Here is a 113,486-nt window from a genome sequence, read left to right on the forward strand (position 1 = left end):
AGCAAGAAGACAGCCAAGTTACACCTGCACTTCCAAAAAAATAGCCATCTACAGTGGCTAAAAGACATGACCGGTCTGTTTTGATGCGGCAGTCAGTGCCATTAGCAAGGCATTTAATACTTCCAGCCTGGCTTGTTGCTAGATACAGCACTATATGGGCATGCAATTAGTACAGCAAGAGCTCATTCTTTCAGGATGGGCTATTTCAGCATCCCTTTGCTCTGCAGGGCCCTCTGCAAAGCGGAAAGCATGCTCTTAAAACGCACTGGCTACCGGTTTGTTTTCAAGCGTGACTCAAAACACAGGTTTTAGCTGATACATTCCAGGTGAAGCCCTTGCCCCTGACAGACTGGCTTTTTCCTAACAGCCCTCTGGACAGGGGGCACTCCTGGCAAGGGAATCCGTCTCTAGCCTCGCTCTGCCTGCTGATCCATCACATCCCCAGGCGGACACATGCAAGGGCCTGTCTCTTCACACGCAGCTGGCATCAAAAGGTGGAGATTCTTTCACTGAATAGACAGAGTCTGGCAGCTTTCTGCACTCATTGTACCACTTTGGCAGACCGATTCATTACCAAGCATGTGCTAGAGGATTGTTTTCCATCTTTGCCTTTATTAATGGAAAAGAAGGAAAAAGATGTTCCTTTGCATCTGAATAACCTCCTCATCAGTCACTTCATGCCACTGCCATTCCCAGGTGGTTTCAGCTCTGCCCAGTGCATGGCCACCAAGGGCAGGGACAGCCCCCTGCGCCTCCTGGGCATGGGGACTGCCTCGGGGCCAGCACCCCAATGGCCTTCCTCTGAAGAGCAGACCTCCCTTTAGAAGAGCAACGAAGCTGCGGAAGGGTCCAGAGCACAAGTCTTACGAGGAGCACCTGAGGGAACTGGAGTTGTTTAGCCTGCAGGAAAGGAGGCTCAGGGGAGACCTTCCCGCTCTCTACAACTCCCTGAAAGGAGGTTGTAGCCAGGTGGGTGTCGGTCTCTTCTGCCAAGAAACAGGCGATAGGACAAGAGCAAACGGCTTCACGTTGCGCCAGAGGAGCTTTAGATTGGTTGTTAGGAAACATTTCTTCACCAAAAGGCTTGTCAAGCATTGGAAGCGGCTGCTCAGGGAAGTGGTTGAGGCACCAGCCCTGGAGGTCTTTCAAAGACCTGTTGTTGTGGTGCTTAGGGACATGGTTTAGCGGTGGACTGGGCGGTGTTAGCTTAATGGATGGACTCGATGATCTTCAAGGTCTTTTCCAAGCTCAAGGATTCTATGATTCTAGGAAGGATGCTGGGCGGAGGGGTGGTGGGCAGGGCTGCACACGGGGGACCCCGTTACCCCCGCGTCACAGTGCCACCACCCGGCAATGCAGCAGTCACAATGCCCCGCGGCAGGATAAAAGGGGCATCCTCCCATGTCCCGTGGCCAGCCTGCCTGGCAGGCAGCCCAAAGACATCCGAGAGGAAGTCTTTGAGGAGCTGGTGGGGTGACTTGGAGGGAGGAGGTCTGGAGGCCTGACAAGGCTGCTGGAGGTTCTTCACTGCAAGGCAAGATCCTGGCAGGGCCACATTCAAAGCCCTTCTGATGCATGGAAATCCTGCTTCAGCCCTCAGGGAACACCACCCGCCAGCTCCTCACGAGATGAGAAGGAGCACCAAGCCCAGTGGCAAGACCAAGGGCACGCCTTCTGCAGGAGCACTGGAGGAGCACCACAGAGCTCTCTGTCCTCATCCCCTGCAGAGCCGGGGGCAGCAGCCGTAAGCAATGGCATGCAGAGATGTTGCAAGGGGTCCCAGTGCTTTGGAGCACCCACTGGTGTCCTGCCAGGCACAGGAAGGATTCTTGCCCCCAAGGTCCATCAGGCCGGGGGCATGTGGCCACTCTCAGAAGCCCCTGAGATGGCTCCAGGTTGAGGAAGAACAGGGCTTGGGCATCTCCTGGGAGGCATGACAGGCCTGTGGGACGAGGAGGCAGGTCTTGCTCACGTGCTCAGGGAGTAGCCGATCGCCAGCTCTGGGGTCAGGAAGGAGTTTTCCCCCGGGGAAGATTGGCACAGCTCCCCGTGGGTTTTTTGCCTTCCTCTGCAGCACTGAGCATGACCGCTTGTCAGGGCTCCTCCGCTCCCTTTCGGCTAGGCTACTGCCTGCTGCTCATGCACCACCGAGACGGCCTCTCGTGCCCTGCAGCTGGGGGGAGGAAGGCTTTTTCTCCCCCAAGGTGGGCTAGCAACCGTCTCTGGGGGTTTTTTGCCTTCCTCTGCAGCCCTGAGCATGGCCCCTTGACAGGGCTGCTCTGGGCCATTTTGGCTAGGCGCCTGCTAGGGAGCTCATGCTCCTGTGCACGCTGTGCTCGGGAAGCGCAGACCACGTTCTAAATCTTCTGGTCAGCCCAAATATACCCTACCAGTAAAAATTCTCTCAAGTAAGATGTAGACAGATCCACACACAAGCCCTTCCAGAATGCTGAAGTACTCAGACCACCAAGCAGGCAAGGACATCCCCTTTGGGCACATGATACAGCATGGCCTTCCAAGATTTCAACTAGATTCCATGGAAAGAATTGCGTCAGCAGCTTTGCACATGCTCAGCAGCACAGGAGTGCTGAGCCCTCGTGTCCCGCAGCCCGGGGCAGGAAGCTTTAGAGACTGCCAGGGTGGGCCCCAAGGGTGGCCCCCGGGGCTTGCTTCTTGTCCCCTCGTGCTCCCATGGAGCACAGCCCCTTGTCAGGGCTCCTCTGGGTCCTTTTGGCTCGCTTCTTGCCTGCTGCTCTGGCACCTCCAAGGCACCACTCGTGCCCTGGCTCTCTCTGGCTCTCTTGCCCATCGCTGGCCAAGAAGCACAGCGCAGCATGTTTGGGAGGGCAAAAACTAGGCTTGGCATCGACAAGTGTAAGAATTTTGGAAACTCCCACGCACCTCCTCCGCCTCCTCCTCCTCTTTTGCGTGTCATCGGTCCTGCTGGTCATTCTTCACATTTTTGCTCTTCCGGAAACAGGGACTGCTCAGCCCTGGTCTTTGAGGTTTTCATCCCAAGTGAGACGTGACATTGGTGATAGTCCTTCCTTCTCACGGGCTGAAACAAAAAAAGAAATTAGAAACACAAGGCAAAAAATCATGATCAACTAGGTTTGGGAATGCTTTGGAGGTCTTTTTGGATGCCAAGATAAAAAGTCATGTGAAAAAAATTAATTCCCCCAAAAAAGAGAGAAAAATCACATTCTGACAACTTTTCCCTTTGTTCCCGAGAGTGCCTTCTTTGTGCATCTGTCACTTACCCACTTTCCTCTTTCTGGCCAAGCTTAATATTTGATTAACCATACACATCATGCATCCGGCTCTCCACACGGCACAGGGGATTTGCGACTTGCTGTGGCTCTCGCTTGCCTTTGCCTGGCTTCAGGTGATGTTTTTTCCAGCTCAAGCGAGGATTGCATCGGGCTGCTCCTGGCTGCACATGCGCAGCCTGTGCACGCTTGTGAGCATCTGCTCTGAAAGAGATTGAGAAAAAGACAATAAAATCCTGTTACCACGTGTAACCTTTGTGCTCTGTGTCCTTGACAGTGGTTTTGGAGCTGAAAAGCCCTGGCATTTCAGGGAAAGAAGAGTCTCATCATTATTTGACTCATTGGGAGGGAAGGGGAAGGGGAAGGGGAAGGGGAAGGGGAAGGGGAAGTGGACAGGGAGGGGGAAGGGGAAGGGAAGGGGAAGCACAAGGGAAAGGGAAGGGAAGGGGAAGGGAATAGTTCAGCTGGAAGGGACCTACTAGATGACTGTCATCTAGTCCAACTGCCTGATCAATTTAGGGATAAGCAATAGTTAAATCTTGTCATTAAGGGCATTGTCCAAATGTCTCTTGAACACTGTGGGGCGTGGGGCATCGTCCACCTCTCCAGGAAGCTTATTCCAATGTTTGACCACCCTCTCAATAAAGACATGCTTCCTTATGTCCATTCTAAACCTCCCCTGATGCATCTTTGAAGCATTCCCACATGTCCTGTCACTGGATAGCAGGGAGAAGAGATCAGCCCCTCTCTTTCCACTTCCCCTCCTCAGGAAGCTTTAGAGAGGAATGAGGTCGCCTCTCAGCATCCTTCTCTCCAAACTAGACAAACCCAAAGTCCTCAGCCACTCCTCATAGGACATTCCTTCCAGCCCTTTCCCCAGCTTTTGTGCCCTCTGGATGCATCTGAGTACCTACCTTAATATCCTTTCTAAATTGTGGTGCCCAGAACTGCACACAGTACTTGAGGTGAGGCCTCACCAGTGCTGAATACAGTAGGATAATCACCTGTTTTGACCGGCTGGTTATGCTGTGTTTGATGCACCCCAGGATGCAGTTTGCCCTCTTGGCTGCCAGGGCACACTGCTGGCTCCTATTGAGCTTGCTGCAGACCAGCACCCCCAGATCCCTTTCTGCAGGGCTGCTCTCCAGCCACGGCTCTCCCAATTTATTCTTGTGCCTGGCATTACTCTGTCCCAGGTGCAAAATCCAGCATTTGGACTTGTTAAATTTCGTGCCATTAATGATGCCCACTGCTTCAGTCTACCTAGATCCCTCTGCAAGGCATCTTGTCCGTCAAGAGAGTCATCAGCACCTCCCAGTTTGGTATCATCAGCAAACTTGCTAATGGTGCATTCAACTCCTGCCTCCAGATCATGGATAAAAATATTGAACAGAGCTGGCCCTAGGATTGAGCCCTCAGGAACACTGCTGGTGGCTTGTCTCCAGCCAGATGGAGCCCCATTCACTGCAAGCCCCTGAGCCCTGCCCTTCAGCCCGTTCTCCACCCAGCACACTGCCTATCTGCTCATCTCCCAGGTGGACAACTCATCCAGAAGAGTGCTGTGAGGGACAGTATCAAAAGCTTTACTAAAATCCAGAAAAACTACATCCCCTGCCTTCCCTTCATCCACTAGGCAGGTGAAATGTCAAAACTTATAAACTTACTGAAATGTCAAAATATCTGTAAGGAACGAGCCCCAAATGGCTGTACTGTGAGCCCCGAGAGACAAAATGGAAGTCACAAGGAGTGGCCCAGTGTCACTTCCCTGGGCTTGACAGATGTCTCAGCCACTCCTGAGGCTGGAAGGAGAGAAGATTCCAGAAGCCCAGGGCTGGGGCCAATAAATAGGGGCACACAGAGGGGCTCGGGTTTTTTTTTCTTCTACACCAAACACCCCCGTTGGCAGGACCAACGCTGGATCCAGGACTGGTAATATTTCTACCTCAATCTCTTTCTCTCTTTCCCTCTTTATCTTTCTCTCCTCTTTTTCTCTCAGGGTTTGTTAACAAAAGGCCTACCTTAACTTACAGGAAAGCCACACAGCTCAGGCAGATATAATTATGTGATAACCAACAGTTATAGAATATTGTTCATGTAGGAGTTTTCTCGTTCTTAGTAAAGTTGATGTTTGTTTACGGGCCTTGAGTATCGTTTCACCTGAATCCACACTGAGGGGATTTGCGACTCTGAGTCACTCCCCAGTGGGGCTGAGAGGGACCTGGCAGGCAGACGCTGACTCTGCCATGTGGCTACCCTTATCGTCCTCATAACCCCCAGACATAAACCACTGACCAAGTCTGAGACTAAGACTGGATCCAGCCGCACCTAGACTCCTCTCTGAGAAGGAGTTCAGGAAGCAAGTTCAAGAAAGCTTTCTGAACCTCGTGACTCAACGGGAGGGCCACCTCTTCTCCCTTAGCCACACGCCAGACTCACATCCTTAACGTGACATATTTGGCGTCACAATTTTACTCCCCCCTCTCCACAGGTGGGACATGACAACATCTAAGAGGAAAATAGAAAAAAATTCTGAGATAAGAATCCACATTAGTGTATTTGTGATATACTTTCTCCTCACTCCTCCTGACTTCAATTTAACGCAGTGAGGCAGAGAGATAATATACAAGTTTTCTTTTAATATGATTGCTAAGGATTTCAAAGTAGGAACAGACTTTTAGCAGATACAGTTAAATTAGAGAACATTTGGCAAATGACATGTCTATGATCCTTTAAAGTGACTCAGCTGAGTTGCTGCGTGCTGCTGGCTACCCATGTGAAATCAGAGCTTCTGCTGTCACAAGTGTGATTTACCATTACCACGTCACCAATCTCTTCTGCAAAAGCACTGATAATATTGTGCATGCTGACATCATTCACTGAATGAAACCCATTAGTCCTCCTTACTAGAAATTAGGTTTGGCCCTGTGAAATATTTCCATAAATAAAGTTATTAAAATATACGTTTAACTAGGATGGTGTGATGCAGTTTAAAATGGTGACGCCTAAATACATTCTTTTGAGTGAATGAAAGCCTGGAATAACTGTGCAAAATTCATTTTTAAAAACTCATGGCTAAACGTTTCTTTGAGAATTTGAGAAAATGAGAATGCATCACATCTAGAACACCATATTCTGGCTCAAAAAGAATGCCTAATCCATCTAAACTAAGAGTTTATTAATTCACATATTTCAGCATCATTAAAAAGGTCAAATATGTCTTTCTTGAAATACCAAGTCAGAGAGAGAGAGTCGGGGCTTTGCGACCGAGGCAGCCCAGCTCCCCACAGGAGCGTCTAACCTTGTGTCTGCCGAGGTGACCTTGTGTGACAGCAGGGAGGGAGCCAGACCTGTGTCACTGCAGGTGGCTTCTGGTTGCAGGTACCTTGTTTTCTGGAGATCCAGCGTCTTACGTCTGGAATACGATTCACAGGAGTGCTGCGTGCGCTTCCACCTGCAACTGGATCAGCTGGGGGGAAGTTATGAGAACATGATGTACCCTTAAAAAAAAAAAATGAAACCAATCCAGGCAGGTCTTACACATCTCAAAATTTACAACTGAACTCACAACCACTTTTTTATCATTGTAATGACTCTGTACACCCGCTGGAAATGGGAATAAAATGGCCTTTTTTTTTGCTCGGTATGGAAAGCCCTAGGAAACCCTGTGTGTAGTCTACATAAGCAAGTAACCTGGCTGAAATTGCATTATTGGTGGAATAAGAAATGCTGAACCATGCTTTTGATTTGCAAAGTGTTTGCGAGTGTCTAGGATGGGAATGAGATTATGCAGGGTCATCTTTTCTTTGCTTGAAGATATAAGAGACTACTAAATGGAGAGCAACTCTTGCTTGGCAGGAACAGCCCAGGTGCTTTGTCTTGCCTCACTTTGGGGAAACAAGGGACAGCTGACGTGACTTGTCATGTCCAGTCTTATGTTCCTAGGACTCACCTCAAGTGTTTTGATCTATAGAAAGTTCCTAGATAATGTGATTTGCTTGTGTACAAGAGGCACTGATCTCACCGAGTACAAATATCCTCCTCATAGAGGATGGCGAATTGTGGCCACAGCCTCTCCTAAACAGACTAACTGAGGAGTTGTTGAGCCTGTAAAACGGCCTGCTTTGGGAGAAGCAGGTTAATGTCCTCCTTTTACCCGGGGAGGGGGAAATAGGTATATTAAAAGACAGATATAGTGCAAGCACAGTGCAATTTTCACTGTGAAAAAAGGAAGCTTCTCAGTGAGCCTCAGCAGAGGGTGTAACCCCAAGTTTTGTTCTATTTCTGCAAAATCTTTCCAGCACCTGATCAGCACATCAAGCTGAGTACGTCTCTGCCATTAGTACATGTACTAAATGAGGAGCTTAAAAAATCATCCCCAAGTTGAGCTTAAAATTAAACACTCTGAAGTTAAAAAGAAGACATATAAGAAATGCTGGTGGTTTTGATTTTCCTACTTATTTTAAACAACAACAACAAGTTGCAAGTGTTACTTGCAAGTTGCAAGTTGTTAACACTTGCAAGTGTTACACTTGCAAGTTCTCTTGGCGAGCATGAAAGCAATATACTTGTAAGGAAAACAGAGGTGCTTCGTTTTGTAATGATATGAGCTGGAGGGAAACGACAAGTTATCTCACGATGCACATTGGTATCGCAAGAACTGACCACACCGTCTCTGTTTTGGTTCGAAATGAATTAACTATGGACGGCACTGAGCGAGGATGTAAATAGGGAACTGGTTTGGCAGAAATTTGGCAAGAGGATTTGTAAAGTTCACACTGTTCTCCTGCTTCTGTTCCCACCGTTGGGGGCAAAAATGCCATTGTTGTCAGCGCCACTCGCTTAATAAACGGCACGTGGCAGAAAAATAACGAGCAGGATGAGCAGCCGCCCATGTTCTGGTCTGGAGATTTATCACTTTCAGGACAGTGCAACTGGCTGTGTGAAGTGGGTAGGTTAAGTTATACTTATTACTTTGTTTCTAGGGAGAATTAAGCTAAGTCTAATTAAAGTCACTTAAATCCAGAATGTGAGGGCTTAGATTCATGGAGAGACCAAAGGATGTGAAGAGCCTTTGTATCAGAGGCTTTGCCCACGGGCATGCCTTTTACCCTACTGCAGTTAATGTAGCTCTCCCAGTGCTGAATCACCTTGCATGACACCAAGGGCCAAACTAGCTTGAATTAGGGGTAATTACCATGGCTCAGCTGGCAGGCAGCCATTTGCCAGCCTGGAGTAACTCGTGCCTGAGCCCAGAGGCTATGCCTGTGCTTTCACACCTATGCTTTCCTTAGCAGGTGCCCTGGGGTTTAGCTGAGAGCTGCTCCCCCACCTCTGCTTTCCTACCTGGGGGTCCAGGAGGCAAGAGAGGCCATGCGCCGTACAGAGGAATCATCGCATGCGAACCTACGCCTGTTTCAGGAAGAGTTTCAGGATGACAACTAATTCTTAAATATATGCAGACACCTTAGCGGGGATTTTGCAGTTGAGTCTGGAGCACTCTGGGCTCCTTCCCCTCGGAAGGGGATGCCACACTGGTGGGAAGGGGTGCCAAGTGACAGCTGAGCCCAACCCAAAAGCTGGCCCGAATCATTGTTTTCTCCATAATTGGAACTGAGCCTGAACTGTGATTTGGAAATTTTCTTGAAGTGTGAGTTGAACAAGCGTCGATCACAGCTGAACACCATCCAGCATTTAAGCAAAACCCCATGGTGTTCGAACTTCCTGCAGAGAGGGGAATTTAAATCACTGTAATTTGCATGCCAGCTTACCAGGAAGAAGACATAAGATGTGCGAGTTCATGTGTTTATTAACCACTTCTCACTGCTGTCCTCTTCAAAATCTTTCCTGCCACACTCTTCTGGATGGTTGTCACATAAGACGTGCCACCAGCAGGGACTTTATGTGACTGCTTGCAGTCCTGCCGGGGACGCTCCAGTTTCTGTGGCAGGAATAGTATTGCCTTTCCTCTTGAAGGTGGCCTATGTTCATTCTGCTCCATTTTGCTGTTGCTTGCCAAACACCTGGTGTTGCAGGGCACCACGCAGACCCTGCAATCCCAGCCCCTGCTTACTTGCAGCCTTCATGGGCAGCAGTGGGGAGCTGTGCCTGTGGGCCAGCTTAGAGCGGGCAGGACTAGACCTGGCTCCTCGCTCCTGTCCCAGCCTCCCCAGGGTGCACTGGCGGCTCCCCAGAGGGGCCCAGTTCTTGTTCAGGGATTTTTTTTCCCCCAGTGAAAGTGGTTTCCAGCAGGACACGGCCGTGCTGGGAGCAGCCTCTGATTTGCCCTGTGCTAGATGATGCACATGAGCAGAAAAATGATGGTATGAGAGGTCTTCCCTTCGCTATCAAAAAAGCTTACCAGGAAAAAAAGAAAAAAAGAAAAAAGAAAAAAAGAGAAGACTGACATCTGTGTTCGAGCCACCTAAACCATACAAACCACAAACAGCCTGTGACAGGTCTAATTAGGCTGGGGTCCAGGGAGCACACACCCACCTCAGCCTTACAAAAAGCCCAAAGCTTCAAAGCTTCATTGTGGGTGCAAAGAGTAAACACCACATGTGGCGGTGTGACTGCTGGGTGCAACGGGCAGGCTGACCCCCCTGCAGCAGCTGTCCCGGTGAGTCCCCTCCTCCGCTATTCATGTCTGTCTTTCCTACATGCAGCCTCTATGGAAAGGAAACTGAATTACAAAATGCCTTTTTTTTTTAAAAAAAAAAAAAAAGCTTATTTGCCTTTGAACTCACCCAGTTACAGTGATTTTTTTCAATTGCAATTTAAGGTAGGTCTGACAGCTAAAAGAAAATAACATAAAAAAGCCCCCCTCAGGATGCACAGCTCTGCACCCTTCAGCAGATGCTGCAATGACATTTTGGAAACGGGTGCTGGGGAGAAATCAGTAGCTCGCTGACTGCCTGCTTGCTGGCCACAGTCACCTCTGGGTTGTACGTGGTAGGTCTCAGCCTCTATAGCCAAATTTTGCACTGTTGTGATGGGGATGAAGCTCTGCTGGTTCGAGATTTCAACTCGCTGAGGAGTTTCTGAAGCGAGGAGTCGCAGCAGGTAGAGCACGGCAGGTCTGACATTGCCGTGTAGCTGGGAAGGATGAGTCACGTGCTTAGCGCAGCATTTCCCTCCCCCCCCCCCCAAATAAGCAAAAAGGGGTCAAATTAATGTTGATTAATAAACAGCCCTTCCTCATCTCAAGGGCTGCTCTTGTTACTTGTGAACTTTTAGTGTGCTGTGAAGTTCACCATAGAAAAAAATCAGGTGCTGGATAGAACATCTGAAAGCTCATTGTATCTAACCCCACATTATTGTTATTATTAATATAACCCGTAACAAGCGCAGCACTAACAACAAAGCAAAATCCCAGCACAAGGTGGCTGCTGTGGTTAGCATGCTGCCTTCTCTGCGCTGCGGGTGAGGTCGTGACACTTTGCTCCTCGGACAGTAGGAATCCAGCTCAGCTTTCGGCTGTCTCCGTATTTACCGTGATGTGCGCGAGCCTGCCTGTGCCGAGGGGGCCGGGGTGGGTGCACCCTCGCTGCCTGTGCCCGGCGGGGTTGGTCGCCCTTCTGGCCCCCAGCTGCGCCCACACTGCTGCCTAGGCTGGAGCCAGACAGGGGTGGGGATGGGGACATGGACGGGGACAAGGAAAACCCCTTGTGGGGCTGTTGCCGCCAGAGACTTTGCTGTATTGAACCACGGCTGGGAGAGGAGCATTTTCCACTTGTTTCAGCAGACCTGTCCAACATCATTTGTATATGCATGGCTATGACTGGTCTTAATTTTTACATCTTAGTATTTACATGTGATATATCTGATTTATAGGTATTATACAGGTGGTTTCTTTCCGTCTGCTTGCATATTTTTACCAGCGTAAATTCTGCACCACACTGTAGCATTAGTATGCTTTGGCCGTTTACTTTCCTTGGTTGTCTGCTTTGAAAAGAAGTCAAATAAAAATATATTTTGAGTTTTGTGAATCATAAATTCAACTATTATGCACAGGGTACAAGTGGCATAATTAAAAGCCAGGTACTAAATTTATACCTGTACTTGAAACTCCAGGGACCAGCATAATTTTGCGTGTAGTTCTGTATCTTGATAGAAAATTTAAAAACTAAGAGCACATATTTATGACTGTTTTTATTTCTTCAATCCATTTTTAAGCAAACAGTCTATGCCTAGACTCATGTTCTTTTATTGCAAAGGTCTCACGCTGCCAACCTTGCTCCTAAATAATTCATATTCATTAAAGTTGCTTCAAGAAGATAAAAAATGGAAGGATTAGCCCCTAATCTGTGCTTTCTGAACACAATAATTTCTAAATAGATGAAAAAAAACTGCATTAAATTTTTGTGACCAGATTCCAAAGCCCTGCAAATATTTGCTGCAAGTGTTCACTTCGGCACCGAGAGCAGGCGAAGGGATGAAAGGCAGTTCGGGCCAGAGGGTGCCACAAACACAAAGATGTGGCTGCAGACACACTCGCCATCCCTAAAAGTGGCTGCCTACAGTAAACTGGTTTTGCTGACGAACTGGCTAACTCAGATAACCCTAATGCAGGCTGGGGAGGTGAACTGCACTCTGCATCAGTTCGTGCCCCAAATAATACCGGGGAAGGTGCTTTTAGTCAGCACGCAACGAGCAACTGGAGGGAAGCTAGAGCGTGAACGTGGGCCATTTCCCCATGGAGAAGGTTCAGCTCCATCCAGCTGCTGCTGCAGTGAGAGGTTTGGCTCTGTGAGGCGACCTCTCGTTTGTGTAACATGCTTTTGAAGGCACTGATGTCTGGAGGAAAGGTCTGCGCTAGCTGAAGGTCCCCGGTAGTGCCAACAGGACTCACCTCGCGTTGTTCCTCGGGCGTCATCCCCAGGCACTAGCACAGGCGGGCTGGTGCAGAACATGTTGAATACTTAGGAGTGTGCGGCTTGCATTGAGCCCACCAGGCTCAGCTACCTTTTGTGATGGTAGACTGACTTGAAAAGCAATCTGCAGCAGGAAAAAACAATATTTTCTTTTTACCTGCAGCAATGCTGCAGAGGATGCAAATATTTTAACACTGCAAACTACTGCTAAAGGCAGGTACTTTTCCTTGTTAGTTGCTAGACAATTTAAGAGACACATTTCATTTATTCTCACAAATCTTTTGGAAGATATGGTGCTTTCAGATTACTTTCTTTTTTAATGTGTGCACTGGGGACTCTACATCTTATTAAAAATGAGATCGCAGTGACTCTAGTACGTCAAAGGACTTAATCAGCACAGTGCCGTAGAGAAGCCGAAGACCTAATGTGGGCTAAATGTAAATTTGTAAAATGGAAACAGCTAAATAATTCAAACCAGCGACACCAATTTCTGTGTGGTTTGTTCATCTGCTGGCCAGACTCATTTCAAAGGGTTGAGGTTTTTATTAAAAGAAAAAGAAGAAGAAGAAAGAAGAGTCATGGTTCTACTTCAAAGCTGTTTCAAATCAGTTGTTTTTCCCCCATCTTTCCTCTCCAGGTTACGGAGCCTCCTTCAAGACCGAGTAAAGATCTGTCTGAAGATGGCAGTTACAAGCGTAGTGAGTATACAGCTACGCTGCTGTGTAATCTCTGTTTTCGTTTCTCCCCTCTTTGCCTCCATCAGTTTTCTGCCTCTGTCAAGCCAACAGTGCCGTCCCACCATAGCAGTAACACAAAGCCTTCTTCCTCACCTCTTTCCAAGTTGGGGATTTTGCATTTTGTTATGTATTTGAAGCTGCCAAGCCAACAGTGTTTTGAATGATCTGAGAGAGATAATGCTCTCACCACCTGCCATTTTAGTAATTGAAGTTGGCTGGAGGCTGTGACCTGCTCTTCTGTAAAGAGGTTGCTACTCAACAGGTCGTTTTTATAAGTCTCTGCTGTGCCACACACTTCAAGCAGTCTGAAATGCGCTGTATTTCGCTGGCAGCCTTTGCGCTTTCCCATCTAAAATGGAATATATTGGGGATCTTCAACTGCATCTGGTCGAGAGGGGCAAATTTATGCTTTACTGAGCCACCTCTCAACACAAATTTACCTGATGTCCCATTGCAGGTCACCCACCTTGGCAAGACCAGCCTGGATTACTACAGGAATGACAGCGTGACGCTGTCCCTGTATGGAAATCTGGTGAACAACACAGACTTCATGTGCGACAAGAGGCAGGTCAGGCAGTTCGCTCGAGCCTTCCTGCCGGTGTTTTTCTGGCTCATCTTCTGTGTGGGCACGGTGGGAAATGCCTTGGTTGTGCTCGTCTATTGCAAATACCCCTTCAGGAGGAGCATGATGCATCGGTACCTGCTGCACCTGGCCATTGCGGACCTGCTCCTCCTCTTCACCCTCCCCTTCTGGGCCAAGGCTGCCTCTGATGGCTGGATCTTCAAGAACTTCATGTGCAAAGTCGTCAACAGTATGTACAAGATAAACTTATATGGCTGCAGCTTGTTTCTAACCTGCATCAGCTTTGACAGGTACATCACTATTGTCCAGGCGACGAAAGCTAAAACTTCTAAGCAAAGACGGCTCCTGCGCAGCAAACTCATGTGCTTGGCTGTCTGGCTGATGTCCGTGAGCCTGTGCATCCCAGAAATCATGTACAGCCAAAGCACACAGGTGGGTGATGTAACAGTTTGCAAAATTACGTACCCGCCAAATGTCAGCATGATCTTCAGAGTCACTGTCCTGACCTTGAAAATCACAATCGGATTCTTCCTCCCGCTCCTTGTCATGGTTATTTGTTATGCCCTTATCATCAAGACCCTCCTGCAAGCCAAAAGATCCCAAAAGCAGAAGTCGCTCAAGATCATCACCATGATCATCACCGCTTTCCTCCTCTCTCAGTTCCCATACAATATTGTTTTGCTGATCAAAGCCATCAACACCTACACCAGGGTGGCGTACAGCTGTCAGGCTGCTGACCAGCTGGACATTGGGCTGCAGGTCACCCAGACCATCGCCTTCCTCCACAGCTGCCTCAACCCATTCCTCTACGTCTTTGCTGGGGAGCGGTTCAGGATGGCGCTGGGCAGGATGATGCAGAGCAGTGGCTGCTGCCGGAGCGGGGACCAAGAGCAGTGCTCCTCCGCCTGTGACAGCCAGGAGCACAGCTCAAACCGGTCCTTTGCCATGCTGGGCAGGCGGCAGGTGAGAAGCTCGCTGACCCTCAGCACCCACTTGACCTCCTCCGGTATGCCCCCACCTTGCCAAGTCCTCTTGTGAGTTAGTCCCCCCTCTCTCCCCTCTGGAGGAGCACCCAACTCTGTGGAAACCATCCATATACCCCAAAGACTGTCTCAGAGGGGTGGGGAGGGCTGGGGGTTCCTCGTGCACCCTGTCCTTGCTGTGTGGGACCCAACCTGGGCTTGCTGGCTGAAAGGAAGAGAAACCTTTGGCACAGGGCAGCAAAATGGAGCCATACTTCTTATAAGCAGAACTGATAGAGGATAAAAGCTGTCTTTGTGACAGCTGTAAATACACAGCCCATCTGCGGCTCAGACCACAGCCTGAAATAACAAGCCTTGCAGGGAGGCAATAAGCCCAGCTACTGCAGCAACAGAGGCAGATGAAGCAGAATGAACCGCCCATTCCATCCATAGGAATCAGCAAGAGGGGGTTCAGCCTTCATTTGCTGCCCAGCCGGGGTCTCCTACAGAGGTGGCCAGACTGCACCTACACCAGGTCCCCTCTGCTGTAAAGGAGAACAGCCTTTAGCTCCTACACTAGTTTATTGCAGCAGGCAAATGCTGCTCTCTGTGCCTGTGCAGACGTAAGTCTGTTTTGCTGCACGCATGGTTCTTCTTGCAAAGGAAAGTCGATTGTTTGTGTTCATAAAGTGGTCATTACAGAATTAGATCTGTCTTTCTCCTATATTATAGCTGTGCGGTGTAAGATGAAATTTGTTGTACAATTTAGTTGCTATGGCTCCTGTTTTGATACTGGCATTTTGTGCGGTTCCTTGCATTAACAAATGGCACCTTGCAATAAAAATTCAGGGGCGTCAGAGATGCTGAGTTGTCTGTCCCGGAGATATTTGCCATATGGTGCAAAGCCACAGTAAATCAGAACACAAAAACCAAACCCATGGTTGAACAGGCCACCGGTTATGTGCTGATATCTCTCCTAACGGTGAGAAAATATATTTAGCCTGGGGCCAGTAAGACAGAGAGTAATTAAGTGTCAAACCTAACATTAATGAAATTTGGATTGAGACTTCAGGTGGGAGGAGGCAGTGGTTCCCAAAAACGGTGTGCTGTAATGCACCCTGCAACTTCTATAGGGCTTTCAGCGTGCTGGTGTTGGTGCCGTAAGGGTGCCCGAGGCCGCAGGGCACTGCGTGGCCGTTCCCCCTCGCTCATCCCCTCCCGGGGTCGTGGCATTGCCTGTCCTGCCCGACCGCAGCCTGCACCTCCCAGTCTTCAACTGCAAGTTGTAGTACTCAGGAGGCTTTCTTTTAAATAACCACATTTAACCTAGTTTGCCTCCAGGTAATTATTTCTTGCAGGAAGAAAGTGTTTGCATTGTGTATTAATCATTAAAGCATGTGGATAAACACGAGCTTTCTGCAAGGTTTGGTGCTGCTTTTCTAGCTAACAGGGTACATCTGGGCAGATGGGGCTCTAGTTTCATATACATTTATTAGGATTTTTTTTTTAACCCTTTCCTTAGGGGAAAAAAATGGTGAAAGATGTATACATTTTTTACTATATGCGTAGGAAGGGTTTGGGGTATTTTTGTGATTTGTGTCGAGCTCAGTGCAAACAGAAGCTGAAATTCTGTTAAATAAAGGCACGGCCACATACACGGAGGGGATGAACTGGTTGTTTCTTGCCCACACATCCTTCCCAGGTTTGGATCCGTACACATAACCTGTTTCCAATGATAGGATCTACCCCTCCCAAAAAAGGCCAAAGGAAAACTTTGCTAACAGGGTTTACTTCACACACAAGGGTCTAACCCTTGGGGTGTGGAAGCCGCAGCTGAGGACCCCGCAGGCACCGGAGCAGGTTTAGGCTCCCGAGGCGATGGGTGGGGTGCAGTTTTGAGGGGCAGGGCAGGTTTCTGAGGGCAGGGGAGGAGGGAGCATGCCGGGGGCAGACGCTTCCCCACGGCAGCTGAGCCCCACTACCGCTTCCCAGGGATGGGGGCCAGGGTGCTCCTCGCCCCAAAAGAGCCCTCGAGTCATGCAAACAAACAAACAAGTGTGCAAACCTTAGCTGCCACCGACCTGCAGTCCTGCCCAGCGGCCTCGAGCTCCTCTTCCCTGCACAGCATCCCGCCAGCCCCAGGACTTTGAATTTCGGGGCCTTCTCAGTGAAGGTAAAAACTTCTTCAGTCCATGAAGCGCAGTGGGAAATTTTCATGCTTAGTTGGCGAGTGAAACTGTTGAGGGTGGTGAAACGGCGATGAACTTTCAGCAGTTTGGGGTGGAGGGGTCATCCCCAGGTCATGCACGTCCCACTCTGAGTCAGGCTGCTCCCCGCTGCTTTGCCCGGGGGAGCCGGGGGACCAGCCCCCCCAGGGCAGGTTTTTCCTTGTGGGGTCTGTCCTGCCAGGGCTGCCTGTGGTCCAGCAGCCGCTGGTGGCTTCCCAGGCTGCCGGCATCCCCCGAACTCGTTGGGAAGCTGCCTCCCTGCGGCCCCTCCGGCTGCAGCCTCATCCCTGGTGGGGTCCCTTGTTGCTGGCCACCACACAGCAGGGACTCAGTCATGGAGGTGTTTGCTGCCATTGCCCCCTCCTCCATCTGCCGGGGGTCTCCGTCCTCCAGCAGCACAGCTCCTTGCGGCCAAGCCCTCCCAGGGCTCCTCTGTGCCTCTGCCCTGAGGTTTTTAGCTGGATTTATCCCATCAAAATCCCTCTCGTGCCTCCCTAGGGTGTCCCCAGCCTTCAGCTGATGCTCTCTCCCAGGAGGGGAGGTTTCCCCGAAGGTGAGGGGTATTTCCCCCCCTGCCCCATGGCCCCTCATGCCTCCCATGGGACACTGCCTGCGCCTTACCCACAGCTCCAGCAGGACAGTCAGCGAGCAGTTGTTGGAAGCCCTGGGAGAAGCCTGAGATCTTACATGGCTCCCTCCCCTCTCTTTAAGGCCATTTTTTTCCCAGATGTTCCCAGTTTTGGGTTGCAGTCTCCTCTGCTGTCCCTTTTCTTTGAAGGAGTGGCTCAGCTTGTCTCTGCCCTGAGCGTTGCATCGTCATCTGAGACCCTTCAACTCCTAGTTCCCACCTCAGACTTCTGACAGCCAGAAGTGTGCCAGGACCCCAGATTTCACCCAGGCAGGAACCAGGTCAGACCTGCCCACTGGCCTAACACCCCCAAACTTTCCAAAGGCTGGGAGCTGTGCTGTAGCAGGGACGGCCACAGCAGTAGCTTTGTGTTGTCATCGATTCGCTATGGTGAAGGGCTCGGGGGTAGCCGTGACCGTGGTGCAAGGTAGTCACGTAGCATGGCGCCAGCCTGTTTGTGGTACAAGGAGAGGAAGTTGCGAGAGCTGATGAGAAACTTTCACTCTCTGCAGGCAAACTTGCCTAACTGGTGCCTGCTCCTGCCTGAAACAGAGACGTGCTTTATAGAAGTGCCTCTTCCAGAGAGCAGAAAAACGATGGAAAGGTGGGAAAGAATGGCGATGGGTGCTGCAAGAATCACTGAAGTCACAGTAGATAAAGCAGCCCAAAACCAGAACCATCGATCTGAGTTCGGTGTGTGCAAACCCACCATTTCCAAGTATGATCCGGATCAATTATCCGTCATTTAACTGACCAGACACTGTAGTCCCAGCACCCCCAAGTGCTGCCTGTTTTTTCTAAGCCTCCTGGGCCATATGTGTTTTGAAACCTTATATTTGGATTTCAGAGCATCCCTGTGACATTTCGAGGGCTAACAGAGAGGATACCGCTGTCTCGTGGCAGCTTCACATGGTCCCCACAGCAGAATGCCATACTGGGTGTGCCAAGGCCAATATTTGGGGCACAGGCCAAGACATAGGTGGGTTAAGACCCTAAGTAAGGCAGCAGTAGGGCTGGAAGAGCCTTGCTCCTAGCACCAAAGAAGGGAGGATATACTGTCCAGTCTGGCTAAACATGGATTATTGGAGATGTACACAAAGGCTTTCAACAGCCACAGCCTCCCCTGCAGAGCTCTTGTACAGCAAGGTATGGTTGCTTACATGTGTATGGCAGGTCCCTTGTACTGTGGGCTAGGCTTCGCTGGAGACTGTCCCAGCAAGAAGCCTCTGAGCGTGGAGCAGGGGCTGGTGCTGCTGCTGGGGTGCGGGGCCGGGAAGCGTCGCAGCCTCCACCCCAGCAGAAAACTTCTGTGACGAAACAGAATTAACGGATAAAAGAAGTGATGACTGGTCGTGATGGGGCCCGTTGTCCTCCTGACCCCATTCGGATGGCCCTAGCAGCTCAGACAAGCCTACGCATTTACCATGTGCCATGGGGCTGAGACTACAGATGCAACCACAGAGGCGACACGTGAAGAGCGCCTGTGACTCACACAGCGCTTCTGTCCCTCCCACAGCCATGCAACGTAACCTGGGTGTACAGACCCAGCCAGGACCTGGGGAAAACCAGACAGGAGCCCTAAGCTGAAGGACAGTGCTGCTCGGTGTCGTGGACAATGGTGAGTGCAATTGCTGTCCTTGGGGCTGCTTTGTTTCTGCCTCCGAGGGGAAGCAAAGGTGGATGAAAGTGTCTCTCAGCCACGGGGCTGTGCCCTTGCTGGGGGAGGCCCAGCTGCTCCGAGCCACCAGGACACAAAGATATCTCCTCTAGCTTGGGGGCCGGCTCATTTAATACTTATTTAAAGATCTCCGCTGTTGCTCTGTTGTACTGTACAGATGTGGCCTTTCTCCATCGGCATGACAAACTATTTTCTATTTTCCTTATTTTCTAATATTTTTTCCTGCTTCGAAGTAGATCATACAATCATCTGTTTTATCTTCCAGACAAAGCTATCTCTACAAGGCAGAAAAGGGACACACGTTCTCAATGATACAGAATTTTATTTTTTTAATTCCTGAGGTTAAAAAAGGGGAAAAAAAGCATCAAGAAACATTCCAGTACACAACCGTCTACATCTGTGTAACTGTACAGACGCTGGTATACATAAATCTCTTTTTCCCCTATCTGGAGCGTGAAGTTTGATGTGAATGGGGTTTGCAATTCTTTGGCAGTTAAGACCAAAAGATGCTTCTGAACAAGTTACAATCTCAGTGATTGAGCATAATTAAAACTATAGTGCAATTTCAATTTTAAAAAAGGAGCAAAGTCAGGCTTTTGTAGCTTTGCTATTTTGTAACGTGGTACACTCTCATGCAATACATCTCTGTGATTTTGCATAAAGCAACACTGAGTAACGCTGAGTAAAGGAACACTGTCATTTTATTAAAACAACTATATTCTTTCCTTCACATAAACCTCTGCATAACAAAAAATATTACCCTCCATTGTTCCAGCACCCAGGAAAAACACCCAATTGCTTATGCTGACCACAATGTATGCTCTCTTTGTCCCACGACTGTGATATCCCCTTCAATTAATTTCATGATCAATTTTAAATATTTCTTTTAATTGCATTCCTGCACATAATAAAAGGCCCAATTCAACAAATCACCTGAGCACCTGTAAATAAACAGATTTATCAGCATCCTTGGCACAGCTCACATGAACAAGTGCTTTATGAATGGAAGTATAAGGTGCTTGAATGAAATAATCTCTTGCACAAACCTACACTTGTGCTGTCCTTTATTGGGTTTCCATGGCTCCAGTAGTAAACGGTCTGGGACATTCAAACAAAAGGTCAGTACTAATGACAGGTTCTTTACTGTCTTCGCACAGCCTCTGAGGTGGAAAAGACTCCCTCTTCTAGCTGACATGGTGGGATTCCTGTTCTTGAACAGTTGCTTTGAACAGTTGCACTCCTGTCCACTTGTTTTACCTTATCAGCTTGAGTATTTCCTCTTTTGAAACTTTTTCTCCTTCTTAAATACTCTCCTTGGTTAGAACCAAACCTTTTCTTTTTGTCTTTAAACTACAGGTTCTGGCTCCCACTCTTAGTCCTCTTTCAGAGAGCAAAAAAGCCATAAAACTACTCTCATGGGGCAGGAAAACCTGAAGAAAAGGTACCATAAAGACTCAAATTCTAAATAAAAACAATCCAGTGTCTTTACTCCCCTCTCCAAAACATATGCGCCAGCCAGCCTCAGGACTGTCTATGTGAAAAGACTTGCAGGGCAACATCTGGCTTACTAGATGGAGCCAATTCCTTTAAGAGTTACATAACAGTGGCTTAAAAATATTTGCCACAGGATGAAAAAATGCTAAGAACTGGGATGCAGAGAGGAAATCCAGAGGCAAGTCTGTCAAATAATTTTGAATGGAGATATTTCAAATACTTCTGAGCAGAGGTGTCATATTTTGGCTTAACATACTTGACAGTGTCCCTCTACCTTACATTTGGCATTTTAAGAAAGATATCCTAGTAAGATTAGTATTCTAACTAAAACAACAGCAAAATGCTTTTAAAAACCACACCTAAAAGCTTAAAGGAAAACTGCAGCAGACTTCAGTTAACAGCTCAGTGAAATTGCATAGCATATGGTACACAGTACTCCATTTTTAAGCAATAAATAATCTCTTCTTGCCTAATTAAATATAAAACATATCTTCAACACTGAAATATGCCATAATTCATGAACTGATCCATGTGCTGTTTATTGCCTGTTTATTGCCCACTTCAGTCTCTTGTCCCCCTCATTTTTATGCACACAGGTAAGGGTTTAACTGCATTGCAGCCTATTCCCTCAGGAGGGGGAGTAAACCAGCTTGCACCTTCCACTGACCCCTCTGCCTGGCAGAGGCTGGAGAGCACGGCACCAATACTGGGAAGAGGCATCTGAAGGCAAGGGAAAGCTTCCAGTGAACCAGGCACCTAAAATCTGGGTGCTCCATGAAAGGCAGTCATTCTTTCACAATCTTTTTCGAGATCACTGTATTTATGTAGTGCTAACAACTGGAATGAATGATCAGCAAACTTTAGCTTTATCTGCAGTATTCTTTTCTTTCCTATAATCAGAAATTTCCCTCTACCTCAGCTGCTACTATGTAAATGTCCAACACTTGTTTTGTGATCTCCATCTTTTAAACAAGCAGCCTTTTGCTGTAGAAGGAGATCCCCTATGGGTAATGGATTGGACCAGCAACTCATAAACACCACTCGGACTCTCCCCGCTTCCTTCCCTAGTCGAGCTGACCCCTCCAATTCCCTGCCCTTGTTTTTACATTTACAAGTTTGCCCCATGCTTTCTTTCCCCTCCCCTAAATAATTTTCTTCAGCTTGTGCTTGCCTTTTTTTTTTCTTTCCCTTCATGTTTTATTTGCTGACTCCCACCATGACCCCTGTATACCAGGGGTCATGCCACCAAAAAGTCTACAGGGTTCCTGGCAGGCTGAGCTGGCCATCTACCAACTGCTGCAATAAAACCTTCCTGGTCTGAGGTTTCCTTGGGAGAACAATAACACGAGAAATCAGACACATATAAAATGATGAGGAGGGCTGGTTGGGAGAAAGAGCTTTTCTCCTTTCTCCTGCCAAATGTTTCGCCTTTCCATCAGAAGACGGGATTTTTAAACAGAAAAATCTGCTTTCAGATATTTCGACAAAAAGTTGAAATTCTATACAGAAAACAGACAGTTTGCATAGGAATTTTATATAAATGAGAACCCAGTCTTCCCTTAAAAGGCCAGCTCTGTCCCCAAATCCAAGATGGAAAGTTAGCAGTTGGCTAGGGCAACTGCAAGGGTTAGGAAAGTGGCAGAATACACTAACACTGGGTGGAGAGCTCATCAGGGCTGGACATGCATTCGGTTTCGGATGGACTTTCTGAGACTAATTCAAACATTATTGCCACCTTTCACGTGGTCTAGAGAGAGAGAGACTGCTGACCTCTTCAGGAACTGTGCTTTCCTGTAAATGCGGATGACTAAGGTGCTAAAGCAGGAAAAAGGAATGCTCCTCTTCCTAATATCACACAGTGAGCAGTACTTTATCCTACAAATGATACTCCTGATTCTGCCACCGGTACTCACCATAAGAGCTGATTTCAGTGGACCAACTTACAGAGTACGGTGAGCAAAAGTGAAATGAGTTGCTGCTTTGTGTTGTATTGTTTTGTAACTGCTATTCAGTACCAAAGCATTTGTAAAAGCCAGACTTACCAAATCTTAGCCCAAAATGTAAAAAACCCTATGTTTGCTGTTTATAAAACTTGGAAAAGGTAAAAAATTCTAGATGGATTATAACATGCCTGTGAAGACTGAAGTATTGCATAGTTGTTGTTCTGACTGTAAGAGCAGTAGAGCAGAACAGAAAGGGTTATGTTTACTCCTCAGTGAAGAGGTCAACAAAAATATGCATTTTTCTTTACATTTCCTTTTGAAGAATATGTTTGGAAGAAAAGTAATTCAATTTTCAGTAGAGAATTTCAGTTTGCATTTAGACATCCCCACACTTATTTTTTTCCCCACTGAAAAAAATTTGGTTATTATTGACCTGTTAAATCGAACAACATGGCTTTTCAGCAATCTGTACACAGTACAGAACCATTAGTGTTCCTAAAAAGGCTTCCGTTTTTTAGTGTATACATGTTCTCTAAGTGCACTATAAGTATTGCATAGTTTCAAAGTCTTCAAACACAGTGGTAATCATAATGCTTACATGTACATAAAGAATATAATTTCTTAAAAATTTAATTAAAAATAACATAGTATATTCAAGGCTATGGAAAATCACTTCCATCATAGATGACAGGTCGCTCGACAGCCAAGTGATAAAACACCCTTTTTGAGATAAACCTGTCAAGAAAAAAAAAAGAGAGCAAGATGATCACGATAGCTGAAGTCAACTAGACAGGAAACCTTAAAAGTGTATTCAGTCTTTCAGTTTATACTCAGGCAAAAACTTGACTTTTTAAAAAGAAGTATGCCTGCACAAGGGCCGTCAGGTCTGTTGTTAATAAGATGACAATCCTGACTAAACTGTCCCGGAAAGAGTCAGAAATTACTTGCTTACTTCTGTTTACCTCCCCAGAGGTTGAGACAGAAGAGTGAAATTCTGCTATGGGGGGAGAAAAAAACCTGAACAAGAACCAAAACTCGGTCTGAAGATCTTTTGGCAAGCTGGACCAATTTCTCATACTTACTTCTGAATGGCAGAATAATGGTACATCTGATCAGTTCCAGAGTCTGTAAAACCAAGCTTATTTCACCTTTTACGCCCAGCTAGGACCTACCTAGAGAACGTGTTGTCAAATATCAGTGTGTAGATTCCAGAGTTTCTGACTTTCACCTGTCCTCTGATAGTTTCCTTATGAGAGTTGCAGCGGGTCATAGGAATAAGAACCTGGAATTCAATACAAATCAAAATGAAACTTGCTATTTGCCCTATAAATCGACATTTGCCTTCAGAAAAATTTTTAGACTCGAGCCATCTTGAAACTCCCAAAGTGCCTATGTGCCTGCAAAGCTATTTATTTTCACTGATTAGCATTAAAAATTGACACAAACTAAAATCTCACAGCGAGACATCTGTTTTCCTTTGATAACGTCGTTACAGCATTAAGCTATGGTTATAAATCTCTGCTTTAGAGGTAGAATCATGTCCTGATCCTTTCAATATTAATCTAAGCAAGTTTACATTAAACCTATACAAATACATCCAAGAGCAGGATTTAGCTAAATATGTCTTTTAATATATGCTTTTATACTCCCTGTATTATAGAACAAGCTTTCTCAGAAAATCTTAATTGTTTATCTAAGTTACAGCAAAAGTGTGTAACCATCTATCTTGCTGTAAAACCCTAGTAGAGACAGTTGTCAGAACAGCAGCTGACACAAATCAAAGACGACCCTATAAAACCCAAAGTTACATCAAATAGATATATCAAGACAGAAGCAACATTCACTCTTCATTCAGCTTTCAGATCAAGAAAAAAAGAGATTTTACATGGAGTTAGTAACCGTAGAGTGAATTAACACATGCTATATAAATGTCTTATTCCCCCAGTGAAATCACAGCCTTAGAGTTGCCCCTGCCACAGTGGGTTAAACCAACAGCTGCCCTATCTTCATTAAAACTTTGCAATTAGCTGAGTAACATAGATTCAGTTAATCCATAATCCTTATTAAATATGGACAGCACATATAAAAACTGGTACCTTGGGCACTAGCAAAGCAATTTTGCACACCATAAAGGCACTTAAATATATGCTTCACTGTAAGAAATGCAGGTAACCCAATCAATTTATCTGTCTCCTTGTGGCCTCTGCTTAAGAGCCTGGCAAGATCAGCCCTAAGCAGCTTACTAATTAACTAACACTGAGGAGGGAAAAAAGAAGAATTTTGTCGGCTTGGACTTTTTTTCTTTTTTGCTTAATAATTTTTGCTTAATAATAGTGGGTGAATTTCAGATGCAACCAATAGAAGCTACAGTGCTTTTCAACTCAACTTTTGCAGGCAACATCAAATAAAGATGTAGCTCTGCCTTCAGCAGAACTGTAGCTTAATTGGAGAAACAAGTCCTTAATGCAATAGCAACTGGCACTCTTATGGAGACCTCCTAGCTATACTTGCTGATTCCTCTAGGCAGCTGATTGTAGTGTACTACAATCTCTAAGGTAGTAAGGAAACAAAGGCCTTACTTTGCATTGATCCAGTGGTGTGTCTTCTGATTCTTGGTAGACAACGCTGAAGGATATGCTTTTAGGGTCTGATGAAAAGATCCAGCTAATTGTTAGCCCCATCTCTGTAACGGTGATGGGAATTATACTGTAGGTGCTGGATTTAATGAACAGCTCTCTGTTGCTTTCCCCAAAATTTAAGATCTCTTCCACTGTAAGGGGTAATTTGATCCTGTGAGGGAGAAAAATAAAATTACTTGAAGAGATCCAATCTGATTACTCAAGCAGAAACAATAATCATTGCTTTTTATTTTCCATCTATTTGAGGCAGAATCCACACCAACTTTGGGACAGGTCCACAAGATGCAGGAAAATTCAGCCTTGGACGAAGGCAAGAACTACAGAAAAAATTAATGATATCAAACACTTTCACTGCTCTGGCAAATGTGGATATTATTCACTTATTTATTTCATTTCGACTAGAAAAATCTAGTGCTTGAATAAAACTTTTCAGAGTTACTATAATAAAAAAAGTCTGCTGCCCTCTACTGTTCTTTTTAAACAAAAATGTAAACAAAAAATACCCAACCAATTTATTCACTTTTCTAGATATCATTTGTACAGGAAGTAGGGATCAGGAGTACAGAGGGGACAGATGGATGGAATGTGAACAGCAGCTCTGTCTAGATCCTCTGAAGCACCTAATGCTACAGCTTGGTCTGTTTTACCCAAGCAAGCTGCATAAAAGCTGACTCAAAGTACTTCCAATTAAAAAGGAAGTTCTTAGCACCTAGATGATCCTGAGTCCTGAAGCATTATATTAGCCTGCCTCATTCTGGTATCTGTTTCAGACTGCAAACGGCAAAGAGTGAGGCCCTTAAACAGGAGAATGCTGCTTGCTTTCTTCAGGGGAAACCTGTAATTTCTAAGAGCTGTGGATCTCACCTACATTACCCTAACTAAAACTAATCTAACATATCACTCTTTAGGCCAAATAAATTGTTTCCAAATCAATGAGCTCACAGTAAATCACAGTACTGTGATTTGTTTGTCAGCAGCTATCAAAAATCTACACATTTACCAGAAGATATCACACAGTCACTATGATGATTTGCTGTTCTAGAGGAAGTTCTAGTGTTGTCTAGTTGTTCTAGTTTTGCCGTTCTAGTTCAGCTTCCAAGCATGACTACACAGTGGTTAGGGATCACAGCTGATCTACTGTGATAACTACTGTACTCTGGCCAGGGAAGAAGCTTTATATTAAGTTTTGCTTACCTTGTTACTTCTTCCTTTTAGCTGAAGTAACTGCTGGGGTGTCTCAGGTGATCTTTGATTTTAATAAACTAACGATCACTCTTGGTTTTGCCCTACAGCCCAGCTATGATTTTAGTTACTGCTTTGTTTACCTGGTTCTCTGAACAGCAGCAACAAGGTTGAAACATGGACTAATTTATCTCCCTGCAGTCAAAAGTTTAAAACCTGCCCCATAACTAAGCCAAAATTTCAAACCTAGGCTTAAGAGGAGAGTGAGCAAAGGGGAATTTCTCCAAGTCATGGGCATTTTCATATGTTAGATTCCCTTCTTGGCTGTGCAAGTGACATGCTGTATCGCTACTGCACGTAACTATTACTTTTGGAGCAGAATACATGCAGAGAACTGGTGCACACAGTTCACAGAGGTTGAGCAGAGGCTCAGCTGAACATTTTATGCTATGGCATATATCAACCAGAGCAGGCAAGACAGCTTCTGTGAGGCCACCAATAAATAATAGAGACATGCTCCAAAAGGCCATGAATTCCCTCCCTGTGACAAAGGTCTGACTAACACAGCACTCCCTGACGTTCCCTTGCCGTTTCTTCCAGAGACTACTAGAACTACACAGCCTTCTCTCTAAGCCCCCTTCCTGTTCACAGCACCTTCTGCAATAAGAACAGGAAGGAAGGTTTTCTGATGTGATGTGGACCCAAATCTTTCCTTCTTATTCCCCACCTGCACTAAAGTTTTGCAGGACTGAAGAGAGAGGACCTGGCTCATTGCTGCTACTCTGTGTAGTTGAGCTATACTCTCTGCTGTTTCTCAGACCAAATTCTACTGTGGGACACAAGCGATCAGCTCTTCCAGGAGCATGCAAGACTTGTGCTCATGTAGCTGATACTGAGCTCAGCCTTTTTTCTTTCAGCCTGGTAGTAATGAAACTGTTCTGCTTACATGATTTCTCCTGACTTCAACAAGCATATCTCAGCATCTTGAGCAACTTGCCACTCTTCTGATTCATCAAAGGTTGAAGAATTACACGTGCTGTTTCTAGGACAAGGGAAAAAAGGAAAGCCATGATTCTCTGAGTAGTATGTGGTCAAATACCATATGCATGCTGATGCCTTCCTAAAATAGACACTTTTTGATAGTCATGATGCCAAATTCTAGAATTCTTATTTTGCACATTCTAGTGACAAAAGTGTCTGAGCAAAACTGCAGCCCCGTTCTGCTAACCACTGTGCACAAACGTAAAACTGTTTCTATCCTGGTTTCATGAGCTAAGAGGAATACATATGTCCAGAACATCTCTTCAACAGTCTTAAGATAAATTCCCTATTGAGACGCTGCCAGGTTTTAAAGATTCCCTGGCAGGTGGAAATCTCGATGGAGGGCAGACACAAGTAAAACAGTTTGGACTTGTCCCTTAAACAAAGCTTGCACAGGGATATGACATTTGCCCTGGATTTAATTTGTGAGGTGTTTTACAAACATATTATCCAGTTCCTTACTCTGACAATGGTACACAAAACATATTTTATTGCTGTAGAATCACTACCAAGTATCTTCTTTTCATACAAGAAGTACTGGATGATTCAAACACAAATACACCGAAGCAGCTGTTACAGAATGACAAAGTAGGATGCCTCCTCCCCACCATGATGTGTCCAGGAGAGCACACGAAGTAGATGGAAGAACCTGCCATCCACTCCCTACCTCAAAAAGGGTGCATGCTCTGGGTGAACACTGGAGTAGCACCAGCTATGAATGACAGGGCTGGGACACAGAGAGCAGAATGAGTTTGAGAGTCAATAAACAAATGCTGGTAGTTTCCAAGTAAGTTAGAGCTTCTCTAACTGATACTTTCTTTGCTTCTCTGCATCTCAGCAGGTTGATAACTGAGACAATTGGGCTGTCATTCCCAGAAAAATGCCAAGGATTCTTATATACAGGGAACCAACTGGTCAGTTCTTTCCAAAAGCCAGTGGAATCTAATGAAATGTAGTATCACTTACATGTGCTTCTGAACCATCAAGTGTAATCACGTAGCAAGGGCATAATTGCCACACATTCTGTAGACCAATTCTCAAAACCAATGCACAGTTTAGCATTTTCTTTTAAATCCTACAGGACCTTGCTCTACAAGCAGCGCTGCTGGGTAGAAGAGCAGGAGAAAACATCTCCAGGTAACAGCACCTTCAGCTGGTCATTAGCAGCATCTGAATATACGGTGTCAGCACATGCAACCACGTGTGAGTTTAGTGCGGTGACATTATTGGTTGGAAACAGGAAGAATTTACTGTTATGACTCCAAATTAAACTGCACCCACTGTCTACACGTTTCCTGAACTCATAAAGCACTGTTATCTGCGGAATTCATGTTCTTTTATTCCTGTAGCCTCTTGAGTAACTTTTTACTCCTTCAGAGTCATACCACGGCTGTTAATACCCTACAGAGACAGCTGTGACCTGCAGGGAAGACTCAAACCTGTGACTAAGTTGCCAAAACCTGAGCTATAACCAAACACTACCTGCTGACTGAAACATAGGATTAACATAGTACATGTTGGTCCATAAAGGTTATTACAACATCTATGCAAATACTTAGCAAGTGATACAAATAATTTCATTGTTAACTATCTTTATACAATATCTGATTCTGAAAAAAAACCCTAGAAAACTAAACTATAGCTTATATACCTATACATATATTTTGCTTGCACAGTGGGAACAGCAACAGACTTCATGCTGTGATCCACAGAACTCTCCCCTCCTATCATGATAGGTACAGAGTGTTAATTTCACAGCCTTGAATTCATGCAGACCAAGAGAACTACAGGACTACAGGCTTCCCAGAAGTGTCAAACTCCATGATTTATTATGCAATGCCATTAGAGTTCCTTATTTAATCCATTAATTTCACCTGTCTTTTGGGACCCTGAAATGTAAATTAAATCCCAGGACCAATACATTTTCCATGTTCTCCTCTAACACGTGATTTTCCTTATTCCTGCTGCTGCAGCCTAGCACATGGTTAGGTGGTTAGCTTGCCACCTGGCTGCTGTAACCAATAAATTCACCGCACCTACTCACTATAGGCTAAGGGAACACTAAGTTTCCTACTTTGTCTCTTAAACCCAAGTGCGTTATAATCACAAAGCAAATCCTCCTTCTCTTTATGATATCCCATTGAGTCTGATGGTCTAAACTGAGGTCTGGTAGCTTATGTGGAAAATACAAGAAACACAGTCTCACGATTTAACTGGAGCTCTTGTCCCCCTGACAGGAGAATTTATTCTTGCATGACCTATTCACACTAGGTGGCAGCATTAAGGATGTTCCTGCAGCTTGCCAGGTCCCTAGCTTATGAATATGCACCCTCTGGTGTATCTATTAAAATCCAGACTGTTTCTCTTCTTTTTCTTTTCAAAGTGAAATGAAATGGGGCTGAAAATCACGAAGAACTGAAGAATGGAAAAGACACTACATCAGGAAGACAACAGCTCTAGTTCAGCAAATCCCTGAGACACAGATTGTCAGAGGCTGGTGGAGCATTTTGAAGAAGTATTACTTCATGCTTGTCCTGTTCTTATGCTCTTCCTCAGGCATCTGCTGTTGGTCACTGTCCCTCAGCTCGAGGGTCTGGTCCAGTGTGCCTGTTCTTATATATGGAAGACATTTCTTACAAAGGATACTAAAAATACTGTGACCAACATCATGAATGGCTTTGGGAGTTAGAAATAAGAAGTCCTTTCAGAATTAAAACCTGAAGAAAGCTGGTTCAACTCTGTCCTAGACGATTTTCTGTTTTCATAAACACCTGAGCTCTGGCAGCTGTAATTACTCATCTGAGGTGTTGGCTTCATGTGGTTGAGCAGTGACATCCCATAAGCCATCCGCCTGTCAGCAGCGCAATGATTTCTGGAGAGAACTTCAGTCGTCCAGGGCCAGAACCTTACTGAATTGTGAAAGACAGAAATGGAGAGTGGAGGCTGTACGGAGCCCCTAACAGCTGCTTAGCCCAGCAAGCACCTCTGCAAATGTCTCTAATGCTAAGAAACAATTGAAGGCGTTATGCTGAAGTGCACCCATGATTCCCTGGACCTGCTGTTATCTAGCAGGTCAGACCCATCCCAGGCACCCTAACTTAGTTATCAGCCTTCCTCTCCAGCCCAACAAAGAGAAAGACAAAAAGAAAGAGGATGGTGAAGGATCAGAAGAAAGGATGCACAGACAGCCCTTGGCATGGGCAAGAACAGAGGCATGATTTGGGATGGAGCATGGGGGATACAATGCTCACTGAGTTTTTAATAGGGTGCAAGACAGTATCTTGCATGAAGGAGTGTGTAAGAATGGGAAGGGGATGGAAGGGTCACAGGCAAACCCCAACATATGTAGGGATGGGAAAGCATCACGCAGACAGCTGATGAAAAAAAAATGGATGGACACGAAGATCCACCACTATGTGCTGTGGGTGACCTGCACATTGGTTACATAGGAAATCCCAGCCATTTCTCAAAAAAAAAAGTACAATTTAACTGTGCTACATCCAGCATGAAAAAAAAAAACCAAAACCAACAACAAAACCCAAAAGGAATCCCCTGCCTTAAAATTGGTTACACTCTATCTGTAAGACCAGAGACAACTGATGCATACAGAGAAAGCACGCTAGGGAAACAGTCATGACAAAGGGATATTTCTGTGCTCCAAGGGACAACATGCAAAATCTTCTGAGATTTTTTTAGCATTGTGATATGGAAGACGTTTGGCAAATGCTCTGAGATGAAGACAGCTTTCAGTCATCAGTCAAATGCTGCATTTGCAAGAGGTTCAGATAACAGGCTTCAAAATGAGCAATTTGGGATTACCAGGGTGCTTTCAAGTCCCCTCCCCAGCAGGAGGCAGCAAACAGATGACTAGCGGAATCAACGCTAGAAATACGGCAAGCTACTGCCCTGAAGATCCTAAACACTGCACGGTCTGTAGGTCACCAAGGTTACAGCCAGCTCTGTGGGTAACCCTAGCTTTTTTCAGTTGTGAGGTATTTGCTCCCAAAAACGGACTGTTGTTCTTTTCTTAGATACCTTTGAATTTTCTCCTGGCACAGTTCTTTAGAGGCTATTACAGGGAAACTGCGGCAGAATTATAGGAGAGGTATAGCAGAGGCAGCTTCTGGCTTGGGTTTACACCACTATCCACCAAGAGCCCCAGACCCTTTCAGCAGAGCTACTGCCCAGCCCTCAGCGCCCTGCCTGTACCTCTGCAGAGGTTCCTCCATCTCAGAGCCTGCAGGCTCCCTGCAGCTGGTGCGGTTTCTGCACACAGGAGGCTTCACAGCTATACAATTAAACGTTCTTCAGACTGACCCATCCAGGAGTAACAGCAAGTGTCTCAGCCCTCCCCCTGAGATAAACTCACACAGCCCATCTCTATTTTTGCCATAATTCCTAGGTTACAGTGATAATTCAGTCATGCTATAGTGGGTCTCCTGCAGGCAAACTGAGGAAGGCCATCCAGTCTTACAGAGCTACATGTATGCAGACACACAAGCAGCAGCCCTCACCATTCCTATGCCGGAAAGGGCTTCTTCAAGCAGGCCATCAAAAATATCTTATGGAAACACAGTTTATGAAACAAAGAAGGAAACAGGTCAAATTATAGTTAGGCTAGCAAGTTGAATTAAAGTATCTCTGGGTTTCTTTTGATTGCAACTGCATGATAAAGGGTTGAATAACACTGCAGTGAATAACACTGCAGTCTTCTTTGGTAAAGAGTTTATTAGAAGTTATACAGAAGTGATCTCAGGGTTCCTCGTGTATGGATAAGGGCAAATGGATGCCGGGAAGGTACTGGTCTCCATGGGAAGGCCATCCCTGCCCATGCAGTCTGAGAAAGGAGCATCTCTGGTGATTAAGGAAGCAGCAGTTGCAATGAGGTCACTGTGAACTAGGCTGACAGAGTGGCTCAGATGAGCTCTCCATAAATGCACGATTAAGACGTTTCAAAAGCAACTCTGAACACTTTCTGTTTTTAAGGAATTTAAATGGGCCTCATTGGCAGGAAGGGACGATTGCTGGCCCTCTGTAACACGATGGGAACTTTATCTTCTCTCAAGGCAGACATTCGCACTGGTTTAGGATACATATGCTACCACATAGCTTAGCCACTGCTTTATCATCCTCATACCCTATTCTGCATCTGAAAATAACTGCTAAAAGCAGGTGGCTGTTGCAACCTATTGTTCCCCTGTTTGACAGGAACAGTTTGTGAATATTTAGCACCTTGCTGCAGGTTTGTTTCTCAGAGATAGAGGAATTGCTACCACATGCAATGAAGCACAAGGGAGAACTCAATTTTAAAGAGCATTACAGGGCCTTGCATTTCTTGTGCAATAGTCTTCTTTCAGTAAATGATGCTATAGGGTGAAGTCAAATTTGGTGTTGTTTTTTTTAATACACATTTGCAGGTACCAAATTCAAGTACTCAGAGGTACAAGCATATGGCTTGACAGGACAGAGTCCCAGAAGCACTCCAGCTATTCTACCACAGGCTGCTGCAAAGATCTCATTGCATGGGCTAGTTTCTCTGAATACTGCCTTCCTCTCTCGCAGAATCCGTCCATGAGTAAGGCTACTACTTTTCTACACTAGTCACCGCTCCTGAAGATGAATATCCAAAGGCCATCAAGAGCAGCGAGGCTAAGATGAGCATTCAAAGGCCATCAAGAGCTGCGAGGCTCACTAGGGAAGTCAGCACAGCTGATAAACACAGCTAGGAAACACATCTAGGAAACCACCTGAAACGTTATGTACACTGCATGCAGCACATTGCTTTATGGGATGTGCAGATACTGGGTTCCTTCTGTGAAGGAATACCACAGGAAAGGTTAAATGAAAGCTACAGCTCACGCTGAGTTGTGGTGATGGCCAGGCATGTAGTTTAGTTACAAGGAGTGCGCAAAAGATGTCCCTAATTACAGTGGGAACAAACAACAGCAGACCATCGAGCAATGTCACCCAGGCACCTCCGCTTCCCTGCACCCCCTCAAGAGCCTACTCACCACTATTTCACTCCCAGATCTTGTACCCATAGGCTGTAAGTCAATTCCCACCCCGCCTTTGCTGTAAGTGAAAACAGTCACCCCTGCATAGGGTATGCCCCCTCCAGCTCCCTTGTAAATACATGGAGGCCCTCCCAGCTTCTTTCATTGACTGAAAAAAAAATTAGCACACACACTAACTTTAACTAGGGCTGAGATTGCCTTAAAGGTAAAAAACTCACTTGGGGATGGTCACCAACACAGTATCTTTCTAGCCATCTCTAGCTCATTTCAGATGGGCAAAAAATCTGAGAGAAAATTGTCACTAGAATATTTTTGCCCACGAAAAAATAGAAAAACTAGAAGGAATTAGAAAATCCAGTATTGTCACAAAATATGCATGAGTGGTTAAAAAAGGTAAGTGGTAAATACAGATTAAGTTTTAATTCTGCAAATAATTCTTGAAAAATCAATTTGATTCTGGACTTTTCAGATGAATGGTCACATGTAAGTGAATTTGAACTGGATATTGAGAGCACAGCTTGTTCATACTATTGTATCTGTAGTAGTATCACTCAAGCATCAAAACAAAGGAGTAATTTCACATCGCGTTGCTTTTGCCAACAACAACTACGAAAGCTGTGAGGCAGCGGCACAGACTTCAGCACTGATATATAAAGCAAACTGCTGCTTTCACATTTCCTTTGAAAGATTAGACGACTCTGTTCCCCCAAGATGTGACATCGTCTAGTAAGTGACTATTTTCTTGACTTCAGGTGAATAGGTTTAAAAAAACAACAAAAAAGAAGCTTTAACATTTAGAAATATTCAAACTTGAAAGATTTTGTTAGTATCATGCATATCCTCCATCCTGATATGCAAAATTTAAGAGAAAGGGTGGGATTTTATTCAGACTGTTGAAGATACTGATTTTGCATTCTAGTTTTGTTATTAAATTTTTTCCAATGCCTTGTTATTGCAGTAGCTCTTTGGTTGACATTTGCTAGTTTCTGAAAAAGGTCTTTAGACACATTTTTTTGATATCTTGAACTCAGAGGGTATATGTTAATTATCTCCCTTCCATTTATGCTCTAGAATCTGTTTTTCCAACTGGTACATGCTTGAAAACGTCTCATCTCTTCCAACAAATATATATATGAGATAATTTCACCTTTTCTAATTACAATCTCAAAACCCTTTTGTCATGAAATTGGTTCATTTCTAAGCAAGGCACATCACATGATGCTGACAAGCATTATTCACCTTTTTCTGTTTATAGCCTGTATTTATCATCATGGCAAATTCCGTTGTTTATTATTATATGCCAAGATTACTTTTTATTCAGATTTATTTTAAAAAAGAGTGATCTATATTGGATTTTCTCTTTGGAACCCTGAGACAACAGAAATGAACAACTGGCAAGATCATTATTACTGCTTTTTACACGCTGCTTTTCAGGTGCAGCTACTAAAGCAGGATAGCTGATCAGCACAACAGAAATTAGACCATGGAGACCAAATGGGGGAAAACTCCTGTAATACTGAGATTACCAGCTCCTGTGATACCCAGTTCCCAGAGTGGTGGAAATGATAAGTAGCCTTCTTCTGGTGACAGGAGGAGAACTATCCATGCTGGGGCAAAGCCGAATAGCTTGTTCTGGCTCTCCATTACTTGCTTGCATTTCCATTTCATTAATGTGAGAGTTATTTTTAACAGAACCAGACCTCAAAGCAAATCCTGTATTAACACACTGGACACTGCATAGTGCTCTTTAGCTCACTTTTCTATCTGTGATGTTGTTCCTATCCAATTTAAGCTTCTATTAAACTTTTAAATATTTTTAGAACCTAGACTCAGTCCATACAGACCATAACAACATTTCCCTGCAAATAAACTCATCCTGCTTACTATTCTCCTGACCAGGGAATTTTCTTCCTCCTCCCTCCCTATCTACTTAACACAATGCTTTCCCACTATCTCACTTCAGATAGAAAGATTACTACTGTTTTTTCCTTTGAGGAAAGCTGGAAAAACTCCATGAACCACTAGTCTAACAAGGGGTAACAACTCTGAAGTTTGAGGCAGCATACAATGTGGATTCTAACTTAGGTGTGTGAGTAACAAGCAGGACGCTTTAAGAGCTTCTGGCTAGAAAAATATCAGGTAACATAATAACAATGCATCATAAATAAATGAAAACCTTTTAAAAGAAATTGTTGGACTTTCTTCCTCTTAAAAGTTACCATCCACTGGGTGGGAGGAAGGAGAAGAAAAAAGCTTACTGGTCTGTGTTTTAGTGGAGTGGAGAGGCTGGTTTGCAGAAGGTAAGGATCTCCCCCTATGTTTTTAACTTTCACACCACTTTATACACACTTGCAGCACATTTTCAGTAGCAAAGATTGAAAATACTTGGCAGAGGTGGTCAGCTGATCCAGAAACTGTTCAGCCTCATAATACAGGATCAGCCTTTAAGAGAGCCTTCTTGAACAACTCTGAGCTGTAACTTCAGCTTGTCTGGAACACAACAGTTGAGATAAAAAAAGTTTTCAGCTTCAGCAGCTCTTTCTCAGCTCCTTATTGGTCTCCAGCATTAAAAAAAAAAAAAAAAAGGAAAGAAAAAAAAAGAAAAATAAAGGGTAAAACAGAAAAAAAAGGAAAAAAAAAAAAAAGAAAAATATTTGGGCTACACATTTCCACACCTGACTTTGTCTCAAAAATGAATGTACAGTTCCGCAAGGTTAACCTATTTTTATGCATGTAGGATTTTTTTCTTTTTCTATTTTTTTTTTCAGGGGGTTGGTAATCAGTCAGGCATTTGAGACTCATTTCTCCTGCTGTCACACCACAAAGGAACTTAAATGGCTATATTCAGACAGGAGAAAGAAGGAAAAGAAAGAAAACTTAAGGCCTTTAAGATCACAAAAACGTAACGTGAAAATAAATTTCTAGAGCATCAGTTGAAAGGTCACATTCAAGGACTCTCATTAATCCTTTGCTATCTGTTTGATGGTCTTGGTTACCTCACCTCTTTCCTAAAACATGATCCATAAATTCTGACTTTAGGAGCTCAGCTAACTGAGAAATGTAAAGCGCGTGCCATGTTAAAAAACATTTTTAACTTAGAAAGATCTCTTCTGCAGCATTCTGTTCTCCATCGATATGCAGATCTGCTCATGTTAGCATGTGGGGGAGACAACAATATCAGAAGCCAGTGCCTGCTATTTGTACGTAAGAAAATTCTGCACAGCTTGGAGTTCAAAAATTATCCTAGCCTGGCTTCCACATGAAATCCATAGTAAAACTCCCATCTGCTTTCACCAAAAACAAATTAGGGTATTACTGCCTGAATTTGAAAATTCCTGTGAAGAACATGAATGTAATAGGAAAAAAGTGAATTAAAATTTTAAATATTTCGGTCTGTCCAGAGAGCGAATGCTGTATCTTATTATGGGAAAAAAACCTATTAAGGATTAAAAGCAGGTATTAAAAATAATTCTTTTAAAAGAGTCAATAAGGCTAATTTCCAGTAAGCTTGGATAGCAGAAAGTTCTGTACTACTTCAGTAAGGCTACTAAAGGAACGTTATGTTGTCAAACTACAAAACTGAGTGCCTGGTAATTACTTTGTTTCAGCTTAGCGGACAACACCTTTCCTTTACAAGACAGAGGCAAGAAACATCAGCTGACTGCTGTTGCAAAGAGTACGTAAAATAAAACACAGTGCTTCCATTTGTTTCAGTATACACTGCATTTCTGTTGTTGAGCCTAACTTACTTTTGCAGGTTATCTTCATCCCATGCTTGGCCTCCATCTGAATTGAAAAGTAAAGTATTTTATAAAGAGCCAGTAACTTTTCAAAGGGGCACGCAGTTTTATAGTACTTCTCTGGTGACTAACAGACTGCACTGGCTCTGCTTTTGGCCCCATGGAAACTACTTTTTCAGGTAACGTTCAGTCTGCTGCACGTTATAACTCATGCAGGCGAGGCCTTTCTGCCAATCTAAATGATTCAGAGGTGAATTCTGCTAATCTTATGCTGAGTAATATTTTGTAGTAGGATTAGTCACGTAGAAACATCCTCTTTGTAGCTCAAGAGAGAGGACATTTAAGCTTAGGCTAAATCTTTGAAAACCCCATTAACCTGTCTCACAAAAGACTTTATTTACAAGGTAAACAACTTGCAAATCTGGTCGTTTGCTGTTAGTCCTACGTGCTGGCGACAGCCCTGACAGAAAACAGCCCCTTGCCTTGGAGAGCTGACACTGTGATACTGTATCAGCTCTGGAGAGGGGGTGTGATGGAGGGGGGCTGAGAGAGAAGTGGTCACCCCTCTGACAGTAATACAAGTGTTTGAAACAGATCAACTAAAATCAAGTGGGGAAAAGACATTAATGAAAATCCTCCACGTTTCCAGTCAGTCACTTGAGAAAGGGGAAGGAAGAAGTACCGCCCTCTGATGATGTGACTAACATCTAAACGAGCTAAGGCCGAACCACAAGCTCTAAAGCGCTTGCTTACTGAGACTCAAACCCTACTTTTTGAGACAGGTCCAACCCAAGCCAAACGACTCTGATGCTTAGAGCCTGCAACCTGAGCCTAAAGGCTGAATTTGGCAAAATGAATTACGTTTCTCTCATGGATTCCTCCAGAATCCCTTGATCCAAACACTAAACCACTGATGTATTTGAAAGCTTAATCCATATTCTGTTTTCGGAAGCCTCTGTAATTGTCTCGTTTATCTTTTGAGTTGCCGTCAGTATAAATCTGGTAACAGATGATGTGTTTAAATCCACCAGCTGTTGTGTTTGGATCTTGACTGTCAAGACAACCCTCTTCAGCAAATAAATATATTTGCTTTTGTCTGTCATGGAAGTTTTACTACAGCTCTTATCTGTTAGCACTTAGGATTTTGTCTGTCTCCTGGATGCATTAGGATTTAATTATTTGCTGAGTAAAAAAAATCTCAATGTGTCTCCTTACAGGCTACCTTTAAAAAGAAGGCAACATGGCAACTACAGATACTGCTAACTTTTATTATAACTTCTCCATCATTGATCCCTATGAAAACGGAAGTGAGAATTTTCACACATTTACAAGAGTCTTCCTGCCCTGTATGTACTCGGTTGTTTTCATCCTTGGGCTAGCAGGAAACGCGCTGGTCTTTGTCATACTAGTTTTCTATGAGAAACTGAGGACGCTGACAGATATATTTTTGCTGAACTTGGCTATAGCTGACTGGGTCTTCCTTTGGACGCTGCCATTCTGGGCATATTCTGCTGCTCAGGAGTGGACTTTTGGCACCGTGGTGTGTCGTATTATACGGGGCTTGTATACTCTGAACTTGTACACTTCAATGTTAACTCTAACGTCTACCACCTTTGACCGGCTTATTTCTATTACTTTTGCCACCAAAGCACATATGTGTCAAACCAAACGAATGACATGGGGCAAATTAATCTGTGTCTTGATCTGGGTGATGGCACTAGCATTTGCCACACCGCAGTTTATTTTTAGTGAGGTGTTTAGTATTGATAAGGCAATATGTCAGGAAGAATACCCAAACCATCGCACAGAACTGGTTCTTGAAGTGATCAAAGTGACCCTTGGCTATTTTATTCCAATGCTAGCCATGATCATTTGCTACTCACTAATTATTAGAACCTTACTGCATGCCAAGAGTTTTCAAAAGAACAAATCGCTAAAAAGAATATTTTCTGTAGTTGCCATATTTATTCTTACTCAGTCACCCTATACTTTCTTGAGACTGATAAAAATCATAGACTGGAGCTTTAACTTGAACAGCAGTTTTGAATATGCAATCATCATAACAGAAGCTCTTGCTTATTTCCATGGCTGTCTTAACCCTGTCCTGTATTTCTTCATGGGGATGAAATTCAGGAGGAACTTACAGAAAATTATGAAAAACTCAAGATGCATCAAACAGCGAGTTACAGCTAAACAGTGGCAAATCACTGAAGAAGAAGGCTCTAAAACTTTTACCGCCTCAAACAATGCAGATGCAACAAGCATGTACCCGCTATAAGACTGCCTAGAAAATCTGGCAACTATTTACAGCTTTTTTTTTTTTTTTTTAAAATACTGAGATAGGTAGCTTGCATGAAAGAGGAAATATGATCCCATTAGTAAAGACATTGGATCGGCTTTAGACCAACCTATCTTATCCTGATACTTCAGTGCTTCCTGCTTTTCCTGGTCAGAGCTGATCCTAAAACAAAGCTGGTAACGGAGTTAACTGTGCAGAAGATCTTCAAAAGGTATAAGAAACAATGAGATAAAATTCCGTTCTTCATGACATAAAGCTAACTTGGACTTCAGGACTCCAGAGACATTCACTAAACCTCTAGCCTGCTGGTTTTCCATGAAAGGTGTTTGTTAACAAAAGCATTTATGAGTTTTGTTTCAAAGATATTACAGATTTTAGTTCAGCTCATTCATTTCATGAGAATTCCTGGATTAAAAACATACACATTTCAATCTTTATGCTGGGTTTCATGTGTGGTTGGCTTTTTTTGTGGGTTTTTTGTTTTTCCATTTGGGAGAAGGTCTCCACATGCGCTCCTTTAGCATTCATCGAAAATTTCTGTAATAAAGCAGCATTTTCATCTGCCTTCCAACTAATATCAGGTTCATGGTCTGAATCTCCCGTACGCATCTTTGTATCTTACTTCTGGTAACAGAGCTCATGTTGCCAGATGACTAGACTCCCTGTCAACACAAGGGATATCATACCATACATGGGCTCTAACACTGAGCAGTGCAAACTCTCACACCCTAATTCCCACACATTCTTTGCACCATGACATCTTTCCAGTCTGTTTTTCCTGGCATCCCCTTCACACCCTGGTTCCCTTGCCATGAAACTGTGGATTCCTTAGTTGTTCTTCCTTGCTCCTGCAGTCCCTCCTTTCCACCTCTGGCCTTTTCACTTCCCAGCAAGAGGCAAAAAGGTGCGCAGCGGGTAGTGCAGACTGGGGCAGAAGTATGCAAAAGCTCTTGCAGGGTAGCAGAACAAGGGTGGAGACTGGAAAAGAAAGAGGGGATGTTGGAGAGGAGCAGAGGGAGGGCTTTATGCAGCTGTGGGCTGCCTGTGATGAAGGCAGGGTTGGGTCCAGTCCAAAGGCTGAAAGTCCTGTGAATTACAGCTTTGAAATACCAGTTTTAACCTATTTCAAACTATTCTTGCAATAACCAAGCTCACTCTGGATGTTCCTTTCCTCCCCATTAACACTCAGTCCCTCCTACCAGATCACTGCAGCTCAGTGGTACCTGACCCTTATCAGCACCATTGTGTCCATTCACCTTTTTCCCCTTAGAAAACAGCTGCTTAAGGCAATCCTTTTCTTACTACACAATGTCTCTTGTTTCTCCCATAGTGAAATGGTGCAATACCCTTAAAAACAAAACTAGGAAGGAATGTGCTGTGCTTTCACGTCTGTGTGGCAAGTAAAGCTGCTATCCCAACACACAGCTGCAAGGCAGGCTTTGCCAGCAGAGGGTGGCGAGAGGTGCTCCTGTCCTGTCCTCTCACCGGCTGGTTCTGCGGAGGGCAGCGAATGCTTCAGACCACATGCAGTTCCCCCTTTTGGCGTTGCTGGCACCCTGCCCAGCCATGTGAGTTGTAATTAGGTCAGGAAAGAGTGTTATGAGTCATTAAGAAAAAAGGAATCCAAACCAAAGCAACCACAGTGCAGACAGGCTGAGATGTCCTTTCTACCAAAAACAATACCAAGGTATGAATAAACGAAACTCTTTGTTTCTGTACCTGGGTAGTGGCAATTTTTTTTTTTAATTTTTTTTTTTTTTACACTTCTGCCATCTATGATCTTGATTCTGCTGCTGCAATATTTATTGCAGGCATGTAATTTCTACAATATGTTAAAATGGAAACACAGTGCACTGGTTTACCCTGGGGACTCTGACCCAGTGCTATACAATATCCTGACCTTTGTTTTAGAACACAATCTGCAAACGCGAATGCTTTAGAAATAGAAGAGTTTAAAAATACCACACTTCAAAAGAGAACCGATGAGCCTTGAAGTAGCAGGATGCACCACAATTGCACAACTTATCTCAGCTTCTCACATTACAATTTCAATCAGGTTGCTCCAAACTCACATAACAGACATGAAAGCATGAAGCGACTGCTGCCAAGATGAGTTTTATTTGGTACTCAACTGACCTGTACCAATAAAGGCAGTCTCTCAAAATTTGCTGTTATGAAGTAATGTTGTTGTAATCATTTCATGTCACTTCAAGGAAAGAACTACAGGGCAGGGTTAAGTGAAGAGAACAAGTCAAAAATAGAGTAACAGTACAGTAGACACCAAAAGGGGGACAAATAGAAAATAAAATGTCCTCTAAGATAATTCACTGCTTTGAGCACCAATTCGCATTTCCAGTCCAGCAAGGACTCACACCCAGAATAAAGTAAGGGCACTCTGTCTACACTCAGCCAGACACTGAGCCAGAGTAAGGCTGTAAGAAACTATGTCAACAGAGCACGTCTATTGCAGATCTTCTCTCTATTTGAACCATCCAGCCTCCCTTCTCTTCCCTCTCTTGGTTGCTTTTCTGCCTCCCTTTTAGAGCTGTACCAATTAGTTCAAATCTCTGGCAAAAACCGAATAGCTTGGACTATTTTCAGCAGAATCCCAATAAAGAAGTCTGGCCTGAAAACTTACTTATTTGTATGCATTCCTCAGACATGCATCTAGCAAGCACAATCTTGGATCCTTTGTGTCTTCCCCAGGCACAATATCAAAGCAAATTCTACCCCATATATTCAATTTCATGCAAAGAGAACATTATTCGGATGCCAGTGGATTATTATTTATACTTCAAGACTACCTGAAGTCTCCACACAGAAATCAGGCCACATTTAGCTGGACACTTTCCAAAAAAAGATCAAAGGTCTATATGAAGTCAAGGTGGTTTGCCAGTCCAGTATGGCCAAGAAATCTGCAGCAGTGAAATGAGTAGCTCAGAAGTCTCTGAACTGCAGATCCTTGGAAGGTGGGAGAAAACACACTGGGAAATTTTCAGTACATCATCTGTTATGGGCTGCTGTCAAAGACAGGACAGAGGGTTAGCGGAACCTATACACTCAGTATAGTGGCTCTGGCATGTCTACCCTCAAACACCCATGGTATCAAATGCTGTATTATCTGCTCATGTGCTAAGCTACACTCAGGCTTTGGGTACACATATACTCCTCACCACAGAAACAAGTGAGAAAACTTCTGTGCTGTCATAATCAACACTGTGCTTTGCTTTTTTCCTTCAACATGTACCACAGGTGCCACACCATCATCTGACTCATGTATCAGTTTCTGCATCTGTCTCATAACACAAAACCACAAAATCAACATAAGATGCTCAAATCATCCAGAGTGTAAGAAGGCCATTCTCCTCTCCACTGTTCAGGCTAGTGAGACCTTTCAAACATTACAAGTGTCATGGGGAAGGGCAGGTGTGGTCTGTGTTCTCTGCAAAGTATGCCTCAAGCTGAAAGTATGACCATAGTAGGACTCTCCCCCCTGCTCATAAAACTGATGAACCAAGAGCAACAGAGGATAAAACACTATTTCCTGGATTTCCTGCCTATAATCTGTGAATAAGGGCAGGTGGACAGCCTTTAAAAGTTTACATGGTGCAAGTAGGATGTTGCATGGCCGCCCTTCAAGAATAGTATTCCACCATTAGTGGCAATCCTTCCTTCCAGCTTGAATACTTTGTGGGACAAGATGCCCAATCCCAAATGGAAAAAAATGGTGACACACACTTATTTCTTTTCTCCTGGCTGTATTCTCCAGAGTTAACTCACCTGTGATATTCCCTCTGCAGCCAGCATGAATTCAGAGTAGTAGTACATTACACTTTTTTTTCTTCTTCAAACAAACAAACAAAAAATCCCCCACTGCAAATTGTCCCTTTGCAAAACAAAGGCAATACTAACTTCACAAGAGTATTGTGAAACTAAGTTCGTTCATGTCTGCCCAATGCATGATAAACATGAATATACTGTCCGTGTCAACAGCATACAAAATGGGCAGAGTACATAGAACTTATTTACCAAGAAACAAAAATGGAGAATTTTGAAATTTTTTTTTATCAAATAAACAAGTCTGTACAGTCTGCCTTCTACCCAAATTGCAAGTCACTTCGTTTATGCTGGAAACGGGTCTGCTGACGGCAAGAAAGTCTAGGTCTGCTTTCTCAGCAGCAGACTGGTTACTCTGTGCCTATTTTCAGTTTAGCATTTAGATTTACCATGCTTATTTTTCTGCTCAGAAGCAAAACAAGTACAGAATTTAGGTGAAATTGCTCTTTTTTTTTCTTCTCAAATATATAAAAGTTTTGGAAAGATAATATATTTTACAGAATTTTTGGAAAATACTTGAAAATATTTGAACAATAGTAAAACAATACTTTGTATAAAAAAGGATATACATTATCCATGTTTATACAAAGACTATAATACTACAACATAGTTTGCAAACCAAGTACTCAGATATTCAGACGGCCTTAGATCCTCTTCATTGCTAATTTATGTAGAAATAGATGTAAAAAAATGACTGAAATCTGCATTCACTCTAATTTTCTTAAGGAAAAAAAGAACAAACTTGTGCCAGACTTAGCTACGCAATTCCTGTTCTTTTTCTTTTCTGTAACCTGTTATCTTTAAAGTAGTAAGGAATCTTACAGACACAGACCAGTTTTTTCACATGCAGTTCAATGAAGCCTGTCATAAAAAGAGCACATCTTTCTTTATCTTTTCCCCACCTCCTTGTTCTCTTGATATTAAGTAAAGGTGAGTCTGACAGAGAGTATCGCTTAGCTCCTATTATAAGTTAAGTGTGAATGACCAGTGATCCAGTGTGGCCTGCAAGCTGATTTTAATGGTGACAGCTGGCCTGATGACAGCACAGAACTGGGACTACTCTTCTGTGCTGTGGTGAACCAGGTGGAGGGAGAGGATGGAGCTGTTTGGATTTACTAGATTGGATGCTGACTGTGCAAATAGGCCAAAATTATTTTGTGTTGGTCTACCAAACATGTGGCTGGGAACAGAAGCGTCTTCTCTTTATGCAGAGGTTGGCTATTCCCACTGAATGGAAAAAAAAACAACACTCCAAACAAACCCTGAAAGAGTCCCCTCTCCATGAAGCAGTGTTTACTCACATATCTGTCACGCTTTGATCCAGAGATTCTCCCTCCATCTGACTTTCATTGTGGAGAGAGTCTGATTCCTGTACTTGGCACAGCTCCTCATCAGTGATTATATCAAATGCTGCATCATCTGGTGGTTTAGAGGCTTCACTTGCAACTGTGCCATAAAAGGACATGAAAAGAAACAGAAACAATATTAGCTGGTTGTCTGGAAAACAAACAAGCAAAACCCCTTAAGGGGGAAGACCGGGCCATTCCTCTACCTGTACACAAGCATTAGGTAACTACTAGAACCAACCGAAAACCTCAGGCTGACTGACACTCACTTAATATACATGCAAGTTTCTGCCAATACCAATCAAATTCAAAGACGGGACCAGTCCCACACTGAAAACACTTCATGAACATGCAGGTCCTTGGAGTAGGAAGTGACCATGTGGTTTCTTGGAGAATGTCTAAGAACTACTTATTTCTCCACAGCATGCAAACAATACACTAACCAAAAGCCCTCTCGGATGGTGACACAGGCGATTCCAATGAAGCTGGTGATCCTTCCTGGTTGGCACTGGATCCAGAGTCATCTGTACTGTCCACAATGACTCTAGGCTTATTAAAGCAAGCTCTGCAGCAACGCTCCTTTTTTCCACCAGGCTTTGTCACCATGTAGTTGTTGCAGCAGTAGTAGCAGAAAATGCGACCACACATTCTAGAAATGATTCAAAACCAAAGGTGTTAGAATAGTAACACCTACAGGTGGAATATATCTACGTGACAGAGTCTGGGGCTTTGTCATAATGGTCTTGTTCTCTGCAAAAGCCCAAACGCTACATCCATGGCAGAACTCACAATACAGACTCTGCCACTTTCTGATGTGAAGCAAGTTTTCTTGATAAACACAGGACAGAAATTCACATTCACACTTTGCTGCCTTAATAAATAGGGAAAACAGAAAAAAACCATAAAAATACTAAAAAAATTTAAATATACATTTAAATATAAAGACATAAAACAATTAAATACCCACAAATATGCAATACAAATAAATAATATATATATTAAGTACATACAAAGGAAATGTATTTAGTATTACACACATCAAATCTCATACTCAGTTAGAGCAAAACTCTATTTGATTGTAAGGACTGTAAGAACACATCTATATGTCTCTACTTAGTAATCACCCCTCTCCCCTTCAGACAAGGAAGAAGAAACAATATTGGACACGTACATGTACATTCATCCTTCCTGCCCTCTCCGCTCTGCAGTCACTCAGTAGTAAACCTGTCGACTGCTTTTTAATGAACAAGTTAAGATTTTTATGAAGAAAAGCACCCAGCAGGGATGACTGTTATTCATGAAGTCTTAGTGTTTTTGTTTTTCATAATCATTTAAATCATTAGTAGGTGAAAACACGAGCAGGTTTCACAGATTTTAGTAGAAATTAGTAATTTGGAAGTTGTTACTGGAAACGACTTCGCTATTCATTAATCCCCATCAAATGTTCCCTACATTCATATGCAACTGAAACAGTCCCAGTACTACACACCTTACACTATGAATCAGGTCATGAGGATAAAGAACAGTAAAGAGCCAAAACAAACATATCACTAAGACCCTGAAATGTGTCCACTTAAATATATTTGAATAAATCTAGATCAGGTAACTAATAACTCCAAGCAGGCTAACTGAATAGGAAATAATTTAATATTGACTTTTGTTTTAAAGATTACTCTGCAATCAGTAATTATCTCTGAACATACCTACTGTAAGTAATCAAATTTATAACTGCACAGCATGTTGGATTTGTTCTGGAATATTTCTATCACAATAGCAAAACCATCTTAATGAATATTGTTTACAGCATGCACAGAGCAGTGCATAATAAATATATTAAAAACACAGTCCTTCAAAGAAACACACTATGTAGGGTGTGATTTTCTTTCTTTCCAGAAATGAGGAACTGACAGACTCCCCAAGTCAGAGTTGCATCCAGATCTTTGCCTTGATACCTGTCAAGGGACCTTTCCATTAATGTTTCTTATCTCCTTGTGAGCTCATGTGTTCTTTCAGCCTCTACAATGTCCTGTATCAATGATTTTGACCAATGAACTATGAACATTAAGAAGTATTTCATCCATGTAAACAATCATACTGAATTTTGCTTTTGAACAGCGTAATAGAGTTCAACAAACTGACCTGCAGTGGTGTCGGCGCACCATCCACGAGAACTCTCTCTGGCAGTCGAGACAATGATTAACCTCTGTGTCCCCCTGCCACCTTTGCTCTGCACTAAGCTTCTGCTGGAATTCTAGAGCATCTGATTTTTGCCACAAAGCATCCTTATCTCTGCAGAGACACAGTTAAAAGAAAGGAAAACACATAGAAATTATCAGTGCTGGTTTACTGTTAATCAACCTCAATTTGAATGCTGGTGAAAGCTTCACAGTAAAAATTGCTTTTCTGTAACTTCTAAGGATCTTTCAGAAACAAAGAAACCTAGTGAAGCTCTTGGGAAGGAGGGGGAAGAAAAATACAAGCCATGCAGAGAACTACATATTTTTTGCAAAACAGACAGCAAATTAAGGAGGAGATAATATTGGGTGTTATATTTTTGACTGCATTATGGAAATGCAAAATTTCAACTGCTGATGAACTTGGCCATTACCTGTATCTTCAATTCAGGAATACAAGACTGAACCACCTAGGCAGTATCCCTTAACATCCTAAGCTAGGATTTTAATTTCTGCTTGCTGTTTATTTTGATGCAAACCTGATAAGTTCTATCAAACGTTCTTCAAGGAACTGTTTTGTTCTTGTCAGGTCATCCAGTTCAGCAAACAACTTCTGGTCGCTGCTATCTTTGTCTGCTGCCACCTTGCTGAGCTTCTCACTGTAATCCAGGACCTTCTCTTTTGCTTCATCAGCTTCTTTTTGGATCCTGATCAAATACAAAGGCAATTAAGAATCGTTCTTGGCTCATGTGCATTCAAGTCTTCCCCATGGAAGAAAGGGGTTCTCCACCCTGAAAAACAGGTAGTTTCAGTGAAATTGTTCTCAGTGTGCATATTTTTTATAGCTAGCCAGAATCTCTCCAGTTTCCTGCATCACTGAAAGTGCACGCAGATCTGTTATCTGGTGAACACAGTCAGCAATCAGCAACTTCTTGGATGCCCTGCTTATAGCGAAGCTTATGAAGGCTACCACACTGGGAATAAAATTAGTGTCCTTGGAAGCTAAGATCATCAGCAGCTGCAAACTGAGCTAAATGGGGAAGGTCCTATAGCCGCAGGTTGCCCAGCATTTGCAGGTTGTACACAAAAGGGCCATTCAAGACACACTCCTCCACAGCCTTCGTGTTCACAAAAGGGAAGCAAACCAGTTTCTCACTGTATTCTTCTAACACAGATGCAATTAAAAAACTAAAGGTTATGACAACTCAGTTCACTGCACAGTCAGTAGAAAGAAGTGTCCCCAGGAAGCTTCCAAAAATGTAAGTCTTGGCTTGACAATATGGTAATTTCAGTACTGTGAGTCCTAGCAATGGATCAAAAATGCTACAGCAACACAACACGAAGGGCTGAGCTGGTCTGAACTCACTCAGCCAATTCAGCTGAATTCAAATATTTTGGTGAGTTAGATTTTGTACTGACAACGTAGATCAAGCAGAGATCAAGAATCATCAGTCTTCCCACAAAGACAGATGATATCAGCACAAAAATGTAAAAGTACATAGGCTTTGGTTAACTCATTAGACTCTGTGTGAGCCCATGCCTCATGAAGATCTATTTCAGACTGCCAAATAATCCGCACCACACAGGCCCACATTACAGACCCTGGAAACACAGTCCACGTTAGATACTTAAAACTGATAAGAAACCTGAAAAAGACATGCAGGATGTGGTCCCATTCAAATAATTCTTACTGATTCCTTGAAACTTCGTGGAAAGGAGAGAAAAAACAAACTGACAGCGCAAATTTTCTATTCCTTATGAAAAAAAAAGAGCCAGTATTGGTGTTTTAATTTTGTGACTAACCTATAAGGTAAAGGAGGTTATAAAATGTCTTCCAGTTTCATAAAGGAAGACATACAGTGAGTTTACATCATCAGCTAAATTAACAATACAATAAAACCTAAACCTTGCATGTGTGCTGTGTAATTTACATATTTCTCATCTGAAGTGTCAATCTGATATTCCCCGTCAGTGCCCATGCACTATTTGCCCTATATAAACCCCGTGGCATATGCTACTTCATAAACCACAGCAATCTTCAATATGCTTTGGTTATTGGCCCCTTGCTTGGCTTAAAATTAACAGCTTGTGTAAAGAGCCCAAACTCCCACCTTTCCAAGAGTTCTCTCAGAGACGTCACCTCCTCTTCGTTCTGTAGCCGAGCAGATTCTGATTCAGACAGCTGCTCTCTTGCTTCATCCAGCTTTCTAGACAAACTCGTGTTTGCAGCCTAGTGAAATAAATTACTGTATTTCCTTACATATTAAAAAAATCACTTTACCAAGCATTGGACAATTACCAAGACACCTAAACAATGCTTTAAAAGAATCAGTTAAAGCCAAACTACCAATTAAGATATTATTGTATAAGCAGACACTAATTAGTTGTGTACTAGTGATTGATTACTTCTGTCACACTGAATAAGGGATAGACTCTAAAGACAGACAGTATTGAGCCTGTAATTATTAGTCCATGTCAGTTGAGCTTTTGCCTCCTTATCTCAAAGATAATGGCAAAAGAATACAGCCTTAAAGTTTTTTCATCACCTAAAAGTTTCAAAAGAAAAAAAAAAAGAAAAATGAGGAAAACGTTGTTTATTAAAGCTATATGGAACATGAAGGACAATGGAAACAAAAACTTCTTTCACAGCTAGCCTCTCCAGAGAAGTCTGCCAAACTCGGAGTCTGCAGGGAACATACCAACTGCATCTAAAGGTATACGTACTTCTGCTAGCAAGCAGGGCCTGGTTCAATAACCTTAACTTTCTTCTTTCTGGATTCCTTACACCTCAGTATGACCCTCTGAACTCAACTGTTTGATAAATGCATTGCAAAAATCCTATTTTTTTCTGGACGGGTTATTTCTCAGCCAGATTAATCCTCTGATTCAGTGCCCTTTGCAGCATGCAAAGAGTTGGATCCACATGTGCATCTGTGTGCAGTGGGCATGCATGGCCTAAGACAGACACTTTTTAAACCTGCACCCCCATTTAAGAAGTGTATACATAACCAGGTCTTATATAAAACCTGACTAGCTTTCAAAGCAGGACAAATCCTAAGTGCCATTGTGCTTTTCATAATCTCTGTTTCAGTGGCTAACTTTCAGCTGCCGAGTATTTTGTCTGCAGCACCTGTATTTATTCAAGGACATTCTCAGACTCACAGCCAGTCATCAGAAATGCTGCCTGCCTTCTCAATTACACTAATGCTTGCTGACACAAACACTGGTCTTTTAATCAGATCAAGCACCTACTTGTAACTCCGCAATCTCTTCCTCTGCAGCATGCTGTTGTTGCTTCTGCTCCTCAAGTTGCTCTCTTACTCTCCCACACTCTTCACTGACAGCCTAGCAGAGAGATTGAGCCAGGAGTTAGCGTTCCTCTGGCGGCCACCCCTTCATCTACAAAATTCCCAACTGTGAATCATGAGTGCTCTTACTGCTATGTATGGGATAGATGCAGCACCACTGTCAGGCTCATGAAAGACAGCTAAAGAGACATCCAACTCATGGATTCAAGGCAACTCCCCTCTGTGATGGCAGACTAGCTGTGTTTTATTGTTACTTCCTATGGGCTATTACAGTTCTCAACAAAAAGAAGGCCCAACTTGCAAAATGCTTTGGCTCAAAAGAGTGAGATAGCCCAAATAATATTGAGGTTTAAAGAAGCCTTTATGAAAATGAATCATAAATGAATGTATGCTGTTTTCTCAAACTCGCAGGATTTCTGGATACCAGAAGTGGCATAAGCCTCTGATCAACTGCCAGTCTTAGACATTATCTCAGAATGGCAGAACAAACACAATAAAATCTTCAGCCTTTAGGAGTGCTGTTTCACATATACAGGGATGACTCATGTTTTTCTGGAAGCAAAACTGTGATCTTCTCAGCTGCTACCTTGAGCAGTTGAAAGCAAAAATACATGAGGGAATTAACTGCAAAAGTATCTGGTCTCAGTCTAAGTTTGCTTTCATCAAAATCAGTTTTAAGGAGTTAGTGGTGTTACAGGTGTGGGGAACAGGTCTTGCAATATTCCTACCACAAAAGAAAAAAGTCACAGCTGTGACCAGAGGGAATAGTTACAGAAGATGCCACCTTCAGTGCCAACATAAGAAATCATCACCCTCTCCATTACTGGCTGGCTTTTCCATATCACATGGCCTCTCCACTGTGCTCAGATGGCCACACTATACTTCTCCAAAAAACTGTGGAGAGTTATTTTACCTCAGATAGGTCTAGGTCATGAGTGTAGAGACATTGTCAGATTCCCAGGCTAAGGCTAGTTGCGTGCCAGTCTCAGAGCCTGACCAACACAAACCTTAGGATTTCATGCAGTAATTGCTGCAGCAGTCAGTAAAGCAGGGGAAATCCTGCACAGCTCCCTCAGCTATAATAATCACATTAATTTACCTTGAATTTTGTCTGATAATTTAGAATCTCAGTGCTCATTTGAAATTTTATTGCAGACAGCTCTTCTTGGCTGGTCTCTTGGAAACTCTGTGCCTGTTTCTTTACCGTCTCCAGCTGCAATTGCAGACTTGGGACAGCTGCGGCACATATTTGAGCCTCCTCTAATTTCTCTTGCAGGCTCTTGTTCTCCTGTCTGAGATTAGAGATGTCAAGCTTCAGCTTCTCCTGTTGCTCTGCTGCCTGTTCTTCCAGTTCTTTGAAACTTTCTGTGGCCTGGGCTAACTGCTCTTCCGCATCCACCTTTTCAGAGGTCAAGGCACAAATCTGAATACCAAGTTCAGCCATATCCGTGTTGGTCCTGTGGAGCAGATCTTTGTTTTCTTCATTTTCCATTCTAGCAACTTCCAAGTACTGCTTAACCTCGGATAGCTCTTCCTGCAGGTTCAGCAAATTGTTTTCCAGCTCAGCTTTTTGATGGGCTGCTGTCTCCTGCTCTTTTTTCAGCACTTCTTCTCTTTCTTTACATTGCACCAGTTCTTGCACATGGTTTCTGTTGAGTGACTCACTTTGCTCTTTCAGCTGCTGGACAAGCGCCTTCTGCTCACCCAAGACAGTCCCTGTGATTGCCAGCTCACCTCTCATCTGCTCTCTCTCATCAGTGGTCTGCTGAAGCTTGACTCGCAGGTCAAGGACTTCTGCTTGCAGCCTAGACACTTCACTTCGGCTGACCTCCAACTGCTCTTCACTCATGGTCAGTCTGGAGGCCAGCTCTTTTGCCTCCTTCTCCAGAGAAGCGGTCTGCTGTAGCTGGTGTTTTTCCACTGATTCCTTTTGTGATGTGAGGGATTCAATAAGCTTTGTCTGATGAAGGCATGTCTTTTCAACGCTGAGCTTTTCTATCTCAAGAGTCTCTGCTTTCTTCCTATGTCTTTCAGCTTCTGCTCTTAGCTGCTCACACTGGCTCTCCATGCCTTGCAGTTCTACTTCCTTCTCTGTGAGCTGTGACTGGAGACACTCTTTGCTTTCCTTCAAGGTGCCTAAGCTTTTTTCCATTTGTAAACTATGCTGTTTGGCACTCTTCAGCTGTCCTTCAAGTGAGGCACAGAAGTCCTTGGTGGTCTCTTCTCTTTGCTTTAGTTCTTCATAGTCCAAGTGCAGAGCCTCTAATCTCTCCTCCAGAATTTGGCTTTGCCTCCTGGCATTCTGCAAGTCCTCATCCAGCTGTTTGTTCTCACCCCGGAGCTTCTTCTCTTTTTCATCAACTGACACCAGGGCATCATCTATCTCACTCTGAAGCTGATTCTCAGAGGCTCTCAGCCTGGCTACCTCGGCTTCCAGGGAAGCTTTAGAAGCTTCCAAATTTTTCAGCTTCCCTTCCATCTTCTTCTTGGACTGCTGCAAATTCACATTCTCCACTTTCAGCTTCCTGTTCTCCTCACCCATTTCGCTCACTGCAGAGTTTTGCTGCTCCATCTGCTCCTCCAGCTCCTTGACCTTCTGTCTGAGATGCTCTTTCTCAGACAAGAGTTTCCGGTTTTGCTCCTCAAGGCTACACACAGTCTGACTCACCTTTGTTAAGCGACCCTCCTGTAGTTCAAGTTGCTCTGCTTGCAACTGGGCTTCCTGCTTCAGTGCTCCTTCCCTCCTACCATACTCCTCCTCAAGTTTCTCTTTTTCTTTCCTTGCTTCCTCAAGATTTTTTTCCAGTGACCCCACCTGAGCCAGCAACCCCATTACCTGGGTCTGGAGCTCAGCCATCTCCTTTCCTTTCAGGGTCAGGGCCTTCTGAAGTGCATCCATTTCCTTTGCCATGGTTTCCAGGCTCCCAAGCAGCTTTTTGCTCTCTTCTTTGGAGTCAACAGTGAGGCGATTGTATCTGGATTCCAGTTCCTTCTGTGCCTCTTCTTTCAGCTGCAGCTCCTCCCTTGCTGCTTTCAGCTGAGACGCATGTTCATCACTGAGTCTTTGCATATCTGCCTTTTCCTTCTCTGTCTCCTGAAGCTTCTCTAACAGTGCCTGTATCTGTAGGGCAGAGTCACAGTGGGCTGTGGCTTGCTGTCCCTTTTCCTCCAAGGCAGCATCAACTTTTGCAAGGAGGTTGAGGTTCTTCTGTTCTGTGAAACTCAGCTTGGCTTTGAGCTCATCAATGCAAAGATCCTTCATAGCAACCAAAGCCCTAGAGGCCTCCAGCTCCTGATTCAACACCTGCAGTTTTGAGGCACAGTCTTCCTTACTGGTCACCAGCTGCTCCAGCTTTGTTGAATACTCCTTCTGCTGCTCCACTGCATTCAGTTCTAGTGACTGCAGGCACTTTTGCAGGTTATGAACAGTGCTCTGAGTGGAATGTGAGACCTCACACTGCTTCTGTAACTCTGTGATCATCTTTGCCAGCCGGGAGTTCTCCTCGCTGTAGTTATTGCTCTTCTCCTTTTCTACCTGTACTTGTTCTTTCTGAAGGCTGACAGCTGCCTGGAGCTCCTGGTTTTCCATTTCTAGCTGGTGAATACGACCTTGAAGTTCCCTCTGCCTCAGCTCAGCCTGATCAAGTTCTACACGCATGTCTTCAAAGCCCTCAAGGTGTTCAACATTTAGTGAGCTATTTGCATCAGGGCTGGAGGGAAACTCTTGGGCCTAAATGAACAGAAGGGGAAAACCAGAAAGTTTAGTAAGTATTAAACATGCATTTGAAGGCTGTGCTCAAATGAGAGCAAGTTCAGGTTCTTAACACACAGTGACGTTGTATGTTGCATTCACAGCACTACAAGATACCAACTTACAGGAAATGGGGCTTGTTTTCACAAAAGATAAATGAAAACATACTTATCTGCAGGCAGTCTTCTGAATATATTTTTTTTTCCTCTACAAGATTTGCATGTTCAGTTGAATCAGCTACTGGACAATTCCCTTTACTTTTAATTAAGAACTCTTTTTCTAGATTACCATTATAAGAGTCATAGTCACCGTAAAACTACCATGCTCTCCAGAACTATGCCATTAATTAAAGATGTACCATGCCACTTAAACATTTTTTGTAATTTGCTTACCTGCAAATAATTGCTCACTAAACTGCTCATGCTGGAACTTCGACTTGGGGGCTTCCATAAATATGCTGAAGATCCAAGTGAGGACAGTGTCCTCCTGTTGATCACACAGAGAAACAATACATAATAGAAGTCTAAGCACATACATACATGTCTTTCTACTCTTACATGTAAGATTTATCTAGTTGTAACTACCACATACAAAAAGACATAACTGCACCTGGTGTCTGAGCCAACAACCACTGAAGCTGATGGAAAACAAAATAGGGATATCAAAGGCACCTATAAAAGATTATGGGGTTGGTAGTTGTGACTTCCCACATCCACAAGAACCAATGCAGCTTTGCTCTAAGAAATTGTATTGCTGTGTGGTGGTGGCTCACCCAGATGGTGGCAGCATGCAGCCCTAGAAAACTCCCATTGATACAAATGGATCCGGATCAGACCTAGTAGTTTTTGTTACTCCTCGCTTTGAGGTGGGATCAGGCTGTGGTGATCGCATATTGTCATCTCTACCATTGCTGCAAGTGAAGTACACTGCTTGGCTGTTCAGTCACTACATGTCTCAGCTCTTAAAACAGAAGGAGCTAAGAACATTTCTTCTTGTGCCTGTGAAGATGAGAATAGCTTGGGATTTGGGCCTAAACTGCAGTTACTGGAAGTACTCCATTACAGAGCATTAACTCTGATCTCTGGTACACAGTTTACTGAAGGAAAAAAAGGCCAATTTAGTTACAGATTAATTACATGGAGAAAGTGTATGCCTGCTCTAACACAAGTATTCCTACCTTCAAAACCAGAAGCTTTTACAGATCCTGCAGCAGGCAGGTATTTTATGGCCCTGTTAATACAAAATGACAAAGTGTTTCTATCTTACCTGGCAAATGCTGGCCAAGCAGCATCTAAATCATAGCCTCTTGATGCCAAGTCAAACTGAATGTCAGTGAGCTCATAGAGTTGACCCACAATGTCAGAACTCATTTTGGAATTAAGAAATGGACTTCTTGCATAGTACCAGTCACTTGAAAACAAAAAAAATTAAGTAATACTCATTCATAAGTAAAAAAGAAGCAGCAGTTTCACTTGCAAAAAACCCCCACAACATCATTATTCACTCCACCCCAGAAAAATTATGATACACTATTCTAAATGCAAACTGAAAACAACCAGACCCACCAACCAACATCCCATCCCTTTGATGTGAAAGAAATCAAACAGCTTCAATGAATTCCACAGAAATATCTTTAAAGGACCCCCTGCACAAAATATTTTTTGCTGTAGTACTTGGGCAAAACACTGGCAAGACAAAGTATTTGCTATACACTGGATAATCACACAGTAAAAACCTAAAGCACACAGTTAATACATCAAAAATGAGGGTCAGAAAGCAGCAACCAGAATTAAATACACTGTGAAAACAGTTGGCTTTTTCTAAATGCCCTACCAGTGCTCCTCCAACCAACTACAAACTATCTTCCGGTGTTCCTTGGCCAGGGGCAAGCTGTTCCTCTGTGTGACAATGCAGAGATGCATGCAAGTGCTTTCTGGGGCTTTGTGCCACACGTCCAAATTAATCCTCCCTTATGATGTACAACACAGAAGATCAAACACAGGATCTTCAATGCTTATAAAAATGTCACCTTTGAAACCAACATATAGAAGCATCAGCACCACCCACTCCACACACATTTAGCTGTAACAACTTTCAACCTTTACCAGCCTAAGATAGGTATGAACCAGTGACCCAGGCCAAAAGGTCTATTATCCTTCCTATCCTATTACCAACTCTCTAAGCCAACCATTTGGAAGAGTTTCAATTTCTTTCAATAGCTACTAGGTGATGTTGATGGATTATACTGAGCAAACACCCATTAGTTAACAAGGTACTTAGCTATTCACCTGGTCACCTTGGTGTTCATAAAACATTGCTGCAAGGTGTCTGCTAGCCTTTGGTGAACCAGGGAGTAACGAAGAAATGCTCTTCCTTTTCCAAGAGATGTTCGTAGCTGGAAGGGAGAAACCATAAGAAAAGAAAATTCTAAGTATCATTTGTAATCATGTAGAGACATGGCCAGAACAGTCTACATACTGACACAAAAAATCCCACAATAAGCCACCAGTTGTGAAGGAAGTAGTTAAGAACTGCCACTGAGAGACGCCTTCTCCCAACACTGTAATTGCGTGGAATCTTTTTTGAATGACGAATTTGTATCTATAGCTGGCTGTGGTCCACTTTATAATAATATAAAAGGCATCACAGGGCCAATGAATCACCTACTATACTGAGTACATGAGCACAGACTATGCTAAAGGCAATTCCCAGTATAAGGCAAAATCTCAACATGCCCAGCAAAGCCAGAAGTGACTGCTTAGGTTACTTAAGATGTGCCTGGCCACAGCTGGAAGAGGTTTAGGGCAGATCTAGTCACAGAACAAAGATGTACACGTATACAAATATACATCCCCACAGACACAGTAACCCCAGACGATGCAAAAAGCTTTTCTTAATACTTAGCCATTAAGTTGATAAAAATCTAATTCTTACTTCAGACCAAGAGCAGCTGCATGACTGAAATTAATGGATCTTTTTATGAAGACAGCTGTTAAATCAACATAAGGGGGATCACAAAACTCAGCACTAAATTTTGTTACAGCTACTGACTTGGGGAATTGATGTCTTGTTTTGTCTATTACATCTGAGCTATTTGTTGTCCTGCAAAATAATGAAACACTAAACAGTAGTGTTTCTTTTCTCCTTTCCGTCAAAATCACTAATCAATTTAGGAATAGAAAATGAAAGGGATGAAAAGAATTTCTCGCCAGTCAGCCATGCTCCTAACCAAACTGCTCATGCAACAAACAAACTAATTATATTAATGATTTAAAAATGGAAGCCAAGGAAAATATTAGAGGGACTGAGGCTCAAATTAGTAGGTTACTGTAAATTTTGCTTGAAAAGTTATTGTGAAAGAAGGTTCAAAGGTCCCACAAGCTTTCTCTCCTTCTGATCAGTATTCTACTATGGTGAAGTCAGAGCAATACCTTAACCCTCAGTTTCCTTGGTTTTGCTGTTACCAGGCTTCTGTGCTCAAGTAAGACACAGGTTTCTCCACAACAATCCACTATATACAAAAATGTTCCTTATAAATGGAATGATGAAATGTGGAGCAAAAGAAGCAACGCCTTTTACTGCTTTTTGTTTTGAATTCTATAGGACACAAAGTGTGAAATAACATGGTCCCCAAAGGCTAAGTACCCCAAAATCAGCAAATTTAATTTGCCAGCCGGTTTTCACCTTCATTCACCCTGTAGATGTCTGAATATTTCTTCAGGGAGATGCCATCCCTGCTCTGTGCAGAGAAGCTTACTAGTGTTGTCCCTAATTAGGCATATTTAGTGAATATCTTAAGAATAGTCAAAAAAACCACTGGAAGCCACTGAATTAATTCTATCCTTACTCCCATTGGTCCATCAATTTAAACCACAATGCCTTTTTTAAGCATGGAGATACTGGAACGGATGTACATGACGAGACGTACAGGAAACTATTTACATATATGCAACTACAAGTAGCCAAAGACCATTTGACTAGGAAGCAAAACCATGCCACCTCCTGCTAGAGCCCTGCCAGAATTCAGGGAAGTAGGCAGTGTCTGGTACTGTCAGTGTTTCCATGTTGACTGCAAACACTGTAGCTAAGGTGCAATGTATGGCTGTAGCACTGTAGCGTGTGCAATGTGTGGCTGTAACGACTTGGAAAGATGTGTATTCAGTGTAATCCCCTTTTGAAAGGGAAAGGACCAGAACTCACTGCTCACCTAATGCCATCAAGGACAAGGCTCTCTGTTTAATTAACAGCTTGGCAGTTTCCAGGGTATTCCTATTTGCTTCCTTGCTCCACCTCTCTAGCATATCATGCACCCTAATATTAGAAGCGCTGCAGGCAAAGCGGAAGAGGAGGCATTATGCTGTTAAATGTTTGACCATTCTTAAAAACTAACTGCCATTACTCTTTCCTCCTTGTTCACTTCCATCTTTGAAAGTCAACAAGTACTGTTCAGTGAGCAAATAAGGGACATTTGGAAACCTTTATGTTCTATCCAGCCAGGTTCAAAAATTGGCTGCTGATTTCCACCTGTCATGAAGGGGAATAACCAACATGTTTTTCTGTCATCTGTAATTTCATTTCTGGACCTGAGTCTGCCAGCTCAGTTATCCAAAATGGTTGACTGATTTTTTTAGAGTTCATATTCCTAAACCACATGCTAATAAAGTTGAAGCAAGTCTTCCACAAGCTAATTTCTATGACTGCACAGAAATTGAAGTAGAAAATGTCCTTCTTCCAAATAATAATTTCTGATATCATGCTAACCATTAAACAGCCAGAGGTACTGAAAAAGGAGGAAAAAGCAGAGCAGCCTTTACATGTGGTAATATGCAGGTGATACCACAGCCAACAGACTGTTGAAGGCTACAGCACAGTCACCTTTGCAGAGAAATCAGATTGGCTACTGCTGCTGAGAATTTAGGGACCAGTAGCTACAGTCAGAGGATCTTTCCTGCAGCAGCAGTCACTGTCCTTCTCCAGTCTTCCTGGAAGTAGTGGGAAAGTCAAACCTAATTTCCATGGCTCTCCCCTGTTTCCCTTTCCAGTAGTAAAACAAACTGGAGCCCTTCCTTGGCTTGTTCACCTTGGAACAGCAAAATTCAATATTGCCTAAGTTGCTGAGAGAAGACAGTGAGCTAGGGAACACAGAGCCTGCCTCTGCTAGAGTATTATGGCTCTTTCAGATGGCTCAAGGCAACATTATCTAGAGGTGCTGTGGAGGAATTGCTAAGAGAATAGGGAAATCTGCTGTAAATAGTAACTTGCTAATACAAGTCAGCACTGCTCACTGATAACATAACTGAGCAACAGGACAACACTGGCCAGCACCACCACACCACTGCCTCTTTTACCCACAAGGGAAGTTGTTCTTCAGATGATTCTAAAGACTCAGGATCAGCACAGAAAGCTTCTCACAGCACTTACTTCACCCACTTATTGAGCTGAAGACATAACATGGCTGTTTGTTACAAGATTAAGCTTTTATTACTATATCTAATAAAAATAAAGCTTTTTGACCTGTTCAGGACGGCTTACCCGAGGGAATAATGACATCCCGAGCCATTACATCATGCTATTTGACATGGAGGAACAAAGCTGAGACAGAAGATGAAATGCTGCTCTCAGTCAGTACTCCTCAACTCTACTGACCAGTTGAAAAAGTCTTGTCAAGACTTTTGACAGTCTTGTCAAAGAAATGTCAAACGTGGTGAATCTTTCCTCTTACTCTTAGAGCAAGTCCTCCCTTAAGCTGTGCTAAAGATGGCAGGCTCTACCCTTGACTTAATTTTTCATTCCTTTTTAGAGAAAACGGCACTAAGTTTATGAAAAGACAGGGCACAACCAGAGACAAAAAGGACCATTCACTTTTGTAAGTCGTCTTCAAAGTAAGAGTCAGGCTATCTAATCCTATATAGCTTAGTACCCTAGTAAAAAGAATAACCTTGCATTTTTATACTTTACATGAGAATTAAAAATAAAAATTACCAACTTTTTTTTGCCATATGTTAAAAGCAGTGTATTTTCTTTTGGTTTCTGTTGCTCTCTGAAAAGACATACCAAAACATAAACCACATATTATGATGCTTAACTGATATACTTACTTCCGTAATAGACTTGACAAAGCGGATTCCATCATTAGCTCCTTTGACTTTTGCCAGACAGTCGCAGAAATAATCCCAGTAGTCTTTTCTGTTGCCCAGCAATGTGCTTTTTTCTTTCTGGTCAAACTTAAAAAAGGAAAACAAAAAGCAATGAGCAAAACTTAAATATAAATATACTTATATATAGCTACTTGGAATTCTGTTCCTCTCCCAGCAACATGTGCTTTCATGCTTCCTCTTAGTTTTAGCCAATGTATTCACAAAGGAAAGAGTCGTTGTACTGCACTGATGCAATCCAGCAGTTACAAAAGCTCCTTTACAGACAGTAACAGATAATAACTTTCTGGGTCCAGTTAAAATACAGACATCTATTCAAAACTGCTGAAACAAAGACTTGCAGCAGATTCAGCAGCTGTTCAAGAGCAAGGAAGTAACAACCAGTTGCTGAGACACCTGCAATCAAGTGTGGCAACAGCACACAAGTACATACATACCAGAAAAACCTGCTCTAGCTAAATCATGTTCAGAGCAGCAATGCAGCGAGGGTATGGACTGCAGCTTGGACCATTCAAATCCCAAAGGATTCTTCAGCTTCTGCTGAAGCCTCTGCAACCCAATTAAAACTCCCTTGCCTAGAATAAGGTTAAATTAGCACGTCTTTGTTGCAATCAGTGACATGATTACAGTGTACGTAGACACAAGACTATGCAAACTGAATTTCAGTTTGCCCAGCAGTGCCCCCTTTACTTAAATTTTGAGGACAGCCAAAAAGCAGCATTGCAGATTAAAAATCAGCCTTTTGCATTAAGCTTCCCATACAATAAAAATAAATTTCCAAATTGAAATTGCTAAACATTCCGTAAATTACTCACACCACTATATTTACACCGTGAACAGCTTACTAGTATTTATTTTGCATTAAAATGTTGTCAAGATTCCATTAACACAGTTTTTCCAAGATAATTTAGCAGGATATAGCTTTAAAATCAAGGTCAAATCTTTCAGACCAATAGAAAAATGCCTTACATTCTTCAATCAAATCGCTAGCACTGCCTTTTGATTACATTTATTTACTTTCACTTCAAATAAGTACAATAAGCAGCACACATTTCAGTCCACTTACTGAAAAAAAAAAAAAAGACTCAACTGGATATTAATGATTATTTGAGTTAAACCCCACATACTAAAGAGTCAATAAGAGAAAACAAGGCCTAGCTTTGATGGTGGATTACAAATGACACACATCACTTTTTACCTGTAGAAGGTACTCAAGCTTGTAGGAAAATTTTTGCAAGTTGACACTGTCATCTGTGATCGGTTCCCCTCCTTCTTTAAATTCTTTACTTAATTCAGTCACAGCATCTTTAAAACAAGACACCAAAATAGTTAACTAATGCAAGAGATATATAGCACTGAATCCATAAACAACTAAATAAATGGGTTTTCTGCCCAGACATTATGAATGTGTATTCAGTTTCTTTCAGTCCAACTGTCTTAACTACAGTGCAAAAAGCTTATTGATATGCTGGCAATTTCACACCACCTATAAAAAAAAACTATAAAAAAACCTTATGTATACCAACTACTTCTTCTTCTTCTTAAAAAGAGCAAAACCTCCTTCTGACACTTAGCAAAAACTGGTAACAGACAATTGCTAACTGGTTCTTCAGCAGAGGAAAGAGAAAACTTTTTGCTGCCTCATGTGCACATTAAGGTATTGCCACAGGACAAACAGAATTCTGATTAGAAAGGACAAAGCATGTAATCTGCTAAAGGGGATCAGTAACACAAGAACAGTCATTCAGTCAGCACATTTATCTTCTCCATGCTTTATTCAGGAAGGTTCAGCTTGTGCTGGTTACAAAACACAAATGGGAAAAACAATTTACACAAAAATAAGCATGCAGCAACTCCTGCTCCCTAAAACCTACACCTGTAGGGGGTGAGGAAATCTCAAGTTAAAGCAAACTCTACTGTCTCCCCGGACACTCTGGCCGCAAAAGGGTGTACTTCTCAGCATCAGAAATTACTGATTTTGAGCTTCCTTTCCACTTGGTTTTGTACTTCTTTCAGGTGCCTGCGTGAGCCTTAGCTCCTAGTCCCACACGATCCCCTTTGCAAATTAAAATCTCTTCTTGTTAACAGGCATGCAGATCTGCTTTTTATGTTACAGGAAGATCTAGATTCCCAGCTTTGTTGCATACCATACCTTATATTTAATAAAAACTAAAAGGAAAAATATCTGGATCTTGGTATAAGCAACTGATTAGGACAGAGACAGAGCAGGAAAACATTTATGAATCTGCTGCCAATTTTGCCTGCAACAGAACTGTGGAAAATGAGGTTGGCTACTGCTAGTGGAGGAAAACTCAGATGCACAGAAAGCCTGTTCCAGTGCAGCAGGAACAGCAGATCCAATTCTCCAGCACTCTTCCTCTGGGTCTCCATTCCCAGTTTGGTTTGGCCTTCTGGTTTTTTCTCTTCCTACACTAGCAGCAACTCCACACCAGCTTCTCATCAAGAGAGGGTCTAAAAGTCAGGCCCTCTCCTTATCTCACATGAAGTCTTGTAATAGCATAGTTCTATTCATGCCAACAAAGTCCTAGCTCACACTGCACACCTCACAGACACTTTTTTTTAAATTGTAAAACTTATTCCTCATCTTGTATGTTTAAATTTGCAAGATTTAAGAATTTAGGATCCTGCAGAAGGTACAGCACATCTCTCAAAAAAATAAGTCACATTTCTATATTGAGCACATCATGCACCTTGAACTATGTTGCTACAATTGCTGCACAAAAGTGTTACACAACTGAAAACACAACTCCTACTCTCTGTTATTTAAAACATGGAGGACACAGTCCAGCCTACAGAATGAATCTGTCAGCATGGCACTGTACCTTGCAAGTCTCTGATAATCCGCTGCAGCTGGCTTTCTCCACTAGTTGCTGCCATCTTGAAAACCAAAAGAGCTCCCCTTCTGGGCTGTTAACCTTTTCATCCATCTAGATGAAAATAGCAGAGTTCATATCCTTGGTGACCATTGGGCTGATGAAGATTATTCTTCTCTGTGACACCTGCAATTCTGTAAAAGCCAAAAATAAAATTAAAGTCTTTATCATCTCAAATGACCAGAAGAGAGGTGCTTTAGCATTTTAGATCCTGTTTAATAATGAATTCCCATAAGGCCAACTCTTTTCCAGGAATCTCCTTTATATTTCCTTCTAGATTTCACCTTCCATTTCAGTTATATCTTTCAAAACTACTGAGCAAACCTCAGAGAGCAATTTTCTCTTGTTGGAATTACAACACAGTCTTACAGCCCAGCTCGGGCTGGCATTTCATGCAATTCATCTTGTGACCCTGAGGGAGGTTCTGATGACACGGGACCTTCCCTCCCAAAACCCTCTGCCAGATCTTCCCTACAGGCTGCAGAGGAAAAAGATACAACTTTTCCACTTCAGGAAGACTTTCAAGGCACAGACTAGGCATGGGCCAATGAGTCAAAAAATGATGCATGTTTGATTCTCTGGCACTGGAGCATATTTTTAACTCATAAGAGCTACTAAAAGATTTATACTGGAGACTGGTTTTAGTACGAGAAACATCTCTCATCCCCTCCTCAGAACCCACTGTTCCCAACAGATGTAAGAGGACACCACTTTATTTTAAGCTCTGTTACAGCATCCCTGGCTGGATAAATATACCTTGCATCACCTCCCTTGCTTAGAGCAATAACAAGTGAGTTATACCTAGCACTCACAGAAAATCTTTTCTTAATTAAAATTAATAAATTAAAATTAATTAAAAGCCTCAAACACTTTAGTAAAACAACCATGCCTGGGGATCCAAACTTTCAAACATTAACCTAGGAACAATTGTTCAAAAAAAGCCATATAGAAACTGCAAAGGGAACTTACTGAGCATCCTGTTCAAAGGTTGTTCAGAATTCTGCCTGCAATGGTACAGCCAAACTTTCAAGCAAGCACAACACCCAAAGTACTGAATCTTTAGAAAATTTGCCGTTACATGTCTGGGCTTTTTTTATCATTCAAGCTGAACTACAATGAAATTAAGTTGTAATCTTACAATTTACAATCTTACAATCTTACAATCTTTACAAAAGTTTGTAAAATCTTACAAACTTTTGAAATACAAATGTGATTAGGTCAGATGATTATATCTCCTTTCTCTTTTTTTTTCTTTCGCTTCCAAAATAACTAAATTGGCATGGCTGAAGTCAATGTCTGAATGAATCAAATGGACCATCCTTCTACCCTATGTATTGAGGTATTGTTTGGAAATGGTCCTGATGTGACCCCATATTCTTTTCTTTTTGAAACGAAACAAACCTTAACAAAGCCAAAGAGACAGAAACACGGTAAATATAAAGAAAAGGCTGAAACTAGGCTTACTAGTGAGTTTCTCTTAATACCTGTGTTTTGTTACCTGCTAGTTTCCATTTCCGTATTTTGATGGCAGTTCTCACGTTATGACACAACTGTCGTGTGGACCACGTGCTACCTGGGCAAAGGCCTTGGCCTACAAAATCCCCACCACAACTGTGCTGCTTCAGGGAGAGAAGGCCAGCACAGCAAAGACTGGCCAACCTTTTGTGGTGCCAAACATGATTTTTTACCCTAGATCAACAATATTATGTACCCAAGATTCCTATCTTGATTCTACTGAGTGATCATATAAAATAACACACTTCCTGGCAATTTGCTGAGTTTGGTACCAATGAAAAAAAGCAGAAATAACAAACCCAGTGAGTCAATGTTTCCTTTTCTAAGCACTCAAAGTAATATGAGCAGTATCTGTTCAGTTTGGAAACTGTTACAGAAAGGAGCATAAGTGAGAAGACTGTGCAATGTGGGCAATGGCAAGCCAAAACGTGTGGCCAAACCAAAGGCTGTTCCTCACACAATGGGGGAAAAGAGTAAGGACCAACAAGGGGATCCTGCCCATCCTTCCCAAAGGCCAGAACAAGCTCCAATTCAAGGCTCCAGAGACACAAAGGCTGTGCAAGAGGCATGCCAGGAAAACAGGGACCAGGCCAACTTGCAGGCACATACAGAGAGCCTGGAAGAGATGGCAGTTGGGAGCTGAGCCCTTATTTTGCAACAGCCAGCAGGGAGCAGGACATGGGGCATCCTATGGCAGACAGGCACAGCATGGGACCTCGTCGAGTGCTAGTTCCCGGCAGACTGCCCAAGCAGAGATTTACTGGGGGAGGATTAAGGAGGTTTAGAGTTGCCCCAGCCCCACCAGCACTATGTAAGGTAGTGCATTTGCCCTGAAGTCACAGATAAATGACTACTGTGTTCACAGCAGTTCAGCGGCACAGCGCAAGGAAAGGCAGCATGTTCCCAATGGGTTGATCCTGTTGTCCCAAAGCAGCCCAAGACATGCATCTTTATCCCTGCCAGGATCTCCTAGGCAGAACACAGTAGCCCTGAACAGAGACCACAACTCAGCTGGAGGCATGTAGCTGCACAGCCTACTCTTCTTCTTCGTCACCTCCCAGCCACCCCTTTCCTCAGTACAGGGAGCAAGGTCTCACAGTTTCCCTCTTCCTTGCATCAGATCACACCCATGAGACATGCATTTACTCCCTTCTTTTCTCCCCAGAAGTGAAGGGGTTCTTTCGACCCAGGCTATTGCACAAGGAGAATGCACTGAAACTTTTTTTACCTGCCTTCTCCTCTGCAAAATGGGGAGAAAGGTACTTCTCCCCTCCGTGGTCCTTCCAGAGGTATTCTTAGAAAACACAGTCCATCCCACAGAAAGGTGCAGAGCTCCCACTTCCTATGGCAAAGAAAGCTGGCAATGTACCTTAACTGGTTTCCTAAGGTTTCAAAATAGGAAGAGCTTCTATAAACACCTGATCTAGTCCTTCCTGATCACAGAACATTTTGCCCAGAATTCTTTAGAGCACAACCCTGTTCCTCCAGCATTTCCTTTCCTATTATCTACACCTGTAAATATTTGCTATGTGAAAACAGCATGATACATGTGTCAGGCACAGGTGACCTGCTGCGGGTCAAAAGCTTTTTAGGTGATGCATCATTACCTCTTATATAATAGCATTTGACTAAGGCCAAGGGCATTAACTTGCACAAAACTGCAGAGCAGCAATGACATCAATGTAGTTACACTAAGGACCTGGCACAGAGTACGGCGGACGAGGCAAGACAGGGCATGCCATCAGTCCCTCCTCGCACTCTTGGGCCGTGCCTGCTGATGTCTGAAGGTGACTGCTGCCTTTCCTGCTGGCATAAGTACCAGTGTGGGGGTGACAATCTTCTTTACAGAGGAGGATATCCTGGAGATTAAAGAAAGAAGCAGAATGGAAACAGCCCACTTAAAGGGAAAGAAAAGATTTACCTGAAGGGGTGTGAGACACATACAAAACAGTAAACAAAATGTAATGACTGTAATTAAATTGGTTAGTGGGGTAGCTACAATGACCTACTTTTAATCTGATTTCATAAAATTTCTCTTTGTGTTGCTGTAGGCATGTCTGCATCTCCAGCAGCTACGTTTTTTTTAATTCATTGGTCAAATTTGGCCAACCTCGACAGAAGGTAGAGGTCTTCAAAATATTACACTCCTCCCTGTGCAATCAGAACAGGAAGCTGGGAGGAAGTCCATGAGCAGAGTGTCTCTTCATTGATAAAAAGGCTGCAGTGAGACCTCTGTTACAGCCTGATATCAGAGAATCCACTCCCCACCCAAGTGCATTTTCAGTGTACACTAGGAGCACAGCTCACACTGCAGACTTGGTGTAATTCAGTTAAAAAGTAAATCGGATCTGCAAGACAAATTCATTGGAAACCAAGGTCCACTACTTTCTACTGCTTACAGAAATATTTCACGTTAACATAACTACTCTGGTCTAGCCATTCCAAACAAGGGCACTTCATCACATGGCCCCCACTGGTATCACCAGACCTTTAATTATTTGGTGCCCACAATTCTATACCTGTTCTAACATTCTATATGAAACAAAACAGCCAAGTGAGGATACTGAGCCAAATCAGCATCATGTTCTTCATGAGTCACAACAATTTTAAGTGTGTTATTCCCTTGTGTAACGTGAACATGATTTGTCCCATAAAAGCAGATACTGACTGATAACTGCAAGGCACGCTTTTGGAAACTGTGTGGAAAAAACAACCTACCTGGTCATACAGCTGGCTACAAGACACACTGACAAAAGAACACTGAACGCAAACCTCACGGCAAAGATAAAAGAAGAAGTAGGGAAAGGAAGCCTCTACCTCTCAGGACTGTAACACCACTAATTTAGTTAAATAATTTCATTCCAGTAATTGTCTGGAAAAAGTACTTCGTAGCTGCAGGAAACATAGAGTCCCAGTGGCATTTACTACAGCTGTGCTGCTAGCTTTTCTAATTTTGTACCATGCAGGTACACAAAGCTGCACATCCGTAAAGCTAAAGAACTGTCTGCTGGAAATAAGGGTCTGAGGTGAAGTGCAAAGAAGACAGCATGACTCTTCTGTCATGCACACACACATGCTTTTACTGGGCAACTCAACCCTTTGTGCTTTAACACTGCATATAAAGATATGTGACTGATAAAAATGCACACTGGACTACATTAAATAGGACGATTAAAAATAAAAGGCAGGCACAGCCTGAATGTCAGTTAAGGTTTCCATTCTGAGAAGTGAAATTGTCTTTGCTAAATTAATCTTCCCCCTTCATTTTCTACACCAACAAACCTTCACATTTTAATTACAAAGCTATGTTTTTGGAGGAATATGTTTTTATTTCTTTTAGTACTTCAAACAGGAGACCATGCTGCAAACCTATGCTTTCCCACATGGGATTTCCCACACGCTCATACACATAAACCTTGTTTTGAAGTGTTCGGGCATATAAACATTTAGTAATAAAACACATCTTGCAGAAAATAGGTGTCCAGAAAAACAAATTCACAGAGTATCATAGCATAGCAGAAGAGAGTAAGTAGATGAAGTGCACAAAAACATTCACATATTTTGCAAATGCCTGGCAGAAAAGTAGCACATTTATAGCTAGAGACTCCTTACAGTAAAGCCCTTTTGTGGGGAGGCCCTTGCAGTCTAGGGATATTTGCATTTTACAGCATAAGAACACAAACTAATGACATTCACAAAATACTGCTTGCACCCCTAACCTGACAGGAGAGACTGACACAAAAGAATCAGTAAAGTTTTGTATCATCTTTGTGCAAACTTCCCTATTCTATGAACAACTGGCCTGCATTCCCCCCCTATTCCTTGTATTTGCGAACTGTTCTCAGAAAAAGATCAAAACTGAGCAACAGATACAAGTATACAACGGGCACGATAAGAACCCCATGAGATAGAGTTAATTTTTAACCCTGAGTGGGGAAAGCTGGCAACCCTAACAACTTTTTTTAATGCTGCACCTACCAAATGGGACCCCCACTCTAAGACCTGACTTAAACCCCTTTAAAACGTTACACTGGACTTTGCCAAACAGGACAGATGCGTTAGACCAGGGACAGTTTCCTGATTTGGAGAATAAAGTGCTTTGTCTCTGATATTCCTCACATCAATAACTGTTGAACAACATGAACTCAAATGACCACTTTCCGCAAACAACAACACAGGGATGAGCTTGCACGTATCTCACAAAGACAACCTTGTCTCAGCCCTGTCTCATGATGAGAGAAGTTGCCTGTTTGAGGAAGCAGTCAGTTCACAAGAAGAGCGCTCTTCTGATAACAGGAATTGCACTAGTGTCACTTTTAACAAACTCATCTGCCCTTTTTCCTCAGGACACGCCAGACCTCATCCCATGTCAGGAATGCTACACTGGGTTTACTAACATCTACAAATTAACCTAACCATAACTCTCACAGAGACTTGCTTCTCCTCAGCTGCTCCCATCCTATTTCACCCCCCCTGGGGAAAGGTACCCCTGCTGCCTCAATGCCTGTATGGTGAGCTGAAAAGATAGGTTTAATTCAAAAGTGAAAAGGTTTTTTCCCCCTTCACACTCTCATTCTTCCAAGCCATTCTCCCCATGTCCCTATGTACCCTCCCTGCCACAAAACCTGCTCTTCCTCCCCATAACTCACCCAACTATTTAAATCACTTACACGTTCTTCAAGCCAGGCACCTGACGCTCAGATGCTCCTCTGAGGAACACCACATAGATACCTACAGAAATAGAAACATTAGAGGACTTCCAGCTGCAAAGGAACATCGGTGATTCACAACACTCAACTCGCTCATTGTACAAGCTAGGAGTCTTCAAAAAATCTCATGTTTTTCAGGTCTCCAAAGTTGGTCTCTGAGCCTTGTTAACTTCCTCAGCAAGCTCAGCCTGAAGAAAGCATCTCAGCCACCTCTGAGACTTTGGGATAGTTAAAAGCAACAACCATTACATCCTAACTCTGAATGGGGGCTTTCCTTAGCAGGATTTTTTACCTCTGTATCTACTGTTCCACACTGTCCCTCCAAGCTGAGGTTTCAGAAGTACTTGAAAAGGCTGCCTCCACCTAATGGTTTTGGGAAGTTTGGTGGGTGGGTGCTGAGACTTGCCCATCTGTAGCACTCCATCTGTCCTCCATCCAGCCAACAGCAGCAGTAACTCCCTAGGGCAACTCCTGGCCTATATGTAGTTCCCAGTGAACTAGCAACAAGCAACACTGAAAATTAGAGGTTTTGGTCACGCACACATAGATCAAATAGGAGGCGAGGCAAGCACATTAAGCAAAAACCACGCTGAGACAACCCAAACTGACAGGCCACCGAGTGAATCATGCTACCTCAGAGCCAACATCAAAAATTCTTCTTTCCTCTGTAGCAGGAAGTACGGAGTATTTCCTCTCTCCCTCTTTTCTCATGGGTTTTCCAGTGAAGGTCACCATTTTTATAGGGAAGGGGAAATTTCAGAGTTACAAACCTCAAAGATCTAAAAGCCTTTGGAAGAGAGGCCTGAATAAGACTGCCACCGCTGAGCCGGTTGGGAACAGACAGGCTCACAGATGACGCAGGCTTGGCATGAGCCCAGTTATTCAGGGATACCCTGATCCAACCTGTTCACTTTCAAAACCTAAGTCGGCTTGCAGCAGTAGTAAGACCTTTCTGTGCTCATCCTCCTTCCCAGTAGTAAATTAAATGTCATGGTGGACACACTCAGGGGTTAACTGTTTACAAATATCTTTGTTGACATCACTATACCATCAGCAACCACAGAATACTGTGATGGACAAAAATATTAAATCAAAGGGAAGGGTGTACGAGTCAAGGCCCTGTGCTGAAACAGTTTCCCAGACCTATTCCAAGCACTGAGATCGAGATGCTCTACATAAAAGGTTCTGCTCCTTCTACCAGTGTTACAAACCGTAAAGCCTTCTTCTGAATACATTTGGGCAAAGTATTTAAAATTACTACTATTACAGAATTTTTGGACACAAACAGCCACCACTCCCTGGACAAACTGGAATTACTACATGAAAATATGAACTAGACTAGATACAAGCTGCTAAAAAATTTCCTTGCATTGGCAAAACCAAACAGAAGTAAAAACATAGTAATATAAATAAATAAAAATAATAATGGGTAACAATAAAAACATTTAGGGCTTTTACTGTTCCCTTCAGTTTAATAATCTCAACAACATCTAAAGAATACTAGAAGGGTTCAGTGTTTATTTAACAAATAGGAAATTGTTAATTTTTAAAAGTGATCAACTAAGAAAAACAAATAACAATCTGAGTTAAAAACAATTTTCAGCACTACTTTTCCTTGAGTCCACCAGATAATTTCTGCAATTTTACACATACTTTTCTTTACAGTTTGAGTAGGTTTCTCTCCCCAGTTGTTCCTTTAGGTCTTGATCCCCCACTGATGAAGTCTTAGATGTTAGTACAAATTCCTATTCCTTTTATGTAACCTTCTAGCAGTGCAGAGAAGGACTGCAAATACAATACACCCTTTCACTGTTAGCAGATGGTGTACATAAGAGGCTCCTTTATACATGAAAATCAGGCTCTATAACTAACTAACTAACTAGCTGGCTCTTCAGAAGAAGTACTGAAACCATGTTCACAACAAATGCTGTCAAGTATATATACTACAACAAGAAAAGCAAAATCAACTATCACTTGTTTTCCACCATAGTAACTTAGATACAACTTTTTAACTGCAGTCCAGTCTTCTAAATGTGAATGTTTGGAAACACTGTTTGGAACATTTTTTAAATTCATGCGCTCCCACGAGGATCATTGGAAGACTTCAGGAAATTGCCTCGTACAGAATAATATCTGGAAAGCATAAAACGTACTACTGCAAGGCAGTTTATCTCCTCTGCTGCATGTCCTGCAACATCATATCAGAACCAAAACCAAGAAAAACACCAACAGAAAATATGTCGCCATGTTGCTGACAAGACAGAGTCCATGTTGTACCCTGAAAGTTTAATCCCAGCCTGTCTCCATGGGTGAGTGAAGTCAGAGCTGGATAAAATCAAACACCCACTTTCACACTTCAGCATAAAGAGACGAAGCCCTGGTACTCCTCCCTTTTTGTTTACACTTGAAAAGTAACTCGGTTTCAAGTGAGAGGCTGAACCAGGAGTGTGACACCTACAGCTGACCAACTCCATATGCCAAGCAAACCTTTGCACAGGCAAAAATCAGCAGGAGGCTGGATGCAATGACCCAGGTGGAAAACACCAGGGCCCTGAGCTCCTGAACAGGCAGCTGCAACAGCAACGAATTCACCAGCCTCTAAAACATAGCACAGCCCCTCCACAGCCCGACTCACCACCACAGGACCTCTGCCCGAGGAGAATCCAGAGCCCAAAGGCGTCGGATGACCATTTAACTAAAGCCTCGCTTTTTTGTTTCCTTGCTCCCTCTGGATTACTGGGATCAACGTAAGCCGGAGGAGGGCCGGCTGCAAACCCAGCATCTGCTCTGGAGACGGACCCAGCCGCCCCGCATGCCAGCAAAACTCTCCCTGTCCGTCTGCCGGAGATTTGCCGACACAAGGGCAAGCGGGATTAGGGCCGCGGCAAATATTTGTCTATCAGCACTTTATAGCGGGTGAGGGCACGGACACGGGCGGGTATTTGGTTTCTAGCAGGGCCCCGGGTGACTCTGCTCCTCCGGCAGCTGCCACGACCGGTGCGGAGAACTCCGAGGGTCTGTTCAGGGGTGGATGACGGGAGAAAACAGAGGGGAGTGTTTATGTCGGCCTAAAATCATTGCTCACCAGGTGGAAACGATGACACCTAAGGCGACTAGGCCTGGACGCTGGCTGCCATCTGCCTAGGCGCTGGCCCTGAGGGACGGGGAGCAGCGGGGAGCCCTCTGGGGCCAGCGCCTTTCAGGGCCAGCGCCTAGGCGGACAGTGGCCACCATCCAGGCCACCCAGGGCCTGTGTGTGCGGAGCCGGTCACCCCACCGCGGGCTGAGGTGGCCCTGCCGGGCCCGCGCTCACCCCGCCACAGGGCCGAGCCGGGCTCCCCCCAAGGCCGCCCCTACGCTGAGGGGCCGCGGCGCAGATCTCTCCCCCTCCCCCGTCCCCGCCAGGGCTCCTCCCCCCGGAGCCGAGCTCTGAGCGGCAACAAGTGGAAGCGGCTGAAGTTACTTCCCCCCTCCCTTTCTCCGGCAGCCGCCACCTCTTCCCCACGGGCCCCGCCGCCCTCCGCGCTCCCTCAGGGGGTCCCAGGGGGGTGTCGCCTGTTACCTGCGCGGCCACCGCCATGTCGGGGAGAGGCGGCCCGGAGTGAGGCTCCGCCGCCCTTCGCCGCTCCCTGCCGACTACAACTCCCATGAGGCCGCTGGAGGTGCCTCACCACCCCCGGGGCGGTGGCTGGGTGCGCCGCTATGGGCTCCCGGCCGGGCCCGGCCGTGGCGGTCCCCTGAGCGGGGCGCGGAGGGCCTGGCCGAGCGGGGACGGGGTGAGGGGCGGCTGGGGGAAAGCACCGTGGTGAAAAGAGTTTTAAAATGGATTGGCGGGAAAAATCGCCGCTTTCCCCTACAGCTGCAGGGTTGGGTCGGTTTCCTCTCAGGAGTGTGCGTTTCTGGTACCCTCAAGCAAGGTCGCCTGTCACAAAGTGTAACTTCCTAATATAGTACCGACTGTTGTCTTTAGGACAGTTCAATATGGGTGTGTGTGTGTGTGTGTGTGTGTGTTTGTTTTTCTTTCTCTGCGTCAGTTCGACAAGCTCTTTGCACGGACAACTGAAGTGAATATGAAAGTCAGGCGCGATAAATCCGGTACACAGCAGATTTCCCGTTTCAGTCCATGTCAGTTGACGAAAGAAAAATTCTCTTCCCACGGCTGAAACACGTAGGTAGGGATTAATAAAGGCCACATGCGGTAAGAGAGTGTGAGAAAGCGGGTGTGAAACTGGAACAAGAGGTCGCTTCCTAAGGCAGGGTGCCAGTGGTTACGTGGGGCACAGGGTTCCTAATACTCCCACACCATCTCCCAGCTGGAACCAGGCTCCTTCTACAAGAGTGGAAAGCTATTTCCACTCTTCCTTTTCAAATATTAACCCTTCCAGAAGGCATATGATACTTGGAAAGGACTTTCACAGTGTCTGAAATAGGCAACACTGGTTTTGTATTTGAAGTATACTTGAAAACTAGGTTCCTTTGCTTTTTTCCACATTGCCTTGGTAAATAAATTATTTTAAATGAAACTTGTGACCAAATGGTTTGTCATCAGTTCTTGCCACAATGCTTGTGACTATATTAGTGTCATAAACTTCAGCTTAGGCAGCCATAAGATCAAAGCATGGTATTTTCAAGACTGAGGAAATACATGTAGTATGTAGTCACTGACATGTCTCCATCATCCTCATTTTTTCATCCTCAACATAAGGATGACTAAGTGAAGTTTTGGTGAATAATCTTCATCTAACGTATGGTTTTGAATAGCTCAAAAGCTATTAATGTCCTCAGAAGTGCAGGTTATAGGGCTAAGCATGTTGTGGGCACATGACTCATGAAACACGATGGGATGTCTTACATAGTTGGGAAGCAGCCTTCAGGCTGACTTCTCTTGGCACGCTTTGCTGCATCGTGCAGTACAGGGCCAGGAGAATCTGCTGAAAACAAATGTTTGTTCTCCATCGATCTGTAGACAACTAGGTGTCTTCCAAAAGTAACCTCGGGGTCATCAGTCGCAAATAATGATAAATCAAATCCCAGATAATTTCACGGCAACGGAGAGGGGTTTATATATTTTCAAAAAGTCTTTGTGCAGTTTTACTTCTCACTCAAAAATAATCAAGTAGAATGGATTGTTCCTCCTTTTAATTACATAGTAACCAGCTACTTTCAGAAATATGTGATTATTGACATTAATTATCGAATTATTGCCTGTTTATACAGACATCAATTTCTTCAGAGAAAAACATGCTGTTTCCAGCTAGATTTGTCAATGACCAACACTTCCTTAGAATTTTCTATATTTTTAATTTCTTAGCAACAAAAGAGGTTCAAAATTTTTGCTCTTTGGAAGCTGCCCTAGAAAAAAAAATGCATTATCTGTTCCATTTGTGTTGCTTTTCTTTATTTTTATTCTGATGAAATGTATTGATTAACTTCTTCATAAACTAAGATAAGCTGGATGGGAATTACTGTCAATTTTACTAGCCCAGGAAAGGCAATGTCAGTCATCCCAGCAAAAGGAAAGCCTTTGTCGGGAAAAATATTTTCACTAGTTGATGGAATGTTACCCTTGCAATTGTAAATATATTCCATAGAGGTACCCAACTCAATCAACTAAAACTACTAAATTGCTACTCAACATGTATTAAGGATCATTAAAGGATCATGCTGTGTTCTTTAGGTTCTGTTCCATATGGCTAAAATGTAGGCCAAGATAAATATTTAAGGGCTGAAATCAACTTCTGACATTAGAAGTTAAATCTAATGCTAGCTGCAGTTCTTTTGGAGTGATTCTGAAAATACAGTTTGAATGTGGGTTGGTTTGATTTTGTTTTGGTTTTGGGGGTTTTTTTTGCATTTTGGTGGCACTAGAAGTCATTTCTGTACAAAGTTTGCAAATAAATATAGAATCCTTTAGTTTTAATGGTGATGCATAAATGTGCTCTGTTTTTATGTGGGAAGAGTTTCCTCCATTCAGACAAGCCAGTTTACATTCACGCTGTCTAGCTCGTCATAAAGTAAAATTATACAGTCATTAATTATCTCATGCTGACAACACTTTGGTGCCTCGTTGACTAGAGCAGGTCTTTACTAAACCCTCTTAACTAACTGAGCTCTGTCAAAAAAACAGAAAAAATGTCTCCTGTGGCTATTAGATTCTGTGAATCTTTCTAGTGGTCTCTGAGTACATGTCCGTAGGATGCGTTCTTTCCATCTGTCTGAGATTATTGTTACATGTGCTACATATTTTCTTTTAATTTTTTAATGAGTTAATTGATGTTATATGATAACTGGGGAGGGCTTTGCTTCCACGAGGCACTTGAGGTATTTTATGAGAGTAGCAACCTCTCGGTTTCCCTGCTCACCCTCAGTGGATTAACATACCATTGTAGCTAGACTGAACAACAGGCTGCTGTTCATCATCAGAGACTTTTTGTGACTGTGGGGAGAAAGCTTTGGAAGCACTTTTTGCATTTGTTTGCACTTTGTTTTGAATAGGTGGACAAATAATTGTCAGTAGGTATAAAGCTGGAAGCAGGCAACATAAAAAGAACCAGCAAAGCTCTGGAAAACCTCTAGAAGCAAATTTGGCATTTTGGACAAGGTGGCTGAGGGGCTTGGAAGAATATTCTGCTAATTATCAGGTCAGCTTCTGAGGCTGACTTCCACAGGAGCACATTAGGGTTAGCAGCTATCGCTGCTCAGAACTGGCTGCATTTCACTCCTGTGTGGACAAAGTAGGTACCAAGATTTTGAGCTGGTTTGGTGCGGGTTCAACTGAACCAGCAATGATGTGGCAGAACCAGGACAGAGACTCTGGACTGTACAGTTTAAATGAACCAGAGTCTTTTGTATACATAAAGGTGTGTGGCACATGGATAAAGAGCATACTAAGGCTTTCAGAGATTAAGAGCTGATTAGGATGGCTGGAGGGATATTGCCATCAAGAAACAGAACTTGACCTGAGAAAGTAGCATTGTTTGGAGGAATGGAACAAACTCAAAAATATTTTGGATCTCCTATCTCAGCAGTTCCTGAATATGGAGAGAGTATTCCACTCCCTGCACTTTTCTCTGTCATTCTCAGTTCTTTGCTTCACTCCAGCCAGGATCTTCTGTCTTACACTGCTCTTCTGATATAAAACTGAAGGTACATATATATTGAACATTTACAGAGCCTAAAACTTCTATCTGAAAATGCTTACAATGTGTCAGAAGGGGCTGGCTTCCTTTCAAACCTCTCCCTTGTGTATGGTACCTATTGAACCTTTGCTAGTTCCTTATGTGGCAGGAATTTCTGTTTTACGTCTCCATGAATAAATTTTTCCAGGAAATTTATTTCTTGCCATTTCTATACCTACATACAAAAGCAAAATGAGACCTTTTTAAGTAGCGCCATTTTTTTAACAGGCATAATCTCAACTAGGAATCACTTCCATGACGTGTTCATTGCGCAGGTCAGTGAAGGCTTTGGACATCAAAACCTATCTTTTCAGTTTTGAATTTTGTGTGCAGTTCTCTTAGAGGACTGTGTTCTTCAGCCTGAATTCTGCACTAAAACAATCTTTTGGCAACATTTACTTGGTTTAATGTTGCTCCGGCAACAAATCATAAAAATCAGAGTAGTTTAGATTTGAAGGGATCTGTGGAGGTCTCTACTCCAAACCCCTGCTCAAAGCAGGTCTAATCAGATGAGGTTGCTCAAGATTCGGTCGACTCTTGAACCACCTCTCTGAGTCCCTGTTCCAGTATTTGACTACCCTTGTAAAACACCAAATGCTTACGCCTAACTGAAATATCCCATGTTCCAGCTTGTGTCCATTGCTGTCCATCTCCGAGAAGAGTCTGTCTCCATCTTCTGGGTATCCTCCAGTCAAGCAGTTGCAGATGCAGCCTGCTCTCCCCTGAGCCTTCTCTTCCTAAGGCCATATGAACCCAGCTCCCTCAGCGTCTCCCCATCCATCATGTTCTCCAGCCCCTGACTAGCTTGAAGGCCTCTGCTGGACTCCCTCCAGTATGTCCATGACTTCCCTGTACTGGGGAGCTCAAAACTAGACACCTACTCCAGATGCAGCCTCACAAGTGCCAAATAGTGGGGAAGGATCCCTTCCCTGGACCTGCAGGCTACACTCTTGCTAATACAGCCCAGGATGTGGTTGGCCTCCTTTGCTGTGAGTGTGCTTGCTGGCTTATGTTCAAAGGCCCCCAGATCCTCTTCTGCAGAGCTCCTTTCCAGGCAGCTGCCCTCCCCAACTTGTATAGTTATTCCGTTCCAGACACAAGGCTTTGCAAATAAAGTAAAAAATGAATAATCGCCATGTTTGCAAACCACAAATTGTTTTCTGCAAGACCAACCTTACTGGGTTCTCTCATCTTTCATGGCTGTAATGCTCTTACATGAAGAAGGTGAGATGCAGAGAAAGACTGCTAGCGGCAGTCCCTTGCCATGGGTGATTGCTGTGAGACGGCTTCAGTGTTCTTTGTATTTTAAATGTGGATAGGGTTCCTTATGTGAATAAACGGGCTTGAGGCTCACTTTCAACATTTGGTATGCGTAGGAGCAAGTGAGTTCACCTCAAGAACAGCTCTGTGCTGATAAGTGAAGCACAGCTGTGTTCATCCCTCCTTTATGATGATATACAACTGGTCTTCACAGGTTATCTTTACGGGTGCTTCTTACTGGTCTGTTCTCATTTTGACTGACAGCTAACTCTCGCATTATTTTCCATTCTAATTTTTGGGCTTGCTTTAGTATTGCTTCCTGAAGAACATGTAGGCATCTAATCAGTACAGCAAATATCAGTCAAACTTCTCTCCATTTAACACAGGGCCTTCCTCTTTAAACACTGGATGAGCAAAAGCATTTTAAACTGCTGAGTAACCATAAGCAGAAGATAAAATATAATTTTATTTATGATTTTAATAACACTGGTGGTATTTTCAAAATATTGAGTTATAGATGGAGGTATCCTGACTCCCGATGAAAATACTTCTGGCAATAAGCAGTGCATGCTGTGCTTTGCCCAATGCATTGCACCCATTTATGAGCCTGATTCTTGCTCTGATTATGATCAGAAGCAAAAATATCATTGATTTTATTAGGAACAGGATGCTTTCTTAAATGTGTGGATTTTAAGTTTGCTTATTTTATTTAAGACAGTTTGCATTGGTAGTGGAAAGGATTAATTTGGTTACCTGCCTTACCCCTTACCAGTGAGGATTTTCCCTATTGGCAGATCATTGACTGATACAGGCTCCCATGGCTGCACAGAAGGTGGGAGCGCTGACAAGCAATGGCAGTGATGCTCAGTTTTGCATTGACGTGCTGAAAAGACAGGTAGGGAGAAGGGCCCAATCCAGCTAAATTGCTTGTGGGAGAAGCCGTTGTTCTCCTGTTCCCACTGGGTGGAACTTAATATGGACTTAATCAGAGCAGCAAGAGCATGTCCATTTAACTGTAATTTGCAATTAGGGTTAGAGGTGCCATCCTGCATAAACGCACCCCTGGCACTGTACAACAGTTTTAATATTGAGACCACTCAATCTGACACTGCTCCCCTCCCCCAAATAGACTGTGGTTTCCAAAAGCAATTAATTTCTCCTTTTTCACTTCACAAACTTCTTTCTCTCAGTTCTGCATTTGCTCAGACCACCTAGTAGTTGATTGAGTGAAATTAAATAGTCAAGGTCCCCCGAGCATTATGTTTTACCCAGAGCAGTCTGTATTTTCCAAGCATCTGGAGCTCCCAGAAGGAAAGAGATGCACAGGCTGTCCATCCCCAGACCTGCACTGGGCATATCCTGTGGCTTTAGCAAATACAGATATTTAATAACATATGTGGATAAACAAAGATGGAAGCTACACCAACATATTTCCTCTTGACAATGGATATAGCTCCAGGTGCCTTACAGGTCTCTGTGCCTAGTAGCAGAGTTCGGAGAGAGGGGTACAACCCACAGCAGAGGAGAATTGCTTTGGGACTACTTAAGTAGACTGGACATATAGTTCTACTGTCTGCGGGACTGAGCAGGGTGCATGTGATGGTGCTGAGGGCATCGCCCAATATCATTGCAAGGTGCTATCTATTGCCTCTAAAGGCCATGGTGATCAGGGGAGGTCCCTGATGATTTGAAAAAGGCAAAGGTCATGCCCATTTTCAAAAAAGGCAAGAAGGACAATCCAGGGAACTATAGGCTGGTCAGTCTCACCCGTGTGCCCTGGAAGATGGTGGAGCAAATCCTCCTGGAAGCCATTACCAGACAGATGCAGGACAAAAATGTTTGGGAACAGCCAGCACAGATTTACCAAGAAAAAATAGTGCCTGACCAACTCAGCTGTCTTCTACAATGAGATGACTGGCTCTGGGGATAAGGGGAAAGCTGTGCATGTCATTTACCTTGACTTCTGCAAGGCTTTTGACAAAGTCCCCCACAGCATCCTTGTAGCCACACTGGGGAGATATAGACTGAATGAGTGGACTACAAAGTGGATGAAAAACTGACTGGACCATCAGGCTCAAAGGGTAGTGGTCACTGGTTTGAAATCTTAATGAGTGGCTGGTTATGAGTGGCATGCTTTGGGGGTCAGTACTGAGGCTGGTACTGTTTAACATCTTCATTAACAACCTGGATGATGGGACAGGGTGCACCTTCAGCAAGTTCATGGATGAAACCAAATAAAAGGGAGCAGCTGATACACGCTGAGTTGTAGGGCTGCCATGCAAGGAGACATCAACAAGCTTGAAGAATGAGCTGACAGGCGCCCTGGAAGTTCAACAATGGCAAATGCAAAGTCCTGCACCTGGGATGGCCTAACTCCCTGCAAGAGCATGGGCTGGAGGCCACCTAGCTAGAGGTCAGCTTTGCCAGAAAAGATCTGGAGGTTCAAGCGGACAACAAGTTTAACACAACTCAGTCATGTGCCCTTGCAGCAGTGAAGACTAACTGTGTATGGGCCTGCGTTGCCATCAGGTTGAGGGAAACCTGTACTCCCCTCTACCTGACGTTCATGTGGTCACATCTGCAGTAGCATATCCCGTTTTGGGGCCCCCAATACAAGAGAGAGATTGATGAACTGAAGTGAGCCCAATGGAGGACCACCAAGATGGTTAAGGAGTGCGAGCACATGACATATGAGGAGACTAGATTGGCTGGGGTTTGTTTAGCCCCAGGAAAAAACAAGGCTTGGGGGAGATCTGATGGCTCTTTTCCATTATGTAATGTGAGGACATAGAGAAGGCAAGGAAGAGGCAACATCACCAGGCTGTAGCAAAAGAAATTTTGTTCATGTAGAAGGAAAAAAATCCACCATGAGAGTTATTAAGCATTGGAACAGGGACCCAGAGGAGTTATGCAGTCCCTGTTCTTGGACGTTTTCAGAGTTTGACCAGAAAAGGCCCTGAGCAACCTTGTCTGACTGGGAGGATAGAACTGCTGTGAGCAGGGTGGAGGAGTGGATGACCTCCAGAAGTCTCTTCCAAGCTAAATTAATCTATGAAAAGTCACAATTACTTCTTCAGTTGAAAATACCTTAACTTTAATAGGTGGTTATGAAAGGCAGAGAACAATAGTCACAGTGTAGTATTCCATTGAATTTCTGAATGTTTATTAGTACCACTTCATTATATCAGGAGGGGAAATCTCCACATGCTGAGTTACTTTGGTTATGGTAGGCAGCAGTACAATTGGGTAATATTAAGCATTCCCTTTACATGCTCAGATATACTGTAACAAAATATGCTCAAGCTACAAACAGATTTAAATAACTTGTTAAAAACTGGGCAGAGCAGGATCAGTTCAATCTCTCGTGCTTCTGTTATACTTCTTGACTTTTTTTAGATAAATGTAAAATGTATTGACAGTAAAGATTCCAGGGTAGCGTAGCTCTAGGACAATGAGTTGAATGACTGTTGAAATGATGTAGGTGCACAAGACCTTCTTTTACTATCGTCACAGCATTTTCCTCTTGTAGAGCTTTGCTGGTGCCCATGAAGTGGTCCTGGCTTAACAGAAGAAGAAGAATTTGGACTCATTTGTCCTTCAGTAGATTGTCTCTTCATAATTGACAGTATTGAGTCCCCAGTCCAAAGCCTCTTGAAGTGCATAGAAGCAACTACATTCATTTCAAATGTGTCTTATCAGGATACAAGAGCCAAAGGCTGGTCTCCACCACAACTAGACAAATGACAACTTCTACCTTTCCATAGTTTGTCTGAACAGAAGTGAGTTCCCCTGTGGGATTAGTGAGTAACCTTTTAAATTTTTTAAGTTTCAGGCAATAACTGTAGTAATGGGATACCGGGACTGACTTGTTCAGAAAGGCACATCTGATGATAAGGGACAAGATATGATCACTTTGTTCTGGCAGCTAAAACTGAAGCACAAACTAGAAACCATGGGCAAGACCTAGGAAGACTATTTGGATATCTGTCATATATGTTTGCCCCATTCTTATGCTTTTTCCTAGGTATTCTTTCTTCTGGTTACGATCAGAAATAGGATATTGTACTATAGGTGTGGCTGAGTTTCTGCTTTTTATAAACTATACAGCAGCTGAGAAGAATCTGTTGTCTGCTCTGGATGATCTTTAGAGATCAAATGAAATCATGCAGAAACAACACAGAGACATTTTAAGATGACTACCCAAAAAGCCAAATTGTTGCTTAGAACCACTGCCAAAACATTGCTTGGTGCCACTGCAAAGCTACCTTGGCTTTCTATACAAATGCTAGGAAATGAAATATTCTGGTTTCCAGAGGCTTTGTCATTCAGGTACACTGGAGTATGCACTACATGTTACACTGCCTGAGGAAAAAAACCACCGAGCTATCATGAAGAAGAATATCAGTTTCTGTGAGAAAAAAAGCCACAAGATTTGATTGGTGTCATCAGAATGCGAATGGTTTTGTTGCAAAAATGCGTGCTGTTGAATTGAATTCCCTCAACTTGCATTTAGTTGGGAAATCATGTTTTAGTGGTCATGTAAAAACACTCCTGCACTTAACACAACTAGCCCTCTTAGCAACATTTCGAAAGCTAGGTTCATGCAATTATTTGCACTTTACTTCCCACCTGCCCATGGAGATGAGATGCATGCATGAAACGGAAGACTTGTGTGTGGCCAGGCAGCTGGTTAGACCAGACGCTCACACACCTCAGAGATACAAGCATATCTGGTATTTAGACAGATGTGAAGCACGCCAAAAACAAACACACGTCTGGCTTTGATGATCATGTTTTAAGCAGAGATTTAAACATCTCTGTGAAGCAGTTTTTAAAAAGTTGCGAAGCAGCAAGCATCCAAGTATATAGGCTAAAACCTGCTGCTCTGCCTCCCCCCCCCCAAAAAAAAAAAGGGCCAAACATTTATTTTACAAATAAAGCAAGCTATTTCTATCCTGCTATTAAAAAAGCCATTTGTTCTTGCACTATAACCTTTTTAGAAAGTTTAATTCTTCTCAGCACCATGGCAAAGGGAGAAAAGGAGGGAGAGAGCATTTAGAGGCAAATATGCTCCTGCACTGCTCGAGAGATGGGCTGCCGATCCGCTGCAACCACCTGAAGTGATATTCAGAGACTGGAAGGTGCCTGCAGCAGGAGCAGTAACAGGAGGAAAACTAATATCCTAGTGAAGTATCTGCTTAACAGCTCGTGTTCCTTCTAGGGCTCTCCCAAACTTTCAATTTCAGACGCAAAAGACTACTTTTACACTAAGCTAATTTTATATATATTTATCTACCAACAGATAAAAGAACATTTGCACTGAGAACTTCAGAGGCTCTGAGGTCCTGTAGCTATTGTGAGGCCAGTTAATCCTGAGAGCCCCAAAAAGAGAGAACCAATGAGTTCAGCAGTGTAAAGCATTAAAAGCCACAGAAATACATATGTGTCCATCGCTATATACAATCCAAATATTTTAAGTCAGGCAAGAAAGCAACATGCAACACCATTTATGTTAAAACCTGATGTTTTATCTCCCAAAGGAAAAAGCAGGGGTTTTTTTTGCTTTTGAAAAGAAACTATAAATGAGAGAAAATCCATCTCACTGCATAAAAAATCATAAAGATAAGACTTACAGCCCAATGAAGTAATTTCTCAGCATTCTCAGCTCTCCATCCCACTGCAAATACATTTTTTTATTACTTTCCATACACAGCATGTTTGCAAAGAGTAAATTTGTGTGTCTTCCTCAGGGAAGTGCCTCTAAGAATTAGAGATCATCCATGGCTTTTAAAATCTGAAAGTTCATCCAGGATTAGTGCTCATAGTTAGGTCTCGCTTTAGTAGATGGACGCATCTTCATAGTGGAGTGTGCCTTGAGAGCAGATCCTGGAGCTGGAGACTTGACCATTGCCACACAGTAAATACTGACTGCATAAACGTAACAAATGCCTCTTGAACTTGACTCCAACAAATACATAGAGCACAGGGTTGAAGCAGCAGTGGGAGAAAGCAATTTTACGGCTGATGTGAAAGGCAAGGTTGGAGTCTTTTTCATACTGACAGGTAGGTGGTGGAAAAGTAATCAGAAAGCTGAGGATGTTGTAAGGTGCCCAGCTCAGGAAAAAAGTCACCACGATAATAAGTATGAGTTTCACGGTTCTGTGCTTTCTGCGAGATCTTGCTCTGAGCAGGATTATCAGTATCTTCACGTAACAGAATATGATAATCCCAAAGGAAAAGAGGAAGAGTACATTTCTCTGATAAATGTCCACCTTTTTCCATTTCCAGTCAGCATAATCACAGGTCTTGCCACCTTCCAAGTTTTCTTGCACTGTGGTGTGAATCACCTCAGGAACTACAATTAATATGCTACCAGTCCAAACAACCAAGCTCACCAGAAAACCACAGCACTGCGTCTGGGATCTCAAAGTCGAAAGGGGGTTCACTACGGACAAGTACCGCAGGACAGTCATGAGAGTCAAAAAGAAAACACCGCTGTAGTAGCCGATGGAGAAAACAGCATTCACCGCTTTGCAAAGGAACTCGCCAAAAATCCACCCAAAGGACTGGTCCACTGTCCAGAAAGGCAGCATGCAGGAGAAGACTAAATCAGAGACACAGAGATTCATGATGAAGAGGTTTGTTAAAGATGTAAGGTTTTCGTATTTGAATAGGATCCATAGCACTAGAGTGTTTCCTAGCAGGCTGAGCAAAAATGCCAGAGTGTAGAGGACAGTAGTGAGATGGGTGTAGAATACAAAATAGTCGCCCATTTCACAGACATTGCTTTCATTAAAAGAGTATTCGTATGAGTAATTATCATCTGAATCATGTGGATAATGTTCTTCATCCATTTGCCTGTGCAAACCTCGCGCTGTTCTCCAGCACCTACTTTGAAGAACCGCAACAATCAAACCAAAATTTTGGTGAAAATCAACCCAATAACTAAACTCCCGCTGTGGAGGCTTCGGTTTTAAGAGACAAAAAGAAGCAGTGAAACTACCTTATTTGTCCTGGTTTTGGGAGAGAAAGGAGTCATTTCCTCTTATGACTAGAGCATGAACAGGTAGATACTACAGATTTACCCTCAAAGCAATGTCAAGATCTGAAATACTTAAGAATTCAGAAACTAAGACGTTTCTAAGCCAATATGGTTAGTGACAACTCCTAATTATTAAGCCTCTACTACGTGAAGGTTGAGGGTGCATTGTTTTTTAACATAAGTATCCCAGGTGTCAAGACTTTCAAATCTGCTACAATTTTTTAAGTTTTCTGGTATGGTATCAAGTTCCTAAACACTTCACCATATATATGATTCTTTGTTACCAAGGTTCAGCACTGCAGAAACTTAAAAAGCTGAGCAGTACCAGTATCAACAAGCGCAAGCACTAAGAATGGAAAAAAGCTGTGTTTCTTACCGATTTATTTCTTGAAGTTCATTGATATCTAAAAATCTCCAAGCTGTGATGGAAGCATCCCCACGTTGGGCACTCCGTGCATCTCTGTGGCCTGCTGATTCTCAGGGGTGCAACAGGAACAGAGCTCACATCACACCCCTTTCTGGGGGCTGCTGCCCTCTGCCTGTCTGCAGGTAGGAATTTAATCCCAACTGGGTGGTTGAAATTGGCCAAACAGTGTCAAAAATTACTGGGACTTGGAAGACGACATACAATCAGGTGAACGTACAAGGGTAGCATGGTCACAGTAGCCTCATGTATTTATGAAATTAAGCTAAAAATAGGTATAGAAAAATCAGTAATGGCTCCAAACAACGGTTCAAAGTCTAAATTAACATTATCCCAGATGAAGGCTTACCTGCAGCACTGTGTTTGGATCCTGATTTGACTGATGCCAGTGAGAGACCTGCCACTGATCTCTTTGGAAGTACAGTCACAAGAAGAAAACTCCATGACTCAGGCAAGAATTGCGCTGGTGACATTTTCCTTTTTGGATTAGCGAAACCAGAGTCCGCCTGCTACAGCCAGGAAAAGACACGCTGCCTTTGGAGGACAAGAAAGGTTATGTCTACACCAGGAAAGCATGCCAGGGAGCGCTGCTGGCTGCCAGCATTTAATGCCATCCATGGGGGTAGGTGGGTCAGGTCAGCCAGAGCTTGGCACAGGCAGCACAGGCCAGGGACCATCTATCCACTGGGATGTGGTCACTCAGTTTTGGAGGCAAGGAATGTGTGGGATTCACTACTGTGACAACAAGTGGCCCTGGCACGTTTATCACCAGGGGCTCAGTCCTAACTGGAAATTGTGCATGTGGCCCTCAGTCTGTACCATGCTGCCATCTTCAGGTATGCGGGACAAGTCCCTGCCGAGGCTGTCATCCTCTCTGGTTTTGCTTGACAGTACAGATGACACTTAAGCAATACATGGGTTAGACTGAGTTCTTGACCATCATCGTGTCCTGTTTCAGCTCAGGTTGGAGGTATGACTCCTCCCTAGCAGCTGTCCTAAGGGAGCAGAGGAGCCTCTTTACAAAGAGTAAAGGTTCTCCATGGATGAGATGACAGTGCCGACCACTTCTGCCCTCCTCCCATGCTGGCAGCCCAGTGCCAACAAGCCCCAGGGCAGGACTGCCCACCTGCCAGGAGCTACACCTTGGCACTCAGGGAGCCCGGGGGAGGCCAAGGTGCGCTGCAGCATCCACCACCACATTCAGCTCCTCAGTTTCCAAGCACCCACCAGCTCCCAGGTGCCTTGTCCTCGTCAGGTCGCATCGTTTCCTCAGCTCACTCTTGGAGAGGTGACAATTTAGCCTCTGCTTACCTCAGCTGTTGCTCTTCCTCCTTCAGCTATTGCACCTTTCCCGGGATGGTGTCCTCAGCTTTTTTCCTCGCTTCCTGTCCACTGAGGAGTCTGAAATCGTGTGATCGGGCTCCTCCTCTCCTGTTTGCTGCATGGTCAGGAGCTGCAGGTGTTGCACCACCGTTGTTCACACTGACTGCAGGCTGCCTGGCGTGTGGTACCTCCGCACTGTGCTCCCAGTGCAGGTGAGACCTCGATGGAGGATCTCGCTGCTGAGCTGCCCTCAGAGGTGGCTCATCATTCTCAGGGTAAATGTAGCTTTGCACTGCATGCTTGATTATAACCGATCTATACGATGCAGCATGCTGTGCCGTGTCGCCTGGTGCAGGCTCCATGTACTTATAGATGGAGGCTCCAGCCTACAAAGCATCAGACCTCCTGGATGGCTGATCAGGACTAAGGATGTGCTTTGATACTATGTTTGTACCAGCTGGGAAGCCCTCTGTCAGGTTGGTGATGATAGTAAGGAGCACCTCACAGGAACCTGAGGCACTTGGATCTTTTCCTTCTTGCTTCAGATTTGGTACAAAACTCCTGGCATCACATCAAACCCTGTGTTTTTGCTCTATTGTATTTTATCTTCCCCTTTTCTAGTCTATAAATAAGAAATGCTGTGCATGGATTTTCAGTTAAGACATGTGCAAAGGAGATAAAAAATGGATGTGATTGAATCAACATACTAAGAACTTGTTAGCATCACACATGAAATACAAATCATGCAACTGTTTTCAGTATGTATACATAATGGCACAAGTGAGAGCAGAAGTTGGCTGAAAGATGGAAATTACCTTAATTTCTGTTGTCAAGACAAATAGAAACAGAGGAAGAACACATCCTACAGTTTAAAGTCATCCCTACCCTTGTGAGGAGCACTCAGCAAAGCATTCAACATTCATTTCACTCCTGGTCAGAGGAGCCACATCACCCCTCACCAGGTGTTGCCTCCTCCCTGGGCAGAAGCAGCTGAGACGGCTCCCTTTAAGGAGGTTCCTGGCATTTACACAGACAAACTGAGGTTAAGCTTGTCTGAATTGGAAAGGTCCAGTCTCATTATGTAAGGGGAATATAGTAGAGAGGCTTTCAAAGAAGCCCCCTACCATAAGGTATGTACTGATGGGAGCTATCTCGGGAGCATTTTTTACTTACTTTATTCAAACCCCTGCTGGAGCTGCTGGGCTTCACAGCTTGGTCTCCAGCTCAGGAAAAATAAATAAAAATAGTTAGCTGGCTTTGCAGGACAGCTTACTCTTTAGCTACCCAGGCAGCAAAGGTCAAATAAGAAAATCAATTTCTGTTCCCCTAAACTGGAATTTATCTGGTAGCTGCTTCCTTAACTGATCTCTTGTTCCAATTTGGGATTGGGAAAAAAAATCCCAAATGGGACTTTTTTGGCAGGAAGGGATCTTAGTTTTTCAATCAGGTTTATGGAGCACCCTTTTTTATTTAAAGGAAGTTAAAACACATTAAATAATATTTCTCCTACCCTAGTTATGACTGGTATCAGTCTCGGAGCACACCCTTGAAGTCACACATAGGAGAGAGACACCAAGTCCTGGAAGTCATGATGGGGATGTAGACTTGGCCCAAAGCACAAATGCACTCCGGACAGTCGGTCTGCACTGGTGGGTGAAACAACTTTTTGTCTGCCTTGGAGGAGTTTTGCACATGGTAACAAACTCTTTCAGGATGTGGGTAAAGTGAACAGTAGCAATTCCTTTGCCCAGTTGAGTTTTGGAGGGCCCCAAGAAGCCCCGCTCCTCACGAAAACTCTTACTCCATTTTTAAAGCAAAACCTGCTCTTGAGTTGAGGTCATTTTCTGAGACCGGTGCTTCCACCCGTGCCCCATGGGTTTCACAAGGCAGGTACAACACACACGGTCAGCCCAGCTCCTTGCTGGTCCCCTGTCCCCCCCGAGCTCTGCCTCCCAGCCCTGGCCATCAGCCCTGTGATAACCCCAGTCTAGATTAAGATCTCAGATTAAAAGTCTGGACCCCACTCCTGAAACATATGCATGAGTTCAAGTTTACATATTAAGTACCACTACAGTCAAGGCAGGATCAGCTTACGGTATCTACGTAGACACACAGAATTAATGCTTGTGGGACTTGCCATGCAAAGAATGATATTTTTCAGAAGTGCTGCCACAGCACTGCTGAAGCAGCCGCCCTCCTCCCTCATCCAAAGTCACCATGGGGGTAAAATTAGCAGCCAAGTCTGTTTTTACAATGAGGAAGAGGTTATGATGTTCTCTTCTCTCCCTCTTCAGCTTCTCCTTTCCCAAGAGCTGCAGACATACCCTCTGGGCCCTTTATCACAGTTTCACTGTCACTTCCTCTGTTCCAGAGGTTTTCTGGGGAAAAAAACCCTGGCATTTACACTCTGCTTTTGAACCGGCTGCTACCTTTACTTCCATCCCAAACCACACCTCTGGACAGAAGGGACAGCAGGGAACAAAAATGTCGCTGCAGGTTACTCGCTATCAAGAGGACGTGCTGGAATTCAGTGGGTCCCTCCTGGGGTACTGCAGCAGCCCCTCTCCTGCCACCCTGCCGGAGCACTGGCGTGAGGCCATATCATCTGCAGGACCATCGTGCGTGATGATGAAACCATGACCTCACACCTATTTGATCAGTAGGTTTTATTGGCGCTAAGGCTGGTCGGAAAGGATGTGGTACCGGTGGCTGGGCAGCAGCTGTCCAACAGCGTGCTCACGCAGGAACAATCTTGGCCAAAGAGGCTCGTGTGGAAGTGGAGGTGGTTGGCATCCAGCCTGTGGTTGCCCACAACAGGCTTTGAGCCAGCGTGGTTGCAGCTGTTGGTACTCCCCATGCTCCCCAAGGGCAAGGAGAAGGAGCAATCCAGCCCCTTAATTTGGCTGGATGGTGCAAAGGAGGGCATCGCTTTCTGCTTGCAGCCGGGCAGAATTTGGCCATGGTTTTCCTGGTAGTTCATGCAAGGACAGGATGAGCAAGTGAGCACCCTGGGAGTGAGAAGAAATAGTTCTTCTGGTAATAACTGGCTGGGAGGAAACAGCAAACTGGAGCTTTCTGGGGTTTTCTGAGTGGGGAAATTGTCAGTTTGTTTCTACAAGGTAGATGAGCAAGACTTTAAGTGTATTTTTTGCAAACAAAGAGATTGCATCAATCTCTGTGTCTGACACGTAATTCTGCTTTGTCTTAATAGCAACACTCCTACCAGGCACCAAACACTAGCGCATTTCTTGCAGGCCAGACAGCGGTGACATGATATATCACTTTCCCATCTGCTCCATAGAGAATATAAATGCTGTTATTCAGCCATGAAAAGAGCATCACTTTGGTTCTTAGTAGCTGGGTTTGTTGGCAGTTGAAACCAAGCAAATCCACGACTTATTTTTATTACTTAAGCAGAACATACCTGCAGGATTTTGCTGCCAACAAAATGTTGCCACACACAGACACACACACACAGGCTTTGTCTCTCTATGTGTAGAGGTACATGTATCCTCCTGACTATATACTGCAAGATGAAGCTGTCCTTAAAAGCACTCACCAGACGCTACACCATATATTTAATTAGCAATCTTAAAGCTGTGTAAGAAGTCTGTCAAGTAAAATATGTGTAAAGGAGCTGACTATTCTCTCACAGATTCTTCAGTCACAAAATAAAGACGATGATCAAGGCAAAAGAGCACATTGCACTTTTGGGAGAAATAATTGCATGTCTTCCCTCTAAAGCTTAGCAAAACTCATGCCTCCACATAAAGTTCATGAACTCATTTTTATGGCTCAGGGACAACTTGAAGAACAGGGTTGTATTTTTCTATAGAATTCCATTGCTACTGGTGTATTTAAGCTATACACACACAATTTATATTTTTTTTCCAAGAGGATTATAAGCCATATGTCTAAAAATTTGTGTACCACATCTTGGGTGGGACTTCCAGTGTTGCTGCTGGGCCCGTTGCTGCAAGAATGATGGTGAAAGAGAGGGAAACTACTCTGGCAGCCACTGGTGTGACCAGCAGGTACGGAGGGTTCCTGCCCTGTCCCAAGGCTGGGCTCAGAGCAACGCACCCGCCTGCAGCCTGGGGACATGGCTTGGGGAGGGAAGGAGAGGGGCAGCCTCAGCAGCGGTGGGTGCAGGCAGAAGGAGGTGCCTTTTCTGGAGAGAGGGCTGAGCAACGTCGCTGCAAGGAGCCCGGCTTTGTCATGGAGGCTGTCCTCGTCCCTGACAGTGCAGTTGGTCTCTGTTTTTAATGACTGTGAAACAGGCTCACTCGTATTGGGCTGTTTTCACTGGTGAAGTCATTCTGATGCTGAAGTCCAGGAGACTCACAAGGCTTTAGCCAAAGGGAGAAAGAAGAGAAAGAGAGAAAAACACGCCCAGTGTGCCACATTCGCACAAAATGAAAGGCTGGGTGTAGTGTAAGGAAGCAAACAACATAACTGTGTATGTCACTGCTGTCTCCTCAGCACTTTCTAGCCAGTTTTGTTTTCCTTTCCCTTCATCACATCCCTTATGCTTTATAACACAGCACAGGGCGCGAGTTTGCCTTATTCACCCCACTGGTACCCACTGGCCTTGGCTACCACCTACCCCAACCCCGGGCGGCTCCCTGACACCCAGACCCCGGTGGGACGGCCCCGGCCAGGCTGGGAGCCCTTGCTGCATGCTCCCCCCAGCACAGCACCTGGCTGAGGGAGCAATGGGGAGCCTTTTCTTTCAGAAGGAGAAGCAAGATTGAAGAATGAAGGGCTACAGCCAGGTCAATGAATGAAGCATCACTGTATCCCCCTCTCCACTGGCTGTGCAACAGCCCCTCTTCTGCCAGCCCGAATTGCTAGCTCCTCTCTTGAATGTACACACTGCAGCTCTTGTGAAGGCTAAGACCTGACGTACGAGCAGCCTCCCGTGCCCAGAGGGAGAAGGTGGCTCACCGTCAGGCACGTCACGGCACGGCGCTTGCTTATCACCAGGTTAACTTTGCTGGCTGCTGTGTTGTCTCTGCTTTTTCTCAGGGTGGCAGCTGCTCTGCGGTCTGACGGCGATTTGGACGAGGCAACCTTTGGCACGCACCTCTTGAGGCTGCAGACCTGAAGGGCTACCGCTGCCATGGAGGGACAGGGTGCCTGAGCACGCCTCGCTGCCGCTCTGCTGCCCTCTCTGCTGCTGCCCCTTACTGAGTTACTGGGCCCCCAAAATCACCACTCTGCAGTGCAGCTGGTGAAGAGCGTGATGCTAGAAAACCAGATGGAACAATAAAAGAAAAAAGAGAAACCGCTCTGCCCACCGCTGACCGCTCATTTCCTTTGAGTCTTGCAGATCGTGTGCAGCAAAAAATTCTCGCTGCTCCCAATGGCCATCTCTTTCTGGAGAGTACTGAAGGTCAAGAGACGTTCTCCGGGTTAAATTTGGAGTCAGAGAAAAGAGAGAAATACCGGGGGGTCAGGTGCATAACAGCTTTTAAAACAACATGATTACAAGGGAGAATGGGAGAGAGGAATGGCCTGAGGCTTAGTCAGGTTGGTAATCTGAAGGCATCTCAAACAGTGGTGCGGAAGAGCCCAAGGCTCAATCAGACCTTGGAAAAACAAAACTTGGGAAAGCAAAGCTTTTCATAGTCAAAATAAAGTTTTCTACAGAAGAAAGACAGAGCTGGGGGAATTTCCTTGTGCAAGGACACTTCCAGAGCACAGACTCTGTTTCGCAACTCTCTATTGGTTACGTTGATGAGCTAAAGCAAAATAAATCACATTTAATGAAAGAAAACCACCCATAGTTACATTCTGAGCACTGTTTGTGTTAACAATGAGGCAATTAATAACTTGCACCAGAAAAAATCAACCGCAACCAAAAACACTCTTGTGCTGTTTTAGCCACTACTTCCTCAAACCCCAGCACTTCCTCCTGGTGTGGCATGTCTGCTCGCAGGCCAGAGGCACAGCCTGGGCAAGGTACATTTGCAAAAGCTTTGTCTGAAGAGGGGAGCCCATCTCCCTAAATATTTTTCCCCAGTTCTTAAGAATGACTGTGGAGGCGATGGCTTCTCGAGCTGATCCTGTGGCAATTGCAGTTCAGGTGGCACGGGACTGTGCTTGGTCCGTGCAGCCGGGTGAGACCCACCTCCCGGCAGACAGACTCAGCACATGCTTTCCTCTCAATAGGCTTTTCAGAGAAGAAATCCTTTCCCTTGGCTGCCCCTGTGAGAACAGCTGTTCCTTTCAAAGTTTTGGGCTGAAATACAGCTGGCTGAAATGCTCAGTCTGAGCCCAGCAGTTCTTAAGATCCTGCTAGACCTGGCTTGTTTTTACACTCCCAGATCTTTTTCTCTAGCATTTTGCTCATTTCCTTATATTGAAGATTCACTGCTGCTATAAGATGCAGCTCAAAGTGCTTTACGCTGGTGCAGCCACGGCACTTTGCGGAAGACATCTGCACATTTCCATCTGCCATACCATGCAGTTTGCATGCACATATTTCAATGCCAAAGCATGAGCAAGCAGGTGGCCAGCAGCAGCAAGTCCACCCAGATAAGCTGTTCTTTAGCAAAAAGTCAGATGTAACCCACATTCCACAGCAGGAGGCAACATCGGAGGCTCTGTTTGTGAAGCATGGGTGAAGCGAGACAAAATCTTAATATTCCAGTTCCTGAGACATTTCATAACATCTCCGGCCATCTGTCCTTGTCAAGATCTTGTGGTAAGTACAGTGAGGGCAGACAATACTTTATGCAACAAGGATTGTCATGCTCTTCCCCAGAACTGCTCCCTAGCTCCTAGGTTGCACTACATCAACTCCAAGGTAGCTCCAGTCACTCGGGCTATCTGTCCTGTTCAATTCACCTGGCAGAGGCATATTCTTCTTCTTTAGTGATATTATGCTCAAATCATGTTAAACAGCCGCTGTTGTGTCTCTCAAGGTAAATCAGGTTTGTGACCTGGGAATTCTGGCCAACTCCTTCCCCCAAATTAAAGGGCAGAAAACCAACAGGCAAGAAGCTGAAGGCAGTAATGCAATTAGGAGCTGTTAGCACGAGTCTCTAGGCTTGCATAAAGGCCAAATAATCCAGAAAGCAGTCTCCTTGTACACTGTCCCTTTTCAAATTGTTCCTTACTTAAAACAGATTTTAAACACATTTGTGGATGATGATGTGGAAGTGAATTCAGGCTAATTATCTATGGATGACATGAAGGATCCACGCAGGACATAGCATTAATGAATACATTTCCATTCTTCAAAGCTGGGATGTGATCCCACCTACCCCCTCCCTGTGCGAAGGAGCAGCCCCACGGAGTCCCAGCCATGGGGACCACAAGGCTTTCAGGTTCCCCTGCAAAGACATTAAGACTCAGAGATGAAGCTCTTGGATCTTGCTATGTAGCTTAGCCACCACCCCAAGTGACCAGCGGTACCTCCATACTTGTCTGCACCTCTTCTCCAGAAGCTGAGCTGACTGCAGTGCAAAGAGCAAACCTTCACCTCCAGCTTCCAGCAGGCACTTGGGAGGCTGTGCAGCGCCCATGGGACCCAGCATACATTTGCAAAACCACCCGGTGTGCCTGCAGAGGCTGCTCCTTCGCTGGGCGTGAGGCAGCCAAGCCTGAAGGACGTGTGCAATGCAAAGCACTCGGGCCTGGGGCTCTTTTGTGGCCTCTCTTTCTCAGAAGATGTAGTGAAACCACCGTGCTGTCAGCCATGTGAAATGAAGCAAGCAGACTTTATGAACTGCTCCTGAGCTTTGTTTCAGTTCTTGTGTAACTCCGTCCTAAGGGGGGTCAGGAACCTGCACCGCCAAGCCCCCTGTTCAGCTCTGGATGCCAGAGCTCGCTGGAAGCGCACACCACAGCTCTAAGTGTGGGTTCCCACCTCAGCCAGAATTGAAACCTGCATTATTTCAGAGCAATTTCTATGTTTTCTTTCTTTTTGTCACAAACTACCACTTCTTTTCCTGAAACAAAATGCAGTTCTCCCTTACTTCAGAATTTCCCACAGCACCGAAAAGCCCAACTTCTGCAGAGCCCTACTGCAAGCTGCTGCTGCCCATGGTGTATAAAACTGGCAGTAGCACTAGGTGGTTGATGTGAGCAAAGTGAGGTTTGCAGAAGGAGGTTTTAAAGACCAGCTGACATAGAATGAAAAACCAAGACAGGCAGAGAGCTTGTCTGCTTGTAGATGAGCCTCAGCAAGTCCTTCACTTTCAAGCTCTCTTCTATGATTGAGATATCAAACAGCTCAGCTCTCCATCCACCATGTTGTCTCTTTTCCCACCAATGTCTTTTGTTCTAGCAAAGGATACTACTTATTGCTGCAGGTAAAGTCTGGCTAATAAAGGTTTTTCTCAGCCTGTAGAAGACATTGGCCAGGATACAAAATTGAGCCTTGACTACAGGGAACAAATTAGTAGGGATGGATCACGACAATAACTAACTGCAGCTTTTGGAGGAACCTTGGCGCAGCTCCTCCATTAAGAGGCAGTTACCAGGGACTTCTCAGCTGAAGTATATTGGTAGCATTTTTTCTGACTTTAATAGAGCCATTCTGATTCCTAGCAGCTGGCAAACTGTCCTTTTTTACCGTGTTCATATTCTGCTGTCTTTCTGCTGGGAAAAAAATCAGGGAGCTGAGTTACTTAAATCAGATACAAGTCAAAAGTAATTCTGTGGAAATGAGTGAAGAACAAAAAAAAGCATAAAAAAGATAAAAGCAGTGCCCTTAGAATTAGAAATATTTATCAGTCTGTAAAAATACGAGGTGTAAGAGCCAGTGGCACTGTGCTTCCCCGGACTTCAGATATAATGCAGTTCCTTAGACTACACGCACATTGTAGGAGACACCCTAAGATCCAGAACGGTTTTTGAGATGTCGTCCTGATAGTCGTCCTGATTGGCGACAACCCACCCTGCCCGTGCCCTTCAGCAGCAGCGCTGCCCTTCTCCGTCCAGCGTAAGGATCTGAGGCGTGCACCCGTTTAAGGAAGTTGTTCGGCATATTTATAGATATTTTTGATTTTTTAGATCTGTAAATAGAGCTGGAGAAAATAAAAAGGCTCGTGAGCCCAGAGATTTTTCTATTTTTGGCAACAGGACCAGCTGATTTGACAAGAGCTCCTTGCACATCTTGCCTGCGCTGGCTCTGCAGAGGAGAGAAGGGTGCTGGCTGGGTGCAGTGGTGCGGGTTAGCAATAGGTGGCACGCTTGAACAGGGGCTAACCCCTGCCTGCCCCCGAGCAGCCCAAGAAATCCCTTGCAAGGGACACGGACAGCCATAGCTCTCTTCCAACGGGAGGCTTAGCTGAGCATCTGCTCTTCTAAGGCAGATGCATCCACATCGACACCAGCTGCAGATAAGCAGAGCTGCTGGGAAGTCAGATTTGATCAGGTCTTGCCTGTGGCTGTAGGCGAGTCCAGGCCCCTCGTGCTGTTTGCTGGACACTGGGGTGCGGGTGCTTTGTTGGTCATCAATGCTGTCAGGCCAAGATCTTTCTTTCGTCTCCCTCTCCGCTCCCCTGCTCCCCTCAGTCGCTCTTGATGGGCCCCTGCAGGACTTGACCTCCCATCCAGCCTGAAGCTCCATCACACCAGCCTGGGAATGGCTGTCTTGCTGCTGCATCGCTTGGCTGGAATGTTGCTGGGAGCCGCGGTCTTCTCCAGGCAGCCGAGTCTCTCCTGGAAAGTGCACGAGAGGCTCAAAGCGCTGGCTGCATCTGCATGGGTAATCGATGGTTCGTTTTATGAAGCTGGGCTAAAACCTCAGCAACAACAGGGTATTTTCAAGTACACTTGAAATGAAAACATTTGGGGTTTGTTCTTAGTGAAAAAGTAAGAAAAACACGCATCTGTTTGGGACCAAAATGTTTCATGGGGGAAGGCAGAAGGGCACTCTAATTACCTGGGGTTTTTTTTCATTTTTCGAAGTGCAAACATCATTTTAAAGCAAAACCGCAAGGGCAGAACACGAAGAAAGGCAAACCTTGCATTTAGAAGCTGAAACCTCGCATGTCGACTTTTCGTAACATTTCCCCTTCTTGTTTTCTTCTTTTTATTTTCCAGCTGAAGGTATTTGCTAAATGCCACCCGCCTTCCCCCCCTCCCCGACTTCCCAAAGGCTGTTGGAAATGACTCAGCCGTGCACAGGGCAGGCCAGGGCAGGGCTGCAGCTGGGCAGATGCCGCTGACTCAGTCCGGGCACTGTCCCATCGCCTCCACCTGCCCATGCCGGACCCTGTCACCCCTCTGGTGCGGAGCCTCCTCCTGCGAGCAGGCAAAGACCGCCCTGGCCCCGTGGGAGATGCAAGGTGCCCTTGCTCCATCGTCTGGCCCGTACACCCTCGTGCCTCACTGCCCTGGCCCCCAGCTTGCCCCCGGACGGGAGGAATGCCGAATCGCTGCCTGCAGCTCCTCCCGAAGCATCTTGCTCACAATGTTTCCAAAGAGGAGTCCGAAATGAGAGGCACCATCTGGCCAAGTACGATGGGCAAAAGCGTTACGTTTTTGCTTGAATTTTAGATAAGAAGATAGCATGTTCTTTCATCACAGCTCCCCCACTGACAGCCACTTTCATACTTTATCTGATAAAACCCACCTAATGTGATAACATGATACTTAGGTTTCAATGTTCCCTTTCTCAAAGACACCCTGATACTTTGCCCTATCTTGGCTTCCACCCAGGTGCATCCACATTGCTTGTTAACACTAATGACAGTTGTTCTGAAATATCCCTGTGAGGCAGGTGATGGAAGCACGCAGAAACCGGCAAAAAGGGATGAAAGGATTTTGTCAGAGCTGCAGTTGTTAAGGCTTTATCTACCACGTAAGGACAGTCCCTTGGCTGCGGCAATATTTCTAAGATAACAAGTAAATAACCCAGCTATAGTCAACTGGAGTTCAAGTGGAGAAGAGCGTAGATGAACTGATTAAGTCTTTTCTGTGATCCTCTGGTTACAAAACTGAGTCTCAGATCTCAATTCGTAATGCAGAAAAAGCACTATTTGAAATTTAGGTATTTTTGTTTCAGTTCTTCATCTAGGATTTTATGAGACTGTCCCTGTAGGTGTCTGAGCAACAGGGTATAATTTTGCTTTTTGATGCTAAAAGAGCAATGTCTATTTGTTTTTAACGATGGCAGAGGAAAAATGACAAAGGTTGTACCCTGGCTTGTACATACATCCTTATGATATGTAAAGAAAATTCAGAAATTTAAATACAGGCAAAAAGGAAGGAGAATTTCTGTCTGCGTCCACAGCACATAGCAGGTTTGACTCTTCTGGTTTTCCTGAAGTGCTTTGCAGCTGAGCACAGAGATCTTCTGATACCTGGCAAATGAAATATGACTAATCGAGATGGGAAGTGGTTTTCCTGCATGTAGGTTGATTCTGTTAATATCTTTCTACCTTGAATGGCAAAGGAATGCTTTGGAGAAAACATGTTTGTTAAAGTTTTGAGTATATTTCCACTTCGGGGCTGAGAAGGCTTTGAGCCTGGGGAAGCAGGGGCCTCTCCTAGTAAAACCAGACTTCTCAATCCCAGTATATATAGCTGAGTCAGAGAGCGAGCAAGCCTGAAAAACTAAAATGGTGGCACGTTTACTTCTCCTGCTACAGAGAGACAGCCAAAAATAAAGTCACACCTTGAAGAAAACACCACCACAAGAAGCCTCTGCAGCTCGTGTTCAACGTCTCTGGGTGGGGTTTTAGCCAGGCGGGCTCTTGGGGGCTTTCACGTCCCATCAGAGGAGAACGGATGGAGCATTGTACGTGCCAGGCTGGTCATGGCTGACCCTTGGGCAGGTTTTTCATCCTCTGGTGGGATGAAACGTGTGCTCACACCTCCGATATGGCTGTGCAAAGGTCAGGTGGCACAGCTTAAACTGGTGAGGAAAGTGGGTTTAAAATTACTGCCTAGCTTTCCCAGACGTCACTGAGCACCCGCTTTGTTGCTTTAGCACAGGGGATCGGTGGCAGGAATTTGAACTGCTGCAAAAAAAAGTTATGAAGCTTTGTCTGACCATATACAAAACGGGTGGTTACGAGCTGATCTGGATAAAGCACCACAAAACCATGCAAGTGAAATCTCAGTTTGATTTAAGGCTGGTTACATCTATTCATATATTTCTGTATCAGCTTCATGCCTTCCTCTCATCAAGGAAAGCTAAATTAATATAAGCCACATTTAGACTGGATTCAGTGTAACCATTTGTATACAGGTTTCTCTAAAACCTGCTTTTAAGCTAGCTTGGAGACAAAATGCCCTACTCATCTTTTCTAGAAACTGAGTCAAAGCGTCACTGCGTGTTCCTGGAGTGGGGACTGGTACATTTTTGTTTGCTTCCTACACTTTTACTGAAGTCATCATGAAACCAAGCATCAGACTTATCTGAAATATTACCATTTCCCCATTTGTCCCCCCCGTCCATTTTCCCCACGTGCTGCAGATGGCAGAGTGGACTCGTGCCCTGTTTAGGGGACACCATAAGGACCTGACAAAGTGCGGCTGTAATTGTAGCAATGGTTTGTTGTCAAAACCATATTTCATTTACCCCTTTTTGCTCTCCTTTTCTGCCTGGGCAGTTAAATAAAGTGAGGATGTAATCAGATTTGGGAGCACCATTTTCATCTTTCTTCCTGAGTTTTTGGCAGCAGAGGTTTCTTGCCTCTGGCCTTTGGTGACTGCTGAGGCAGTGGGGCAGGCTGTCCCACAGTGGAGGGAGGAACACTCGGCTGAAATACGCATGGGGCTCGCAGTGGGGTCTCTTCTCTTGCCCCTTCTGGGATGTGTGAGGCTGTGCACGTGGGGCTGGTGGTGGAGGACAGCGTCAGCTGCACCCAGAGCTCACACATCCTGCCAGCCCCCCTGCTTTACAGTGGATCCCTATGGGGTGGTATTTTGGGGGGGGAGGGTGTGGAAGCCTGGCTGGTCCCACTGAGGCTCTGGGCAGTGTCTGGGAGTTTGCCCAGACCTCTTGGAGCAGGACCGCAGAAAGTGCTCATGCACTATTGAGCAATGTGTCCCTATGGAGGGTCTCATGCCAGTCCAAAACTGTGGGGCGAGGGAGCACAGGACACAAGGGACACTTTAATCTCTGCTGACAGGAGCTGAGGATTGGAAAAAAAAAAAAGCTGTCCTCAGCAAATCACTGTTTCCCAATGAGAACCTCAAAGTTGAAACCTCAGGTATGAATCACCTGCCCTTTAAAACCCCTTGGGCTTGCAATCTGTTCTCTGTGTGGGTTAAGGACAAGGATCAAATCAATGAGGCTGCCAGTTCCTCTCCTTTGGGGTAAATGCAGCACATCCGCATGCTGGCTCCCAAATTCCCTGTGTTTCCACTCTGCAGCTTTTTCTGAAGAATGTAGTCACCCCAAGAGCCCTCTGCTCGCATCAAACTGAGTTGGTGTAAATGATCTGCAGCAGGGATGGGAAGATGAAATGAGGCCAGAAAGATCACTGGAGCATTTCCCCCAGTGCTTTGTGCAGCAGCCCTGCTGTGGTCAGTGGAGCTGCACCCATGTGGCCAAATTTGGCCCTGTGGGTCTCTCTCCTGCTGAGCTGCGAGGGAAAAAATGAAAAGGGAGGAGATGTACACGAGAGTGAACTGGGGTCCTGCTGTGGAATTGGAGCCATCATGATGATCAAAAATATATATTCTTAATTTTACTTTTACAAAAATAAAACCAGGCAGGGACAATCTGGGCGGGGACAATCTGGACCTTAATGCATCTTCCTCTTCCCAGTGCTTCCCTTCCAAGCTTAGGTCTGGCCCTCTCCTTCCCATGAGCTGTTTTGTAACCTCTACTCCTTGTTGCACTGTATGCCGCAACACAAACAGCCCCGTGACGACAATCGGAGTCTAATGCGTGATGATGAACATTCTGGGTATTTAAATAGGGTGGTTTTTGGAGTCAGGATCTCAGGCCAGATGCTGGCTCCAAATCCGGCTAATTTTCACTACCTCAGAAAACCAGTTTTCTTGGCTCTCTGGAAGATTCTCCAAAACAAGAGCAATGCTACAGCACAGCCTTGCTGGAGTTGCCCCAGGCTGTCCCATCTCTTCCTCCTCAATGAATTTGGGCCACTGGAAATGGGATCAGAGCTGGAGCCCCCCAGGTCCTGCTGTTCTTTGGGGCTGCGGCTGGATCCTGGATAGGGGCGTGAGCCGAAACTGTCCCCAGAAGGCAAAGCTCCTGCAAAGACATCCTTAATTCATCTCTTCCTGAGATACTTCAGCTTATTTTTTAATGTTTCCTTGGAGAAACTAGCATGTCTTAAGGGTGCCACAAAAATATCACTGCAGAATGAGCAGCTGAGAGTGAGGTGCAAGGCCAGGAGACAAAGACCCCGGGCCAAGGCATATGGGAGGAGTTTGGCTTTCTCCCAGGATTGATAACACCCTTGGCTACCCCAGCCTAGCTGAGGTCCCTTGTCCTCTGCTGGGCACCACTCATGGGCAGGCCTGATCTTCACAGTACTTTGTCTACATAGCTTTGGAGAGCTACAGGGCAATGGGAGAAAGCATGCATGTTTTGGAAAATTTCTCCTCTTTTCTGGAGGGACGTGGAGTAGCAATTCCATGCCGTGAGAGGAGGAGATGACAAGAGCTAGTAGCAGAGCAGAAGGTGTGCAGGAGTCCTGCCACCAGCTCTGCAGAGCCAGACAGCTATGCAGCTGTGATGCCAAAAGTAGAAGCTGGGGCACATAGTCAAATAGGCTTTGTACAAAGGGGAACTGGATGCTCTGGGGCCAGATCCTGCTCTCGGTTTACAGCAGGTAAAGTTAAGCATTAGCTAGTTGCAGAAGACCAGCTCCATACACAGCTGGTGACACTGGCAGCAGAGCTTGGTTCCTTGAGTCGGCGTGGTGCAGCAGATGAGGAAGAGGTGCTGGAGCACCTCATGGCAAAAAAAAGAGATCAGCTGAAGCATGGTCAAGGCTAGGGACTGTGCAAGACATTTGCCCCCATCAACTGCTTTCTGTTTCCCTCTCGGTGCTGTGCTGCTCATCCTGCCCTATCCTGGCAGCCCAAGGCCTCCATGGGTCTCCCCGCACCGTGCCCTGAGCTTGTGCTCCTGCTACTTCACTTTCTTTACCCAAGTTCATTGCTCATCTCAGCTCTTTGCCTGTTGTCTGCAATTTGTGGCTGACATGCTACACTGGATGACAGAAAAGAGGAGCTAAGATCCCTTTGACTCCTCTGCTGAACCCATGCTAATGAAGGCAGCCAAGCAGCTGTCTGCGTGCGAAGCCCCCTCTTCCCAGCAGCGATGGGATGGCAGGGGAATGGCTGTATTCGCTGGACTGTCACCCCGTGCTGTGGAGACGTCCCTTGCTGGAGGGCTGTGGGCAGCAGAGGCACCTCTGGGCTGTGCCCTGAACCCCAGGATGGATGCCATCAGCACACGCTGTCTGTATCTCTCCTCCTGCTGCTCTTCTTGGGGTGCCTGGACGGACCTTGCCATACTTCGCTCGTGGCTGCCACTGATGTCATGTGGTGGTCTCTGCCATCCCGTGGTGGTCCCGGCCATCCCATGGCAGTCCCTGCTGTCCCGTGGTGGCCCTTGCCTCCATGCATTTTGGCAAGCTGGGCGTTGGTGCTGGGTTCCAGGGAGAGGAGGACCAAGGTCTGAGGCCTGGGTCAGCCCGAGACTTAGATGTGCATGTCTCACGGCTGGAGGGGTGCTTCGGCCATTGGGGCAGAGTCTGGTGGGGGACGCCTCCAGTGGAGATGAAAGGGCTCCCGAGGGCGTTAGATGGGGCACAGGGCAAGAGGCTGTGCAAAGGGAAGAAACACCTAACAGGTAGTTGTCTGGACTGGGGAACCCACACTGTGCTTCCTGCTCCAGCATTGCTCCAACATAGAGCATTTTAGCCATTTTAATGGTGTAACGTGAAATCTGTGGGCAGTCTAGGACCACATCTCATGATTAGAGGCAGAGAAGCTGGCTGACAGCTGCAGCAGTCAGGGAGACAAAGGCCCTCATATATTGAAACATACAGAGGCGTTTTTTTCCAGAAAACTGAACTATAATATATCTAACTATTTGGTGAGGGGGGGGAGCCTTGATGCCCAAAGGCAAGCAGTACCGTCCCCACGCCAGCCTCCAGTTCCCACCATCTGTGCGTCCCTGCAGCCCCAGGAGCCAGCAGCTGCTGCCCCACACCACAGCACTGAAAGCTGCTCCCTCCCGGGCTCCTGCACAGCTCCTGCCAAAGCGAGTGCTGCCGGCCGAGGAGGAGGAGGAGGAGGCTGAAGCAGAGCCGAGCTGGGAGGTAGGTAGTGCTCGCAGGCGTGGGAATTTGTTTTACCTACCCAGAGTTGAGGAAAACTTGCCCAAACCCTGGCGCTTTACTACAAGGGGACTGACCGGTGGCAGCATTTTATCTTTAGGACAGCCTGTCATTTTCCTTCTTTTTCCTTCTTTTTCTTCTTTTTCCTTCTTTCCTTTTTTGGACTCCATGAAGCCTAATTGCCACTGCACGTCTCCTCCTCTCACAGCTGTGTTTGCACTGTCTTGGAAGTGGCTGTGTCGAAAGTTGGTTGCTTCTTCCCCCCCAGCTGATCCCTGTATTTTTGCACCCATGGCTCTGGGTGACAGTGACCCAGCACATCTGTCAGCTCTGCGGCACTTCTCACCCTTGGTAATCCCGTCCCTAGTGCCTGTGCCGGAGATGAGAAAGGATCTGAAACACAGGCACGCTAGGGAGGGAACAGCGTAGAGGTTGTTTTCAGCTTGGGCGCTGCATGTTCGCACTTTGGTGACGGCCAAAGGGCTGATCTTTCTCACCTGTCTAGTTCTCTGAAAACGCTTCAAATGGAACATGAGACCTCTGTATAACCCCTGGTATCCCTGACTGCCAGCAGAGTTGGCTGCCTTTTAGGAGAGCATGATTTTCCCTCCATGCACGGCAATTCCCTCCCCAGTGCTCTTGCACCGCAGGTAAGCCCCCTCCCTTCAGCACCCCATGCACTGCGCTGCGGTCACGGAGCAGGAGCAGGATGTCAGGGCAGCGGCAGGCAGTGGCTGCCTGCCCAACCTGCCTGGCTGCCTGCCCAGCCCAGCCACCTCTCTTCGCCGCAGCCTGTGGCTCAGCCCTGCACTGTGCTGCCGTGTTGCCGCACAGTGAGCCGGCCGCTTTCCTGCCACTGCTGAAAACATTTTGTTTACTGGAAGATTGGGTGCCTTTTCTTTTTGCATAAGACTGATTCTCAGCCAGAGCAGGCAGACGTCTCTGCTGTGCCCCTTGTAATGCATGCTTCAGGACAGCATGGCCGTGCTGAAACAGGAGTTGTGCTAACTGTAGTTATGGCTTATGTTTTGCTAGACCAACCTCTCCGAGTCCTTTCCAGGTTCCTCAGTTAGTTTTTTATTGGTTGCGTGTGTACCCAAAAACCTATGTGAATTTATTGCCTGAAGAGTTTCTTGGAGGACTGCCAAGCACCCTTGGGATCAGCATTTTGATGGAGGGTGGTGAATGCTACTTCTGACATGGTTCTGTAGCACCTGAAGGCCATTTGCGTGATCTTGTTGGCCACCAGCACCCCTAGACCATAGTTTAGGATCCTAGACCTAAGATATACTAAAAACCACCTTTGTATTAAAAGCGTCTCTGGATGACAGGCTTGTAGATGATTCCCAGGGCTGAATTTTTAACACAGCAAGTGATTTAATGACCCTTTTTTGTCACAGGTTTCTAGAGAGCCTGGAGACAAACATGTAATTTCTCTGTGCAGTCACTTCCTCCCCTTGTGCAACAGAGCAGTAAAAAGTTGTGTTTTATACCAAGCTTAACGCTGCTGAGAGCGTAAATGAAATCATGCTGGGAGCACACTCATATTGTCGAATAGAGTGCCTTACTGGGAAATACATTAAAAGTTAACCTCCTGTGGTCAGCTGCTGTTTGATGTCTTAGAATACCTATTCACATTTCAAAAGGCAAAGAAAACCCCAAAACATTGTGCACCTTTTTTTTTTTATAAAGTGATTTCACTTTGCTGCCTTGGATTGTGGATCTATTTTATTACATTACAGTGGAGAATTTCTGTTTTAACTTTCTGGTTTTAATTTTCCAAAACTGAAATGAGACATAGCAGGAATAAATGAGGGTTGTTCTGTTCCGTCTTCAGGCCCATTTTACTGATAAAAGTCCTAAGTAATCAAAAAGGCAAGCCTTCTTTGTCCCAGCTTATGGCAATTATCATTGGCAAAGTGAGGCGCGAAGATTTCCCAGTGCTGACTGCCCCCACCTATGCCTGGGCTCTTCCTTACAGAAAGCTCACACCAGGAAGGGTTTTCCCAGTTTGGAATTGCTGGCTTTGCACATATTTGATAGAATAAAGATGAAGCAAGCAGAGCGCTGTTTTGGGTAAAAGAAGCATAAACAACCAAACCACTATTTGTCATTATTTGACATTCAATATTATTTGAGACTAATTCAAGAGCTTTCTTTTTCTTCAAAGACTGCCTAAAGCATTGTGGCTCAACTCTTGACTTCAGGATTTCTCAGATGTCCTTTGCCCTGTCCAAGAAATGCCCACACATTATTATTAATCTTGTCTATAAAAGAGACATGTTCACACCTAGTGATTTCAAAAGGTTAATAAAACTTTTGACTTTTTACTCTTCTGCCTACAAGCTTATTAAGAGGGGAGGTATGAAATCTTGATGGGTCTTGAAATTATTGGAGTGTATCAGAAAGGAGTCAGCAAAAGAAGTTCTGGGTATTGTGAAAGGAAATACAGATTTTACCTATGCAGTGGCAAAAGTTCATCTGTTTTGTCCCACTCATTTGAAACCCACAAGAGCCCCTCTTGTGCTTTCAGTACACCAGAAAAACATGAAACTGCAGTTTGGTAATGAGAAGAAAACCTGCCCCATGCATCTGCATACAGGAAAGACTCCTCCTCTTCAACCCAACTTCTTGTTGGATCTGGTATTTTTCAGAACATTTTGGGCTGTATCTCTTATCTTCATTGAGCTATGCATGTCCATCCCCAGCCCACAGGAGAGGAGGACGGTGCAGGTGGTGGGGGAGCGAGCTCGGCTTTACCCTGGCTAGCCTAAGGGATCCTCTTTGCTGCTAAGGCGAAGAGGGGGTAAGAAGGGTTATAAAACTCCTTCCTGTCAGTGCAAGGTCAGCTGTGCTGCAGCCAAAGCCACGCTTGCAGTCCCAGAGCCCCGGGCTGTGGCGGGAGGAATGCCTGCCCCCCCCACTCCCCATGGCTTCACCCTGTCCTGACAGCATTACTGCCAGCAAACCCTGGCGTGTCTCCCTATAAACAGCAGGCCTTTGGGCTTGATTATTCGCTTGTTTTCTCAAGCAGCACCATGCAAGATCAGGAGTGAGTTTAAACACGGTGAGCATTGATCCCTGTGGGTTTTGTACCTGCACTGCTGCCTACAGCCTAGGGCAAGCCTAGGGTATCTGCCAAGGAGTAGCACAGTCTGTCCTGATTGCTCCTGATGTGTCCAGATGACTTGCTGAGTCCACGCTAAGGTGCTGAGTGTGGGTGGCCGTCCCTCTCCCCCAGCAAGCTCTGGTGCATGGGCTCAGTGTGGCTGCGCTCATTTGCAGCGGCATGGATGGCGGATGTGGCTGGTGTGGACAGCAGGCTCCTTGGTGGGTCTTTGATGTTGAAAATGAGTTCCCAAGAGCCTTGTGCTGCAGCTCTGGAAAGAGAGCTATGCCCCTGGCTCTCTTGACCAGAAAGGTTTGAAAGCTCTGATACCGGTGAAAAGCCCTCAAGTTGCAACATCTAATCATAGCACAAAAGTGTGTGTCTGTATTCTGCATGGTCAAATCCTTTTAGCCTTCCTTCCAACATTGTGAGCTTGACCTGTGGGCTTCCAGCTCATGCCAGTGCAACTGCCATGCCCTTGTTGCCATGCCCTCGTTGCCAGGCCCTGTGACTCACCACCTCTCGTAGAGCGGATTGACCTAACCATGAGGTTTTCAACACTTTCTGTATCTTGCACATTTCCTGCAAGAGGTGGCAGAAAAATGTGTTTCCTGAGATGAAGTAAGTGAAAAAGAATAGCTACAAAAACCAGACCAAAAGAACCTAAAAAAACAAGAAAAAGAATAAAGCTGTTCAGCAGCTTCCTGTTTATCAGCGGCTCAGATACAGATTTATCAGTGGCATTGCTGAGCTCTCCTCACACCTCCTCTCAGACCACAGCAGCGTAGGAGGTGTGTGTCACCCCAGCAAAGCTTCTCTTCGCACCCCCAGTGAGAGCAGAGGCTTGAAGGAAAACATGAAAACCAGGACAACGCTGTGCAGACACCTGCTTTAAGATCGTAGCCACTGTGGTCTAGATGGGAAGCGCCAGCGGGACAGGACCATTGCCCAGATTTCTCTGCGTGATGCTCTTGTGCTGAGAGCAGCCTGCCCCAGGGAGGCGTTGCTAAAGGCACGTGGCCCCTCCAAGGCGACCCGCTGCCAGTGGCAGGGTGCAGGTTTGAATCCAGGGTCCCTGAGTCACCATCCTGGTCTTAAACCATGCAGGCTTCCCTGTTTTAAGAGCATTGTTTCATATGTTGAAACCCTCTTTTCCTTTTACGATCTGATAAGCGTCCAGAGCTGCTTCCATGGGAGGCTCCGGCGGCAAGAGCAGTGCATGCTCGACAGGCAGACATGGGCGCCGGTGGCCGCATGGGGAATTTCCCACCCGCAGCTCCTGGTTCCTCGCAGCCCCGGGGCAGGCATGGCCCGAGGGCAGCTGGGAGGCAGAAGCGGTGCAAGCATTGCAGCGCAGTGGTGTGCCCTCGCAGGGTACCACTGACACCCGGCCACGGGCAGGCACCGGGCTTGCACCTGGGAGCAAGTCTGGTGGTTTGCACTGTGCGCTGCTGCTCCCAGAGGGCAGAGAGCGTGAACGGGGCCGAGCCCAAACCCTGCCAGGAGCCAGTCTAGCCATGTAACCGAGTAGGTAATTGAGTGCCCCTGCCCGCCCCAGCCCCGTGTGGGGTACCTGCATCCCACAGAGCCACAAAGTGTTGCACAGGGATAGGTGGCATTGCTGTTAGTTTTTTATTGGTTGCGTGTGTACCCAAAAACCTATGTGAATTTATTGCCTGAAGAGTTTCTTGGAGGACTGCCAAGCACCCTTGGGATCGGCATTTTGATGGAGGGTGGTGAATGCTACTTCTGACATGGTTCTGTAGCACCTGAGGTGTTACCTGAGGTGGGAGGAATCCTGCCCGGTTTCTGTGCTGGAGCTCACAGACTTCACACCTGAAGGGTCAGCGAGCCCTGAGAAGACAGCCCTGAGCGTCGGCAGGGAGGTGTGTCGTGGTTTTTGGTGGTCTCTGACTGGTGCTGCCTGGCCGGGCACCGGGAGCAGAGCTGTGCTCTGGCTGGGCAGTGAGGTTGCCCCCTCTGCAGACTGGGGCACCTGGGACTGGGCGCTGCTGGGGCCCTTTCCTCCAAGCCAGTATGGCCAGTGCCAAGCTCTGGTGGCAAGCACTGGGCAGCCAGCCGGCACAGGTAGCCTTTATAATCTGGTGGGGAAACATCAGCTTATGCCAGAGAGGGAATTACATGCCAGTCAGTGTAATTACAGGAGCTGGAAAGCACTAGAAGGAATAAGCAGCCTGCAAGAAAATAAAAAGAGTAAGAGCCGATACAGATTTGTCAAGAGGCAGCTATGTCAAATCAGCCTCAGTTACAGCCTCATGCCAGCCAGGCAAAGCAGTGGTGTCCTGTACCTCAGAGCTAGCAAGCTTTCTGAGCATATCAAACACCCTCTCCGTGGGTGCACAAGTGGTCAGACAGACAAACTCCTGAGTGCTTGCTGCTGCACAGGACAGCTGCCCAGAAGGGTCCTGCAGCCAGGACTGTGCTCTGCCCCGCCACAAGGCAGTGTGCGCATTACTGCTCTGGATGAAGGGCTGGTGCATGTTTTTACTATTTTTACACTACCTTGGGAGTGGGTGCAAATGTACTGGGGGACAGGATGGCTGCTCAGATTGACCTTGACAGATTAAAAAGCCTGGGAGCGATGGGCTGCAGTTCATTAAGGACAAGCACCCACTTCTGCACATGGGCAGGGTCATCCGAGACCACAAACACAGGATGGGGAAGGCAGCACTTCCGGAGAAAAGGATCTGGGGGCCTGCATCCAGCATGAGAGAAGCGTGAGTCACCAGTGCTATGTGACTGCAAAAGAAGACAGCTATCCCAGGCAGGTGACTCTTCCAATGTGCTTTGCCAGGGGTAAGGCTACAGCTGGGGCTCTATGTCTAGTTTTGGGCACTGTGGTGCAAAAAAGATTAAGAAAAACTGGACAGCCACCAAAGGAGAACAGTGGCTACGATTAATAATTTAGAAAACATGACCTAAAAGGAAAAAGATGATGGGATATGAGCTATTAAGATTGAAGGGAAACATGATCTTAGAATATTTTAAAGCAGCTAGAAGAAATTGTTCCTCTGTGGATAAGACAAGTAATTGACTCAAATCATACCAGGAGAGTTTTAGATTAAGTATTAAGACAAATTTACTAGGAATGAGTCTGGAGGAGCAGTGGGATGGTTTGTAAGGAGAAGCTGGGGGGAAAGCAGGGGCTGTAGGAGCAGGCTGAACAACTGCATGGCAAGAATAACAGTGGGACGCTGCCCCTGCCTTCAAGACAGGGGATGGACTACATGATCTCCCAGTGTCCCATCCAGCTCTGTTTTCTGCGATTTCTCTGTTCTAACTCGTTCTCACTTGCATCCTTCTCTGTTCTCCACCCTTAGGCAAAGCACTGTCAGATGCTAATCTGAGAGGTGCCCATGCACTGGTGTACGGAAGGTGTGGGACAGCAAAGGCTTAAAACCCTCAGTGCTTTAGGGTGAGAAAAAAAGCATCAGATAAGAGACAGGTGGAGAAGAGTCCTGTTCTCAAAGACTCCATATGCAAGAGATGTGTTTGTTTACTTCTTTCTGTCAACAATTACCCTGTCGTAAAACATGAGTGAGAAAATCCCACTCACTGCTGACATTGTTATGAATGAGTTACTGTGCTGGGAGTTTTGCAACGCACTGATTTCTGCTTTGGTGAAACTAAGCGATTGTGCAAGGCCGCAGCTGTCAAAGCCATAATCCATGTGGCTTTGGTGCTGGCAGTGAAAAGCAAAGCGTGGAGCAGAGTGACCTGATCCAGACCTCACCAAGCACCTCCAGCTGCTTCTCCTGTAAAAACTCAGCAACAGTTTTTGGAGGACTCTCTGACTCACAGCCTTTTTTTCTGCACTGAGCATCTGCTGCAGGAGAGAGCCAGAGCGATGCCAAATAGGTTTTTCGTACGCACATTTGTACATGTCTGCATACACAAGCACTTTGTTACAGTAATACAACTCCACTTTGATGGAGGGTGTCAATATTTTTGCTGACCAAGCTGAAAAGAAAACTAAAAATTTCTGTCTGCTATCAGCAAAACAGACACATCTTAGTTCTACTGGAAATTTTGTGAAGCTTTGAAGTCTGCCTGTTTTTGAGGAAGAAGGGTTAGAAGAAGAGTTTATTTATTTAAAAAAATGCTATGTTTGGAAATGACACAATTAAAAATGAAAAATGGTAATGTTTTGGATGAAATGTGTCAGAATAAACTATTGTGACTCTTCTTCATTTTTTTTCCTCTAATTTGCAGGGGGGGAATCCCCCTCAAAACAACTTGGCACTTTCAGAGATATTTTAGTCAACCTAAATATACCTTTTTGATGACAAAAAACCCAATCACTCAAAATCTCACCTGGTCACAAAATCTCACCCACCTCTTTGTACACAGGCGTACAAATATGTTATCCCCATAGGGATAACATATATCCCCATAGGGATAACATATTTATTCCCTCAAAGGGAAACGAACCATTCTGCCATATGGTATATTTGTTCCTCTACACTGGCAATGGTCTGATTAAGCAACTTTGATTAAGATGATGTGGTCCTACTAAGATGGTGTGTTGATAGCTGATGCTGATAGACGCAAACATTGTGGCAATAACTGAAACAGGCAAGCTGTCCTCAAAAGACAGCTCCTATGTGGGGTTTCCTCCTGTACCTCCCAGGTGACTGCCAGCCCGGGGCACCCAGGGCTTGGTGTCCCCCTTGCCCAACCCTGCTGCCCTGTGAGAGAGGGGTGCAAGCGATTCACCGAGAGTGCTACGGCTGGGAAGGGCGCTTGCTGGTCCATGCAGGCAGCAGAGACACTTGGGAGAGGGTTGTTGGGGCAGAGGGATGGCCAGGAGGAGGAATTTGGGGTGGGAGGTTTATCAAGGTGTACCTGCCACGCTGCTCCCACGCTGTGGAGGACGTGCTTGCCCCAACCCCCCACCTCTACCTTCTCCTGCAAAGCTGAGCTGTCGTCATTGTTCTTCCCATCAACAGTGATGATTGCTGGTATTTTACAAGCCATTTTAGCTAGCAACCCAGCATCTCTGAACATCACATACCCCCTGTTGCAGTTAATCCTGGGTTTGTTTCCTCTGCTGAACTAAGTAATTTCTTCCCTCCTCTTCTAATATGACAGAGTAAGCCCTCTGAAACGTAAAGTGAGAGCTGATTTGAAAGGGAAAGGCCTCTTTTTGACTAAGAAGCTCCTCTTATTTTGCTGTCGAGCAAAGGCAGAGGAAAGTGGTCTTCTCGGAAAAGAGTGCCTGACTCGGCTGGTTACCACTGCTTTGAGATGGGTGGAAGCAGAGCATCGCATCCAGGCGAACTTGTCCTCCACTTTTCAGCCGGGTACTATGATAGCGAGTGGATCCAGGAAATACTTAGTCTTTTCTTGGGAAATATCCTACCACGTAGGGTATCTCACTCTGCTTTTATTCCCATCTTTTCCTAATGGCTGCTACACCAACACCAGAGCCTGTGCCATGGTGTCAGAAAGGTGCCTCCCATCCGCCTTACCAAACAGCCAGAGCCATACCAGGGCTTGCAGTTTGTGCTCCTGAGGCCGAAGCAAGTTCTTGCTGGTGGTGTCTTCTGTTGCAACCACAGTTTCCTTTCTGTGTTCAAACTCAATTCATCTAGACTGTCTGTAGGAAGAAGGATAGGTTTCTACAAGAGCACGCATAGCAGTTTTGCAGCAGCTAAGCTGGCTGTTACCCCCAGGCTGAGGAGCTGCAGTGGTGGCACAGGATAAGAAAACCCTCTGGGACTAATATCAGAGGCTGAGCTAGTGTGCACAGGTGGTACCCTGGTGCCAGTGAATATGTCTGGCTGTAGAAGCTGCGGACGCGGCCATGCTGTTTGCCTCACAGCAAGGTTCATTTTGGTCGTAGCATTTGCCACAGCCTTTCCATTTAACATGGGGCTTCAGTGGAGCATCACTTTCCTGACCTTCAGGCTCCAAGTAGTTTGGGGGAGTGGAAGTCTGCATTACTCTGATGTGCTGGTCACTTTTAGGCTGACAGTGTCTTCAGCTGTATCAAGCGTTGCATGGGTTTTTTCCCCACTGAAGCAACTATTCTGACAGAAGATAAAACAGCAAACTGTAACTTCAGAGTGTAAATACAAGAACCACTGCAGTGGCGATGGCAGCAGGCGCAGCTAAAGGGGAGGCATGAATGGTGTGGTGCACGGTCTCGTGGTGTGAGACTCCCCAGCACCCGCCGGCTGCCTGGGGCCACTGTGGCTGCTGCAGGCTGACCACCTGCAGCAACCACTGTCAAAACATAGAAAACAAACCAGAAGGCTCCTCCTACAGCAACATCTTCCCTGTGTTTTTTAACCTGAGAGGTGACTGAGGTGCCCGTGCACTGGCAGCTTCACCAAGGTGGCGGTGCCACACGACTCTTCTCTCCTGCAGCTCAGAGTCCTGGCTGGGCACACGGAGCGTGGCGTGTGGCATGGCTACTGCACCCAAACCCAAACTGGCGATAGGCTGGAGCACTGGAGATACCAACAGTCAGTTGTCTCCATTTTGCTGTGAGTATTTCTTTCTCACAGGAAAGCCCACAAGAGTATGGAGAGACGTTGCTAGCACTGGTATTAGTGTCCAGCTAAAACCCAGCTGGAGGGATGCTGCAAGGCAGCAGCCAGGGCTGCTAGAAAAGGGAGGTCTAGGGTGGATTTTGGATGGGTTCTTAGCAAACAGATCTGAGACCTCCCCGCCCTCTGGCTCCCCCCCAGCACCTTGCGAGCACCCCCGAGGCCCTGGGAGGGACTGCCCAGTGCCTGCTGTGACAGCCCCTGGGTCAGGCGTCCCCTTCACACACTTATCCAAGGACCATTTTACAGCAGCTGGCTTGCTCTCCTCCTGCAGGAAGGCTGCTCCACAGTCCCAGTGCACTGCTAGCAAACTCCCGTCAGCCCAAGGGACGACCTGTAAATATTGTTCTCGTATGCCTGCGCTTTCAGTAAGGTGAGACAATCCTCCTTTTCCCCGGCCATTTCCTCGCTGGGTTGTCTGTGCGTAGCAAACGTATCCCTTCCACAGCTTTGCTTTACCAGGCTGAGCCCAGCTCTTCTGCGCTGCTCCTCCTGCCACCTTTCAGCCTCTCTGCACCTCTTTCCACTTTGAGTTCAGCACTTCTGAGTGCAGGTGATCTTTAACTTCTGTGTTCACTTTTTACTGCCTCTTGCTGGTTTACCACATTTTCTGCTTTGTTATCCTCCTCAGATGAACTTCAAAGGACTGTTTGTTGGGTCAGTAGAAAATCCCCGTTTGCCTGCATGGCCCTTGCATAACTCAGGATGTGGTGAATGCTACCCAAAGACTGAAAAAGTGTCAGGAGGGATACAGGTACAGCCTGGCTCATAGCTGATGGTGGAGAAAATCAGAAATGCGTACCTCCCATCCTCCTCCCGCCAGATATCCTCCTCTGAGCTTTCAAGGGAAGTTTAGCATACTACAGCTTTCAGCACCCTACATCCGCGGACACACCGGTGGTTATTTCTCTCTACTGCCCTCCAGCCCAGCAGTGCTCTGTCTGCCCATGCTCTCTCAAATTACCTGTAGCAGAGCAAGTAGGGCTCAGCATGGGGAGAAGAATAAAACCTGCCTCCGGTTCTTCCCTGTCCCCCAACCCTGGCATCTCCTATTAGTTTTCATCATCATAACTGTTGCCCTTTCAGCCAACAGTTCCCAAGTCCACCCCTGTGCTGTGGGCCTCCCCTCCCATCCACCCTCATACCTGCTGGTCAGGGACAGCACCTTTCCAAGGCCATATTTGTCATCTCCTAAACCTGTCTCCGCTCCCTTCCTTTCACTGCCTTCAACAAATCACACCATCCATTGCCTTTAATGAATTTTCTTCCTCTGTTGAGAAGAGCTCGGGG

At 44.9% G+C, this 113,486-nt stretch overlaps 4 protein-coding genes across 9 annotated transcripts; 2 read left to right on the top strand and 2 right to left on the bottom strand.

Moving 5' to 3' along the window:
- The first annotated feature begins 9,863 nt into the window (after positions 1–9,863).
- On the top strand, positions 9,864–14,497 carry CCR9 (C-C motif chemokine receptor 9). The gene is made up of 3 exons (XM_072851430.1): positions 9,864–9,885; positions 12,777–12,837; positions 13,334–14,497. Exons 2-3 carry the CDS (start codon positions 12,820–12,822, stop codon positions 14,495–14,497), a joined length of 1,182 nt encoding a protein of 393 aa, XP_072707531.1. The 5' UTR covers positions 9,864–9,885; positions 12,777–12,819.
- Positions 14,498–19,267: 4,770 nt separating this feature from the next.
- FYCO1 (FYVE and coiled-coil domain autophagy adaptor 1) lies at positions 19,268–72,667 on the bottom strand. Of its 6 annotated transcripts, XM_072853801.1 has the most exons (19): positions 72,559–72,661; positions 68,958–69,018; positions 62,722–62,906; positions 61,077–61,183; positions 59,822–59,947; positions 56,012–56,118; positions 54,990–55,133; positions 54,116–54,209; positions 51,072–53,702; positions 49,917–50,009; positions 48,776–48,894; positions 47,204–47,371; positions 46,630–46,779; positions 44,934–45,139; positions 44,446–44,590; positions 27,160–27,255; positions 24,972–25,182; positions 23,565–23,674; positions 19,268–23,127 (listed from the first exon to the last, which is right to left on the bottom strand). In XM_072853801.1, the coding sequence occupies exons 3-19, from the start codon at positions 62,774–62,776 to the stop codon at positions 23,052–23,054; spliced, it is 4,638 nt and encodes a 1,545-aa protein (XP_072709902.1). In that variant the 5' UTR covers positions 62,777–62,906; positions 68,958–69,018; positions 72,559–72,661; the 3' UTR covers positions 19,268–23,051. The 6 variants fall into 6 exon arrangements, with proteins under 6 accessions (XP_072709902.1, XP_072709907.1, XP_072709901.1 ...); XM_072853806.1 differs by lacking the exon at positions 68,958–69,018 and having other exon boundaries at positions 52,809–53,702; positions 72,559–72,667; XM_072853800.1 differs by lacking the exon at positions 68,958–69,018 and having other exon boundaries at positions 72,559–72,667.
- CXCR6 (C-X-C motif chemokine receptor 6) lies at positions 38,249–39,286 on the top strand. Its single transcript, XM_072855035.1, has one exon. The coding sequence runs from the start codon at positions 38,249–38,251 to the stop codon at positions 39,284–39,286; it is 1,038 nt and encodes a 345-aa protein (XP_072711136.1).
- A 10,501-nt stretch (positions 72,668–83,168) lies between the features above and the next one.
- On the bottom strand, positions 83,169–84,288 carry XCR1 (X-C motif chemokine receptor 1). Its single transcript, XM_072851431.1, has one exon. The coding sequence runs from the start codon at positions 84,286–84,288 to the stop codon at positions 83,272–83,274; it is 1,017 nt and encodes a 338-aa protein (XP_072707532.1). The 3' UTR covers positions 83,169–83,271.
- Positions 84,289–113,486: the final 29,198 nt, after the last annotated feature.

This window comes from Ciconia boyciana, chromosome 2 (genome assembly GCF_034638445.1).
Source record: "Ciconia boyciana chromosome 2, ASM3463844v1, whole genome shotgun sequence".
Taxonomy (NCBI): domain Eukaryota; kingdom Metazoa; phylum Chordata; class Aves; order Ciconiiformes; family Ciconiidae; genus Ciconia; species Ciconia boyciana.

What these genes read in the sequence shown, in the direction of transcription:
- XCR1 (XM_072851431.1), bottom strand. Translation starts at nt 84,288, where the DNA reads ATGGATGAAGAACATTATCCACATGATTCAGATGATAATTACTCATAC.
- CXCR6 (XM_072855035.1), top strand. Translation starts at nt 38,249, where the DNA reads ATGGCAACTACAGATACTGCTAACTTTTATTATAACTTCTCCATCATT.
- FYCO1 (XM_072853800.1), bottom strand. Translation starts at nt 62,776, where the DNA reads ATGGCAGCAACTAGTGGAGAAAGCCAGCTGCAGCGGATTATCAGAGAC. An exon ending in ATGAACACCAAGGTGACCAG is followed by an intron (nt 55,134 to 56,011) that starts GTGAATAGCTAA and finishes TTTGTTTTCAAG; the next exon opens with TGACTGGTACTATGCAAGAA. An exon ending in ATTATCAGACAAAATTCAAG is followed by an intron (nt 50,010 to 51,071) that starts GTAAATTAATGT and finishes TCTCTCTGCTAG; the next exon opens with GCTGTCAGTGAAGAGTGTGG.